General features: G+C 46.0%; 1 protein-coding gene across 10 annotated transcripts; it reads left to right on the forward strand.

The window, feature by feature from the left end:
• Window positions 1–2,222: 2,222 nt before the first annotated feature.
• Window positions 2,223–85,487, forward strand: LOC144107420 (uncharacterized). 10 transcript variants are annotated; one of them, XM_077640409.1, is made up of 6 exons: window positions 2,223–2,620; window positions 6,167–6,199; window positions 8,547–8,715; window positions 22,527–22,812; window positions 68,805–69,033; window positions 83,975–85,487. In XM_077640409.1, the coding sequence occupies exons 2-6, from the start codon at window positions 6,189–6,191 to the stop codon at window positions 84,066–84,068; spliced, it is 789 nt and encodes a 262-aa protein (XP_077496535.1). In that variant the 5' UTR covers window positions 2,223–2,620; window positions 6,167–6,188; the 3' UTR covers window positions 84,069–85,487. The 10 variants fall into 10 exon arrangements, 9 of the variants coding, with proteins under 9 accessions (XP_077496535.1, XP_077496537.1, XP_077496536.1 ...); XM_077640411.1 differs by lacking the exon at window positions 83,975–85,487 and adding an exon at window positions 76,593–76,664; XM_077640410.1 differs by lacking the exon at window positions 83,975–85,487 and adding an exon at window positions 76,598–76,664.
• Window positions 85,488–112,245: the final 26,758 nt, after the last annotated feature.

Consider the following 112,245-nt stretch of genomic DNA (forward strand, 5'->3'; position numbering starts at 1 on the left):
AAATTCTAGAGACCCGTGTGCTGTGCGATGTCAGTGCACGTTAAAGAACCCCAGGTGGCCGAAATTTCCGGAGCCCTCCACTACGGCGTCCCTCATAACCTGAGCCGCTTTGGGACTTTAAGCCCCCATAAACCAAACCCACTGGCTGACCTCAATGTTACGCCTGTTTTCACTAATATATTCGCACCAAATTGTGAGCAACCGTTTGTCGTACAGCGTGACAACGATCGGAAGGCCCCTGTCGCTAGGTCAAAAAAATAGCCTGGTCGCGTAGTTTCGGCTTCTTAGCTTCGCCTCTGCACCGTGGCAACTGCAACCGTCTTCCCGCGCATTCGCCGGTAGTCCAATCCCAGCTCCAGCTCCAGTGCCAGTCCCAGACTGGCGCGTCGCAGGTGATTTCTTTTTCCTTTTTAGAAACCGACTCGCCGTTCCGACTCCAGTGCGTGTTCCCCGACCTATTTGTGTTGTTCTTCCAGCCCACTAAAATGGGCGGCTCGTCACGGGCTTACAGGTGTTAGCGCGACGAAGCCGCCTCATAAGGCTTTATTGCCTCTTCGCATTTTCGGCAGGTTGTCTTTTTTTTTGGGGGGGGGGGGGGGGACGGTTAATTTTATAAACCGAGGCCTTCGGATGAACTGGGCATGGTGCCTTGAACTCCAAATGAATGAGGTTTTACTAGCTATGTTATTTTTTGTTGTCAGTCTTGTCATTTTATGGATTTTGTTTTGCATGACCTCATTATAGTTTGGATACTGTTATGCTGTCCAGTCAAAGAGTATACAATTCTGTGCACATCATGTTTTTTTTTACAGTACTGAGGCAGTCTAGTTTTGTTTATTTTAGTTGGAAAGACCATACACTATTTTGAAAAATATAAAGGCAACATTTGCTTGTTGTAAACTAGGAAGCGCAAAAATACCGTACGAGAAACAGAGTAAGGGACACAAAAACAGGTTCACGAGCGCTCGTGAACCTGTTTTTGTGTCCCTTACTCTGTCCCTCGTACGGTATTTTTGCGCTTCCCAGTTTATAACATGCATTACCAACTAGCCCGGCAGCTTGCTCTCCTGAACAACATTTCCTCGTTTATCATTTTCTGAATTTTTTTTTGTACTGAACAGATATTCGATATTCGAAGCCATTTTTCCTTCATATACGTATTCGATTCGTATTCGCAAGTCCCTTATATATATATATATATATATATATATATATATATATATATATATATATATATATATATATATATATATATATATATATATATATATATATATAGTCACGGACTAGAAGACGACAAAGTGGGCAGTGGCACGGCACGAAGCGCTCGCGCTAGGCCCATCGCCACTATACTATTACTACTCCTTTCCCCATCAAAACACTCTCCTGTATCCAGCAATTAACCGCCAGTGTTTTGGCCACTCCACCGTAGTGGGTATGTGCCAGCTTTATCTGAGGCCAACGAACCAATATTGTGCCACAGCCATCTGTCATATAGCCTGTCTTCTGCCGTCACGTGACATTTGGCGTGAGGTGCTGGGTAATCATCGCCTCACTGGTCCTTGAGATTCGGCGTGCTGCGTCTGCTGTGGTCGTCGGCCTTGTGTTCCTAGTCTGCACCGTCCGGCTGTGCCCCAGCCCGCCTCGCCCACCGCCCCGACCACAAGACACGACGAACTGATACTACAGACCAGACCCTAAGCCACCCGACTGACCCGAGATACGTGAGCACAGCCCCCCTGCCCATGCCGTTTGGTACGCCCATGGTCCTCGGTCGTCAGCTGAAGGTGACCCGTGTGCCGGAAGCTTTGTGGGCCAGTGCTCATCTCATAATCTCATCGCTTTCATCCTGACGGTAAGCCCCACGTCTTATCTTCAGTGTTCATCGCTTCTGTCACGCCCATCGTCTTACGTTTCATCGTCACTGCCATCCTTCTAGTTCGCGCATTCGGGACGATCGCCCTAGGTAGTGTCTGGAGACGACCAATTTGGCAGTGGCGCGGCACGGAGCGCTCGCGCTAGGCCCGCCGCCATTAAAGCGTGCCATGGCCATCTGTCATGCAGTCCTGTCTTTATCGGCTTGCCGACACGTCACAATCTTAAATGTTCCATAGGCCCTAGCGTTACAACGAGGAGTAAATGCTGGCGGCGGGCTTGGCGCCCATGCTTCACGCATCTGCCGGCACCGTTCAAATCACGCGCTTAAGTCTAGGTCACGTGGCTGGAGGAAGCTCCGTCCCATCACTTCATAGGCACCTCGCCAACCTCGCGGATTTATTGCGCGAAGGCGGCGTCGTTCTGGCTTTACCGCGAAGGTGCATGCACCTCTGTAATGCATCAGGCTGTAATGCATCAGGCCACCGTCACCTGCAGTCAGCACAGCGGGATTTCTTTTCTTTCACCGTGCATGGAATCAAGGAGGTTATGCTAACGACGCAGAAAGACGTTGTTGAGCCTGTTTTGGGAACGTTTCACTGGAAGCTACCTGAGCGCGACATAGTGCCAATGACGATATTTCGAGCAGTGAAACTAGCCGATGCAGAAACTGTGTGTAGTACGTTGGATGGATCGTGTACCGCGATTGTGTGCAAGAAGGAAGTCGTCGCTCCATCATTCCCATGTGAGTTTGAACACAGCCCTGCATGCGCGCCTAAACACTTCGTCGCGCGATTTCCCTTTCTATCCCTGTGATGCTCGTAATTTTCTAATATCCCACAGTATTGTGGGGCTGTGGAAGTTGTGTTGAGCAGTGCTTCTACGGTTGAATGCGTCCGACGCTGTGTTTGCGGTGGCTTTGTGCTTTTGGCAGAGCCGTCGCCGTAAACTCGTGCGTCGGGGTTTCGGTGATCAATTTCAATATTGCATTGCTGAATTATTGAGGACGTTCTCATTTTCAGTACGCAGTATTCCAGGAAGAAATTTTATGCTGCCGACTGAGGCAGCACGAGCGGAGCGCTGTCATGGTGAACCGGTGAATTAAAAAAAAAATCGCTTTACAAACAGCGCCGTATGCATGTCATAACTGAAATGTGTGCGCAATGCTAAATGAACCTGTTCTAGATGTCTTGTTGTGTTCTTATGCCTCTTTTGTCCTTGTTCTTTTCGCGCCGTCCTTACATCATCCAGAATCTAGATGTTACACGCTCATAACGACTAACGAATGGCATGGGTGCAGCGGAGAAACAGTCGTCTGTATTAATTTTTTGTAGGATATTGATAAGCCAGTTCATTACTTACAATTAAAATTTTAAGAGCCCATGGGCCACTGTACATCAAGGGATTCATTGCTACGGAGCAGCGTGCAACGACGACAGACAAGAAAGGATAGGACACACTTGTATTACCCAACTTGGCTAATTAGCCGTTGTACATGAAAGGAGTATTATAGTGCACCAGAATTCATGCACACTCTCAAGGCTGTGTTCCATGCTGCCATGCGTGAATTCCTAATGCTGTTTCTTATTGACAAACAACTTTATCACTGCGTTTCAAAAGTTATTTTCTTGTCCTGCTCCAGTGGTGAAGAAGAAACCAGATCATATAGTTAAAGCTGATCATCAGCATTGAAAACACTTCTAATATAGAGCACATTCATCTATAAACAGATGAAGGTTGACTTGAATAAGAGAGTAATTATCATTAACAAGCTTAATCGGAGTGTTAACAGCAATACTTGAATGACATTGCTAAAATAAATAATAAACTGTGCCCAGAAACGACCGTGCAGGTATTGCATAGCCAGGGTGAAGAGGAATATGTATTAGTGGCCACAAGAACTGCATAGCAACCATATTTCTCCACAATGAAAGGGATAAAATCCCCAATAAACTACGGTCCGAAGTTCTGCACGGAGCCCAACATGACTTCTGTCGAGCAACTGTCAGCAGTGAGAAGGATTTCCAGCAAAGCACAGGACGATGACAAGGGATGGTGCATTTCCGAAGGCCTTGATTGCCTTATGAGGCAAAAAGGAACTCAGAAAAATGTGACTGAACCCATCAAAGATGCTATTCAGTATCTAAGAACTAACAATCTGAAGCTTCTAGTAACGGATAAGGAGGGAGGATTTGTGGTCATGTCAAACAGTGTGTACAATGAAAAGGTAAAAATGGCATTAAGTAAGAACTTTGAAGCTCCGATGGTGACCAGCCAGAAAGCGAAAGAACAGGCATTAAGGTTATGTAAAGAGAAGGGACTGGATAATTTAGGCAAAAAGATAGGTGCCAGTAAGGAAGTGGGATTAAGCTATTCCTTCTCCACGAAAACTTATAAGGAGGATGTGCCACTGAGGACAATTCTAACGGAGAAAGGGTCATGGCAAGGCGTCCTTTCTAGATTCTTGCAAGAGAAATTAAGTCTCTTAAAATTGAGGACCCGTTTCTGGTTACTAATTCTAATGAAGTAGTGGACTATCTTAAGAACCACAAAGATTCTAGGCACGTTAATTTTGCCTTTTCAGTAGATGTAAAAGAGCTTTTTTACTCGATGCCGCAGGGGGAAATCTTGATTGCGTTGCGCGGCTATATTGAAAGTGGAAACCCTTTGTCATTTCAGAATTCTACTGGCATGTCAATTGAAAGGTTTTTAAACCTTGTTTCATTTTACCTGTCATCGACTGTCATAAAGCATGAAGGTGCAGAATATGTACAAAAGGATGGCATTTGCATCGGGTCCTGCATCGCCCCCGTTCTTAGTTCTGTCTTTTTAGCATACATTGACCAACGCATTGTCGCGCGGATTAACACTGACAGAGTTAAACGCATTTTTAGATATGTTGATGACTACCTTGTAGTAATGAATCTAACACAGTCTGACAAACCGAACGATGTGGTGAAAAATGTGCTTGATGTTTTTAATTCCTGTAGCCTGGGTCTAGCCTTTATAACAAAAATCCCAAATGACGAGAGGCTGCAGTTCCTTGATATATGCATTAGGTTTGAAAAGTTTGCTGGATGTATCAGCCGAGAACAAAAAAAGAAATTCTCAGTTATCAATCAGCACACTCTAAACTTGTAAAAAGGGGTATTGCCATGAATTCCTTCCGCGCTGCTCTCAATAAGTCGTGCGAGCATTGCATCACAGAAAGTGTGGGAGGCAAGAAGAACTGGGAGGCAACAAAACCGTGACGATCCCCAGCGGCGGACTCAGCTTGTGGCTATGCCTCATGTTCACAACATGTCGCACCGTCTAAAAGAGGTGGCGAAAAAGTGTGGCATCGATCTTGTTTTGACTGCCCCGAAGAAACTAGTGCGCTTGTGCCCACTCGTGAACAGCGAAGCAAGGAAGCCAATGTGCACTATGAACCACCAAAGGAAGTTTGTACCATGCAAAATCGGTGTTGTCTATAAAATCCCGCTCACTTGTGGCAAGGCTTATATTGGGCAATCAGGAAGACGCGTTAGTGAAAGGCTGAGAGAGCTCCGCTTGGCAACAGAATCCATATCGGCGGGGGGGAATCTCTCGGTGCACTGCAAACGCTGTCTCATCGAACGGTACCCTGGCGACCCTAACTCTGTACCCTGCACACCAATCTTGCATGAAACAAGTATTCTAGGAACACTAAAAACGCAATCGGAACGGGAAATTTTCGAAGCTATGTGCATTGATAAAGAAGGTTCAAAATGTGTCAGCACCTCATCTGTTTATCTATCAAAAAAAGAATTGTTGTTCTTGAAATGTGGCGTTGCTACTGCGCGTGTGTGAATATCAGCAATTGAGATGTCTTATATTGAATGTTTTTTCGAATAAACGCCAGTTGAAGACTAGCGTACGTCCTGTGTATTTGTGTTCTTGTCCCTTGTGTTCACTAAGCGCTAGAAAATATGAGTTCACCCAATCAGGAAGCGTGTCATGCAGGGAGTCACGATCTCTTCACTACTTTTAACCTCGGGCGTTATTCAGATAACTATACTGGGAAGCTTGGGGGACAAAAAGGTAATAGAGAATAACTTATGATCTCCAATCTGCTGATGACATTGCCCTGCTACGCACCTCAGGGGATGAATTGCTGAGCATGATTAGGAAATCTAGATGGGAAAAGTAGAACGATGGGACAAAAAATTAATATAAAGAACCTAAAGTAATGTGGGACAATTTGGGAAGGGAACAAGAGTTGAGTTCAGCAAGCATTCTAAATGGTAAAGGAATGCATCTCTACTTATGGCAGGTGGTGACCACAGACCTGGACCATGAGAGTGAAGTACGTAGGAAAATAAGAACGGGCTGGACTGCATTCGCAGGTGCTCTCTGGTTATGAATAGCAGCTTGCCACTATTCCTCAAAAAGGAAGTATAAGCAGTTTTTCTTTGACAGTGTTTGCTTATGGGGCAAAAACTTGGGAGTCTAACGAAAAGGCTTTAATTTGAGGGGGGACGAGGCTGCAAGCAAAAATTTTCTTATTTCTTGATGTGTTTATGTGATATTTTTTGAGCATATCAGAAATAAATTCATGACTGCTTCCACAAAATTTCACGGTTATATGTCCTGAAAATTAGTGTCTGACATCTTTTGAACCTTATGCAGAGGCTGCAGATTTAATACCCCTGTCACATGAGCACCGCAAATTTAGGACTTGTTTGTAGGCCAGTTGGTAGGACATCGTGAGGATAATAATAATAATAATAATTGGTTTTGGGGGAAAGGAAATGGCGCAGTATCTGTCTCATATATCGTTGGACACCTGAACCGCGCCATAAGGGAAGGAGCAAAACCGCAAAACAGGACGGAACTGAAGCAGGCGACAAGACAAAGCGCACAAACAACACAGGGTGCAACAAAGGCCGCCAAGGCCTTTGAGAATCAGGTCCTTATATCCAAAGGCGTAAGGAGTGCAGCTACACAGCACAAATGTTGCGCCTTTGCCGCTAGGGGCCTTGGAGGCTAAGGTGCACGTCAGAGACCTTTGGAGACCAATTGTGAGGCCGTCAAAAGGCTACGATCGCAGTGCCATCCAACGTCAAAAAGTAAAAGCAATAAAAAGATAGATATAGCCAACAGTGTTTGAAAACATCTTTTAAAGATATGAAAGGTTTGTCTGGCTTTGCTTTTTGTACGGGTGCTTATATTTTATGCCCAGATTTCAAGACTGTGAAAGTGTTGCAGCAACACCGAGTGCCCCTGGTGGCCAAGGCAATGCTCAAAACCTGCTGCTGCTGATAAGAGCAGCTCTTGCAGTTCTTTTAAGGAAGCAATCAGAATTTAAAAAATTGTCTGAGCTCAACGAATGAACAGAATTTCCCACTCACTTCAGCCGGCTCAAGCACAGCAGCGGGTGCTAAACCTTAACAACTGTTCCGCCTTTAGGCTGCACTGTGTACCAGTGTCGCTCCTCCTTTAAGCTTTCGCTCCTTCGGTGAAAAAAGGTGCCTTTGCTGAAAAGGAGTTCAAGGAATGCCATGTGACAAGGGTATAAGAAAGTGTGGCAGAAGGCTGGTTCACTGTTCATTGCATTCCTATTGGCATGCTACAGTTCAAGAAATTCTTTGAATTTTTTTTCGCAAGGCACAAATTTTGGTTTTGAATCTTAGTGATGCAGTGTTTTTTAACACCTATAGTATGAAGAAAATTTCATACAGGAAGCTCAGAACTCTGAAATTTGAAAACAAAGAATGTCTTGACATTTGCTGTTGCCCTAGGAGTGCAAGAAAACAAACTGGGTCAAAATAGGTTAAACAGTCATGAAGAAATCTGCTCGACACAGTGAGCATCTGGGCAGAAAATCATAACGGGGAAAAAGCACTAATTGTTCGAGTTTTTCCCCACAAAAACAGCCATCGTGGTTCACAAAACACTTTTTTTAGATTGCTTTCCGGTCGATTTCAGCAGTGAAACTTTGGGACCGCATAACAAACTAAGCGTACAAGCAGATACAACAATTATGAAAAAATGAAATGTTTTTGCCATTCTTTGGGATTTCAAAGCCGCGTCCCCTCTTAAAAGGCAATGCTAGGTGTTTTTCAAGGTTCACTTATTCCAACGAAACTCTCTCTGCTGGCACTCTTTTGATAATTTATGTCGCATTATTCGGCCATGTAATGTTTTGTTCTACACTATTAAGTTATAATGGTGACCCTTTCTTACACCTCACTTCTTTATTTCTTCCAGGAATGCAGTGTTTTTCACATTGCGTTTGTTTTGTTAACTGTGTTTTTATGCTGCGCGATAGTTCTCAGTGTCATCCTGTGTCCCTCAATGTGCCTGCGTCCTTCAGCTTGTTTTTTCTTTAGGTAATTCTCAGGCTTGTATTCAGTCATGTCATGAATAGAGTTACTGCTTCACGATGCAACCTTAGACATGTGGTGCATGGTTAATAGTTTTACAAGTAATGTTTTTGCCGAAGCACACGAAACACAGGTGGAAGCTCAGATTTTTATTCTGTTTTGTTGTTTTTGCACCTTTAAAATTATTTTAGACTGCGTAATAAAAGTGGTTCATGGTGCCTAGGAGAAGTCACTTTAGAAAATGTGATGCCAGTCACCTTGAATATTCATGAAAAGACTAGAGTTGCTATCTGAGGGCCACTCATGGTGTTGTGTGTTCTTTTGCAGGGCTGCACGCAAGATTGGAGCCGATCAAGGCAGCAGCGTAGTCAATGGGAAGACCGTAGGGAAGCTAACATGGCTAACGTGCACCATGGCTGCTGGCAGTCTTTGGGCAGGCGTTGATCTGGACGTACACTGGAGCAAGAGAAAGAACACCTGGAGAATCAAATTTGTGGCACGTTTTCAGACAAAATTGAGTTGTTGATTGGCTCTGAATTTTGCTCTGGTGCCAGCTATATTGCGCTGGGAACCAAGCTACTGCAGTGACGTTTTCACTTGCCTTGTGGCTTTGGTCTCACTCTGAAGGTATAGCAGCTAAGGGCAGCTGTGTTGGCACTGGCATCACTCCTAGAACTACAATCCACGGCCGGGTACAGCAGTGGGACCTGCATTCATTCCTTGGGCATCAGCTGCACTGGTTGTCATCATCAGCAGCAGCATAACTCTGGACAGAGGCTTTTCTAGTCGAGGGTTCGACGGCATACCGTCTGGTCAGGAATCATGGCTTGATGAGGTTCACTGGTCACTGACCAAGGTCAACAAAAATGACGTTTCGGGAGCGCTACGGCTCCCTTGTTCACAATGAGCAACCAGCTGGACGTCCCGGGCTTTTTGTAGCGGTTACTATCGTTTTGAGGCATTTCGCGTAGATAGGGTGCAACGTGCCGCCCAACACAATAAATAAGAATGGCGGCACGTTGCACCCTATCTACGCGAAATGCCTCAAAACGATAGTAACCGCTACAAAAAGCCCGGGACGTCCAGCTGGTTGCTCATTGTGAACAAGGGAGCCGTAGCGCTCCCGAAACGTCATTTTTTGTTGACCTTGGTCAGTGACCAGTGAACCTCATCAAAACAGAGGCTTTCCCCACGTATCTCCGATTAACCTTGTCCTTTGTTTTCTGCGGCCGCCTTATTCCCACTGCCTTTATATAATCTCATCACCACACCTGCCTCCCTCTGCTACTAGGCCTGCCTTCTCTTGGAATCCAGTTCGTTACCCTTAAGGACCAGCGGTTATCTTGCCTTCGCAGTACATGCCCTGCCAAAGCCCATTTCTTCCTCTTGATTTTGATAATGAGGTCATTAACCCACGTTTGTTCCCTGACCCACTGCCCTCTTCCTGTCTCTTTACATTGCACCTATCATTTTTCTTTTCATAGCTCACTGCGTTGTCCTTAACATAAGCTGAACCCTTTTCGTTTGCTTCCACGTTCCTGCTCCACAGGTGAGTACCAGTAAGACGCAGCTGTTATATACTTTTCTCGTGAGGGATATTAGTAAACTGCTATTTATGATCTGAGAGAATCTGCAAAATGCGCTCCACCACATTCTTATCCTAATATTTCTGCTGTCATGCTCTGTACCTGCCGTCACTACCTGCCCTAAGTAGACGTATTCCCTTGGTATTCCCTTACCACTTCCAGCACCTTGCTACCAACTATAAACTGCTGTTCCCTTCCAAGACTGCTGAGCATTACTTTTGTGCTCTGCATATTCATCTTTAGACCCACTGTTCTGCTTTGCCTGTCTAAGTCATTGGTCATACTTTGCAATTTATCGCCAGCAAATTGCAGATAACTTAAGTATCCTCCTTTAACCCTTATCCACAATTGTTGCCAACCCAGGTCTCTGTTGTCAGAAGTGCTTAATGCCATAGCAACTGGTTTGATTGTGGTGCTGAGAAATTGTATTGCAAAGGGCCAAAAAGGAATGCGGGATGACGGGACAAGCGTTGGTTGTTGGCACCCATCCCATTGTTTTTCTTTTCCTTGTGCTCTTGTCTAATATGCTGGTAAATGCAGGCCTACTTGCTTGTTCTATGGAGTGGAAAATTGCACTGGAGAGGCCTGCTGAGCAGATTAAGTATTGTGGAGCTGAGCCTGCAAAATCACCTTGAAGTTGCCTTTTACTACTTGCCATGAGTGTCACTAGGAGGCAGTGCCTGAAACGTGATGGGGTACTCCAAAGACAGTTCTGGTACCATGCGAAGCAAACTGAGTGGACGGGCATGATTGGTTGGACACTCTGATTGTTTTGGTGTGAGTCATCACCGCCAGTGCCTGGAACCATTGCGGGTGCCCGCAACAAGCAGGGCTTGTCAGTGCTACCACCAATTGCCACTGGTGACACAGTCATCATAACCAGCCTAACATTGTCTACTGCGGGACAAAGGCCACTCCAAAATAACTCCAGTTAACCCTGTCCTGTGCCAGGCATGGCCACCTTATCCCGGTTAACTTCTTAATCTCATCTGCTCTCCTAACTTTCTGCCACCCCCTGCTGCGCTTGTCCTCTCTTGGAATCCAATCCGTTACCCTTAAGGACCATTGGTTATCTTCGTTTCACATTACATGCCCTGCCCAAGCTCAATCCTTCTTGTGGATTTTGACCACGATGTCATTGACCGACGTTTGTTGCCTGACCCCTGTGCTCTGCCCCCATGTCTTAACATTACACCTTCCATTTTCGTTTTCATAGCTCACTGCGTTGCCTTCAATTTAAGTTGAATCCTTCCAGTCGGCCCCATGTTGCTGCCCATAGGTGAGTACCAGTAGCATACAGCTGTTATACTCTACTTACAGTATTGCTGTCTTGATTGAGTACTTCACGGCTGGGAAGAATTGTTCAGTGGCAGGTTTTAGTTCAGTGCACTTCATCTTTAATTTAGTGTTAACATCCACTCCAGTGCGGCTGCAGAGGAAAGCTAGCTTTTCTTTGTTTTTTTGTTCGTTGGTGGGATTGTAACTTCCCAAAGCGACTCAGGCTATGAGAGGCGCCATAGTGGAGGGCTCTGGATAATTTCGACCACATGGTGTTCTTCAACATGCACTTGCATCGTACGGCACGTGAGCCTCTAGCAATTCACCTCCATCGAAATGCAACCTTTGTAGCCAGGATCGAACCCTCGTTTCTTGTTTCAGCAGTTGAGCACCGTAACCACTGAGCCACCGTGGCAGCTAGCTTTTCTTTGTGGCCCCGTGTTTGTGCTTAGGTGCAGAAGAGTGCAGTGGTGGAGTTAGTATGACATTCTATGAACTTAAAACTGTGCAAGGGCAGGACGCAAAAAAATTACAGGATTGCACCTGTCTCTTGTTCACTGTGCACTGTGCCAGCTCCTCCTTCTCTTTTCAACAAGAACGTGCATACTCGCCAGGCAAACATTGCCTCAAACGCGCACTCACCTTGTCACAGAATCACAAGGTGATTATGCGTTTGTGGCAGTGTGTTGGATTCTTGAAAAGGGAAGGGGGCGCTGGCACAGTAAACCACCGCGATGTGCGCTTCTTTTTTTTTTCTCTGTCCTGTCCGTTGCACAGGTTTCAAGTTCATAGAATCAGTCAATCAATAAAATCAAATTTGTTTTCACCAAAAAAAAGATGCTGCTACTCACTTCACCGGTGTCACAGCATTAAAACAACGCGCCAAGTTGGAACCACTTTCATGTCGATACCATTTCACTCATCTAACCTTATTCCACGAATTGTATCATCATCATCCCACCCTCCACAATGACTTCTTTTTCCACCCCCTGCAGTCTTTCCTCGCCGTGACCACGGTAACAAAATAAAACTCATAATGTGCCGTTCATCGCTTTGCACAAAATCATTCATTCCTCACACCATAATAGACTGGAACAACCTGCCATCACACATAGCTACTGAGGTTAACTTAAAATGCTTTCAGCACTTGTTAAAGCAAACCATGGACTAATAGATTTTGTGTTTTCTTGCATTATGTGCATTATAGTATTACTGAGTATTTTATTTTGCATTGTTTGTTGTTTTATTTGTGTACAATACTAGCTTTATTTCATACTTTGTTATTACATGCATTATTTGTTTTATTTCAATTGCCTGTGCCGTATTTTTATTTATATGCTTATATTGCCCCCCTCCCTATGTAATACCCTCGCAGGAATACCTTTAGGGGTATTGTAAATAAATAAATAATGGCAAAAAAGGGGGCAGTAGAAAAAGCTGCACAGTAGCAGCTTGACAGGGCTCCAACCACCCAGACAGCAATGACAGGATTGCAATGGCTTTAATTTACACTCTAAAACTGGGCGCAATGCGGAAAACATCAGCGGAAATCAGCATGTAAAAACAACCAAAACAAAATCAGTCTCTAAATACAACTACGGTTCGTTACAGAAATAACAGGGAAAGGCAGGCTAGTTGGTGGTTCGAACTTGTATGCATATTGTAACTGTGCGAACAACAAGGGACAATGCAAGAACCAGACGACATGGAGCGTGTGAGGAACGTCAACTGAGTTTTACTTCAGAAACATCACATCGTTGCTTGTTACTTTCCAGGTGTGATTACGACGACTGTATAAATGTGGCGTGTGTCTGAAGTAGCACTCAGTGGAAGTTCCGCGCTCCATCCTGTCTGATCCTTTCTTGATCTCTTGCCGTTAGCCTAGTTATAATACGCATACAAGTTTGTTACAGAAATTACTCTTTAATATTGCTTTTTTTCAGTGCCATTACATCTATGTGTTGCTTCACAAAATCATTAAGTTTGCAGGGGAGAGAGTAATCATTGCGATGGCAGCCATAGCTTCATAGCTTGTGCGTGTGAAAGGAATCTTCCTTGGTAGTTGATAGCAATCAGGGTAGATGTACCGTATTCGCGCAAACCTAAGAGGACTTTTTTTTTTTTTCAAAAATACGGTGCACGGTTTGGGGGGGGGGGGGGGTTGTCTTAGATTCAGGGCTGTCTGAGAAACCAGGTTGAAGAGGGAAGATCAGTCCTTACATCGAAAAAAGCTTACGCGAGAAGCGCACAAGAGGCTACGATGGTAGCCTGGCGACAAAAGAGAAATGGCCTTGGTTGCCGTGGTCTCCCGAAATCCACTGAAGGTCGCCTGCATCCCCTAGGGCTTGACCGGGTAGCGGCGACTGTTCTGTCGTTCTCTTTGAACCGTGGTTGCCATGGTCTCCCGAAATCCTCTCAAGGTTGTCCGCGTCCCCTAGGACACGAATGGGTAGCGGCTGCTGTTCTGGCATTCTCAAAGACGACGTTGAGAATGACAGAACGGCGGCCGCTACCCAATCAAGCCGTAAGAGACGCGGCCGACCTCCAGTGCATTTCGGGAGACCACAGCAACCACGCCCTTTTTTGTCACCAGGCTACCACCATAGCCTCCTGTGCACTTCTCACGTAAGCTTTTTTCTTTTGTCGCACGGACTGATCTTTCCTTACTTTTCTGCTGCCCGCGTGCTCTCTCCACTCAAGGTGTGAAGAAACGAAAGAGAAGGAAGAGTCGAAGAAAGAAGCGGAGCGGCTTCAAGTGATTGATTCGAAATGATGTCACGCGCCCCGAAATCAGCGCTAGCACAGGAGTCTCCGTGCCATGTTGATTGCTTCGTTCGCGCCTCCTTTTTTTTGCGGATGTGGATGTGAGCGGCGTGATTTGTGCATGTAATTGCACTTCATTGTTTCATGAGGAGTGAAACCAGGCTCCATTATTTGGCACAGTTAAAGCGAAAAGTTATTTCAGTTGCGAACGAGACTGGGAACAACCTGGTAGCACTGAGGTGCATTGGCGTTTCAGAGGTGAATGCGTGCAGGTGGCTACGAAACGCCAGCAGTTTGGCTTCGTGTTCAAGTTCTTAAAAAGCCTTTGCGGGACCACAGCGTGGGCACTATGCAGAACTCGAGGAAGACTTGGCTTGGTATGTGAATGAGGTCAGGAGCAGATGTGTCGTCGTCACCGTCGAGATGATGCAGATGAAAGCCAGCTAGGGAATTGGCCCTTGAGCGTGGGATTATTCACACAATTTTCAAAGCAAGCAAAGGCTGGGTAAAGCATTACATAAACCGTCGGGGGTTCTCACTCCGCCGCCAGACTTCAGTGTGTCAGAGGCCTCCAGAAGACATTGAATAGAAGTTAGTTTCATTTCAGTGTTAAGTCATCAGGCTGCGACGCCAGCACGGCTACAGCTTTGAATAGATAGACAACCCTGATCAAACACCAATGCATTTTGACATGCTGGTCAACTATAGTCCAAAAAGTTGGCTCTAAGAGACAAGAGGGCAATGTCATTGGCAATATAGATAGGACAAAGTAGCCGAAGAGTTCTGCACAAATCTATACAATAGTCAATGTAATAAAGACATTAACGAGACAGGCAGTAGCACACAGAAATGGGACACCCTGACAGTAATGAAACAGGAAGTAAAGAAAGCGTTAGGGCCAATCCAATGGGAGAAAGCAGCTGGTGAGGACCAGGCAACAGCAGGTCTGTTGAAGGACGGAGGGGAGATTGTTCTAGAAAAAGTTGCCTTCTACATATGCAACACCTCAAGGTCTTGACTGCACCAGAATCTTGGAGCAATGTCATCTTTAATGTCAACAATGTCATCATCTTTATCCATCAGAAAGGAAACATCAAGGACTTGAGAAATTACAAACCAATCGGCTTACTGTCTCTTGCGTACACAATATTTGCTAAGGTTATCAATTATGGAGTGAGGACAGCCTTCGACTTCAATCAACCTAATGATCAGGCAGGCTTTCGTAAAAGTATTTGACTAAGTCGACACCTCAACAGTCGAAACCTCAACAGTCATGCAGGCATTGTGGAATCGGGGTGTACAATAAAAAGGAAAGATTATGTTCTGCAAAGAAGGCAGCGCAAACTTGACAAAACAGAAGATGACGATCTTATGAAACCACCTTAGCCATATGACTGCGCAAAAGGGCAGGAAACTTCAAGTACAGTACAAAATTTAATAACCAGCCTGCACCTCTTTGTACCCTGGCAAACATAAAAAAAATGTCTCCCACTTTTTCTTGTGCATCTCTGTCCCTGGGCTTTTCAAAATCCTTTACTTGGTGTGGCCTGAAGTTGCACTGCCCAAGAAACCATGAAAGCAGCTAACCATGGAAAGCAAATCCAGTTTTTTTTAGCACAGCATGTACCAGAGAAAAAAATCAGCACAGATTTTGGCAGACAGGTGACCGCTCTTACAATGTATAACTAGGGCTCTTCATTTTTGGGCCTTGTTTTTTCCACAATTCGAGACAAAAATCGCAATTTTTTCACTTCTAATTGAGGTACAAGTTGAGTTGAGCAAAAATTTCCATAATTCAGAGGTTTTGGCATGCTTTTTTTTTTGCAGCAAACGACAGTTTGATATAAGTGCTCGTTTTTGTACGAGGCACAAAGTGCCAAGTTTTTTTACTCAATATTTCACACAACATGGAAATGACAGTTGTACAGAAAAAAAAAGAACTTCACTAAATGAGATTGTTTTTTTCATCTATTAGAATTATTTTGTCGTGTGAACTGTCAGTCTTCTATGCACCACTTCGCATGCATGCAAGACCTGCCTCCTTTGTACACTTGAACACTGTCGTTACAAGAGCCTTGGAGCAGGACATAGTTAGCATGGGTAGTGCTTGATACATGATCTCAAATCATTGCCTGATCAGTACCTTTGTTTTGGCCTCTGGCTTCTAAAAATTGCTTTTTGGACATATCCTCAAATTAAGCCATGTCATGAATAACAAGCATTGAACAAACACTCCTCTGATAGTGCAGGCTTTTACTTTCCTAGACTGCTTCGGTCACTGGAGCAAGGCCTTTGGACACACTGACTCAATGTTCTAGGGGTACGAATATAAACAGCTTGAACAGCAAACCTTTTTGTGGTATTCTTGATGCCATAGGAAAACTAGCATGTTTAATGACAAATTTATTGTTCACTAATGCATTTCCATTTTCGCTTCTGTTCTCTTGTTTGGTTAGCGACAGTGCAGATTTGTTTATTTGCTATTCCTCTGGGGCCCCTGTGCGGGACATTACATTAGGGGTTGATGTAACAACAGCAGGAAGAAAGAATATGCATGATTTCAGGCGATGGACAATGGTTCAGACTTATAGATTTGCTTAATCTATGGCACTTTTGAAGAATCAAAGGTCGATAATTGCCGCCACTCAGGTCGGAAGGCCATTCTTGTCATGGGTGATCTGCAAGAAACATGATTGCTCCACTTTTGGGGTGCGGGCTCATTAGGGTGGCTATGGTGTGAAATGGGAGGTTTTTGTGCGATCCTTTTATTGATTGCTAGAGTGTTGCTAAAGAACTTGTAAAATAACCAGAGTTAAGATGTTCTACGATGGGACAGAAGTGTAGGTGTATGCCATTGACATTTTATCCCTGAGATGCTGGTGTGATAAGAGCAGTCATATGAGCTAAATCTGGCGGCACAATTCTGAAGTGACTCAGTAGTAGTGACCAGGTTAGTCTAGTGAGCAATTCCAAGCTGGACAGATTCGAGATTTGACCGGATTAATGTTTTGTGGATCACTGCTTTATGAAAATGGTGCCAAAGGGAGGTTGTGCCGAAGGTGATCAAGGAAACTGTTTGCGGAGTTAGTTATGTGGGTGACATGCTAAGCAGTGCAGAAAGTTGGGCAAGTTGGTGTACGTTCATGATGACATCATGATGATGTTCCTTTTGCACAATTTTTTCATTGTGTCACGGTACCGTTAATAGACCAGAAGTGGGCAGAGTGGGTGAGGGAACAAATGCGTGTTTATGACATCCTAGTCGTAATCAAGAGGAAGAAATGGGCCTGCGCAGCGCATGTAATGCAAAGAAAAGATAACTGCTGGTCCTTAAGGGTAACGGAGTGGATTCCAAGAGAAGGCAAGTGTAGCAGGGGACAGCAGAAGATTAGGTGGGTGGATGGGATTAAGAATTTTGCAGGGATGTGGTGTGCGCAGCTGGCAAAGGACAGGGTTAATTGGAGAGACATGGGAGAGGACTTTGCCCTGCAGTAGGTGTGGTCAGGCTGATGATGATGATGAATTGGAGAGACGTGGCAGAGGCCTTTGCCCTGCAGTGGGCGTCGGGCTGCTGCTGCTGATGATGGTGGTCAGTCGAAGTTAGGTAAATCCCGGGAAACATGGATGTTTAAGTACTTGTAAGAATTGGCAGAGTCACTTGCATAGTTATTAATATACTGCCTAGGCATGGCAAAGTTATGACAGTGATGAAAAAGAACGAGTTTTAGAGTTAATAAATTTAAATTTTCTGCTTGCTAATCAAAAGCAGACAATGTGAGGTATCAGCAACTTAGTTTTCACAGTGCTGAAAACTGTATTTAATAAGTCTTATGGTATGTTGTAAATAAGTAAACTGCACTTATTTAAAATAACTCTTGTAATGTGGTGACAATACAGACTGGGTAAGTTTGAAGAATAACTTTGAATTGAAGTCGTATTATTGCATAAAATCTAGCGCATGTGAACTGCGAAAGAAAAATTGACGGAAAGGATTCGTACACAAACAAATCATAGATTTTAAAGTTTAGGGTAGCAAATCTGTGAATGAATTAATCAGTACGCCATTATTATGGATCTGGCGTGTCATACTCGTCCATGTAAACCTAAAAGAAAATGAGTCTGCCTGGTGTCTGTCTTCTCAGTCCTCCTCGTGATTGATAGGAGTGGCTGCAAGGACCTTCTCTGTTACTGGCATGCCTGTAAGTCTGTTGCTTGCATACTGTGTAAGTAGTGAATTTATTTCTGGTCATGTTGTGCCTTTATTAATTAATGCATTAGGATTAGAAAAGGGGTTATTGCAGGTGGAAATGGCGACCACCATCTGTAGGTATACTACCTCAGATATGATGACGAACCTTAATATGTCACCTTGGGTGTAACAAACTTTATTGTGTTAACCTGCGATGTAACATACTTTCGTGTTTCACCTCGGATGTAAGGAACCTAAGTATGTCATTTCAGATATAACGAACTTTAGTGTGTCAACCTCGGCTGTCCTAATTCAAACTGTAGTGTCACATGATCGACATGGGACTGACTGGCGTGGGATGATGCAATGCTGAGGGGGTGCTGTTGTCTGGTTGAAAAGGTGTGCGAGCAGATCATTCATGGTTAGTCCCTTCTGTACGGCCCAGCATGCAGAATAAACATGCTTAGTTGCTCTGCCTCTGCTTCGCCCATCGCAGCTACAACACTGAGGATCGCCTAAGAGTTTTGTGCTTTGTGCAGTATTGATAGCATTCTAACATGCTTATTGCTGCTTGCTTTGTGGGTGGTGTAGCCATGTTATGCGCAGTGCATGCTTTCTGTTGTGCAACCTTAGACAGTATTCATGTAAACTTGGGAAGGCATGAACAAGTTAAAATTCCTGTCTTGTGTTAGTGAATTCGAGCAGTGACCTACACAGTGGCATAGGTATTGTGGTTAGGGGTAAGGATTTGTTGCATGACACCATGCTGCAATGTGTTTTCATTTTCACTGAAGTTGCTCTGTACATTTGACTGGGAAGCAGTGCTCTTGGCTAAAGTGCTGTTGGGGTGTCTTTTGCAGCAAGTGCTTGATTGGTTTTATGGGTTTAACGTCTCAAAACGACTCGGGCTATGAGGGACACCACAGTAGAGGGCTCCGGATAATTTCAACCACCGGGGGTTCTTCAACGCGTGCACTGACATTGCACAGTATATCGGCCTCTAAAATTTTGCCTCCATCGAAATTCGACCGCCGCAGCTATGATAAAACCCGCATCTTTCAGGACTGCAGTCAAGCACCATACTACTTAGCCACCACAGTGGCTCAGCAAGTGCTTGAGCTCTGTCAGCATGTGTTTCATCTTTTGCACACTGGTCTTCACTGCTGATGGAAATGCTTGCAAGCGCCTCACTTCCACTAACTGACACATTGATGTTGGCTCTCTTCCAGCGAGGACCTGTGTGCTTAGTGGAAAGCTTGGACCAGGCATCTGCCGTGCAGCCATCGTCTGGAGCAACTTTGCTGCTCTGTGCCATTGTTTTTGTTGTGTCATATGTTGCTCGCATGTGTGTGTGCTGTGAATGGCTGGCCCGCATTGTAGTCTTTTCTGCAGTAACCCATTTTAACGTTGCCGCCTTGTGCAACGACTGTAGCCAGCAATTTTAGTATGCCTTAGTCTGATTGGCAGTGTCAGCAGAGTGGTTAGTCTTTTCCAAATTTATCACTTCGAAAGGTGTATCATCACACAGCCTGCTAAAAGTTAGTATCTCCTGGGTACTTATATACTAGGTTTGTCTCAAGTTGAAATGGTTGTTCTTGCCCTAGCCTGACTGCACAGTGGTTGAAATGTGATAGGTTAAAATGAAATTAAATGAACGGCTGCGTAAATCAGGACACAGACAAGAAAGAGACACCACATGCGCACACTACCAACAGGTTCTCTGTGGCCATAACTGGGCTGCAAGTGTCTTGCATCCAGTGCTGCAGCATTGGGCCGCCCATGCAATTGTGACTCATGTTAATGTCTTGCAGGTGTTCTTGTTATTGCAGTGCACTGTGAAACAGCTTCTTAGTTCATGTTGGAGTAATTTGTGTTGCTGCAGTTACTGTTCGCTCTAGAGCCTTTGACCTTGCCGTTCTCTCGACACACCAGACCTAGCTTATCAGGATTGGAAAAAAGTTCTCACATCAAGGGAGTGTTTGCTCACTTTGCAGACTCGACTGGTTTTACTTTTCTGTGCAGCCTGATTCCAGGCAATCCTGAGTTATAAATTTGCTTTTTTCCTTTCGTAATTTTGAGGAACACGGATGTGCATATGTTACATTGTATATGCCATTGTAGAGAAATTGTGTGAGGTGAAAAAAAAATCCCATATTTACACAAGTATAACGCGAGTTTTTTTTTCTCCAATTCGTTGGTTTCAGTATGCATCCTCTATTGTATTCGAAACCAGTGTACAAATATAACGCAATTTTTTATTTATCGCCACTGAGGATAGCTGCAGCGACTTTCACCACAAGACTCGTGAATTGCTACGAGAAACAAACTGTTCAACAACCTTAAGGTCTAAAGAAGCCTGCACAGACCGTTGAGAAAGAGGAGGCACTGAAAGAATCCACTGGAGTGGAAAAAAGAAAGGAGGGTGAAGAGGCACAGGACCAGGCAGCACCAAACATGATGCAGAGGTGGCATGGTGGCATTGACGGCTGCCGCTAGCTGGGAGACTGCATCTCTTAACGTGTCAGAGCCTTTGCTATGCTCGATGGCTTTGTGCACATGTCTGAAGGGTTGCCTTCAAATAATAGATACCGCTAACACAGCGGGTGCCGCTACTCTTATTGCTTACCGTGCCCCACCACTGTGCAGCGCTGATTGGCCCCTAGCGTAGCAGGCATGTGTGCTGTTGATGGCCTCAGGGCAATCTGCACATGTGCAGTGGTGGCTCAGGGTATGCAGGCAGTGGTTGCAGTACATGCTACGCTAAGAGTATCTAATGCCGACGTATCCGTTGCTTCTGTAGTCTTGAATGCCATCTGCATTTTTTCCATGTCTTCGACTGTAGTTGGCTCGAACAGGCTGAGGTCGCATTATAGTTTCAATTTCTTTTCCTTCTGTGTGACGTCTCAAACTTCCCCCTTGCGTTATATTTGTGGTCACATTATGTATGTGTAAATATGGTAAAATTTAATTTTCATCTTGGCATCACTAGTTTTGTTGGCATCACTCTAAAACTTCACATGTTTGATAAGCTGTGGGACATTAATATATCTTGAAGTTCTCATTGTTTTGAATGGTACAGACATGAGATTTATTGCACTGGGAAAGCGATACTTGAGTTCGCATAGTGAAGCTGCAGTTTCGCTTCAGCGTGTAGCCTGTACTTTTGGAAAGCGTTAAATATTACGGCCTTTCAAATGTAGAGAATCTTGTATGCTAACTATGGCTGCCAGTAACCTGTGCTGCTGCAAACGTCTCCCCTACTTAAGCAGGTGGTTGAGATGCAGTTATGAACCACCTAGTATTGGCTCATATATGCCTAGTGTCCTACAGGTAGGACACCTCCTTTTGGGCAGTAATTTTAAAAGTTCATTCTGCAAAAGCTTGCGCCCCCTAGCGTAGGCTCAAAAGGTTTAAACTTTTCCTGTGCAAGGGTTGTGTTATGTACGTTCAGTTTTGTGCAGTGCATTCAGAAAGATGAGCCGGCCTTATCTGGTTGCCATTGTTTAGATTCGACCCCATCAACTACATCGTGAATATTCAAGAAAAACAAATAATTTTCCACATTGCCGTAATAGAACCAGCGTTCGTGATGAAAAATGTGATTTTAAAGTTGATATGAAATGTTTGAAGTTTTACCACATGTAACAGGTAGCGAATTTGCCTAGTGTCATGAAGAGTTGATATTGAGGAAAATGTTTCCTTCAATGAAAGGATGATTCTTAATTCTGAAGTGAAATAAACAATTCCTATAAATTTATTTTTTTTATTTTTAAAGTTCTGGCATATATGGGTTAATCAGTCTCCTTGTCAGTCTCGAATGCTCGTGCTGCTTTTGATTATTGTCATGATTTTGTAGCTACAGGGGTCCACGCTTGTTGCAAACACAGCACAAGCTGAATGCAGGCACCCAGTCACACTTCTCTGGTGTGCCCGAGCAATGCTGTACAGAGGCTATAAAGCAAAATCCTGAAGCAGGTATTTTTTACTCATAACACTTGTGCGAGAGTCCATGATTTGGGCCAGCATGAACATTGGGACACAAACGAAGAGAGACACGTGGAACACGGAACACACTGCTGATTAACAACTTTAATGAAAAGGCGCGTCCCAAAGTTCATGCTGGCCCAAATCATGGATTCATACCAACTGGTCCAGAAAAATGCCATTTTGTGCCAGAGCACAGCCGGATAGATATGAGAACCACCCGGGCAGAAGCACCTTACCCCCCGCAAACCAGTGTTGACAAGATTAGACTTCATTTGCTTTGCAGCACCCTGCTTCAGACAGGTGTTTTTGGGTCTTGGAACTTACCTCTGCATGAGAGGGAATACGTATTGTGGAGACACGCATATGCCTGCAAGAAGACAGGCTTGCGAAAGTCCCAGTTAGCGTAAGAGAGACGTGTGTGTTGGAGAGGGCAGCAGAGTGCTGTGGGTCAAACAGTTGGGCAGTGCGGCTGTGCAGTGATGATGGGAGGGGGGATTCTTGCAGGAACTGGAGGACGCCGTCGGATGTTCCCGTGCGACCAGTGCCCATTTGTGGCGGGTGACCGGGTGGGGTTTGAGCGCCACCAGCGCACGCACACGGGCGAGCGTCCATTCCCATGTCTGCTGTGCGGCCGCCGCTTCAACCACAAGTCAAACCTGGCGACACACATGCGCCGCCACACAGGCGAGAAGCCCTTTCCGTGTGACGTGTGCGGCCGCCAGTTTGGCTTCAAGGTGGCCCTCGTCAAGCACATGCAGGAGGAACATACGGCTGGTGCTGAACCACTCAGGTGGGCCTCACTTCCAGTGCCAAGCCAATTAGATGCAGAGGTCATCCAGAAAAACTTGCAGACTAGAAGTATGCATTATCCAGACAAACTTGCAGACTATAGTTGAATACATCTTAAGTCCGCAGTGAAGCTCCACCCACCTCCAGGACCGCCACACAGAATTTCTCCACAAGAAAAAAGTAGTCCATTGTCAGAGCATTTCTTGGCACCTTAACAAAAAACTAATCGTGAGAAAAAAATTATGAGCTGTAAAATTTTGATGCTGCTTCGCTGTTCGATACAGTCAAGCATTAAAAATGATGATTTCGTTTACTACTCTTAGCTGCCGCTGTGGCTCTGGTTATGGCACTCGGCTGCTGACCCGAAAGACGTGGGGTCGATCCCGGCTGTGGTGGTTGAATTTTGATGGAGGCAAAATTCTAGAGTTCTGTGTACTATGTGATGTCGGTGCACGTTAAAGAACTCCAAGTGGTTGAAATTTCAGGAGCCCTTCACTACAGCGTCCCTCATAACCTTAGTCGCTTTGGGACGTAACGGCCCCATAAACCATAAGCCAATCGTTTACTGCTGTTATTGGAGAGTGGAGTAATACAGGACACCGTGCACCTTGGCCTATTGCTACCAGCTGTTTTTTTTTTATTAAGTTGCACCCGGCTACAGTTGAACCTCGATATAACGAAGTTCATGATGCAACAAACCTTTTTCATTTCATTTCTTGGTTCTATTGAAATGCATGTATTTTTTCCTCTATTTAACGAAGTAGTATCTGCTTGGGATGCCAAGACGTTGACACCATGACTGATATGCAAAGAACCACCTCTGCTGCGTTGCACTTCCTTTTACACCCCGTGGGTCTGGCCAGTGTGGCCAGATGGCCACTGTGTAACATGTTACATATCGATACATCTTCCTTTCCAGAAGTAAAATAGTGTACAGAGAGTATAGTATAGTAGAAAAGAGCTGAGCAGCAACAAATACACATACCGTAAAGGTGTTTATTCGAATCGCAGTTTGGTGGGCATTGGTCGAAGAGCGGCACGACGGACACACGGGCATCACTTAAAATCCTTGCTGCACTTCGTCTGCCTCTTCGCTGAACTGCTTGAACTGCTGCCGGTCGGTCCCATTACAGTTACGTCCCCGCCGGAAAAGGAGCCATCTTGGTGACTTACGGGGAGGAAAGCATGGGCAGATCATAATAAGGCTTGAGGTGCTGGACATGCACAGTTTCGCGCCCCCAGTGACGATGGCCCTAGGAGGGGGCGAGTGGCTCAACGAGGTAATTCACGGGAGAAGTTTGTTGCACGACACAGTAAGGCCCGTGATAGCGAAAAAGCAGATTCATGGCGAGGCCTGGAGTGGAGGAAGGCACCCAGAGCCAAACGAGAGCTCCAGATGGGTATGACGCGGGAGTGTCCGAGGAATCCCGACGGTGCTTCTGATGCCGTTGGAGCTGTGTAGTGAAAGAGCGGGCAAGTTGCCGGCATTCTTCGGCATACAGGTGAGCGTCGGAGAGTGATGTGGTCTCGGAAGGCTCAGGGCGATGGGGAAGGATGGTGTCCATGGTGGATGTAGGCTCTCCCGGCCATATAAGGGAAAGGAGAAAACCCCATTGTTGTCTGCGTGGCTGTAGTGTACGTGGCAAAAGGGAGTACTTGGTTCCTGTCAGAGTGGGCGATGTAACATACATGGCGAGCATGTCACTGAGTGTGTGTTTGAACCGCTCAGTCATGCCGTTGGTTTGGGGGTGATAGGCACTGGTGGAGCGATGAACAATTTATCATTGCTTTAGGAGGGCCTCGACGGCGTCCAAGAGAAAAACACGGCCGCGGTCACTTAGCAGTTCTTTCGGAGCGCCGTGACGGAGAACAAAACTGTGTAGGATGAAGGAAGTGGCATCGTTTGCACTGGCAGATTGTAGAGCCGACGTTTCGGCGTAACGTGTGAGATGGTCAGTGGCCACGATGACCGAGTGGTTAGCCGAGGTGCTTGGAAGTGGGCCATAAAGATAATGCCGAGCATCCCTTGGCAAAATCATTAGTGCTCACTCAGGCTCATTCACATAAGTTTGGTCAACCTACGAGCTCACTCAGACTCACGACCCATCTAGGCTCACTCAGTCATTTCAACTCACGACTCATTTGGACTCACTCATTTCGACTCACGACTTACCTGGGCTTATTCATTTCAACTCACGACTCATCTGGGCTCACTCATGCGGACTCACTCATCTTGTCTCACGATTCATCTGCACTCATTCATTCAGGCTCACTCGCCCATTTCAACTCAGTACTCAGCCAGTGTCTCCTTGACTCACAACTTCTACAAGCTCACTCATCGGACAGCTGAATCGGCTTTACGCCCAACAACCTATGTTGCTCGTCTGAAAGAACATTTACATGTGGTAACTATGGCACCTGTACTATACTTTTTTTTATGGTTTCGTGCTCTAGAATTCATTGATGATTTTGGGCAACTTTTAGAACATAGATAAATGCGGCTTTTGGTGTTTCAATATTTTTGCCTTTTTTGTTTCTATGTTGTGCTACCCTCTCTCCAGAATTAATTCTACTATCAAGCCTTTCAATTGGGCTGTTTCTATGCTTGAACCATATATTACGCCGCTCTCAAGAGCAGCGAGAGCCTTCCGTGGGGACTTTTGAACTGCTACGCTACTGTTAGTTACATTACTGCTATATACAGTTGTTGTTATAAACTAATTTTTCTATTACACAGCTTTTCTCCTCTGCGATCCTTCTCCCTTATTATCTATTAATGGATCCCATCTGGAGGATATAGTTTAGCCTCATTGTCAGGGTTGTATCCTCTGCCGTTTTCTTTCTTATCCGCACTTCATGGACGTGAGCAAAAATTGTGCCTTCTAGGGTGTGATCAGCCCACCAAACACGTTGGGTCCAAGCTTCACCGAGCGGTGCAGTTCGCACAGTTCTGCAGGTCAGAGAGAGGCGAGGCTCACCTCCGAAAACAGGCCTCCTAGTTAAAATTATGTGGGCACCTCAGCAATTCTTGTTGTGATGCGTAAATGCGAGAGCACTGCTTGTCTCTCAGTTTTTGTCAGGGACTTGGGAGGTGGACGTTGTTTCGCTGCATTGGTCGCATACTTAATCGGCAATGAACTGCTGCTTCCGGCCACACCTTGCTGTCCCACCTGATTGTGTAGACGCGAGCGATTCAACTGAAGGCAAAATCACAGCGGCGGTGAGTACTTTCCCTTTTGTGTAATCCCTAGCCATGTTTACATGAATAAATGAATATGACAGGGGTGCATCGTATTTCCTAGTGTATCTCACGGAGGAGACACGCCACTGTTTACATGTACATCAAGTCATGTGAAAACACCCTCTGGAGAACTTTGCTTGAGCTTGGTCTGCTTTGCTATCTCAGTGAGGGGGTTTTCTACCTCAGGGAGGAGGAGGGATTCCTTCAGACTTGTTTCCATTCATTGCGGAGATGGTCTTGCCCTCCTGTGAACATTTCGTCTGTGAACGAGGGTTTTCATTTGGAGCGCGCTCAATATTCTGCAACTTGTCCATATGGCAACACAAAAAAGTCGTTGGCGACTTCGCAAGTGAGCACAATCGGATAGCCGAACATTCCGAGGACTCGGACCATAGAATCGACTTTGAATAATAAAGCACCATCCTCGGGACCGTAGCAAATTACCAAAAAAGCCTCTTACTAGAATCTTGGCACATTCAAACGATCCCTAACCAGAAGAAAAAAAACCAGCCATCTACCGTCCTGCACCTTCACATCATCGCTTTCCTTCTTTCGGTCACTTTGGGCCCTACAATGGAAACTTAAAGATATGCCAGTCACTGAGGAACAGGAGAAGCGAGCGAATAAATGGTTTGCAAGAAATATTTGCCCGTGCTTGTCTTCATATCGATTTGGTTCAGGGTTTGGTCGATTTTGTGCTGCACTGTAAATGTAAGACTAATTTTTGCCTTTCCATTACTATGGTATGGCCAGTAATAATCAAAGAAAAAAGAAATCCGCATTTAGTTTCGACATTCACATGTATAATTTCTTTTCTGCCAGATAAGGTCTAGCCTTCTCATCGTGTGTCCAGATGGAGTATGTCTTGGGACATTGCATGCATAAAAAAGAAAGAATTAAAGGTCTGAAATATGGCGCTATGGGTAACAAAAATGGGTAAAGTTCAGACCTAATGACTTGCTTAAAGTTAAAATGCAAAAAATGTTAACACTGCGATACGATGAGCTCTTAACTGCAGCTAGCCTAGAGGCCTGTAGCTGCCCTTCATGGGACGCGAAGATGTGAGGCCGCTGCATGCGTTTTGCAACGAATTAAGAAACAGCAAAAGAACTACAGCCAGACACAGATAATATCAACCGAGACCAAGCGCATCGGCCAATAAACTTTTCCCGTGTTTTAATAATCTAGAGTGCAACAGCCACATAAATTGCATATCAGGAAACAATGAAATTGCTTTTCATCATCATCTCGATTAGACTCGACTGGACTGACCACGACTGATTGTGATCTGAATGTGAGCTCGGACTCACCAAGACTCAGATCATGATCTGAATGTGAGCCCGGACTCGCAATGACTCAGATCACGATCTGAATGTGAGTTCGGACTCACTCATGACTCAGATCACGATCTGAATGTGAGTTCGGACTCACTCATGACTCAGATCATCATGTGAATGTGAGGCCGGGCTCAATCACAGCTCAGATCATGATCTGAACGTGAGTCCGGGCTCACTCACAACTGAGATCATGATCTAAATGTGAGTCTGGACTCACTCACGACTCAGATCATGATCTGAACGTGAGTGAGCCCAGGTGACTCCACTCATGAATGAGTTCGCCTACCTATGGTGCCGACGCAGTCACAGGGTCGGCCAGGGCAGGGTAACGGCTGCAAAGGAGCAGCGGTGGGGTGGGGAGGGTTCTTGCACGATGTTTGCAGCCATTTTCTGGTGTATGAAGTGGAGCATACCTCGCCAGTAATATCGCAGGCGAAGGCGAGCATACATTTTCAGTACACCGGCGTGGGCGCATTGTGCATCTGCATGGAAAGAGGCGCAGATGGCAGCACGGAGGTGTCGAGGTATCACCAACAGCCACTTCCACCCGTTGGAGAGGTAGTTACGGCAGTATAAGAGGCCATCACGAACTGCAAAATGGTGGGCTTGGCGGCGAAGGGTCTGGGACGAAGAATGCGGCGAGGAATTGTTCAGGAAGGTGAGCAGCGAGGTGATCCAAGGATCCTTCAGTTGTTCAGAGAGCATATCATGGATGTCGAACGGCGAGAAATCGTAGGCACAGACAAGGCCAGAGGTGGAATCGCATGGGTGCGTTGAACGAAAAGGGCGTCGGCGTCAGAGTGCTCCGGCCAGAGCGACAAATGATCTGAATATCAAACTCCTGGAGACGTAAAGCCCAGCAGGCAAGTCGGCCAGAGGGATCCTTGAGGGAGGACAGCCAGCAGAGGGCATGATGGTCAGTGACGACATAGAAGGGCCGTCCGTAGATGTAAGGGCGGAGCTTGGCAGTCGCCCAAATGATGGCGAGACATTCTTTTTCATTGACAGAATAGTTCAATTCCGCCTCGGTGAGAGCATGGCTAACATAAACGACAGCATATTCCAGATACCCAGGCTTTTGCTGGGCAAGAACTGCGGCCAAGCCCACATCACTTGCATCAGTGTGAATTTCTGTCGAACAGGTGGGATCAAGCTGGTGAAGGATTGGGGGGGAGACCAGCAGGCGACGCAAAGTGTTGAACATGATATCGTAGGTTGGTGACCAAGACGAGAAGTTCGAACTCCTGGCAAGAAGCTGCGTTGAAGGGGCGATGATACAGGTGAAATTGTAGATAAAGCAGTGAAAATATGAGCATAAGCCTATAAAATTGTGAAGTTCTTTTAAGGTGGTCGGTTTTGGGAAGTCGGTGACGGCGCGAAGTTTGGCAGGGTCGTGAAGAACGCCGTCCGAGATGACATGGCCTAATGTTGTCAGCTTCGTAGCACCGAAGTAACATTTTTTCAAGTTGAGTCGTAACCTGGCGTCAGTAAGGCACGTGAGTACGCACTGAAGACGCTGCAGATGGGAAGGGAAATCTTTTGAAGAAACAGCAATGTCATCCAGGTAACATAGACAAGTTTCTCATTTGAGCCCGCTGAGAATATCATCCATCATTCTCTCAAATGTGGCTAAAGCCTTCCGTAGGCCAAATGGCGTCACATTGAATTCATGCAAGCCTTCTGGGGTGACGAAATCCGTTTTCAGCTGGTCAGTGGCAGCCATCAGGACTTGCCAGTAGCCGGAGCGTAAGTCTAAGGATGAAAAATACAGTTAAAACTCGATTTAATGAAGTTCAGGGGAGCCGCAAATTATTTCGTTAAATTGGGAACTTTGTTAAATTGAGTGATGCATTTCTCGGTCACTTAATTCGATACAATCGATTATGTGGTGCAGTAGCATCGAGAAAGCTAGCGCGGCATCATATTTGCAAAGCGTAAATATGCCGAAAATAAAACTGCGGCCCGTGGAGACAACCGCCACTGCTAGCATGTATGAAAAGAAACAAAAATTATTGCCACAACAAGAAGGGTCCCAGGGGACTTCAAATTTATTTACCAACAAAAATTTCGGTAATCTTTGCTTGCGTGCGCTTCGTAAGCAATGGTCGCATGGATTTCTCATAAGTCTGAAGTGCATCCTGCGCTTCTTCGGTCCCCTCGTGTGTTCCGGCTAACTGCTGCAGCAGGTCAAGGGCATCCATCACTTGACCCAGTGTCGGCACAGGAGCTTCGTGATCACCGCGTTCGTGATCGTCGTCGTCAGCATCTTCGGCCGCCTCTCCCTCCACACTTCCTACAAGCCGCAAGATATCGGCGTCATCTAAAACTTCCGTCGTGACTGCGTTTGCATCGGCACTCACGTAGTCGTTGAAACTTAATTCTATGAGCACTTACTTCATCCACTCAGCGTAGATACTCTCAGGCATCTTCGGGCTGGTGCACGGCGCTCGTGCAGTCCGATGCAGCTTCGGCAGTTTCATAGCCTAGCATATCGAAGCCAGCAGCCCTGGAGCAGTTGACAATTACCAATTGCCGCGTTGCTCTCGAAGACCCCACCATCCCAACTGTCATGAAAACGTCGATCTTCGTCTCGCGCTTCAGCCTGGCTAGACTGACTGTAGGTGCTGTAGGCCTAACAAGCTGAGCTTGGCAAACACGACACAACCAACACAACATTCGCAAAGAAAAATGGAAAGAGAAAGAAGGGCGAAAGCACGGCGTAATATTCGCATAATAGATGGATGGAAGGATGGAAGGTAGGAGCGTCCCCTTTGAAACGGGATGATGGCAGTTGCCACTTAAAAGATCGTCTTCTTGGGCGAGTTGGTTGCCACCATGATCAACTTTTTTTCCTTTATTTTTTTAACTTTGTTGTAAGTTATTAAAATTCTCCATTTTCTTTAAATAGTTTTCCTACACTTTTAACCTTATGTCACCTCTCTGCTTTTGGGCCACTAATCTCCCAATCGCTTTTTGCCAATTTCCACCGCAGATTTATTTACATGACTATTGTTATCTCTAAACACTAAGGCCTCAGGAAGAGTGACTGTGCCTGCATCAACATCGGGATGGATACCATCACATTTTAGTATGAGGTGTTCTATTGTTTCTACAGATTTATCACACACAGCACATGTGTCATCTTCTTCGTTAAATTTCTTTTTATGGCTGCGCGTTCTAAGACATCCTGACCTAGCTTCAAAGAGTTGGGCACTGCCTCTTGAGTTATCATAAAAGGCTTCCTTTCTAATCTGCCTTTTCCAGTATCGATATAGTTCTACACTATGCTTCTTTTCCATCGAATTTATTCAATTTTTACCTTCCGCGTTTTTAGCCTGTCGTTTAATGCTCCGTCTTTCTCCGTCCTCGTGTCTGGCATACTTACTTGTTAGCTTCCTAGTTCTTTTCCGCCATTGTGAGTCAACACTCTTTCTGTGTAGGTATTTAAATACCGTAAAAACCGGACTATAGGTCGGACCGCAATATAGGTTGACCCCTCCCAACTAACCGATTCTAAAAAATGAAAAAAGTACCGAAAGACACCCTTACCTTGCAACAACTGCGACTTGACAGGTTGCACGATGGTGACAGTATTTATTTTCATTTAAATGCCGCTCGTATGTACACCCGGCCAATTTTTTAACAGTATCGCGCGCCCATCGACCCGTGTGTTTTTTTCTGGCACACAGAAGTACGGCGCTGTAGGGCAAAGCCCTTCCTCTTCATGAATCCCCGCAGCCAGGATGGTGAGCCCTTGAATTGCGCCCTCGTAAGTCTAGAGGCACGTGCGATCTCTACCGCTTTCATGCGGATGCATTCGGCAGTCACAGGCAGCGATCTTCACGCTGCTGTCCGCCCACGAAATGATGTTTTCTTGTGGCTGCTGCAAGCTGTAATACACAGCTTCTACCTCCGCCAGTACTGAATGCTCTTTTCGGATACTCCAAATTCGCGCTGTGCCGCCAGGTTGCCGTGAGCTTGCAATCGCGTTTTTCTTGAAGGTGACTGTGAATTGATGCCGGCTTCTGCTCATTTTGAAACAAAATGTGAAAAAGCAGCCTTTAACCAAACAACGGAAAGGCAAAATGGTGGTGCACGCCGCACTGCTGCTGATGGCGATGGTGATGGAGGCTGTTGACTTCAGCCAGCCATTGTAGCAAGACTTCCGTAGTTTTTCCACCAATGACCAGTATATAAGACGGGGTCGACTTCTTGCCATGGTTTTTTGAAAAAAAGTTTGACCTATATTCTGGTTTTACGGTAGCTTAGCTGCCCACCTGTTATCGTCCAATTTTCTCAGACGTTCTTCGTATAGTTTTTTACTCTGAGCTTCCCGTGATTCAAATGATGCCCAGCCCATATTCCCCTGTACTGCCTCGTTCGTAGTTTTTCCGTGGGCACCTAGTGCTAATCCTCCAACAGCTCTCAGATTTACTTCTAATCACGACTGAACTTCTGCCCTTAAGCACAGAACCGCATTCCCGAAAGTAAGCCCCGGCATCATTATTCCTTTCCAGATACCTCTGAGGACTTCATACCTGTTGTACCCCCACAATGCCCTATGTTTCATTATCCCGGCATCTCTTCGCCCTTTTGCTATGAGAGACTGCTCGTGCTCTTTTGTGTACATCTGCCCTTCGTTTACCCATACCCCGGGATATTTGTATATGGCCACTCGGGGTATTTCATGGCCTTGCATTGTAAGTCAGCTGTATCATTGAAAATCAACACACCTGTCTTAGCTATGCTAAAACTGAAACATAGACTGTCTCCTTCATTTCCACAGCAATTAACCAGAGTCTACAAATCTTCCTGGCTATCTGCTAACACTACAATAGCCTTCTTTCCGTACTTATCATATAAAGCATGAACAGCAGCGGTGATAGAGGGCAACCTTGCCTTAATCCTTTGTGTACCTGTACAGTTGTCGTACTCTTAATTCCTTCCCATGATATTTCAACTTTATTTTCACGACATATTTTCTGTAGAAAATCAATTACCTCATGACCGATACCTTCATCTTTTAATATGTTCCACAGGAGTTCCCTGTTCACGTTGTCGTATGCACCGCTTATGTCCAGGAAGGCTAAATACAGAGGTCTGTTTTCCGCCTTAGCTATTTCTATGCACTGGGTAAGCATGAACAGGCTATCATAAAAGCGCCTACCACTTCTGAACCTGTTCTGAAGTTCTGCTAGTGTTCTATAACTTTCTACCCATGACTACATCTTTAATTTCATTGCCTGCATCGCCAGCCTGTATATAACTGATGTTATCGTAATCGGTCTGAAGGATTTTATGTTCGTGTTATCGACTTGCCCTTTATAAATAAAATTCATTTTACTCTGTTTTTAGCTGTGCGGAATTTGCTTATTTGTTATGACTGTCTCCAATGCTTTTATCAACGTTTCTTTGCCTCTTGGGCCAAGTTCATTAACTTGATTGGAATTTTCGTCTATTGCTGCAGACGTGCCTTCTGGAATATTTGCTTCCGCCTTTTTCCAGTTAAGATTAGTCAGTTCTAAGCTGTTTTCTATTTTGCTGTCCTGTGTTGCTCCCACATTTGGGGCGATGCCCTATCCTGTTTTCTAAATGATGCAGCTATAACTGGCGCAATGTAGTTCACAGCGTCATCTCCCTCTAAACATTTTCCCTCGGCATCGTGAATCTGTTCCTGCTTTCTGTGCTTCACTTTACCCAGCCACTTATATGGTACCAAAATTTTCTTGACCCCCTTTTAATTGCATTGTGAACTTCAGCCAGCCAGCGATCAGAGGACTGCGTTATTTTAGCCTGGACAAGGACCTGGACTTTTTGTTTTTTTTTGTCGATAAGATTCCCATTTTTGGTCTATTTCCTCTTCAGATAACTGCGCCCTCTTTGCTTCTCTGTGTTCCCGTGATGCCAACTGTCGTTCAATGGCCTCCTTAATTTCCTTATTCCACCAACTTCGTGGCTTCCTCTTTCCTCTCCAGCGGTTTTTTTTTGTACTAATGAATAGTTCTAACTGATTATAATCCCACTTTTCCATGGGATGTTTCTGTATTGCTTTCTCTATACCGGTTGCTCTTAGTGCTATTTGCTCATCATGTAATTTTGCATTTTCTTTTTGACTTTTCTGCGTTTTTCTTGTGATTCTGTACTTCCCCCTCTTCATCTGTTTCGATTATTGCGAGCTTGATATACATCCCCTGCGACATTAAGCAGTAGTCAATGGTCGTTTGCCTGTTACGGGGTTCCCACATGATTTGTCCCTCACACTTAGTTTACCTCTTTACAATAACTAGGTTGTGTCGCTCACAGAAGTCTAGCATCAACTTCTCGTTGCAACCTGTGTATCCATCCAGATCCTCGATGTGGCCATTCATGTCACCCAGTAGAATAATATCGGCGCCTTCTCCAAACTGCTTTATATCCTCATTGAGACACTCAACTAGATCCTTGTTCTCTTGCCTGCATTTGTCCCCTGTCCCTAAATAAACTACTCTTAGCCATGTCCTTTTACCGGCAATTGTAGCTGATACCCAGACAAGTTCTTTGCAAGTTGGCTTTATTCTTTGCGAAATTGTTCCTTGATGTACTGCATACCTACTCCTCCTCCCTTCCTCTCCGTTGTTCTGTTGCTCCCTTCCTAGACGTAGCCATCTATAAACGGTATGTTTAGACGTGTCTCGCATCGTGCGTATACACCTACTTCTTCGTCCTTTAACTGCTGTGCTATTTCTAACCATTTAACTCTCTTTCTACTCCCTTGCATGTTTATGTACCTCATCCTGGTGTTAAATTTCTTGTTTGTAGTTTTCTTCCTGGACCTCCTAGTGGCAGTTTTATTGGCGTCAGCCTCCATTGTTGAACTTTCTACTTTGCTTCTACGCACCCCTGTGCCCTGAGCTGCAGTGGACACCATAAAAAAGCTACTGCCCGGCCTACCAGGTGCCAGCCGATCTCGGCTCCTAGGGTTCCATTAAAATGGATGGCATCTCGTGTAAAGCCTCCGCCAAAGCCTCCTCTATGCACTTCTTTGTTTATGTCTGCCACTTCAAAGCCTTTCGCCTGGCTTAACTTTCTTATCTCTCGATTAACAGCCACAAAGTCCTTGGCAATTTCTCCATTCCGTCCTTGCACCTCCGGCACTGTGCACACTATGATCTGCACTTGCTGTGCTATCGCCCTTAAATCGTCAACTCCCTCTGCTAATCTTTCCACTACTTGTGCGGCTTCACCATTCAGGACATCATTTAGCCCTGCCGTTATCACTACCAAATTGTGCTCTGCAACATTCTCAGAAAGTTTGCTTTTTGTCTCTCTCAGTACTGCGTCCATTGTCCTGCCTGGGAATGCCCCAACTGCGACCCGCTTATCACCCTTTACACGCTCCATTATAGTTATTTTGCACCTACTCATATTTGAGTCACCACTGATAAGTGCTTGGGTATTCCCTTCCTCCCTCCTAACTTCCTGATTATGCTTCCTCTTATCATTGACTGTGACCTCATTCCTTGGGGTTATCAGCACTAGGGTATTCCCTTCCTCTTTCCTAACTTCTGGAATATGCTGCCTCTTATCATTGACTGAGACCTCATTCCTTGGGGTTATAAGCGCTAGGGTATTCCCTTCCTCCTTCCTAGCTTCCGGATTATGCTACCTTTTATCATTGACTGTGACCTCATTCCTTGGGGTTATAAGCACTAGGGTATTCCATTCCTCCCTCCTAACTTCAGGTTATGCTGCCTTTTATCATTGAATGTGACCTCATTCCTTCGGGTTATAAATAAGCACTAGGGTATTCCCTTCCTCCCTCCTAACTTCCTGATTATGCTTCCTCTTATCGCTGAGTGCGACCTCATTCCTTGGGGTTATAAGCACTAGGGTATTCCATTCCTCCCTCCTAACTTCAGGTTATGCTGCCTTTTATCATTGAATGTGACCTCATACCTTGGGGTTATAAGCACTAGGGTTTTCCCTTCCTCCCTTCTTACTTCCACATTATGCTCCCTCTTATCATTCACTGTGACCTCATTCCTTGGGGTTATAAGCACTAGGGTATTCCCTTCCTCCCTCCTAACTTCTGGTTTATGCTGCCTCTTATCATTGACTGTGACCTGATTCCTTGGGGTTAGCTTGTTCCCCTCCTCTCCATTGCCTCCAGACTTCCTAGCTGTCACGTGTACGTAGCTATTACTGTCTGAACCTCCCTGACCTATTTTCTTATTGCTGTCCATGCCAGTTCAGGCGCCATCCACGTGGCTGGTGTTGGAGTGTCCGCCAATGTGACTTCGCCTTGCAGTGTCGGCTATTTTTGTGTCCAACAATTCACTAAGCTGCTCTTGGAGTTTGCGCTTCTCTGCCCTCTCTACCTGTAGCTCTTTTTCTAGATCATCCATTCGTAACGCTATGCTGGTGTTTGCTTCGTCAGTCCTGTGCAGGCATGCACTTAATACGCAGAATTTGCACATGAAGTCCGCACCTTTGGCCTCCTCTACATATTCGAACCGCGTTTCCTTCAATATCACTGACGCCTCACACTCCTTGCATTTAACCTTCAGTTGCTTGACCATCTTAGCAGCACTCTATTATTACTACCACGAAATGCTAGAAAAGAAGAAAAAACCACTTGCAACCATGTGCTCAAATAAATTTCTGCCTCCCACAAAAGCCGATCACCTAGAAAAGAAATAACTACCTGTCTAAGCTTGTTAACTCACAAATGAGCCCTGCAAATCTATAGCTGCTGGCCGGAAAAGACCCGGCCGTTAGGTCACTGACCCGCTCTTTCGCAAGCACTTCACCTACCTAGCCTAGATCTAAAACTAGCCTAAATCTAAACTCTCAAAATATTAAAGGAAAGAACTCATCTATTTGTCGTAGTCATGGTGCTCTTGCAGTCGTCCGTCCGTCCGGTCCCGGTCACCGCGCGTAATGCGAAGAGCACCCAAACAAGCGTCCATATTGCAAGGCTGTCAACTTCGCATGAGAAACCGCAACAGCACCATCTATGGCATGCGACACAAAACTTTTTCACCTCTAGCGCCATCTGGTGAACTGAACTCAAAATTATCTCGTTCTCACGGCTGACCCAAGGAGCGCGGCCCAAGGAGGGCTGGGAAAAGTTGAAGGATTTGTGGGAGCATTCGAGAAATTCCAAGATATGGTCACGGTAAGTGGCCAGCAGGTCGGTAGCGATGATACTGTCATGAAGTCATGAAAGACATCAAAAGGAAGTGGATTGGGTGCAGTCTGCACAATAGGCCAGTGTAGTAACTGGGGGACAGGCACTGTGATCAGAGAACTCAGAAGCAAGAGCAAGATCCAGTTTTTCAATAGAGCCGAGGCATTTGCCACAAAGAACAGATGACTGGCAAGAAAATGGGTTGGTGACATAGATGGCACAGTGACCGTCGGAAATCTTGAGAATGGCAAAAGGAAGCAGAAGGTGGTGATGGCGAGTGGTGGCTGCCATGGGTGTGAAGAGAACAGGGCTGCTGAGGGAAGAGTCGGGTCTGAGTGGAACGAGCGCAGAAGCAAAGGGAGGCATGTCGGTGTCAGCAGCTACAATAAGCTTAGCGGAGCACACGGGCAGGTCACACAATGAAACATTACACACGGGAGAAAGCTCAAGTTCAGCATGGGCACAATCAATCACTGCACGGTGGGTCGAGAGGAAGTCGCAGCCGAGGATGACATCATGAGATCAGGCGCTCAGCACAACAAATTTGATGCTATAGGCGACATCTTTGATAGAAATGCGGAACGTGCAGGCTGCGATGGAGTCAATGCGCTGAGAGGTGGCCGTACGGAGTGAAAATTAGACAGCGGCATCTTCACCTTGTTACTGCGAGAACTCTGTCTATACGTTCCGGGCACTCTTAGAAATTTCGAATTTTTGTCCTGTGCGGCTGATAGCCCTGATTAAATCGGATTAAACGTCCTGGCTCCCGCCTTTTTTTGAACTCGACGCGATAGGTAGGAGAAGTCAACCAACGCGGCAGCCAATCCTGTGACGGCTTGCCGCTCTGCCATCGGCGGAGTGATAAGTAAATCAAAGAGTCCACGCGTATATTTATTTCCGTGGGCCTAATTTGTGACTATATTGTCTGTGACTGAAACTGATTATTCACAGAAACCTAAAAACAACATAAAAGGGAAAGTGAAGCCATCACTGGACTGACTCCGGCTGACTCCGCCTGCCTACCACATTGAGTTCAAAAAAAGGATGGAGTCTGGACGTTTAATCTGATTTAATTAGGGCAATGGCCGCACAGGATAATAATTCAATGTTTCTAAGAATGCCCGTAACGTGTAGACAAAGTTCGCGTGGTAAAAAAAAGGAGTTCAGATTCCTCTTTAGTGCACTTAAAGGTGCACTAAAGAGGAACCTGAACTCCTCCTTTAAAGAGGAGGACCAGGTGGGAAGTCGGCTTCATGGTTGCGAAACCATAGGTTGGCAAAGTCCGTGAGGCAGAAAAGACGTTGCTTAGTTTAATGCAATCATCCCATCGATTGTAACTGCTGACGGGCTCATAGGAGACCAGCTAATCGTTGATGTACTGGTCGTCGGTGCCACTAAAGAGTGAAGGGTCACGCGGGCTCTGCTCCCCGGAACAGAGGACAGTGGTAGGGATGGGCTGCGATAGTTCTCTCGTACCTTCTGGCGTTGTGGCTGGAGCGAGTAACGTTCCGCTTCGAAGTTCCAGGATGAGGACCGGGACGGGAACCGAGACGTCTCCACCAAGTGTAAAGGTGCTTATTCGAAGCGCAGGTCAGTGGGTGCTGGTCGAAGAGTGACACGATGGACACACAGGCGTCACTCAAAATCCCGGCTGCACTTCGTCTACCTGTTCGCTGCACTGCCTGTACTGCTGCCGGTCAGTCCCATTACAACATAAATGAAAGTCTAGGGCAGCTATTGCAGTGCTGCGAGTACATAAGCCTGGATGGCGTGCACTTGATGCGGGAAGACCTACACAGGTTTCCCAAATCATCAGCTATACCGGGTGCATGTTGGCTTCAATGGCTTTCTCCCCGCATGGGGGCGCCTGCAGCTTGCAGGCATTGGTGAGTGGTGACACCACGGGTTCCCGAGCATCCGCAGGGACATCCCCGCAGGGGGATGATGGTGAACAGTGCATCACCATGGACCCGAGCACCTGCACTTCGCTGTGCGTGGCATTGCCGTGTCCGGGAAAAAGGGGGTCCTGGTGGTTGAGCCGAGGCCGAGCGTTTGGACCTTTAAGGCCCCTCGGCAGAAGCAACACACCACTTTGGCCCCAGCTTCCTGTAGACGGCACCTCCGTCCTGACCCGACCGGGGGAAATCGGCAGTCACCTTTTCCTACCCTCTCTTCTATCTTTCGCTTTCCTACCCCTTTCTCACAACTATCCTGTCTCCTACTCGCTTCCTGGTTTTGCTTTTTTTCCTGGCGGCAAGGGTTAACCTTGTGCGGACAACCACCTTAAGTTGCCTCATATTGGGTTGTAGTTGAGGTGTACAGCTGGCGTGAGCAGGACTTGCTTTCAAGTTCCTGTCCCGTCCCCTCGTGGGGCTCTATGGTGGGTGGCTGGCACCACAGCCGAACAACACATACATTTTATGGCTCCCCAACTCCCAGAAAACGATCGCCATCACAAACGAGGGCGGACCGATAGAACAGCGAAGTTTTTTGAAAAAACAAAAAACTTTACAAAATACAGTGGAACCCCGTTGATACGTTTTTCACCGGACCGGGGAAAAAAAACGTAATAGCCGGGAAAACGCAACAGTGAGGAAAGCTCCGAAAATGAATGAAAAAGTGCAGTTTCAACTATAGACAATTTATTTCCACAGAGTGCGCTTAGGACTTTAAAAATCCAGAATGGTGGCTTGCCGTTTTTGCCACTAGCCTGTTTTGCTTTCGGGCCGAAGAGCGCGGCATTCCCCTCTATCTCGGCACGCTTCGAGACGATGCTCTTAAGCGTCGAGGGTGGTAGACCAAGGTCCTTGGCAATGTCGACTCTTCCGCGCTGGCTGCCTGTCGACTATGTTTAATGCGTCCAGCTTTTCCTCAAGGGAAAGCGCCTTCCGCTTGCGCGACGCCATCTAAGCACAAGTTCGATGTTCACGAGGCTTAATGCACAATGACGATAGCATGATAGAAGAGGAGTCAACCCGTTCAACAACCATGCGGCGACCGCAAAAGTGAGAGCATTTTTCACGAACGGCCACCTAGTGGCAGCCTCTCAAACTGGCGTGCAGCTTCTTGCAGCCAGTTCCATAGCTAAGCCCGGCCATGCCCCGCCAAAACTCGCCAAAAGTCAAAATGGCGGTTACAGCGCGTTGCCTACTTCAGCCGAGGCGTGTTCGGGATGCTAAGTTGTGACGTATCATGCGGGAACGTTTTCACAGCTACTACGTAACAACGGGGTTCCTTATACATTGGATCCTATGGAAGCTATGCCGGGACTGGATGAAAATGACGTAGCAGCCGGGAAAACGCAGCAGTGAGGAATGTAACAGCAGGGTTCTACCGTACCTTGTTCTTCGTAGCAAAGAAACAAAAAAAAAAAACCTCGAGAACCATGTCCCCATTCCTAGTGTCAAAATGCCTAACCGAAGCCTTGGGTCCACGCTACAAACTGTCGAAAATGCCTAGTGGTGACCTGCTGCTTGAACTCAGAGACATAGCCCAATACACGAAACTTTCCGGCCTAGTGTCCGTCGAGGAAATCCTTGTGTCAATTACAGCACACCGGTCTCTAAACACCGTCTGTGGTGTGATTTCTGAATCGGGTTTCATTAACCTCACTGAGGAAGAGATGCTTAAAGGTCTAAAAGATCAAAATGTCATAAATGTACATCGTATTAAAATAAGGAAAGAAGACAAAGAGGTACCCACAAAACATCTGGTCCTGACGTTCAACTCCAGCAACTCCCCGAGTCCATAGAAGCAGGCTATTTCAAAATAAACATGAGACATTACGTACCGAATCCGCGAAGATGCTTCAAATTCCTACGGTACGGTCATGGGTTGCAAAGCTGCCTTGGTCACGTAACTTGTGCTAAATGTGCCTCACAAGAACATGCTTCCGAAAACTATGAAGGAACAGCACTTCGCTGCGCAAACTGCGAAGGTAATCATCCCGCCTATTCAAGGTCATGTCCATCTTGGAAGAATGAAGAAGAAATCATCACAATGAAGACAAAACAAAATATAACATTTAAGGAAACGCGACGACTCTTCCACGCAAAGAACAGTTTCAAATTTTCTACGAAAACAAGCTTTGCTGATGTTGTGCGCAGGGGCGGTGCACCAAATGACACCCCGGCATCTGCCCAGGCCACTCCCACCGAGCCTAGGGCAGGGCCATCCACGCCCCAGGCAGAGACAGCGAACGCTGCTCTGCCATCTCCAAAGCAGGGAGCACCGGCCCATGGGTCGGCACCCTGCAGGACTTCCCCTCGCCAGGGAAGGCCTGAAACTAAGACATCCGCGGCTTCGCGGTCCTCCAGCACTTCTGGTTAGGTGATGGATACAGCTCCCACTCCGCCTGCTTTACAGCGGCGGAACAGCTCTCTCGAGCGAAAAAAAGACAGAGCCGTCATAACGGGTCCAGAGCACAAGTAAACCCCATAACGTTTCCACCCCAAAACACAAACATGGCTTTTTTAGTTGAGTGGAACTGTAGATTCCTGTTGAGAAATTACAGTGACATAACAGATATTTTAAGGTCAATGTTGCCCGTAGCCTTATGCCTTCAGGAAACCAATCTAGGTCCACAACATATGAATATCCTATTATAAAACTTTTAGACACGATCGCGAGCAGGCAAATAGACTCTCGGGAGGCGTCACGATTGTCGTTCAAGGAGGCGTCCCTGCTCGAAAAATCAAAACAAAACTTGAAGCCGTTGCTGTCAGCATCGTCAGCTATAAAACAATTACTATGTGTTCTGTATATATTCCTCCACATTTTACATTAACAGCTCATGATCTACAAGAACCCATCGATGAACTTCCAGAACCATATCTAGTAGTAGTTGGGGATTTTAACGCTCCCTCTCCTTTTTTGGGGAAGCGAGTGCTGTGACTCTAGGGGCCAAATAATCGAAGATTTCATCCTCACAATTAATGTATGTCTCTTAAATACGGATAAGGCCACATACTGCTCCCCTACCTCGGAGAAAATGACCTGTTTAGATCTGTTTAGTTCACCTTCTGTTTTTAACGATTTTAAATGGGATATCCTTGACAACCCATATGGTAGCGATCACCTCCCTACACTGATCAGTTCAACATCTCCACCAGAAATAATTTCAACTAAACCGTGACGCTGGAAGCTACATCTAGCAGACTGGCAACTTTTTAGAGCAAAAGCCACTTTAGAAAATACAGATTTAGAAAATTTGAGCATCAATGAGATAAACGAAAAGTTCACCAATTGTATCGTAACTGCTGCAGAGTTAACTTTTCCGCAGTCTTCTGCAGTGGTGCGACAAAACCACAAAGTGTGGTGGACAAATGGCTGCAAGGCAGCAAAAAGAGAACAAAATAGAGCTTGGGGTAAATTTCGCAGGTATCCGACACATGAGAATCTCGTAGATTTTAAAAAGGCAAGAGCTAAAGCTCGGTACATCTGTCACAGTGCCGAGAAAGCCTCATGGCAGAGTTATGTATCATCTATAAACAGTCAGATCAAATGTGGGAGACGGTTCGATAATTAAACGGCAACTTCTTGCCGTTCACAATTCCTCTTCTAACAACACCTGGCGCAGAAACGAGCATAAGAGAACAGGCAGACATCTTGGGTGAACACTTCACTGCAGTTTCCAGTTCATCGCAATATACACAGTCATTTATAAAACACAAAAATATAACCGAAAAACAAAGGCTTCCACAAAGTGAAGGTGCAACAGAACAGTACAATAATTTAAATACTCTAACAAATAAACAGAGTATTGTCTGCCTTAAAAACAAAAAACTGCTCCAGGAGCCGACTAAATACGCTATAAAATGCTTGCCCATCTTTCAGAGCCTGCCATAGAAGCACCTTTAAGATTCTTTAAGACAGTTTTGATATCAGGGAAAATACCTGAATAACTGAAGCCTGGAAAAAAGCTCATATTGTATCGTTTCTTAAATCCGGAAAAGAACCAACCTCCCCCAGCGGTTACAGGCCCATAGCTCTTGCCAGTTGTCTCGCCAAATCTTTTGAAAGTGTCCTCAATATAACATTAGCTTTTGTCCTTCAGTTTTGTGAACTTCTTGATATTAACCAGTGTGGTTTTAAAAGGAGGTTCTCTACTACAGATCACTTAGTTCGTCTAGAAAATACTGTTAGAGAAGCTTTTATACACAAACAACACTGTCTTTCAGTCTTTTTCGATTTAGAAACGCTTATGACACAACACGAGGTTCGGGATTCTTCAAGACGTTGCCAAGCTTCGCATCTGTGGCAGGATGTTGAACTGCATAAAAGACTTCTTGTCTAACCGCTCGTTTCAGGTACGCCTGGGCTCAGCTGCTTCAAAAAATTTTATTCAGGAGAATGGAGTATGGCAAGGATGTATTTTAAGTACAACACTGTTCGTTGCAAAAATGAATTCTATAAGGAAAGTAAATTCAAAGTCCATTGTGTATTCTGTCAATGTTGACGGTCTTCAGATAGCATGCTCATCCTCCAATATATTTACATGCGAAAGACAAATACAGTCAACAATAAATAAACTGGCATTATGGCCAGACCGAAACGGCTTCCGTTTTTCTCCACAGAAATCAGTGGCCATACTTTTCTCCCTAAAACGGGGCCTACAAACAAATCCCGCATTAAACCTAAACAATGCTGAACTACCTGTAAAAAATTAACACAAATTCCTAGGAGTAAGCTTCGACAAAAAAATTACTTTCCTGCCTCACATAAACGCACTGAAAAAGAAAGCCTCACAGCCTTTGAACATACTGAAAGTCCTTTCACGCAAACACTGGGGTTCCGATCAGGTATGCCTTCTACAAATTTATCACTCTGTCGTATGATCCTGGTTAGACTATGGTTGCATGGTGTATGGTTCAACAAGGCCGTCCTACTTGCAACGACTAGATCCAGTGCATAATTTGGGTTTGCATCTTTCCACTGGCGCATACAGTACGTCACCCATAAACAGTCTTTATGTTGAAACAAATGAACCATCAGCTACAAACAGAAGAAGCATGCTTACATTCTCAAAATCCGTTCCCTACCAAAACATATCTGTTACGAAATAGTTACAAAGTGCCCATCGAGAACACAACAAACCACAAGCTACCAGGGCACTACTCTTGTGTTTTGAAGAGATGTGCCCCAATCTCAGCGTACTAGATACACTACCTAGCATTAAACACATATGAGATCCACTGCCACCATGGTACAATTTTCCTGTGATATGCGATTTCACCCTTACTCAGTTTCACAAAAGGCATACTCCACAACAACATATACTGCAAGAATTTCTACACTCGAGGAAAAATACAATGGTTTCACGGACTTTTATGCAGATTGTTCAAAAACGAATGCCTACGTAGGAAGCGCAGTAGTACGAGGACAGGAAACGGAAATATTTAGACTTCCACAGTGTGCGTCTATTTTCACAGCTGAGTGTTATGCTGTATGCGTAGCCGTAAAAAAAATATTAAATACGATTTTTTAACAGAGTATACTGAGGGGCCAGTTGGTCAGACATATTATAAACAAAAACGTAGCATATGGACGGGACGAAGAAGGGCGAACACAGGACGGTTGCTACTAGGACGGTTGCTACTACAGGACTGTTGCTAGTAGCAACCGTCCTGTCTTTGCCCTTCTTCGTCCTGTCCATATGCTACGTTTTTGTTCATATTAAATACGAACCTCAGAAAGAGTATTATTTACACAGATTCCCTCAGTTTACTTAGAGCTCTACACTCTGGAAATGCAATCGCTCCGATGCTCGGTGACATCATACACAACATAACAGAAGTCATGGCTCAAGGAAAAAATAAAAAACTTTGCTGGGTGCCGAGTCATGTCGGAATTAGGGGCAACGAGAGAGCAGACCTCTGTGCTGCAAAGGCTCATGGCAAGCAAATTAAAAAAGTAAATATTCCATTTTAAGATTGCATCAAATTGGTACATTTTGAAATAAGGAAAAAATGGCAGTCCACATGGGACAATAAAACAGACAACAAACTACACTTTGTAAAACCAGTTTTCGGAGAATGGAAGTCCTGCACCCACCAAGACCATTTCAAGGAAGTGATTATTTGCCGTCTTCGTATAGGACGTACACACCTCACACATAACTTCCTATTGACAAAACAAGAGAAGCCCCAATGCGAACTATGCGAAGATGAGCTTACAATAAACCACGTTTTATTTTCATGCAGGAAACTTTAAACACTGAGGAAAAAGCATTTTGCAGTTTTTTACAGTGAACACATACCATTCCACCCAACATTAGTCTTAGGTGAAGATGGACTTGTAGACATTTCACAGGTTTTTAAGTTTTTAAAGAGAGCAGGTGTTTTAAACAAATTGTAGATTGTCGAGACTTTTCAACCACACCTCAGCCAATTTGTTATTCCTGAGAAGATGGCTGAGGTCTTTATTCGATTGGTCGGGAGCCTCGACATCCTTGCGCAGGCAAGGATCGCTGCAGAAGTTACCCGACTTTCTGTACAGCTTTCACTAATGTCCATTTTTAAAATGTCTTGTGTTTGGCATCACTATGTAGTAATACCCACATTTTAGGCCATCTACACCACTGATCACTTTTCACACTTTTTATACGAATTCTGTAGAAAACTTTTATATACCTTGGGTTTGGCGCATCATGGCCTTAGCTGCCTATGTGCCATTAAGCCCAACACAACAAACAATCAATGGCTTTCATTATCATATGACTCGTTTGATTTGGCCTAAGTCATTGGCTCACATAAAATGCTGCGATCTGGTGAGCTGTGTGCTGAAGCTGGCCACCATGCTGTAGCAGTTTTCCTGTCTTCACCACTACATCCGTGCCCTGTCGAACTTACTTGGCTCCAGTTTTTATACTCCACGCTTGCATCTCTGGGCAGAAATTCTTCTCTTGTTTTTCTGATGTGCTGCCAGTTACGTCATAGGGTGTTGCCATCATCTGTCCTGAGCGGATAGGATCGCTGAGGTACTTGACCCTGAACTGTTGCCTTCATTATCCATCTGGAGCCGTCCTGAATGCATACCACGTCTCCATTTGAGAGTACTGGAAGTGAAGTGGCTGGCCTAGGTCTTTGTACGTGCTTCTTGACCTCCACTGCAGGCTGAACCCCAAAATCAGGGAGGCATCCCCACAGTTGTCACATTAGTGGTTCAGATGGGCTTCGACCATCTTCCAAAGGTGCGTTAACACGTTTTGGCGGGCTAGTTGGTTAAGCATCTTGAATAAACAGCGCGAACAAAGACGAGCACAAAAGACAAGAACGACACAGCGCCGTGTCGTTCGCTTTCTTGTCTTTTGTGCTCGTCTTTGTTCGCAGCTGTTTATTCAAGATTCCAAAGGTGATAAAGGATAGTTCAGAAGGCCGTCCCAGAAAGGTTCTTATGCATATCTGGTCTTCTTCAGGGGACGCTTGATGATCTGAACTCCTTTTTTGGCAAGGCCATTGGCTCGGGGAACTCTCGGGCTGGAGACATGCTTGAAATCACATAATCGGGCAAAGTCGCGAAAAGCACTCGAGCTGAACTGCGGACCCCCATCACTATACAATTCTTGCGGAATGCCATGCCGAGCCAAAATTATTTCCAGTTTCTTGATTACACTTTCACTTCAAGTCTGTGCCTCTCAGGGGGGCCGTCTGCAGCGTGCAGACGTTGGTGAGTGGCGACACCACGGGTTCCTGAGCATCCGCAGGGACATCCCCGCAGGGGGATAATGGTGAGCGGTTGTGTCACCACGGGCCCGAGCACCTGCACTTAGCCGTATCCTGGTGGTTGAGCCTGTAGCGACCCGCGCGGCTGGCAGTGCACGTGGTGCCGAAAAGGACGAAGTGTCCCCAGCACGCGCTGGGGAGAACGCTCGGGACCTTGGCCAGGGCCGGACGCTGCCACCGCCGCTCTGCTGCTGTCTCTTCTCCGGCAGCCCTCATTAAATGTGGCCGCAGTCGCCTTCCTGGGCGACCTCCACATTGTGGTGACCTAGGACAAAAGTTATTGTGGGACGCTAAAAAGAACGAAAAAGAAAGTGTCCCTGTGGTGACCTAGGACAGGCCCGAACGCCCCTACAACCGCAGCTGTACCTTCGAGTTCCTGCCTCGCCATGGATGTACCGCAAGATGAATGGCACCTGATCGCGCCCCAGGACCCGTCCCGAGTCCAGCTGTGGCCATTCCGCCCGCACAGCCCCATTATTTGGTTCGCGCAAGTGGAGGCCTAGCTATACGTCAACGGCGTGTCGTCCCAGATTTGGCGATTCCTCCTCAAGTGGAAATTGCCCACCAACATCATTGACCAGGTTGACCTTCCACCGCCGGATGACCACCTGTTTGATGAACTGAAAGAAGCTTTTTTTCGTTTTTACGGCGCTCCACACCGTCACCCCGCTGCCAGCACTCCGCCCCATAGTGGGGCAACGGAAGCCAGTCCAGCCGAAAGCACCCGTCCAACAGCGGCTCCAGCTCAACCTTGCTCGCAAACTCCAGTGAGTACTCTCGCGCTATTACCGATGAGGTGCCGCTCGCCGAGCGCCCATCTCTTTGACTGGTTCTTCGACCTGTGGATCCCCATCGCATTCCACGCACACGTAGTCGGCACCTCCGTTCCTGCCTCCGGCGCGGCCTACTCTGCCTCCTGCCGCCAGCCACACGCACTCTCAGCACTGCTCAGTTGCACCGGACATTCGGCTTGAATCGCGCCACACCACTGGCTGTACATCTTGCGCCGTAAGCCATACCTGTCCCACTGTTACAGCTGAGATGACCTCTGCAGCCCCTGTTTTTCGCGAGGCATCTAGACACCACCGTGCGTCTCATTCACTGCAGCCGGTGGTGTCCGCACCGTCCCTCACCCTGAACCCCTGCCCTGAACCAATGCCAGTGCCTGTCCTCAAGCCAACCCAGGCCATGGAGGTGGGTTCTTGTTCCCCAGTGGTGTTAAAATCTTCAAAGACACCTGACACCACTGGATCGGCCGCCGCCAAACGCAAATTCGACGGGAGCCCTCTGCGCACCACCTCTCATTTTCTACAGATTCCGGTTATACACACACTGCAGCTTCATCAGCCGCTGTCTAGCTAGTTGTCTTGGCTGACCAGGCCCGCGGACGTGCAGCTCCCATGCGGGCAGCTCCAACCGACAACAGTTACGCGAATCTCACAACCCGCGGCACGCCTAGCTCCCTCTGCTGCGCCATCCATCGTGCGTCAGCCGTTTATTGATGCACCAGAACCGCTGGCATTTGGTCCACATAGCAGGCCTACCCACTTCCCTGCACTGCCGCTGCGTGTCCCTCGACGCCCTACAACAGCTCGGCCTCAATACCACAGCCAGAGTCGCCCGCCTGAACCTCGCCTTCGGAATCCGGACGGCCTGCACGACTCTTGGTACATACCGACTGATCGTCTAGGAGGGGAGCCCTGTAGCGACCCACGTGGCTGGCGGTGCGCGTGATGCCGGAAAGGGCGAAGTGTCCCCAGCACGCGCTGGGGAGAAGGCTTGGGACCTTGGCCAGGGCCGGACGCTGCTGCCGCTGCTCCGCTGCTGTCTCTTCTCCGGCAGCCCTTATTAAATGTGGCTGCGGTCACCTTCCTGGGCAACCTCCACAAGCCGATGCTGAGTATTTGGACTTTTAAGGCCCCTCAGTGGCGGCAAACCACCACTTTGGCCTTAGCTTCCTGTAGACGGCATTTTCCGGCCTGGCCCGACCGCGGGAAATCAGCAGTCGCCATTTCCTATCCTCCCTTCCATCTTTCACTTTCCTATCTTTCTCACAACTCTCCTGTCTCCTATTCACTTCTTAGATTTCCCTTTTTTCCTGGCGGCGAGGGTTAACCTTGTGTGACCAACTACCCTGGTTGCGTCATATTTGGTTATAGTTGAGGTGTACAGCTGAAGTGGACAGCACTTGCTTACAAATTCCTGTGCCGTCCTCATGTTGGTCTCCGTGGTGGGCGGCTGGCATCGTGACCGAACATGTAACACAGTTTATGGCTGCACCTCCCTCACAAAATGATTGTGCTCTAAACAGAGTGAGGTCTGAAGATACCGTATTTACAAGATTTTAAGTCGACCCCCCAAATCACATTTCCGAAAAAAAACAACTTCGAGGTTAAGCAAAACGTTCAGTTGGGCGAGTTGGTATATATACATCTTTTGTAAAACAGCGCGAGCAATGTCGGACAAGAACAAGAAGGACACGGGGCGAGCGCTACCCATGTCCTTCTTGTTCTTGTCCGACGTTGTTCGCGCTTTTTTACAGTAACTTCGAGGTTGTTTAAGCTTGGCATTGAATAGGTGAACGCGATAGCATTATCCAGCGGCTGCCATTTATTGCCAGCTGCTATCGGCTGCTGCGTGGCTGTGCCCGTGGGCACATTCCAAAATGAAAATGTGTTAGTCACTGGATTACTCGTCCACACTTGCGCCATCGTCCTTACGAGTGCTGCCGTCGTGATTGCTGCTGCAGTCCCACATCACGTCATTCTAACGTTGTCGCGCAGCGAAATCCCGCACTTCGCAAACAGCCACATCATGACATTGCGTGGAACAGCTGAAAATTTTCATTGCTGCAGCTGCCACAACTGTATTACTCATTTTGAACGTCGAACTTATGGCCCGGCGTGCAGTTGTTCGTTTCTTTGGCGTAAAGAATGACAGCCATCTCGAATGTAGCCGTGAACGTGCACCGGTTGCTTACCAGACACGGAGCACTACATTAAAACTTGCGAAACGCGGCTGGCAGTAGTCAAATGCGTCAGAGCCAGAGAGAAACTACGCGTGGGCGGCATTGGCTCTTCTGTCGGCTACCGACACTCCCTGGCTCCCCTGCGGTTCCGAACGGCTGCCCTTCCATCAACTATCGAAGCTCCCTTGAGCGCCGAGTGCATGGTTGAAAGTAAACCAAAAAAAAGTTGGCCAACGCCTACTAAATGTAGAACACGGATGCGTTATCGGCTGCCACTGCTTATCAGCAGGCGCAATCTGCGGCCACGGGTGGAGAATGGGCTGGTGCATGTTTGCTCCTTATCGAAAGCCACCATCAGCCACCTCGCACGGGGTGGAGATGCCGGTTCCGCACGTTGACATAGCAGCTGCTCAAGGCCAGCACCAAGAGCGATGTGACAGAGCCGAGCAGCAAAAATGCAACCATGCTGTAGCATGCCCGATATTTCGTTTGTCTTGCCTTTACATAGAGTGCCATGTTTTCGTTTCGATTGTAAGTTGACCCCCCACTTTGGATTTTCAAATTTTGAAAAAAAAAATAGGACGACTTACAATCATGTAAATACGGTATAACTGCCTAATGCTTCCAAAAAACAAGAACATTTCCCTAGGTGTTATGTCATACATAGTGAAGATGCAAGCTACCAGCTAGAAAAATGTCTCCGTTCATTGTTTCTAAATCTCTTACTGATGCCCCTGGACCTTGGCTACAAGGTGACGAAGTTAGCCAGTGGTGACCTCCGCCTCCAAATCCGAGACAAAGCACAATACTCAAAACTCTCAATCAGTGTACTTTGGAGACATCCCTGCATCTGTAACTACTCACCGTTCACTAAACACAGCCAAAGACGTAATATCCGAACACGATTTTCTCAACCTCTCAGCAGAAGAAATGCTCGAGGGTCTGAAAGACCAGAACATTACCTATGTTTACCGCATCAAAATACGAAAAGACGACAAGGAGCTACCCACAAAACACATGGTCCTGACCTTTGCCTCCACCAAACTTCCCGAATCCATATAAGTAGGGTATCTTAGAATAACTATAACACCATACATTCCAAATTCCAGACGATGCTTCAAATGTAAAGAATTCGGCCATAGCTCACTGAGCTGCCGCGGCCGCCAAACGTGCCAAATGTTCGTGGACTGCAACGCTGCACCACTGTGCGTGAACTGCGAAGGGGATCACCCCGTGCACTTGAGTTCAAGCTTGACCTGGAAGAGAGAGACGGAAATAATAACTATAAAGACAAAGGAAAACATAAAATATCAGGAAGCACGAAAAGGACTCCCCTCAGCTTTGCAGTTCACAGCAAAAACAAACTTCACTGATGTGGTGCGCAGGTGTGCCACACCGCACTGGGCTTTGGTTACTGCCCAGGCAAAGCCTGAGGCAGGGCCACTCGCACCCCCGGCAGACGCAGTGGAGGCTGCCCTGCCACCTCTGAAAAAGGGTCTGCCGGCCCCTCAGTCGGCCGCCCGTAAGACTTGCCGCCAGTCGGGAGAGGCCCACAAACCGCACACCCGCAGGCTCGCCGCGGACGTCCAGAGCCTCTAGTGAGGCAATGCATACAACACAGAACTCGCCTCCGCTGCAGCGGTGGCACAGCCTTGAGCAAAAAAGAAAAGAGAAGACTCTAATATTGGCACCCCCAAAACCGGTATCTTAAGTTTTTAACTACCCTCCCTGAAGTCATCCAACATGGTGTTCCTTATACAGTAGAACTGCCGAGGGCTATTAAATAACTACAGTGACATAAAAGAGCTTTTAACACTGTACCCGGTTGGTTTACGTTTACAGGAGACCCTAGGTCCTAAACAAAAAAATATTTTAAACAAGTATAATGTCTTTCAGTGTTATTGAGAGCAAGCGAGTAAGCTGTTTGGAGGTGTTACTATTGTCATCCAGACTGGTGTTGCAACCTGTGAAATCAAACTTAAAACCAAATACGAAGCCGTCGCAGTTACCATCCTTCATTTTAAAACTATCACAATATGTAGCATATATCTTGGGCCACACCTAACAGTAATACTTCATGATTTAGAAACTTTTTAGAACAGCTACCAGAGGCATATCCGCTAGTTGGTGATTTTAATGCCCACTCCAGTTTTGCGGGAACTGCACACACGGATGCAAGAGGTCGTATTTTAGAAGATTTTATTCTAATTAATAATGTTTGCTCCTAAACGCCGGCAAAAAAACATACTGCTCTCCGAGCACGGGAAAAATGAGTTCCATAGATTTGTTCTTTAGTTCACCCTCTGTTTTTAAGGGTTTTAAATGGGACGTCATTGACAACCCATCCGGCAGCGATCACCTCCTTGCACTAATCAGCTTAACATTTGCGCAAGTCATTCCGACAAAGCCACAATGTTGGAAGTTACATTTAGCTGACTGGGCACTGTTTAGAGAAAAGGCCAGCCTAGATAAAATAGTTTCAGGTAATGTCAGCATAGACAAAGTAAAATGAATTTATCATAAACTGTATTTTAACTGCTAGACACCTAGCAATTCCTCGTTCGTCTGAAGTAGAACAGAATCACAAAATTTGGTATGCAACAGAGTGCCGAAATGCAAAAAAGGAAAAACTTCCCGGGAATTTTCCATAGGTACCCAACGCAGGAGAATTTCATAAACTCCAAAAATTCCAGAGCGAAAGCCCGATATATTCGCTGTAATGCTGAAAAAACTTCATGCAAGGTTTCTTGTCCTCTATACACAGCTCAACCACGTCAAAAAAAAATGTGGGAGATAACCCAGATACAGACAAATATAGAAGAACAGGCAGATATTTTGGGTGAATATTTTTCTGCAGTCTCCAGTTCATCTCACTACACAGAATTATTCCTCAAATACAAAAACACAGCTGAAAAACAAATACTGCCGACAAGTGGTGGTACAAATGAATCCTATAATAATGTACTTCCGCCGGTAAGCAGACTGCACCCGGCCCTGACGAAATACATTATCAAATGTTAGCTCATCTCTCTGAACCGGCTGTAGAGACAATTTTAAGATTTTTTAACCAAGTTTGGATATCGGGGAAAATTCCCGAAGCCTGGAAGAAGGCCATTATTGTTTCATTTTTACAACCCGGAAAACTTCCTACCCTTCCTAGCAGTTATAAACTCATAGCCCTCACCAGCTGTCTAGCGAAATCCTTTCAAAGTGTATTGAATATCAGACTAACGTTTGTGTTAGAAGACCGGGAGCTTCTGGTTGTCCACTTAGTGTGGTTTTAAAAAGGCGCGCTCCGCCACCGACCACCTGGTTTGTCTTGAAAATACTGTTCGTGAAGCTTTTATACACAGACAACACTGTCTAGCTGACTTCTTCGATTTAGAGAAGGCATATGACACAATGTGGAGGTTTGGGAATATTCAGGACATGGCTGAACTGGGCATCCGCGGCAAGACGTTGAACTGCCTTAAACAATTTTTGTTTAACCGTTCATTTCATGTCCGCCTAGGCTCAACCCTTTCGAAGAATTTTATTTTTAAAAATGGAGTACCTCAAGGACGTATTTTGACCACAACACTCTTTATTTTAAAAATGAATTCTATCAGGAGAATAGTTGCAAGGTCCGTTATGTATTCTGTCTATGTAGACTATCTCCAGATAGTTTGCAAATCCTCCAACACATCAACATGAGAAAGACAAATACAGTTAACAATAAATAAACTGGCAAAATGGCCAGACAGAAATTTTGGCTTCCGCTTTTCTCCGCAGAAATCAGTGGCCATTCTTTTCTCACTCAGACGAGGCATACAGATAGATCCCACCCTACACCTGAACGAATTAGAGTTGCCCATGAAAAATGAACATAAATTTCTAGGTATGATATTTGACTTTCCTGCCTCACATAAACACATTGAAAAAGAAAGCTTCTCTATCCCTGAACATGCTGAAAGTGTTGTCGAGAAAACACTGGGGAGCCGATAGGACATGTCTCTTACAAATTTATCGCTCTGTAGTACGCTCTACCCTTGATTGTAGATGTATAGTGTATGGGTCAGCGAGACCATCGTACCTTAAACGACTAGATCCAGTACACAATTTTGGTTTACGTCTCTCCACTGGTGCATACAGTACATCACCCATAAACAGTCCCCATGTAGAAACCAACGAACCATCACTTACAGGCAGAAAAGCCGTGCTCACATGCTCGTACATTCTAGAAATTTGTTCACTGCACAAGGACCTATGTTACCCTATCGCTACAAAGTGCCTTTCTAGAACACTCTAACAACAAGCCGCAAGCTACTTGGCCACTCCTCTCGCGATTTGAAGAGGTGCCAGAACCTCGACGTACTAGACATATTGCCAAGCATTGCTGGAAGGTGAGGTCCACTGCCGCCATGGTTCAATTTCCCTGAAATCTGTGATTTCACTCTTACACAGATCCATGAAAAAGAAATTCCGCAACAACATATAAGACAAGTGAAGAGCGGCTTACTGCAGAGCCCAAAGGGCTGGCGGCATAACCGTTGCACAAACTGACCCAGCAGAAGCGGCACCAGAACAGACTTCCAGAGCAAGCTTGAGCTCTCCAACGCGCGCGGCAGCCGGTCGCCGAGGCCGGCCGAACCTCTTCGTCGTCGATGGTGGCGCACTGTCGTCTTCTTCATTGCAACTGCCCCGACGACAAGAAGGAGCCTTCCTGGTGACTCAGGGCGAAGGGGTGACAAGGGGGTCATAGTATGGCTTTAGCCGGCTGACATGAACAATTTCGCGGCCCCGACAGCGATGACCCGAAGAGGGGGTCATTGGCTCGATGGTATAGTTCATAGGTGACGTGCGCTCCAAAACACGGTATGGGCTGAAATACTTAACTGCAAACTTGGAGGCAGCCGGCACAGACAACCAGACGAGCGAGTCAGTAGAAAAGTCATGGGCGGACTGGCCGCGGTCACTCGCATACGTGTGGAGGCCTTGAGTGGTACTCGTCAACGAGCGAGCCAGCTGGCGGCACTGTTCGGTATGACGGGGAACGTCAGAGAGAAAAGTGTATTCCGAGCTGTCGGGGTGGTACGGAAGGATGGTATCCAGGAGACAAGAAGGTTCACGGCCATATGAAAGAAAGAACGGAGAAATACCGGTTGTGGCTTGAGAGGCAGTATTGTAAGCATAAGTGACGAATGGAAGCACTTGATTCCAATTGGAGGCGTCAGAGGAAATGTACATGGCAAGCATGTCTCCTAAAGTGCGGTTGAAGCGTTCAGTGAGGCCGTTCGTTTGGGGATGGTAGGCAGTGGTCTTGCGATGAACGGTGTGGCACACATCCAGTAGCTCGTGAACGACGTCAGATAAGAAAACACGGCTGCGGTCGCTGAGAAGTTCCCGAGGGGCGCCGTGACACAAGATGAAATGATGGAGGAGGAAGGATGTGACGTCGCGAGCACTAGCAGAGGGCAGGGCTGCCGTCTCCGCATACCTAGTGAGGTGGTCCACGGCAACTATAATCCACCGATTCCCAGCAGGCGTGGATGGCAGGGGACCATACAGATCGAGGCCCATGCGATCGAAGGGTCGAGCTGGGCAAGGCAATGGCTGTAACGGGCCGGGGGAGGGGCGAGGAGCGGACTTGTGCTGCTGACAGGCAATGCAGGAGCCTATATAACGGCGAACAAAACTGTACATTCCACGCCAGTAGTATTGCTGCCGCAGACGTTCGTAGGTTTTCAGCAATCCTGCATGAGCGCTTTGTGGGTCGGAATGGTGATGCGCACAAACTTCAGAGCGAAGCTGGCGAGGAATGGCCAAGAGCCATTTGTGGCGATATAGTAGAGAGTCGCGAATCGTGAAATGAGAAGCTTGACGACGAAGGGCCCGAGGTAACGAAGCTATAGTCGGCGCATTGAGGGCATCTAGGAGCGAAGAAATCCATGGATCTCGACGCTGTTCCATGGGGAGGTCCGTGGCAGTGAGCGCGGCCAGTGCCAAGACGGACAAGGACAAAGAAGGAGTAGGAGATGGTAGGGGTGAGCGTGACAAGGCGCCAGCGTCGGAATGTTTGCGGCCCGACCGATATACGACGTTAATGTCGTATTCCTGAAAACGAAGGGCCCAGCGGCCGAGGCGTCCAGAAGGGTCTTTGAGTGTAGGCAACCAGCAGAGGGCATGGTGGTCAGTAACAACGTCGATGGGGCAACCATAAAGGTAGGGACGAAATTTTGTGAGTGCCCAGTCTATGGCGAGGCACTCCTTTTCCGTAACGGGGAAATCAGATTCGGCTTTCGTGAGCGTACGACTGGCGTAAGCAACAACGTATTCGGAAAAGCCGGCCTTACGTTGTGCAAGGACGGCTCTGAGGCCTACGCCGCTGGCGTCGGTGTGCAACTGGGTTGGCGCACTGGGGTCGTAATGGCGCAGGATCGGTGGTGAAGTCGGAAGACGACGGAGGGTAGCGAAAGCAGCGTCGCAGGGTGAGTTCCAAGCAGACAGACCGGCGGGCCCATTCAGGAGCTTCGTAAGCGGGGCGATGATAGAGGCGAAGTTGCGCACAAAGCGGCGAAAACATGAGCATAGGCCACGAAGCTTCGGAGCTCCTTAGCAGAAATCGGTTTGGGGAAGTTTGTGACAGCACTAAGCTTCTCTGGATTGGGCAGGATGCCATCTTTGGAGACGACATGGCCGAGTATGGTCAGTTGGCGGGCCCCAAATCGACATTTCTTGAGGTTGAGTTGGAGACCAGCGTCGGTGAGACAGCGCAGTATCTTGTGCAAGCGCTCGAGATGTGTCGGAAAATCAGGAGAAAAAACGACAACGTCGTCTAAATTACATAGGCAAATGTGCCATTTGGGGCCACGCAAGATGTTGTCCATCATGCGCTCAAACGTTGCGGGAGCGTTACAGAGGCCGAATGGCATCACGTTGAATTTGTTACACTTGAGGAAAAGTACAGTACTTTCACAGCTTTTTATACAGATGGCCCAAAACCGATCCTTACGTTAGAAGTGCAGTGGTACACGGGAATTGGAATATTGGAATAAAATAGTATGACTTTCACTTCGTGCTTCCATCTTCACTGCAGAATGTTACACCATCTGTGTAGCCATAGAAAAAATAGTAAATGAGAACCTCGCCAACAACATTATTTACACAGGCTCACTAAGTGTGCTTACAGTCCTTCATTCTAGAAATGCAATAACTCCACTGCTTGGCGACCTCAGACGCAACATTACAACAGCCAAGGACAAAACGTAAGACTCTGCTGGGTACCAAGTTATGTCAGCGTAAAAGCCAATGAAAGAGCAGATTTGTGCACTTCTTAAGCTTGTGGCAAGCAGATTAAAAATGTAAATATGCCCTGTAAAGATTGCATGAAATTGCTGCATAGTAATGCAAGGAAAAAATGGCAGTCCGCTTGGAACAGCGAAGTAAATAACAAACTTCACTTAATAAAACCACTTCTAGGTGAATGGAAGTCATGTGTGCACCAGAAGCTTTTCATGGAAGTCATTATCTTCCATCTCCGCATAGGCCAGACGCACATTACACACAACTTTCTGCTAGCAAAACAAGACAATCCAGTTTGTACATGGGGAGATGAACTTACAGTCAGTCACATTTTTATTTCAAAAACGCAGTGGTGGCCGAGTGGTTCAGCGTCCGCCTCGCATGTGGGATGTGCGGGGTCCGATCCCCAGTGCCGTCAAGTACCCATTGCTGGTACAATGGGTACAAGCTTTCCCCTGGTCTGGTGCTTGGCTTATTTAGGGTGAAATGCTTGGGAAATGGGTGTTTGACCCCACCTTGAGAAGTCGAAAATACCTTGTGTCATGGCGCTTTTGGCCACAGATGCCTTTGCGCCATAGAAATCCATCATCACATTTCTATTGTTCGCAACTGGAAAGCTAAGGAAAAAGTGCTTCCCTCTGTTTTATAACCAATGCATCCTTTTTCACCCACTCTGGGTGCTCTTGGGTGATAATGCAATTGTGTGCATGTCTTGAGTTTTTAGATTTTAAGAGCGTTAGCCCTTACTCATCACGTTTGGGGATTTTCGCGGCATCTGTTACCACCCTGAGATCACAGCGCCATCTGTGGCAGCAACTGCACATCACGTTTTGAGAATTTGTGGTGTCTGCTTCCACCCTGAGATCACAGCGCGATCTGTGGCAGCAACTAGAAAACAGCACATCTCGCATTGAGACTTGTAGCGCCATCTAAAATATCGTTGTAGAAACAGCCACCTGCCACATGCCAATGATGACATCACGGTCCACTATGGTGGATAGAGGTGGAACTATGTGAGCATGACATCAGGGGACGAAATGGCGACATAGTTTCGGTTTCTCGAACCCAAGATGGTGGCCATTAAATTGGATGTGCCCTCCCATCCCTTTCCCCTCTCCCCCCCCCAAAAATGACCTATAAAGTGTAGGAAAGCAGTCCCATTACGGGACCGCTATATGTGTACACATTCCTTCCGCTCTATATACACTCCGACAACAAGGGGCACCCATCCGAGGACAGCTGTGTACCGAATTTGGTAGGCAAATAAACCCTCTGGGTTGTGCTGTAGAAATAAAACCACAAATAATAGGTAAACATTGTATACATGCAATTACTAATTGAAGCGTTACCACATTGCATCGCAAGCCGAATTCTAGGCCTACCGTGACCCCCCCCAAACGAATCTTGAGGGGGTGTAACTCGACAACTGGTAGAGGTGCATCGTAATTTCTTTGATAGGTGGCACTAGGCATCGATCACTCCGCTAGGTGGAAAAGTTGTTGTTTTTCCGAACCGCTCGGGGTTTTCTTCACTGCACCCGCTGGATGCAGAAAGACTCGTTTTATGCATTGCCAATAAAGCTAACGCTTGTTACTTCGTCTTCCAGATGGTGGCGGCCTTTTTTTGAACAGAAGCTGGCTTTCTTTAAAAAAATGTAAATCATGACCCAGTGCCTCGCCTGATGCACCTCAGCCACTTTCTCATTCCTGAGAAAAAGGTTAAGTTTTTTATTTGATCGGTTGGGGGCCTCTAGATCCTTGCCCAGCCAAGGACGGCTTCTGAGGTTACTCGACTTCCTTTAAAGCTTTTAATGTTGGCCATATATAAATCCTCTTTTTGCACTCAATACTAGGTATAAAGAAATAACTTTATAAGCTTTCTGCACCTCCATATTTTCGCATATTTGTTAAAATCTGCAGAAATCGATTTTCTTATACCCTGAGCTTGGCGCATGATAGCCTTAGCTGCTTAGATGCCATTAAATCCAACACAGCAAAAACAACAAGTATTGTAGATGACCAGGTAGCAAGCTCCTGAATGGTCACAGAGATCAGTCCCAGCACTTTACCATTGGCCCTGATATGCGTTTCCATGATAAGCAAGGCCACTCCAGCTCATGAAACAGTGTTTTTTAGACTTCCCATGGAATTTTAACAATGTAACTTCGAGAAAGCATAGAAAACGAGGCATACGAGTGAATAAAATAAAGCCCCTGAATTGCTAACTATTTTTCAAAATAATGACGCAAACAGCTATGGAACAGTAAAAACGACAGAACTGAGCTGATAAAACAAAACGAGGAGCTGTGGTATTTGGTCTTTGTGGAACTGGGTAATATAAGTGTAGTTGTTACTAGTAAATACTCTATATTTTGTACCCTATGCAGTTTTCTTCTTTTTGCCCTTGAGTATTTTTTTCACTGAATGTGCTTGATGCGCCCACACTGTGCTCAGCTGTCATCTTTGTAACAAAGCTGATCTGATGGTCGCATGTGACATTTGGAACACCACACACTTTCTGTTGTACAAACACTGTTGCGATAAGCTCAGTGCAAGGACGGAGGATAGTGTCTTCTTGTTTTGTTTCCACTATGATTGCGAGTGCAGCTATGTAATTCTGTGTATATTCACTGTGTAGGGCGGTTTATTGGCAAGTTGAACGTGCTGGCCACGAAGACCCTAGCACAAGTAATCTAAGAACCAGTGAGGCAAGAGACCGGGACACATGTGGCAGCTGTCCAGCACGAGCATCCGACGAGCAGCGCAAGCGCTTCGTCGTCATTGGCATCAGTGCTGGATCATCATCTTCATTCCAAATGCCCCGTGAGAAAGAGGGAGCCATCTTAGTGACTCAAGGCGAGGAGACCACGAGCAGGCTGTAATAGGGTTTCAAGCAGCTGACGTGAACGACGTCGCGGCCACGGCTGCAATGGTCCAAAGAAGGTGTCATCGCTTCGATGATGTAGTTCACAGTTAACGTAAGCTCAAAGATGCAACAAGGGCTAATGTGCTTGGCCGAAAATTTGGACACAGATTGAACAGAGAGCCACACCAGTAAGCCAGTGGAGAAGGGAACAGCGGGCGTGTCCTGATCAGACTCATGTTTGTGGAGGCGTTGCCGCTCTGCAGTGAAGGAGCCATACAACTGGTGGCACTGTTCAGCATGGCGGGCGATGTCAGAAAGGGAAGTGTATTCCGAGCTGTCGGGGCTGTAGGGAAGGATTGTATCCAGCAGACAGGAAGGCTCGCGTCCGAATAAAAGAAAGAACGAGGAAAAGCTGGTGGTTGCTTGAGATGCGGTGTTATATGCATAGGTTATGAACGGAAGAACCAGATCCCAATTAGAGCTGTCGGAGCAAATGTACATGCCGATCATGTATTAAAGGAGTGTCGTGTTGTCAATAAAGTTAGTCGCGAGTCTGCGCCTGTTGTGTTATCTTCTTGTCCTTGTCTTTTTGTGTGCAGTACCCCCCCCCCCCCCCTTGTATTTACCATGATTGACCGACTAGCCCAACAACGTACGCTCTTAAACTATGTTTCTTCTACCGTGGGCCCTTTCTTTTGTGTAGCTCCTTCAAACTGTCATGTTTCAACTGTGATTAGTGCCATTGTAGCTGCGACCTGCCGCACAAGGTTTTTGGGTTTCTGTCTGAAGGGAGGCCTGGTGCCTTCGGAATTCATCGCTCTGTCCGGGTACATGGTGCCCTCTGCGGGACATGTTAGACGCGTGTGCAAAATTCTAAGATCTGAACTTTGGCGTCAGATCAGGCTCCTATACGACTGGTTACGTCTGCTCGCATTCCGGACAAACCCCGAATGGGTAGGAGAAGTAAGGCTACGGGCCTTACGACGTCAGACAGCCCAGGCAGTGGATTTCTGGTGGAAATGTCTCCTACTACGACTTCCCAAAGATAGGCCAAGATCCAAGGATAACGGTGGTTCCGTGTTAGTACTGGCTGATGCCGAGTTACCCGAGTGGAATTGTTGAGGTGCTGAAGAAAGGACCGAAGTTCAGCATTGAACCTAGTGTGCCTGCGCACGAGCTGCTTTCTTTGAACCGGCAGCTGGCGCGGAAGGCATCTGATGAGGACCAGGAGCGGTGCCTACTAGATGGTGTTGACAGCCTTCTACGGACCGCTGCTAGGCCACGGAGGTCTGCGAGTGGGAGCACTTCAAGCCTCAAGACATCAGTAAAAGAAGTTGTCTATTTCTTCAAAGACAACGGCTTGGCCCTTCTGCAAGCTGATAAAGAGGGAGGCTTCGTCGTCCTGCCTTCGGGGATATTTGGTGAAAAAGCTGCTCAAGCAGTCGAGAAGAACTTTGTTCGGAAGAAGGTGAAACCGTCAAAAGTAAAGACCCAAGCTTCTGTGCTGTGCAAGGACCTTGCTTTAGATAAACTGTCTAGAGCAGTTATTACCGCCAAGCGCGATAGCTTAGAACTGTTTTTCACTGTTAAAACACAAGGTTGACAAGCCCTTTAGGTGCATAGTAAGTGAAGAAGGTACTTGGCAGCGTGAAGTAAGTGTGTTTATTCAAAAGTGTTTGAAATTGGTGGTAGTGGAAGACCCATTCTTGACTAGGAACTCGGATGATATAGTCGCCTACCTACAGGATGCTCCACCTGTAGGCTACGCCTTTTCAATTGACGTTGAAAATCTGTTCTTTTCAATACCCCACGATGCCCTGTTTTGCTCCGTCAGGTCTTGTATTGAAGATAGGGGTGTAATAGCTTTTCAGAATGCCTGCGGTATAACGCTGAACAATTTTATGTCTTTACTTGAGTTTTATCTTGGTTCTACCTTTGTATCTTTTAACGATCAGGTCCTCGTTCAGCGCAAAGGAATTTGCATTGGTTCCTGTGTGGCACCTGTACTGGCTGACATCTTCTTGTCCAGCATTGACTGTGATCTGGTGCGCTATTCTGATGATGAGACAACTCTGAAAATATTTAGGTACGTTGATGACTATTTAGTGTTTCTTAAAGATCGACCTGGCGCGACGCACACTGTGATTGTGGAAGAATTTTTGTCAATTTTCAGACGACATGGGAAGGGTCTGACCTTTACTCAGGAGTTACCGGAACATGACAAGCTACAGTTTTTAGATATGAACCTGACTTTAACACCAGATCACGTTTGCTGGATGTACTTACCACGTGCATGGAAAGACCTGTTGCCTTTCAGGTCAGCACATTCCAAGACTGTTAAACGGGCTATCGGAACGTATTGCTTGCAGGGCGCCTTGTCTAAGTCTTGCGCTCACCTGGTGCACGAGAGCCTCAATAATCAGGTAATTAGGATGACGAAGGCTGGTTTTTCTGCTTCAATCATTGTTGCAGTGGCAGAGAAGCTTCTGCGCAAACTGAAAGATAGGACGTGCCGGGATAGTGGCCGTTCTAAGGAAATGAGGCCAGTGGTTCTACCGTATATTCACAGAATTTCCCACAACTTGAAGAACGTGGCGAAACGCTACGGCGTGCCGGTAGTTTTTACCACCCCATGCAAGTTGGCCTCATTTTGCCCTCAGGTCATGCCCGGAGGGAAGAGGAAAGCGGACTGCGAGAAGAGTCATGCCACTCGTTTTGTCAGGTGTCAGACGGGTGTCGTATACCAGATTCCCCTCACCTGTGGCAGGGTATACATCGGTCAGACAGGCCGATGTCTGAATGAGCGCTTAAAGGAACACCAGCGTTTCATGAAATCAGGGACAGGGTCGAATTTACCCCTGCATTGTGGCACATGCCCGGATGCTACGCGCAATAACCCTTGCCTGCCTTTGCTGACAGATACAAAAGTTTTGAGGAGGAGCCGTGACCAGGTGGCGCGTGAGTTGGCGAAGGCGTTTTGTATCAAACAGAAGGATAAAGATTGCGTAAGGGACCCTTCTATCAAACTGTATCAGAATGAAGACAAGTTTTTGGTTTCCACATGTGTGTGATGTGACAGTTTGAAACTATTAAAGGAGTGTCGTGTTGTCAATAAAGTTAGTCGCGAGTCTGCGCCTGTTGTGTTATCTTCTTGTCCTTGTCTTTTTGTGCGCAGTACCTCCCCCCTTGTATTTACCATGTTCCCAAGAGTCTGGTTGAGTCGTTCGGTGAGGCTGTTGGATTGGGGGTGGTAAGCAGCAGTGGCGTGGTGGACTGTGTGGCATGCATTGAGAAGCTTGTGAACAACTTCAGACAAGAAAGTACGGCCGTGGTCACTGAGAAGTTCTCAAGGAGTGCCGTGATGCAGGACGAAGTGATGAAGAAGGAAGAAGGCGACGTCGCGAGGAGTAGCCGCAGGTAGGGCAGCGGTTTCAGCATACCGAATGAGGTGGTCCACAGCGACTATGATCCATCGATTCCCGGCAGTCATGAAGGGAAGTGGCCCATTATATAGGTCGATGCCCACACGGTCAAAAGTGCGAGCCAGCACGGTAATGGCTGCAATGGGGCAATCGAGGGGCGAGGTGTCTGTCGACTTCCGCTGCTGATAGGCAATGCAGGAGAAAACATAGCGGCAAATGAAGTCGTACATGCCCCACCAATAGTACGTCTGGCATAGTCACTCATAGGTTTTCAGCGAGCCAGCGTGAGCGCTCTGAGGGTCGGCATGGTGGTGGGCACAAATCTCAGACCGGAGATGTCAGGGAATCACTAGAGACCACTTCCGACCGTCCGGATGATAGTTGCGGTGGTACAGAAAATCTTCGCGGAGGGCAAAATGAGAAGCTTGGCAACTAAGGGCCCAAGGGAAGGAGGCCGTAGAGTGTGCACAAAGGACGTCTAGCAAGGATGAAATCCATGGATCCTGGCGTTGTTGAAGGGGCATGTCCATGGTAGTGAGTGTAGTAAGCACCTGTTTTGTAGAAGTCTGTTTAGGGAAGTCAGCCGCAGCACGGAGTTTGTCAGGATCTGGCAGGACGCCGTCTTTGAAGACGAGGTGGCCGAGTATTGTCAACTGCCAGCTGCCAAAGTGACATTTCTTGAGATTAAGTTCTAGGCCAGCACTGGTGAGCCAGCTCAATATCTGGCGCAAGCACTTTGGATGCGTCGGAAAATTGGGTGAAAACACGACATCATCATCTAAATAGCAGAGAGAAGCGTTCCGCTTGAGACCGCGCAAGATGTTTTCCATCATTCGTTCAAACGTGGCGGGAGCATTATAGGGGCCGAATGGCATCACGGTGAATTAATTCATAGAGGTCGTTAGGGGTGATGAACGCCGTTTTAGGACGGTCGAACTCAGCCATCGGACTTCTCAATAGCCGAAACAGGGATCCAGGGAGGAGAAGAAGGGCATCTTCAGTACGGGGTAGCGGGTAGATGTCTTTGCGCTTAATTTTGTTAAGCCGGCGATAGTTCATACAAAATCATATCGAGCCATCCTTCTTTTTCACCAGGATCACTCGGGATGACCAAGAACTGGCGGATGGTTGAATAATGCCACGTTGTAGCATGTCGTCTAATTCCTTAGTGATGATGCGACGCTCAAGAGGCGACACACAGCAGGGGCGCTGGCGGAGATGAGCATGAGTACCGGTGTCGGTGTGGTGCTCGACAGTGGTTGTAGAGCCCCAAGAAGTGGACTGGTGGTCAAACAATGAGCGAAACTGGTTGAGCAGGGCAAGGAGCTGCACGCAGTGACCTGTGCCGGAGGCACGGTCAATGGAGCGGTCAAAAATGTCCAAAGGCAGCGTGTGACCTGGAGTAGCACCACTTGAGATGACGGCAGCAACGTCTGTGCTGGAGGAGGTCACATCAGTGTCCAAGGAAGAGATCAAGTCAGCGGTTTCAAAATGGCCGAGGCACTCGCCAGGGAGCAGGGAGAACACAGGGAATGAGACTAGGATTGCGGCAGCACTGTAGTGAATATCTGACAGCAAAAGGAAGAGAGAGGTGTTGGCGAGAGTCAAGGACGGGGGAAGGCGTGAAGAGAATGGCGGCGCAAACAGGGACGGACGAGCATGGCATTGTCAGGGAGAATATCAGTGTGTCACGGTGAATCGGAGGCTCGTTGAAGTGCACATCGCAGAGCGGAGAGAAGATGACGTGTGCTGCTCGGGCGCAGTCAATTCAATGACGACACTGTGGTGGGACAGAAAATGCCAGCCAAGGATGACGTCATGGGAGCTTGCATGAAGGACTAAAAATTCTACAATATATAAAACATCGGCAATGACAACGCATGCTGTGCAAGCAGCAGAAGGATGAACGGGCTTGGCACTAGCAGTAAAGAGGTAGAGTCCAGAAGATGGGGTAGTAACTTTTCGAAGCGAACGGCAGAAGTTTTCGTAAATTGTAGAAAAGGTGGCCCCAGTGTCCACAAGCGCAAGTGTTTTGACGCCGTCTACAAACACGTCAAGAAGATTCGGCGCAGTAAGGCAAAAACTTAAGCAAGGCAATGAGTGCGCAGTTCGTGCCCCAGGAACTGCGGCTGCTAGTTTTCCGCATCGGTGGGGACGTTGCAACGCCTCATGGGCGACCAGGAGTGGCGGCAAGGGGAAGGCGAGCGGTGGGAAACGATGGATTGGCGACCAAGCGCGCAGTCAGGAGAGATCCCTTGAGGTAGTGGTGCGGAAGGCGGGTGGAAGGTGCGGTCCGTATAGGGGTAGTCCAGCAGAAGGTGCACAGGCGCATGCAGAGTACGCAGGCGCAGGCGTAGCAAATCAGTCTGTTGGCAGCTGTGCGCCAAGGGTCTTAGGTAGCGGGCGTGAAGCAGCTTTGGAAGCAACAGGCTGCAGTGGTCGTGTGACAGCTTCGGCATATGTGAGAGGCACGGGTGTGGGGGGCATGCGGCACGGTAACTGGAGGACCGTAGCTCAATGAGGTGGCAACAGGGGTGGGCTGGATCGGGAGAAGACCGACCTGGGGAGCCAAGGGAGCTAGTTGCCGAAGTCTAGGAAGTGCATCGACGACCTCCTGCGTGATGGCTTGCCGGATCTCGGGACTGAAGACGGGCAGTGACGGGTGTTTGCGAGATAGGAGCGAGAGCTGTCGGGCAACCTCGTCCCGCATGAAGTCTTTGGTGGTAGCGAGTAAGTTTTGATTGATTGCCAGGCCGGAGATGGAGTCGGCAGGCAGGGGATGTCGACGAGCGCAAAAACGTTGCTTGTGCAACTCGTCCAAACTTTAGCACAGGTTATACACTGAGGCAACGGGTGCCAACAACATTTGAAAAGCGTTGTCGTGATACGTTTCATGATGTGTTTGATCTTGTCAGCCTCAGACATAGCCAGATCAACACACTTGCAGAGGTCAACTACATCTTCAGTGTAGCTAGTGAAGCTTTCGTCCGTGTGCTGAGCTCGGATACGCAGGCTTTTCTCAGCGCGCAGTTTCCGCACGGCGGGATGGCCGAATACTTCCGCGAGTGTGTTCTTTAGAACGGCCCAGGTGGGAATGTCAGCCTTGTGGTTTCGGAACTACAGGTTCGCAACATTGCTCAGGTAGAATATAGCATTTGTGAGCTTGACACGGTCGTCCCGGTTGTTATGGCGGCTCACCCATTCATATGACTCCAGCCATTTTTCTACATCCTGGTCACTGAAAACAGCGGGGTCCTGCTGCCGGACGGCACCAGAGCAGGTGACTGGCTGCGACGGGGCGGTGGGCTGTTGACTGGTCTTGGTTGTTGACATCGGGGTGGTGCAGCTGCGAACGTCCATGGTGATGGTGGAAAGGTGGTCGCAGCAACCTCCACCAAATGTAGGGCGGTTTATTGGTATGTGGAAAACGCCGGCAACGAAGACCCTAGCGCAAGTAATCCAAGAACCAGCGAGGCAAGAGACTGGGACACAAGCAACAGATCTCCATAACGAGAATCCGGCGGGCGACGCAAGCGCTTCGTCATTGACGTCGGTGCTGGTCGTCTTCTTCATTCGAACTGCATATTTATTCTTTATTTAATTATTTATTGAGGATACCCTCCAGAACCCTCAGTTTGAGGGTATTCATCATCAGCCTATCTACGCCCACTGCAGAGCAAAGGCCTCTCCTGTGTCTCTCCAGTTAACCCTGTCCTTTGCCAGCTGCAGCCACCATATCCCTGCAAACTTCTTAATCGTTTCGCAAAAGGCGCCCGTGTGCTGTGCAATGTCAGTGCACGTTAAAGAGCCCCAGGTGGTCGAAATTATTCCTCCGGAGTCCTCCACTATGTCACCTCTTCCTTCATTCACTTCCTCCTTTATCCTTTCCCTTGCAGCGCGGTCCTTTATCCCTTCCCTTGCAGCGTGGTTCGGGGGTCCACCAAGATATGTCAGACAGTTACTGCTTCAGAGTCGTAGCCACAGCAGCTTTGGTCGAAACAAGCAATGGCAGAACATGTTACGAAGGTGGTCATTACCTAACGCTACCTAAAGCACTCCGCGAAAATTCTGAATCTAGTGGGTGGCTGAGAGGTGTAGGGCCCAACAGGCAGAACAGGTTCATGGGTCGCCTCATTTTATTCCCTCAGCCATTGCAGAGCGATGGGCAATCGGTGGCAGCCAGCGAGCGAGGAGGGGTAGAGGCAGAGGTGCGACGGGTCTTCCCCTTTTGCTCCCGACTGACGAGTGCGCGTTGTCTCGTGACACCATTCCCGGCACCTGACACCATTCCTTATTGCAATTTTATTACTGACTATTGTAGCTGTACAGCCGTTACAGATATCTTCCAGTATTTTCACACAGGACTCTTCTACACCCTGATTCCACAATGCCTGCATGACTGCTAAGGATTCTGCAGAGTCAGATGATTTCTCGTAATCAATGAACGCTATATATAGGGGTTCGCTATATTCTGCACATTTTTCTATCACCTGATTGATACTGTGAATATGGCCTATTGTTGAGTATCCTTTACGAAAACCTGCCTGATTATTTGGTTGATTGAAGTCTAGGGTTGTCCTAATCCTACTTGTGATTACCTTAGTAAATACCCTGTAGACAACAAACAGTATGCTGATCGGTCTTTAATTTTTCAAGTCCTTGACATCTCCTTTCTTAAGAAGTAATGAGGGGTAAAACGCAAACTCATAATAGGAGTATGCATAGGCAAAAAGAATCAGTACTAACATCCATGGAACAAGTTAAACTATTAGCATATTTGTAAAAATAAACAATAGAAATTTTCAAAATAAAACTTTGTTGAGCAGAACAATTAGAAAAGGCATTATGTTCAGTTTAGCTCTTTAGACACTGCTTCGTGTCTGGAAGCTAGGTTTCTTGGCTTATTTTTGAATGGAATTAGTCTCACTTCATCTGCCGTGTCAGCACTGACATTGCAATTTCTTTTTCCTAAATCAATCAATCAATCAATCAATCAATCAAAGGAAGCTTTATTTCATAATTCAAAAAAAAATTGTACAAAATATTTGGACCGATAGCCTACATGGCTAGTGTCCGGTCCAATACAAATCAAGTCATTTAGGCATTTAGGCAACCACATAAATATGTAAAGTGAGAAAAAAATGAAAACAGCGAATTAACACAGCAAAAGCATCCAGTGTCCGATCGCATGCCAAAACAAGGCATTTTGGCAAACGTACAAGGAAGGTATACACCACCGGCATTTTAAGAAACACAGAAACACAAAAAAGGAAATCACATGATTGCTTGATTATGCAAGAAATATAATTTAGAGGATAGTTTAAAATTTCTGGCAAGCTTTATTTCCAATGGCAATGTATTCCAGACTTTCGTCTGGAATACAACAAGCGGGGGCCTAGCTTGTTGTGCAACCTGTTAGGCCTATTTGCTAGAGCTCGGTGCTTTGAGGGAGTCGGCAGGAGTTTGTGCTGCATCCTGACTGGCCGCCTTTTTTGTTTGGGTTCTCGAGACTTCTTTGTGCCTTCCTCCGTGGGTTGTCAAAGGCCAGGCACAAATTTGAGCACTGTGTTGGCTTGTTAGTTGTTAGTTTGGATGGTACGCACTCGAGATGATATGAATATTTTTGTAATCCCGTGCAATTCGTACCATCGAGAATCTACTGTAACTGCATATATGCCATAAAACCCAACGCAAAACAGACAATTTTAGTGATCTGCATTGTACTCACAATCTGTTTGCTTTCGAGCAAATCTCTCAGGTGGGAAACATGGCAGGATTTTATATTCCTCTTTGTGGATTCCACAAAAAACGTTTGAGTAGCCTAATAGCCTTGTTTGTTGAAGCACTATGTACATTTGTATCCTCTTTATCTCTAAGTGCTTGTCAGGTTATGATGCTTACAATTCAGGTGTAACTACATTTCAAGTCTCTGGATGTGTGTTTTGGCTGGTGGTCCATCGGTGGCTCCTTCCTCTCTCCTGTGGCTAGGTGTGCCATCTGCTCAGCAGTGTTTGCGGCCCCAGCGGGCCTGGAGTCCCACATGCGGGGCCATGCGGAGGAGCCCCTCTTCACCTGCATCGTGTGCGCACGGCCTTTCAAGCACCGCCGCAACCTGGCACGCCACATGGAGTCGCACTCCTGGCAGCAGCCACCCTTCCATCACGAGTAGAGGACTCGACTGCATAGCTGCACTGCCATGGATTCTATTCGCTCAATGGTACGGTGGTCCCACATGCAGCTTCAGGTAGAAGAACAGTGCCACCTAACATAAATAGCAGGACTTATATGGTAACGCATAAAAGCCCCAATTTCCATTGCTTCTGTACCGTAGCAGATTAGTGAATTTGCACTGGCAAAGCAGGAGTTCAAAACCCCTCACAAGAAATGAACTTTTTTCAACACGATAGCAAGATGGGCGAGTTGGTGACACATATTTCCGGGAAAATAGTGCAAAAGACGAGGACAGCAAAGAAAGGAAACAACAAGACCAGTGCTAACTCACAACCAAAGGTTTATTCACAGGAAGCAAGGAATATAAAGAGGGCAAACAATCAAGAAAGCAAAGCAAACACACACGTAGCTGCGTGGAACCGAGGAAACGAACCTCACTGTCATGCATGCATACAGACGGGCTGCTAATGCACAATCTAGTTTTTTTCTTCATGTAAAAAGCCTCCATAATCTCTGGTTAAGGGGGAAGCGGGTCTTCGAACAAAAATTTTTATGAATGAAGTCACATTTAGGAGATCTTCAGGGAACATGTATCTTTGTGCGTTGATTCCAAATATGACATTCCAAAGCCTTTGATCGCGTGCCTCATAACTGCCTAATGATAAAGATACGCAACCTACAGCTCGATCAACGTACTACGCAGTGGATCTATGCATTTCTAACAAACCGCTTTCAGTCAGTTAAATTAGGGAGCTTCTTATCAAGACGGACAGGTGTTGCTTCAGGAGTACCCCAAGGTTCGGTGCTGGGTCCACTGCTTTTCTTAATACATATTAATGACATCACGTCAAACATAACATCAACAATACGATTATTTGCAGACACCTGTGTAATTTACCGAGTAATATCGAGCCCTTGCGACATCATTGCTGTCCAGATTGATCTTGATGAGCTAACTCATTGGTGCGGCAGGTGGCAAATGGTAATTAACGCAGATAAAACTAAACATCTCAAGTTTACTTCCGCTGCTAACACGAGTCCTAATGCCTACACAGTTAATAATACTATCATTGAAACTGCAGCGTCGGTAAAATACCTCTGTGTTAGTTTTAGCTGTAATTTATCCTGGAGCTCTCATATTGAACTGATCACTATCAGAGCCTTAAAGAAACTTGGTCTTCTTAAACGCCGACTTCACCAAGCCAACCAGGACGCAAAACTACACGCATTCAACATGCTAATCAGGCCTGTAATAGAATATGCGTCAGGTATCTGGAACCCTCATTATAGCTATCTTATTACCATGTTTGAATCTGTGCAAAACAAGGCTGCTCAATTCATCGTTTCCCATTACTCTCGGTATCAAAGTGTAACAGCACTGAAAATATTGCTCCATCTCCCACCTCTGGTCATGCGCAGAATATTCAGCCGTTTATCTTTTTTCCATACTCTCTACCACAGCAACACACCATGTGCAAGGTCACATCTTCTCCCGGCACCGCACATATCGGCTCGCGTAGACCATGCAAAGAAGACTAAACCCATTTTCGCTCGGACAGAGCGACGCAAATACTCACCTTTGGTACTAGCTATTGAAGAATGGAATTCGCTTCCTTCTAGCATTGCGGCTATCATTGAAACATCGTCATTTCAAACAGCTCTTTGGTCATACTTAGAAAATTTCAATGTAGAATTATGTGCGTTTTTTTTTTCCGTTTGCTTCAGTGTGTGCGTGTCGGCCGTAACGTTCCATGAAGTGTTAGATGCCATGTTTTGTAACTTCTGAAGGTGCGATTTTTTTGTTTTCTGGGATTTGCTACATGTGCATTTTTTCAGTGCCTATTCCTAGCCATTCCCCCCCCCCTCCTATTAATTTGTACCTGGCTTCTTGACTTGTTTATTTCTATCTTCAGCCGTTTATATGCTGTGTTGTATATTTGTCAAGTTTTCTTTGATGAATCCCCCCCTATGTAATGCCCGCATTGAGCCTTTAGGGTATTGAAATAAATAAATAAATAAAATTTAATGTACAAGTCCTTGTGCACTTATACAATATGTTATGTATCTTTTTGTGGAGAGCGTTAATGGAATTCTGCTGCAGGTAACTTGCTAGAATGCATGCCATCGGCTTGTCTTGACATCAAGCTATGCAGTAAGGGTAAAATTATTATCCTACCTATCATAGAAGCCGAGTTACAGGGGTTTTGAACTTGCTACTTCACAAACGCGAAAAAAAATTTGTGTTCCTGTTTTTAAAGTGACAACTTCAAAATCCTATAACTCAACTTCTATAATCGGTAGGATGATAATTTTACCTTTATTGCCTAGCTTAATGTCAAGAGAAACCAATAGCATGCTTTCTAGCAAGTTCTTTGCAGCAGAATTCCTTGAAAGCTCTCCACAAAAAGTTACATAACATATTTAATAAGTGCACAACCATTTGTTGTAGATAAAATTAAATAACATATTTGGAATCGGCACGTAAAAGTACATGTTCTCTGAAGATTTCATTATTGTGACTTCATTAACAAAATTTTTTTTCTAATACCCTCTTTCCCCCTTAACTGTGTTGGGTGACCGTACAATGCATCACTGTGATGCAAAGTAGAGAAGCAAGATTTGCAGCCTCTAACATGTTCGACTAGGTTAGTAGATTTATTAGCCTCCAAGGCATTAGCATGCTCAGTTAGGCACGTGCTAATACGACCCGTCTGACCAATGTAGACTTGTCCACATGAGAAAGGAATTTTATAAACAACTCCTGCAGAGCATGGAACATAGGTAGTTAGTTTTATGTTTATTCCAGCAGGTACTTTGGGATTCAATTTGTTTTTCAGCCTTTCTTTCCACCATAGCACACATCCTTTTAAGGCTTTTAGGAGCTGAAAAGACAACCCCTATTTTATACCTGTGCACCACCTTTTTCAGGTTATACGAAAGGCGGTGTACGTACGGGAGAACAGCAACCTTTTTCCTTTCTTTCACTCTGTCAGACCCAGGCACAGCAGCCAAAGTCCTCCGTTTTTTGGCTACCTTATTGCAGCCCAACAAGATGGCATCATCCGGGTAACCTGCTTCTCTTAATCTTTTAGTCTGTTCGTTGAAGCTCTTACTAATCAAATGGTCACAAGATTTCGACAAAGCAGAAAACAACGTTGAAACAGCAATTCCGGTTTTTACTGTTTTAGAATGATGCAACTTGTAGCTCAACAATGGCTTGCCAGCCCTTGGCAGGCATTCCCAACAATTATGTCCCATCTGAACTTGCAAGCTCAAATCCAAAAACTGCAGCTTGTTATCGGCCATGACCTCAGTGGGGAATTGCAGACCTTGAGCATTGTCTTTAAATGCTTTCAGAACATCACTCATATGTCTAGGAAAGTTAGTTTTATCGACAAAGATTAAGAAGTCGTCAACGTAACGGAAAATCTGTGACGCTATCCCAGACAAGTTTGCTTGAATACTCCGATCTACGAAGGATAAACAGATGTCACTTAACACCGGTGCCACCATAGAACCAATGCAAACACCCGCTTTTTGCGTGAAAAGTTTACCTTCCCATTCAATGAATGTAGCCTTTACATAAAATGACAGTAATTCAAGGAAGCTAGCTACTCATACGCCACAAACCCTTATAAATTCTTCTTCATCGTTGTCTGCTGTGCTACATTTTTCCACCGCACTCATCATTTCATTGGGAGGGAGAGAGTAAAACAAATCAACCACGTCGACACTAAATACATTACAGGACCCTGGATTATCATGCTGAAGAAATTTTACGATGCTCTCAGAGTTGCGAAGCCTAAAAGGGTCATTAATAGCCAGGGAAGCCAAATGCATCTGTAGGCGCCCAGAAACCTTATGTTGCCAAGTACGCTTCTCCGTCACAATCGCACGAAATGGCAAGCCTTCTTTATGTGTCTTGAGAGAGAAAAAAACCTTTAAACAAGGGACTTTCGCTTTTTTCACTCCTGCTCTGAGTCTGTCAAGGTTCAGTTCTTCAATAAAGCTTAAAGGGGAAAAGGTGGCACTCGCCCGGTCAATTTTGCGTCTTGTGCACGATGACTACCGACCAAAGTGTGTTGATGATTATACTGGCATTTTGGCCAGGACAACAAGTGATTACAAATATAGGCAGGGGTATGGGTCATTGGTTAAGCTTCTAGTATCGAACTAGTTGAGACTACTGACAGCAGATAAGGAGGGCTGGTTTGTGGGCCTCCCTGAAACAATGTTCTCGTCTAAGGCGATGCTAGCTCTCCAGAAGACATGATTTGGGCCAGCATGAACTTTGGGACACAAACGAATAGAGACACGTGGAACACGGAACAGCAGTGTGTTCCGTGTTCCACGTGTCTCTCTTCGTTTGTGTCCCAAAGTTCATGCTGGCCCAAATCATGGATTCATACCAACTGGCCCAGAAAAATGCCATTTTGCAGTATCTCCAGAAGACCTTTGTTCCGATCCGGGATAAATCGGACCAAGCAAAAACTGCGGCCCTGCGCTTAATTGAAAAACTGAACCTCGACCGACTCAGAGCAAGAGTGAAAAATGGCAAAGGCCCTTGTTTAAAGGTTTTTTTCTCTCTCAAGACACATAAAGAAGGCTTGCCATTTCGTGCGATTGTGACGGAGAAGCGTACTTGGCAACATAAGGTTTCTGGGCACCTACAGATGCATTTGGCTTCCCTGGCTATTAATGACCCTTTTAGGCTTCGCAACTCTGAGAGCATCGTAGAATTTCTTCAGCATGATAAACCAGGGTCCTGTAATGTATTTAGTGTCGACGTAATTGATTTGTTTTACTCTCTCCCTCCCAATGAAATGATGAGTGCGGTGGAAAAATGTAGCACAGCAGACAACGATGAAGAAGAATTTATAAGGGTTTGTGGCGTATGAGTAGCTAGCTTCCTTGAATTACTGTCATTTTATGTAAAGGCTACATTCATTGAATGGGAAGGTAAACTTTTCACGCAAAAAGCGGGTGTTTGCATTGGTTCTATGGTGGCACCGGTGTTAAGTGACATCTGTTTATCCTTCGTAGATTGGAGTATTCAAGCAAACTTGTCTGGGATAGCGTCACAGATTTTCCGTTACGTTGACGACTTCTTAATCTTTGTCGATAAAGCTAACTTTCCTAGACATATGAGTGATGTTCTGAAAGCATTTAAAGAGAATGCTCAAGGTCTGCAATTCCCCACTGAGGTCATGGCCGATAACAAGCTGAAGTGTTTGGATTTGAGCTTGCAAGTTCAGATGGGACATAATTGTTGGGAATGCCTGCCAAGGGCTGGCAAGCCATTGTTGAGCTACAAGTTGCATCATTCCAAAACAGTAAAAACTGGAATTGCTGTTTCAACGTTGTTTTCTGCTTTGTCGAAATCTTGTGACCATTTGATTAGTAAGAGCTTCAACGAACAGACTAAAAGATTAAGAGAAGCAGGTTACCCGGATGATGCCATCTTGTTGGGCTGCAATAAGGTAGCCAAAAAACTGAGGACTTTGGCTGCTGTGCCTGGGTCTGACAGAGTGAAAGAAAGGAAAAAGGTTGCAGTTCTCCCGTACGTACACCGCCTTTCGTATAACCTGAAAAAGGTGGTGCACAGGTATAAAATAGGGGTTGTCTTTTCAGCTCCTAAAAGCCTTAAAAGGATGTGTGCTATGGTGGAAAGAAAGGCTGAAAAACAAATTGAATCCCAAAGTACCTGCTGGAATAAACATAAAACTAATTATGTTCCATGCTGTGAAGGAGTTGTTTATAAACTTCCTTTTTCCTGCGGACAAGTCTACATTGGTCAGACGGGTCGTTGTATTAACACGCGCCCGCCTAACTCAGCATGCTAATGCCTTGGAGGCTAATAAATCTACTAACCTAGCCGAACATGTTAGAGACTGCAAATCTTGCTTCTCTACTTTGCATCACAGTGATGCATTATACAGTCACCAAACACAGTTCACCAGAGAGATTATGGAGGCTTCTTACATGAAGAAAAAAACTAGATTGTGCGTTAGCAGCCTGTCTGTATGCATGCATGACAGTGATGTTCGTTCCTCGGTTCTACGTAGATACACGTGTGTTTGCTTTGCTTTCTTGATTGTTTGCCCTCTTTATATTCCTTCCTTCCTGTGAATAAACCTTTAGTTGTGAGTTAGCGCTGGTCTTGTTGTTTCCTTTCTTTGCTGTCCCCATATTTTGCGCTATTTTCCCAGAACTTTTTTTCTTATATTTAGGGCATTAGCTGTGTGCCTAGCAAGCAGTGCGCTGGCAGCGCTGCTTGCTAGGCGTAACCTGCTTTGCAACCAAGCTGCAGTAGACACTGCTTGGGAACTAGCTACTGCTTTTCACAAGATGTCTAATGCTGTCACTAGCATATTATACCGTATAAACGCATGTAGGGGCCGCACCTTCTTTTGCCAGATGTGAGGGCCAATTTTCGGCATGTGGCCCGTATGTGTGATGTACAAAGAAGGATTTTGTTTTGTAGCGAGAGCTACACTATGGCAGCTTTTCGAGCCTTCATCGCGGCACCCCTTGAGCTCCGTGGCGGCGCCGTGGCCTTGTCACGTGGCTGGTTGGTCACGTGGTGCAGAGCAGCTGCTGCTGCCAGCGTCGGCGAAACCGAGCTGCAACAGCTGTGCACATGAGCCGTGTCGAGTTGGGAGGGGGGGGGGGATTGAATCCATGTCCAGGGATGAAGATGAAGGAATACCCAGCGAAACAGAGCGGCGAAAAACTGGCTTTGCAATTCGACTGAGTGCATTCCACTCAACCTGATGTAGCTCTCGCGTCACTCCAGGTGTAACCAGAGCTAAACCACAGCCAATTTTTTTTTCATACCAGTCAAAGAATGAATGACCAGCATTTATTTTACGCTCTGTTGTTGTGACTCGCCGAGTCTTACGAGTTCAAGCTGGTGTTGCTCTTCGGAGCACGCTCATCCCACAAGAAGTCATCTTCAGTGCCGTCTGAACTGTTTGAGATCCCGGTCACCTTGATATTGCGGGATGCAATGTCCGCAGACATGGAGTTCCATACGGACGAGATCCACTCAAGCATAGAGCCGCCCTATCACCATTTGCTCGTGATTGCCAGCCGTGAAAAGCCACCCGTGTCGCTATTAGGGTGCTTGCCCATCGCGCAAAAATTTCAACACTCGACGGCAGTTCATGAAATACAAAAAAGCAGACAGCCTAGGAAAACTACGCTTGTTTCACGGAGGAGGAAAAATTCTGGCAGTGATGATGGTGATGATAGCCTGTAGTTTCACATGCCATGCGTGGGTGCCGCCTAAAAGCATCTGTGTGTGCATGTATTTCAAAACCTTTTTCCGACGTGGGTTGTGGGAAGGTTGGGTACGGCACTTCCTTCGGGAAAACAGGGTGCGGCTCTTACATGCATTTATGTAGTAAAACTAATGAGCTCATTCTTGAAATTAAGGTACAGTTGATTTCTGGAGTGCCTTTGGCAGCAAAGTCGCCAAAACACGCCAGATGAAGGCTGCCAATGGTTAAGTTAGGCTGCCTTCACTGTATGATAGCGATGTGGCGTGGAAATTGTGCCACCCTCAAGCATGCCCCATGTTCACCTCGTTATGCGCTTCCACAGCACAGGTCCTGCAAACAGATGCCCAAGGCTGTGCAGCTGACTCATCTCCGCACATGAAAAGCGATCCAAGGACGTACCAGTTGCAGGGGCGTGGCGCATCATTCGATATACTTTCATGACTGACGAAAGTGGAGTTTGATATACAGAGCAACTTTTCTGTGCTTTTACTTAAGATTTTCAAGGGGATGATCGAGGTGTTCGATAAAGCCAATAAATTGAAACATCCACATTAGATATATCCTGGCTTGGCTGTGTAATGATATATGGTGTGGTTGTACAGATTAGAAGAGTGGATAAGAATAGACCAAGTAATTGCGTCACTGTAAGCTTGGGGCTTATGTACCTGTGTTTTTTAAGGAAGATGGGAAGGTTATGCTCTAATGATTGGAATTCATGGTTAGTGCTTAAACAGGGTTTCAACCCAGTGTTACTTGCGCAAATGTTATTATTGCATCCTAAAGAGGCCAACATCACAAGGAGTTCTCTGAAAGAATCCATTGCAAAGTAAAATTTTCGCAAGGCATGGAAGTCCTAAGCAAGCTTTATTGCTAGTTGTACTGCAGTACTGCAGGAGTGAAAACTGGGTTACTGTACCCTTCAGACAATGGAACTGCACCCTCTGGAGTGGCATGCTGGGCTTGCCTTTTGGAAAGTTTGTTTGGCATGCTGAGTGGCATCCCCAGGAACTGAGCGAAGAAGCCCTCTCCCCACCCGCATTACATTGCACCATGCAGCTGCCACCACTGCTACTCTCCATTTGGACCAGTTATCCTCTCATGTGCGCAGCAGGCTTTCCAAGGCATATTACATTTAAAAACAGCTGCGTAAGTTCCCTGCCCCCGATGCCGTTTGCTTAGAAGGATGTGGCTGTCATTGATGATTTGTGTGTTTTGTCATGCCACGAGTTATGCAGTTGACTATCCCAGTGCGTGTTTTAAAGGGGCATGCGGCTTTCAAATCGCAATAAACAGCCAAACAGCAATCTTTTCGAAACTCATTATAGTCTCATTTTCTGTACTGCCCTGAAGTTTCATACCTGAAAGTCATCAGGAAGGGCTCTAAAAAAAATTAAAGGTGCACTTAAGGCTCCTGACGTGCAGAAATGTGAAAGCATCTCGAGTTCTGTTGCCCTGTCTTACTTAGTAGTGTAATTAATCTTTAATGGGTATTAGTTATCCATTCTTTGTATAATTTTAATTGGCATAATTATTTTTCTTATTGATAATTTTTGCAAAAATTGGTTGAAAATTAGTTTTTTTAGGGAGATGAAATAGCGCATTATCTGTCTTATATATCGTTGGACACCTGAAGGGATGAAGGGATATAAGGGAAGGGATAAAGGAGGCAGTGAAAGAAGAAAGGAAGAGAGAGGTGCCGTAGTGGAGGGCTCCGGAATAATTTCGACCACCTGGGGATCTTTCGCCTTCATCGAAACTGAACCCCAGAACTCCTGATCAGTAGCCGAGTGCAATAACCGCTCATCATTATTTTAAATTGTTCAGTTCTGAAGGAGTTACTAGCAGTTCACCAGTTTTGTTAATTACTCAGAGTAATTAGCATACCAAAATTGTCTTATTATTTAATTATTTATTTTATTTAGTAATTCTGTCATTGAAACTTTCCATTCAATCATTATTAATCTTTAGAAATCATAAGTACACTCTTACTGGAGGATCGCCAGTGCATGAGGACACGCTGTTCCCACAGCCCGTGGGGACACCTGTCCATGCCACTTATGAGGCAAGAAATGCTTTCGCATTAAAAAATTGTTCTGTGCACCACTTTGGCAATGCATATCAGAAAACCAAATCAGTGCAAACAAAACGACGACCACAGAAAAGGAAAGACAACAAAGCGCATGTCTTTGTCTGTCTTTTACACGCTTGTGTAAAGTCGAGGCGTGTTTTTTGTCTTTCCTTCTCTGTTGTCATCCTTTTGTTTGCACTGCTTTGGTTTTCCTCCTTTCCAGTTCTCTCACAAGATGCTGACGTTGTGTGGCAGATTTTTTTCATGGTTATTTTGATCCCATTTCTTTTGTCGCGCCCAGAGAAATGTTCTCTATGCAATGACATCTCTGCTTTTCCATTTTGATGAATTGTCGATTTTTGGTTTGACATCATGCTTACGCTTTAGACACTTCTAAGTTTATAGACTACTCTACTCAAACTGTATGGCCATGAATCTATATATTGTTGAATATTCTTATATATGTGTACTGAAAAGAAGATGAAAGGAAGAACTTGTCCCATGGAAAAAAAAACTAAAAAAAATGTCATCACGCTTAGCATGCAGTCGGAAATGCAACGAATGCTGAACCAGTCTTCTACCACACTTAGTCTAGTCTGCAGGTGTTTTGCAAGATGTTTGAGAAAAAAATTGTATAAAAACAGTTATCCAGATATAACACTGAAAATTTCGTGCATTTAAAGGGGCCATGACAACCTATTTTCACGCATACCCTGCTTATCGCATTTAATTCTCAACTTGTTAAATTAAAATTCCCCCAAGTTTCAATTGATTCTGTGCGGTAAATGTTTTTAAAACAAATTTTCTCAGTTTCTTTTTCGAACTGCTTGCTGGTCTGGCAACCTCTGATCACTGACGTCAGAGGGGCATACCCGCCCCGCGTCGTCTGCTGCGCTTTGTTGAGGTGCTTGCATGCACACCGTAGACAGCGGTCGCTCGAAAAGTTTTTTTCTTTTAGCCTAGTGAAATAAAATGCATTCTCCGTGTTCTCTTTTGGGAAGCCTTCAACTTACTACGCGAGCCGAGTGATCCTTGGGAAAGCGGACTTGCTCGTGGTGCCGACTGTCCAATTGTTGAGGAAACAGAAATTGATGGACCCCTGCTTTATTATTTACGCTTAGAAGCATGCTGTTCGTTTGTTATGAGTGTTGTCTCTTTTGAGCAGTCAAGTGCTCCCATATGTGAAAAGCAGCAGGTGCCGTCCATGCCTTCGCCGATGTGCGCCGTGAAAGCCGCGGCGTTTTGTGGCTAGCTACCAAGTTCTTGTCCGTTATTCGTCGGCTCGATAATTAAACTCAAATTATCAAAAGGTGGCACTAGAGTAACCTTGAGGCACGAAAGGAGCAGAGGAAAGTGCCGATTGCGACGACTTCCTTGCTGCATGTGTGCATTTGTAAGTCGAACATACATTCCCTTTGGCTCGTAGAACCCTTTTGCAGGAACCAAGCCGCTTGCAAAACCCTATGCGGCTGGAACACTTTCACTGCCCGCACCGATGAATAGTTGCCGCCGCCTAAATGAGTGCCTGAAAATAATAGTACATCATTTAGCGTTTACCGTGCATGCGTATTGTGGCCTAGGAATGCGATGATCTCGACAACTGCAGCCTCGTGCTGGGGTTGTTTATATAGCTGTGCGCAAACAGTACTGCTCGTTTGCTTGGCATAAAACTCAAGGTGGGCCCTCCTTATCTTAAATATTACATAGTATTTCTCACAAATTGTAGTTTTATTGGTTTACACACTGTGATAACACTGCAATAAGCGCCGCTGATGCTATATCGCCTGCTTGGGAAACACTTCGCATAGCACCGGCGCTTCCCGCTAATTGTATCTGCTTCCTCTTAGTCTCCAGTATTTGATTTTAAAGCGCTTTAGCTAAAGATACGTTCGGACATTACTTGAATTAATGAAAACAACCAGATTTGTTGTCCACAGTGGACGCCGACGGCTGCTGCCGGCTGCCTTCAGTACATGCTGTGCAGACCGGATCACATATAGGCACTTCCCCCTTGCTGTACTCGCGCCCTGTGATGTAGGCAGTCGTTGCTTTGAGGGCACTATGGCCAAAACTAGGCTCGACAGCTATTTGCAGGCGCTAAAACTTGCGAATTTGCTCTCCGCAATCGCCGAAATCGCACACACAAATCCTGCGTACTCGCTAGGCCTCGTCACGAAAGGGGCCGGCGGTCCACCGTCGGCCGAAATTCAAGCATCTGGCAGGAGTTCCCCGCTGCTTAGTAAGAAAGTGTGAAGATATGAAACGCAGTGGCTCGTTTCGCTTTTTTCGATAAGGATAAGGTACACAAGCGCAGTTTTTCGAGCCGTCGCCTCACCGGGCGTGAAGCTTTCGCTCGGCCGCACAAGCCCAGGCGACGAGCAACGAGCGGCACCGTCGTGCGGCGTTTTCTGCCCGTGTCGCTTAATTGCCTAGCCGATCGGTTCTGTGCGCAGGCACCAAATGAAAGCACATCTTCGCTGGTGCACGGACATCGCATATGTCGCCGTGGCTAGCATCAGGTTCAATAAGTGTTAAAATTCTTAAGTTTATATAGAATAGAATATCATACCAACTAGTCCCCCACCATACTCTGCCAGTTCCCACTAAGTTCACTCCTTACACTACTGCAATACGGGGTCGTTGGTCGTACTGGCATCGTCGTCGGTCTAACTTGACAGACCAGTGCGTCAGCGATGGCATTTACATACCGACCAGCCAACCGACCGCCGATCACCGTCCCATCGGCCTAGTGTAACCGGCCCCTATACCTATACCGAAGAATAACTGCGTTACTATTATTAACGCTTTTGCGGCACCAGTCACTCATACATGGGGGACGACTGTTACTTCGATCGCTCACGGAAGTACAGGGGACAAGTGACCTCGCTGCACATATTGCAGCAACGAGAGCAGATGACACTGCTCCGTGTATGCCCTGGGGACGTCATAACGGCATTCAATATGGCGGTCGCTGCCTGTGGGAGGAGATTCCCGTTCTCAATTTCAATCGCATTTTTTTAAACATACAGCGCGTCCAGGGCAGCGAAATTTTTTAAACTGAATCATAAGCTCTTGTATTAGTTACTGAAGCACTAAACTGCAATATGAAGAACGACCATGTCATGGCCCTTTTAAGTTTGAAAGCACTGCTAACATGCAGAAAATGTTTTTTCGAAGTTCATCAAAAAATAGTTGGAGTTCAAAGCCACATGCCCCCTTAAGACCCATTGAATGGTAAAACGCGTTCCAGGCAAGCTTTTTGTCTCATCTGTTTTCTTGTTGCCCCGTTTCCTCGCATGCTTCCCACAATGCATTCATAGCATGCAGCCATCAGGTTTAACTAAGATCAGTTGCGTCCGCTGCAAACAAATGGCAGTCTTTAGCAGAGTTTCTCGCTCACATTCTTGTTTTCACATGCTGTAGGAAGAATAAAATGTGTGTGCAGCTAGCCCACACTTAAAAATATGACTGGAATGTGTCAATGGAGGTCTCAGTAATAAAATTGCTTCATCGCGCTCTTCACAGCTGTTATGTGGCCAAAATTTCTGTGTTTTGTGTACCACATTCTTGTGCTCAAACTCCTCACACACGCTAGAATTCTGTTGCATGTTGCTTTGCATGTTATCGACTTCTATAAATTGATGGTACCTAGTGCTTATGCACTGTGCTTTTGTAAATTCATCTCAGAGCTTAGCCTCTGAATATTGTAGTGAAGAAGAGGTGCTTACACCAGCAACCACACTTATGCTTTCAACCCCACAGGCAAGGAAGATAGCACACATTTCTAAACCATGTTCTGATAACCTTCAGTTTTCTTTTTACTGTTCTTGACCTTACTTTGTCAAGTGGTCCTAGTCAGTTCTGATGCATATGTATGTTTCTGAAGACCTGCTTTGCGTTTATGGAATTTCGTCAGATCCACACTCCAACGTCAACTGCGCTGTTTCTCATGTCAGTGCAGTGCAGCACTGTTGTGTATTTGCTGTCCCTCTCTGTTTTGTTGTACATAAGCGGATGAACAGGTGTTGCAGCTTGTAGAAGGTCACCTTTAACCCATATATGTATGCTTAGCGTACTACATGTAGCACACCACTTTTTTGCACAGTAACTCATAAGTTCAACAGGGTCTTAACTTGTTTTTGTGCTAGGGTAGTGGTAGTTGCATTCAGAGATCCCTTAGTCTTCTCTAGATGCCAGTTTTGAAACTCAACCCCATTGACTACATTGTGATTCTGCAAGAAAAATTATTTTTTCACATTGTCTTAAGAAAATCATCGCATGGGGGAGGAATGTGATTTAAACGTCGATGTCAGATGTTTGAAGCTTCACCACACATAACATGTAACGAATTTGCCTAGTATCCTAGATTATAGGGTGGGTCAGGAGTTGGTGTTGAGGAAAATATTTTTACCAATTAAAATATGATTCTGAATTGTGAAATCAACATTTTATATGGAGAATATTTTAATTTTTTTCAAATTTCTGAAGTTTCGGCATATGTGGGTTTTAGGAGCAGAGACACCAAATTTTTGGATGCATGTTTTTTGCGTTGGAATGGTGCACAACACAATAATATAGATCAGTCACAAAATGGCATTCACCTGTGCCAGATAAATAATTTGCAATGGAACTTTTTTGGGGGTTGTTTTGCTCTCGGTTTCAACAGCCCAACCCAAGAGTTCATGTCATTTGAGTCATGCAGAAGCTATGGTTTAATTGCTGCTTGTTCAATTTTTGTGATTCTAACCGTTGGACAGGCTTGCGTGAGAATTGGTGCAAATAATATGAACAAAGCAGTGACATACTGCAGTTTTTATATGTTTCACATAACTCAAATTTTTTTGTGATGCCACTGTCATCTATCAACTATTGAAAGAGAAACCGAATCAGCATGAGAAAAAAAATTCCGTTATTAGTTATCTACTAGCTATTTGCACACTCCATGTGACTTTCCATGTTTTCTAATGTGCTGCGAATCATTTCAAAGGCAGAACAAGCGACTAAAATTTGGTGTCTACTCCTTTGAAGCAGAGTGGGGCTAGGGTTTAGTCTGCTGCACCACACCATGCACATGCTTCTCTGCCTCAGAGCAAAAGGGGCCGTCTCATTGTGAGGAATATTTTCAGTCCTCGTTTGCACTTGACACTACATTTTAACGGGTTTTGAATTCATGGATCCTGAGGATCTTTATGGGCCCAAGGGAAAAAGCTTGCTCGGTCCATGTGAAAAATACTTGTAATGCCTAATTGACATTTTCTGCAATTTCGCCTTGAAAAAAGAAATGACTACCGCCGAATACAATGGTGTAGTTGCTTGGCCTAGTGCTGACATTTTTACGTGTAAAATCTGCATAGCATCACACGCTCTCTTGGTGAACATGTCTATATAGGCATACCGTATTTACACGATTGTAAGTCGACTCGAATGTAAGTCGACCCTCCACATCACATATCTAAACAAAAAAAAAACTTGGAAGTCGTTTACACTTGGCCTTTAATAATAGAGCGCGATAGCACTATCCTGCAGCCTCCACTTATCACCAGCCGCAATCGGCTGAGGCGCGCAGGAGCGCCCGTGGGCACATTCCAAGATGAAAAGGTATTAGGACTACTCGTCCTGCTTTGTTCTGTTTCCAGGTATAGGAAGACGTCAAGCGCGGTTGAAGATAGACCTCGGTCACTCATGCATCCGTCAATTCAACCACACGCGTTTCTTGGGCGTCATTATTGACTCCCGTCTACAGTGGCGAAAAGCTGTCGACGCGATTGTCTCACTCTGTTAATTTATTCGCAGATGACTGTGTTATGTTTAAAAAAATTTCATCCGAACATGACCACAGCTCTGTAAAAAAAGCAGTTTTTGCCATTAAAGAATGGTGTCTGAAATGGGCTATGGAACTTAGGTAATAGTGAAAAAACTGTTTTCTTACGTATAACTAGAAAAAAGTCTCACAGTTTGCTTTTTTACCTTCTTCGCGGCAATATGATTTTGGAAGTTGAGAAATATAAATATTTAGGCGTAACACTTGACAATAAAATGGTCGGCACACATTACTAATATTTCTACAGCTGCATTACGAAAGCTTTGGGTTTTATGACTAAAGCTAAAAATTGCCCCAGAACACATAAAAAAACTGGCTTACGAAACTTGCGTGCGGTCTTTACTTGAATATGCTTCAGTAGTGTAGGACCCATGCACGAAAAAAGACATAATGATCTTTGAAAAAGTCAATAGCAAAGCGGTTGGATTTATATATGGAAAATACAAAAAGGAAGACTCTCCCTCACAGTTAATGATCTCAAATAACATTTATGCACTAGAAACCCGCAGAAATATTGATATTCTTGTTTAATAGTTTAAAAGGAAAAAATAAACTCAAGCTTCCAGAGTGCATTAAGCGTCCTCTAGTAAGAAGGACTCGGGGCATTCATGAGCATTCACTTGCTCCCCTTTTCACCAAAACTGACAGTTTCAAACACAGTTTTTTGCCTAGAACAGTGCAAGATTGGAGTTTGCTACCGGCATCTGTTTTTTCCTCACAAAATTTTTCTGATGCGTTACATCGTCTACTTACCTGCTAATATTGTTTATATGTATGTTTTGTATTCGTGTGCTGCTGATATTGTATAATTTTATTTGTTTGATTTATTCTTTTGGTAGCCGTGTGCTGCTAATACTGTATAACTTTATTCTTTTGGTTATGTAACAATGTAAATTCATTCCTGCTTGGGCCAAGCAGTGGCCGGCAGTATTCTGAAATAAAATAAAATAAATAAATAAATAAAGGCCTCGCTGTTCTGTGCGCAAACAATGCCGAGCAGCGTAAAATATGAAAGCAGGCGATACCCCAGCAGGGAAGCGGTGGATTTAGCTTCGACTCCAAGCATCTCCGTGCCTGCGAGAGGTACTTGGCCCCACTGATTTAATTCGGCCTGACGAGTTTGTGGTCAGCGGAGAAGCAGTGTCACATCAACGCGAGCAGCTGAAACTCAGGCCCGGCGCCGTCCCCTGGATACTCGAAGACCTACCAGTGTACTTGAGCAAGAATCTGTAACGGTGTTTCATTTTAGACGGCTGTACTCTTCAGTGTGCTCATGGCTTGTAGTGCGAAAGCCCTACTTCACGGGGTCAAACCGAGCCAAGAATCTTGTGGCGTCCCTGATTTTGAGGGTGCAGAAATGAAATAAATATTGCCGCAGTGGCACGATCAGATCAGCTTCACTGGCCACTGCACGAGATGAGAGCACTATGGTATCCCTGCAGCCGATCATGCCTCGTGTGAACTACAACACACTCTCACGCTGCGCATTTCACGTCATCGGCTTCATCAACTTCCACACATGGAGCGAGCAGATCAGATCAGCTTAATCTCGATCAGAGCTTAACCTGAGTCTAATATCCTCTCTTGACGTGCCAACAGCCCAGCAAAGGAAAACCATGAGCCAACCAGGCTAAACACATGCGTTCGCAAGTCTACTTTGCTTAACTGCGTGTAACCCCTGCCGTTTTTCATTTTGCTCCATGCTTCCTATCATTGCTCATTTTTTATTTATTGCGCGGCTGCTCACACCTTTTATCTCATTTTGGTAACGTAAAGCTAGCACATGAGCAATGAACAAGAAATTCAAAATTTCTTTGCACTTGCCAGTGCCTACGTCGTCGCAGCTTGACAAAGTAAATAAATGGCTTATGTAGCAAGTCTTCAGCAGCTGGCCTTGCCACCTCCGAAAGTGTCTGCAAAAAAAATTGAAATAGCATCATTAAACTGCCGGTGCATTCGTTATGTGATCGCTTTTCTTCTTAAAATACCACCTTGACATCTTGTTTTCAGCATTTGTGAGATTGCAGTATTTCTTACAAGGTAAGTGCCAGCCATTAGCAGTCTAATGCACTTCGATGAAAGCAAGGACTCGGCCGAGACAGCCGCAATCCAGGCACACATAGATATGTTACTGACAGCTATGCTAGATCTTCCAGAGTGACACTGCAGGCAAGTTGCAGTGAAAGTGAATGCGCAGGCTGGACACATGTACAAAAGTCACTTATTTATAAAAGCAACGAGAGGAACTTCACGCATTAATTGTTGGTCAGGTAACAGCTGCTAGCAATGTTTACTAGCAGCCGCCGCCGATCTCTACTTTACTGACCAGTAAAGTAGCATCCATGGTAAGCACAAATACCAAGTGAATGTGAGCCCATGGGCCGGAAAACGGCCGCTGCGAACAGAATGTGCGCAGCTATTCGTGCCCCCTCTCCTACAGCTGTGCCACTAGCAGCGCACACTGTCCCTATATGAAACTTTGGCCAGAGTTTCGTGACCAGAGAAAAACATTGACGGACTACGATTTTACTAACAAAAATATGTGATAGCGTTGTCGTCAGCAGCCCTTTAAAGCACAGGTGGAATAGTTGCTGTAGGAAGCAAGAGGGAGTGTCTATTGCACGTCACTTGTGATCACAGTGCACTGCGTGGGACTTTGTAACTCGTCTGGGATCTGTGCAGAAGCATCTCCTGTTCAATGCAGATTGCTTTTTACTTGGCACCTGCTGCGAGAACTAAATGAGTACAACAACTACCGTCTTCAAGAACTCACTTTTCTGCTCCTTTGAAGCAGGGGGTGCATTTTGTGTTTTGTCCACGATGCACTGCGTATGTGTTACATTACTCAATTCCTGTTTGTGGAATCTTTGATGCTCTGCTGGGTTTGTATCGTGACCATGTGTGCTATTCTATTTGCTTCAATTTTTATGTTGCCACTATTTGCAACTCTCTTTGTGCCAGACTGAATTGCTTGAGATCTGCGGACAGCAGGAATGATAGTTCCATTATGGACATTCCGTGGATACAGTCTCCACAGCTGCGACAAAATTGGAGCACATGAGGTTCCTAGAGCATAGCTTCTTGATCTCCCACCCATTTTAAGGAAAGTGAAGATTATCTCTTTTCCCAAATTTTGTCGTTGTGTAACAGGGATGCTATAAAGTGTCTGTGTTGGTATTACCAACTTTGTATCTTGGAGTTCTGCCATTGCTTATGCAGCTAGGTCCTCTGTAATAACCGCTGAGCTCAGGGGTAGAAAAGAACAAATGTATTACCATGTGAAGTTTTAATATATTATGTGTAATAGAAATATCCTGAATCGCAGTTTCCAAGCCAGGAAAACTTCCTCTTGAATGACCCTTGCTGGCTCTCCATGGGAGTAATATGTGGCTACAAAACAGTCTGTATTGCCATGTTGCTGCTATTTCTAAAACAAGGACCAAGTACGACTTGTCTTTGTTACACTGCCAAACAACATTCTGTGGCTCTGCAGCCAAGGCTAGGCTGGAAAGTTAAGGAGACGAGCCTTTGTCCCCGAGCAGTAGGCACTGGCTTGTTTGTTGTTCAGGCTAGGGGTGCACAGCGTAGAAGTTGAAGAGATAGTGCGAGGTCGTTAGGGCTGAGGTAGACCACTTGCCCGGCATAGGTACAGAAACCCATCCCCTTCCCTTTCCTGCCCAGACTTGGCTGTGCAGCCGTTGTCCGAGAGTATAGCAGTGGCGCTGCTTTGTGCTGGGCAAAAGCTCGGGAATTCGGACTTAAGTGGACCGGAAAAGGAAACTGTTTCTATTATCCGAAAGTTGGAATTTTTGAATTCCTCCTTCTCCTACTCCCAAGAAAGAACAAAAAACTGCCAAAAAACGTTCACATTATAGCAAACATGGGATGTCTGGGCCTCAATTGTATGAGAGGAAAGCTGCGCAGCTTCGACTATTGTTTTGCTATTCTGTGAGAAGCACTGTGTGCATACTGTCGGGTAAGAACATCGAACCGGAATGGCACCTCAGCAACGCGATTCTGTAGCAGAAAAGCCACTCCACAGAAAAGCGGCATCATTGCATACGAGAGCCACCAACTGTGAACAGTGCAAGCCAACCCCGCAGTTTTGATGCAGCAAAAGGGAAAAACCATACGTACGGATGCGAGGAAAATGCGTGGCCATGGCACGTTGAGGCCCAGAATAGGTGGCGTGCTAATCGCTATCCAAAACGTTGTTCGTGCAGTGCTACCAAAACTATGATGCTGGTCAGTTTTTGGAGGAGAGTGGAACCTCCAGCTATCATAAACTGTGCGCACGTCTGATGCAGAACTGCACGACATAATTCGTGTTCTGGCCACCACTTCCTGTACCGGTCATACCTCGTGGTCCTCTGTGAGGAGTTCGTCCGAATTAATGAGCCTCCAACGCCTTCTACGTTTCAAATGCTGTCAAACCCAGTGCCATTCAGCTCAACTGCCTGTCTTTGTCTGCTACAGTTTTTCAATGGCATTCAATTCAGATGTCATTCCAGCCTACGGAGCACCACGAAGGCATTCGAGAGTTTCAAATGCTCTCTAAAAGCGAACACTTCTACCCTCGTGCTCAGCGTCATCCTGCCATGTTAAATCTGATGGCCCTCTGAAGCCCAGGTCTCTAGAATTTTGCCTCCATTGATTGAAATGCGACCGCTGTGGCTGGGATTGAATCCATGTCTTTGTAGTCAGCAGCCGAGCTCATAACTGAACTTAGACATAACTGCAGCTCGAAAAAAACAACCACACAGGGAATAAAACGTCCTGCAGTTATGTCGAAGCTAAGCTAGCAACTTGCCCAAAAGCTCATTTTCTTAAAGCATAAGTGAGCCACTGTGGCAGTTCCATTTGAAGAAAATTACGTTCCCCAGGATCTGGCAGTAGATCCCACAGTCTTATAACGCATTCCGCCGAAGTCAAACATGTCGCTATACCCGGATAAGTCGAGCCCACTTATAACGAACCTGACGTCCACACAGAGTGCGTTCATTGCATCCAAGGTTCGTAGTAAGTGGACATCCCATATTACTGCGAAAATACAAAGTCAGACGCAACTGCCTTTTATTTTTTAAAGCTCCTTATGCGCATCTGCTTTTTAAAGGTAGACCTTATCGTGGCACTTTCCAAGCTTGCCAGAGACGTCATGTGTTCCTCGCCGACGCACTTGATGCTAACAAGTTGCTTTGGGGATGCGATATAATTTATCACGGTTGAAGCGTTCACGGCAGCTGGTGCTAGGTCGGCCTCCTTGGCATCATCTTCATAATATTCTTTTTCTTGGTAGTTTGGGACTGCTTATGCTCGCTTCCTTTAGCCGCATCAGTGTATAGCTTTTCTATGTAAGCGTCAATTCCCGTGTAAACCAAGTCGTTCTAAAGAAATTCATATCCAGCCAACTTTGAATGACACATTGCCAATGTCCAAGTACATCTGAACTCGTGGGTTATCGAATGCGTCCTCCGTCGTTTCTGGGTGCGTATATCTTGCCCCATTGAAGCAATTCGTAATGCACTCCAATGCAGTCATTTTCGTCTACGCGGTTTGAATCATTTTAGCGGTTGTGAACAAAGAGATCCTAACCTTGACATCGGCAGCTGATCTCTTAAGTTACTACTGGCATACGCTGTGGCGCGCTGCCAATAAGGCACCTAGAGCTTGTGAATGATACTATGTTGAGTGGCTGGTCTTTCATGTTGCATTCGGTGGCAGACGCAATTGGTCACCTCACACACGGGCTCCCCACAGTTTTCCGCCATGTAGTGCTCGAAATCAATGAGCAACTCTGCGTACAGTCATGCATCATTCCTATAACCCACCCCCTTCTAAGCTAATGCCTAGTGGCATACTCGTTTAAAAAACAAAAGTCGTTTGTGATCCACATCTTTGTGTTGGGCCTGTAGTGTATGCGTACATAGCTCACAAACCACCTTGGCCTGATAGACTTGCTGGTGACAAACGGCAACCGTCGGCCGCTGCTGTCTGTAATTAAACGCTGCTGTCGCACCTTGTGCCAGTCTATAGAAAGATGGTAACGCGAAGCATTGCCTTCTCAGCTCTGCATTATGGCCGCATCTGGTAAGAAGTTTCGTTTGCATTGTAGACATCATGCCAGATTTAATACTACTTTCTTGAGCAACCACATTCTTTTCCAAAGAAGAGGGGAGATTTCGCCACGGGGACCGGGAGGTGCACTTCAGTCACTGGCACTACAGGAAGTATGAGGTTTTCGACGGTGGGGCCGATTTTGTGGCGCCTCCCCGTTCGTTGCAACCGATTTGTGTTGCCGCACTTGTTCATTGTATCCGAGATGCAATGCAATAGCCCTAATAGATATTTATTGACGGTTGCATCGCCCTCATTCATAATACGCATGTGTTCGTTATATCTGCAGCCATTGTAAATGGGCTGGACTCTTATTTTTGAAGAGGTCAAACGGGTCTTGCACAGTATTAAGAGGGGCACAGCCCCGTGAAAGGATGGACCAACCTACAAGATATTATGCAATATGGATGACAGCTCGCTGTTGTGTCGGCATCTAGTAGCACCGCCAGTGCAGACCGGCAGGTTGGATGCAGCTCCACGGAGAAAAAAAAAAAATTCGGAGTGCACTTGAGTCATTTCACGTAGAGGAATGTGAAAGCATGGAAGAACTTCCTAGAACGGGAGTTTTTTCCACGACCCCGGTAGGCAATCTGGTGATTTTTATTCTATTTTTAGTTTTTCATCAATTTTTACTTTTATTTATTTTTATTTTTTATGTTTATTTTTAATTTATTTCCGTTTTGAAGTCCAGGTGATATCCGTGGCTGTTTTGACATCCAGGTGTTATGTTGGCGTTCGTGACTATTGTGTCGCCGAAGTGTAATTAATTCACTAATTGCAGTTCATCAACCAAATTTCCCCACAGCGAGATCTCATCACACCCTAACACAACCAAACTTTTGCACATATATCTTTATAGAACGACACAATCGTGCGGAGAAGCTTTTGCTGACGCGACATAGCCATCTAATGCTTTCGCATTAACAAATAAAAAAAGCCGAGCAAGGCGGCAGCTGCCACCACACCATTTTAAAGTGGACGATCCCATTTTCTGTCCATTCATCCAACCGGCATGTTGTTATGGCGACAGACAGGAAGACGCAATTTGGTAGTGGTAGCGCTGGACCTAATTGATGTCCTGAATGGTGACGCCGCACAAGTAGTGGAAAGATTAGGGGAGGGAGTTGACGATATAAGGATGATATAGCACAGCAAGTGCAGATCAGGGTGTGCATAGTGCTGGAAGTGTAAGGACGGAACGGAGAGGTTGCCAAGGACGTTGTGGCTGTTAATCTGGAGATAAGGAAGTTAGGCCTGGAGAAAGGCTTTGAAATGGCAGACATAAACAGGGAAGTGCATAGAGCAGGCTTTGGCAGAGGCTTTACACAAGATTTTAGTTAAAGACAGAGTAGAGATTGGCTGGCGCCTGGCAGGCTGAGCACAACCTTTTTAGGGGTCCACGGCGGCTCAGGGCATAGGGGTAGGTGGAAGTAAAGAAGAAAGTGTAATAATGGAGGATCATCATCATCAGCTTGACTACAGCCACTGCAAGGCAAAGGCCTCTCCAATGTCTCTCCAATTAACCCCGCCCTTTGCCAGCTGCGGCCATCATATCCCCACAAACCTCTTAATCTTATCCTCCCACCTAACTTTCTTGTGCCCCCTCCTATGCTTGCTTTCTCTTGGTTTCCATTCCGTTAACCTTAATGTCTGGCGGTTATCCTGCCTTTGCATTACATGCACCTGCCCAAGCCAATTTCTTCCTCTTGGTTTTGACTAGGATGTTATTAACCCGCGTTTGTTCCCTCACCCACTCTGCCCGCTTCCGGTCTCTTAATGTTACACACACCTATCATTTTTCTCTCCACAGCTCGCTGTGTTGTCTTTAGCTTAAGCTGAACCCTTTTAGTTAGTCTCCACATTTCTGCCCCATAGGCGAGTGCCAATAAGATACAGCTGTTATATATTTTTCTCTTGTTAGATGCTGGTAACCTGCCATTCATGATCTGAGCGAACCTGCTGTATGCGCTTCACCTCATTCTTATTCTAGTTATTTCCCTCTCATGATCCCGATCAGCGGTCACTGCCTGCCATAAGTAGACGTACTCCCTTAACACTTCCATCACCTTGCTACCAATTGTGAACTGCTGTTTCCTTGAGAGACTGTTGAAAGTTACTTTGGTTTTCTGCATGTTAACTTTTAGACCCACCATTGTGCTCTTCCTGTCGAACTCATGGATCATGCTTTTCAGTTCATCTCATGAGTGGCTTGGCGAGTGACCCAACTGTTGCGAATCCAGGCCTCGGAATGCCTCCTGAAAAGAGGCTGCGAATTGCATTGGCGAGATTGTGTCTTCCTGCCTGACGCCATTCCTTATTGCAATTTCATTGTTGATTTTACAGAGGACTATGATAGCTGTGCAGCCGTTACAGATATCTTCCAGTATTTCCGCACAAAACTATAATACACCCTGATTCCGCAGTGCCTGCGTGACTTGCCAGCTGCGCAGCCATTACAGCTATCTGCCTGTATTTCCGCATAATACTCTAATAGACCCTGATTCTGCAGTGCCTGCATGATTACTGCGGTTTCCACCAAGTCAAATACTTCTTGTAATCAATTAAGGCTATATATAGGGGTTGGTTATATTCTGTGCATTTCTTTATCACCTAATTAATGTGAATATGCTCTATTCTCGAGTATACTTTACGGAAGCCTGTGTGATCATTTGCTTGATTGAACTCTAAGGTTACCCTGACTCTATTCGCGATTGCCTTAGTTAATACTTTGTAGGCAGCGGCCACTAAGCTGATTGGTCTATAACTTTTTTACGTCCTTAATGTCTCCTTTCTTGTGAATTAAGATAACGTTAGCATTCTTCCAAGATTCAGGTATGGTCGAGGTCTTAAAGCATTGTGTATACACAGTGGCTAGTTTTTCTAGCACAATCTCCACTCCGTGCTTCAAGAGATCTGCTGTTACCTGATCCTCACCAGCTGCATTCCTCTTTTTGCATTGCCTTTCTTTACTTCCCGTTTCGTTACTGGTGGGATGTCCTATTGCTGTGCACTTCTCTCTCTCTCATTAACATTCTGATGGCATTGAATACTGTATAGATTTGTGTAGAGCTCTTCGGCTACTTTAACTACGTTATCCATATTGCTAATGACATTGCCCTCCTTGTCTCTTAATACATATATCTCGTATTTACCTATGCCTTGTTTTCTCTTCACCGCTTTCAGGCTACCTCCGTTCTTTAGACCATGCTCGATTCTCTCCATATTGAACTTCCTTATGTCAGCTACCTTCCACTTGTTTATTAGTAGATAGATTTAGCATACTAGAAATGTAGTAGTGGATACGTTTAATGGTTTTACGTACACCTGTTCCACACGCGCAGTGACCTTACCCTGCTGTGCTATCCCAAATGCACATGTGCAGCTTCTTTACGCAAAACTGGTATATGTCTCCGTTAGTACGTCACCAATATGCTAAATCTCTCTAATTTTTATAGCTCTGCAAGTTCTATTCTGTATGCAAGGTTAGATGCCTTCATGCTTTGGCGTTTTTTTATCAGATCTTTCATCTCTTGAGATGGCTTGTTGGTATCATGTTGAACCATCATTCTACTGCCCACTCCTATGGCGCACTCCGAAATGACTGGTGTAAGATCAGTTAAAGCCGAATATCTGTTCTGCAGAGATATCCTCAATTCCTCTCCTTTCTCACTGCCCAATAGCTCATTGATGGGCCTCCGCTTCACTAGTTTCTTCACTTCCCTCTTCAAGTCTAAGCTAATTCGAGGCCCTACAATTCTGTGGTCGCTACAACGCACCTTTCCGAGGAATGCCACATCTTGCAGGATGCCAGGGTGGGCGCATAGTATGAAGTCTATTTCATTTTTAGTCCCGCCATTGGGGCTTTCCTATGTGCATTTCCTGTTCTCTCATTTGCAGAAGAAGGCATTCATTATTTGTAACTTATTTCTATCTGTGTGCTCCACCAAAAACTTCCCCCAGCTATTCCTAGAGCCTTTTTCATCGTTGTCTACGTTTGCTTAATAATAATAATAATTGGTTTTGGGGGGAAAAGAAATGGCACAGTATCTGTCTCATATATCGTTGGACACCTGAACCGCGCCGTAAGGGAAGGGATAAAGGAGGGAGTGAAAGAAGAAAGGAAGAAGAGGTGCCGTAGTGGAGGACTCCGGAATAATTTTCGACCACCTGGGGATCTTTAACGGGCACTGACATCGCACAGCACACGGGCGCCTTAGCGTTTTTCCTCCATAAAAACGCAGCCGCCGCGGACGGGTTCGAGCCCGGGAACTCCGGATCAGTAGTCGAGCGCCCTAACCACTGAGCCACTGCGGCGGGGCACCGCCTGCTTGCCTACCTTCGTATTAAAGTCACTCATCAGTACAGTGTACTATGATTTTATTTTGTTCATTGCTGATTCCACTTCTTTATAGAAGGTTTGAACGATCTGGTTATCATGGCTTGATGTAGACGCCTTGACCTGCACCCCCTTCAGCTTGTACTTCCTATTGAGCTTAATTACGATAGCTGCCACCCTTTCGTTAATACTATGGAACTCTTCTATGTTGTCAGCTATATCCTAATTGACGAGGGATCCCACACCTAGTTCTCGTTTATCCGCTAATTCGCGATAGCACAGTATGTGCGCGTACTGTATACACCTCACCAGTCCTCCTGACTAAGCCCTGTGATATATCCCATTTAATGCCCGCTAGTTATTTGAGCAGCACTGCTAGGCTAGCCTCACTAAATAATGTTCTAGCGTTAAACATTGCCAGGTTCACATTCCAATGGCGGCCTGTCGGGAGCCAGTGATTTTTAGCACCCTCCGCTGCATCACAGGTCTGACCATCGCCTTGGTCACGTATTCCGCAGCAGCTGGGGACTTAGGGCCGAGGGTTAATTGGTTGATAAAAGGCTGTGGGCAAGTACTACACCAGGGTGGCCAAATCTTGTTCTGGTGAGGGAGTGCATTGTCGGTTATCGTCAACCGAGATCAGGGCGCACCCCAGGCCAGGATATGCAGTTCCATCGACACGTGGAGTTCTTTCTATTTTGTTCAAATTTGGTGTAGAATTGCGCGGCACGGGAATTCGAACCTGGGTCCTCTTGCACGCGAGGCGGATGCTCTACCTCTACCAGGAAGTAGACCGTGAAGAGCCCAATGTTGAAACTAAAAATGAAATGGATGGTTGTAAGTCGCCCCCCAAAGCGTATTTCCGAAAAATAAAGAAAAAAAAAACTTCCGGGGTTGCTTAAGCTTGGCTTTGAAAAGTTGAACGCGATAGCATTATCCAGCGGTCGCCGTTTATCGCCAGCCGCTATCTGCTGCCGCGCGCGGGCGTGCCCGTGGGCACATTCCAAAACGTAACGAAAATGTATTAGCCACTGGACTACTCGTCCACACTTGCGCCATCGTCCCCAGTAGCTGCTGCGGTTCCACAGCACGTCGTTCTCCATCGAAATCCCATACTTCGCAAACAGCCACATCGCGTGGAACAGCTGAAAATGTTCCTTGCTGCAGCTGCCACGCCTCTATCACCCGTTGCTAACGTCGAACTTGCGGCCCGGTGCGCGGCTGTTCGTTTTTTCGGCGTAAAAATGGCAGCCATATTGAACGTAGCCTTGAACGAGCGTCGGTCGCTTACCGGACCTGGGGCACAAATCATGACTGACGAAGCACTACATTAAAAACTTGTGAAACGCGGCTAGCGGTAAAATGCGTCAGAGCCAAAGAGAAAATTCGCGTGAATGGCGTCGGCTATCGACACTCCCCGGCACCGCTGCCGTTCCGAGGGGGGTGCCGTCTCGATTGGAACAGCGGCCCTTCCATCAACTATCAACGCTCCCTTGAGCGCCGAGCGCGCATTTGAAAGTAGAAAGAAAACTTGGACGATTGACCTTCCCTTAGAACGCGATAGCGTTATCGAGCCGCCGCCGCTCATCAGCAACCGCTTTCTGCAGTCACGTGTGTGGAGTGCCAGTTTGCTGCTTATCGATAGCCGCCGCCTCTCGCGGGGTGGGAATGCCAGTTCTGCGCGTTGACATAGCAGCTGCTCAAGGCCAGCACAAAGAGCGATGCGACGGAGCTGCGCAGTAAAAATGCAACCACGCTGTTGCATGCCCGATATCTCGTTTGTCTCGCCTTTACTTATAGTGCGATGTTTTCGTTTCGATTGTAAATCGACTCCCACCCCCACTTCGGATTTTGAAATTTAAAAATATAGGTCGACTTACAATCGTGCAGATACTATGCGCCCATCCTAGCATTGTGGAGGTCGTCGGAAAAGTGCGGTCTGGTGACCACAGAATTCTAGGGTCTTGAATTAGCCTAGATTTGAAGAGGGAACTGAAGAAACTAGGGAAGCAGATGGCCATTAACGAGTTAGCACTAAGAGGGGAAGTAGAGTAATTCAGGATTTCGCTGCAGAACACATATTCGGTTTTAACTGAGGATGATGACCCTAATGTTCAAATATTGAATTATAATATATCAATGCTATTTTTTATGGAGGGTGCAGTAGAAGTAGGTGTAGGATAGTTCGACAGGATACCGGCAGGCTATTTGAGATGAAAGATCTGATTAAGAAATGCCAAAGCATGAGGGCGTCTAGCCCTAGAGACAAAATAGAACTATCAGAGCTGTCGAGGTTGATAAATAAACGCAAGTCAGCCGCCATAAGGAAGTTTAATATAGAGGGAATCTAGTGGGCTCTAAAGAACCGAGGTAGCCTAGGCGATGAAGAGGAAACTAGGCATAGGTTAAAACGAGATGTATGCATTAAGAAACCAGGAGGGCATTGTCATTAGCAATACGGATAAGATAGTGAAAGCAGCCGAAAAGTCCTACACAAATATATACAGTAGCCAGTGTACTCAGAATGTTAATGAGAGAGACAGTAGTGAACAGCAATGTGCCATCGTGTTAGTTGAAGAAGAAAGCCTTAGTAGCAATGGAAAGGGCAAAAACAGCTGGGGGGATCAGGTAACATCTGTGGAAGGACGTAGGGGAGATTGTGCTCGAAAAACTAGCTGCCCTGTATACGCAATGCCTTAATTATGACGTCGACCATACCAGAAGCTTGTAAAAACGCGTTTACCTTAATTCATAAGAAAGGAGATGCCGAGGAATTGAATAGTTACAGACCGATCAGCTAATTACTGTTTAGTGCATATAATATCCCAGAAGCATTGATAAATAAAACCGAGTAGGAACTTCGTCGAGGTGGGGAATCGAACCAAAGCCTGCGAAGTAGGAGACGAGCACGCTAACCACTACGCCACGCCAGGTCTTTTTTTTTGTCTTTATTGCCTGTTTGCACAGTTTACAAGAGATGACAAACACATGTTCTGCGCTGCACTCTCAAACATCAAGAGCGGACGTGTGTTTCACTCACGTGAGAAAATCAAAACTGTTTCAAAGAACACAACTTTCCCATGAACTTCATCTCCAAAGCATCTAAAATCTATTTTCTTTCAAGTAACCTCGGACAGACCACGCATCTTCGTCGCAGTGTCGTACAGCCATCCTGCTTCGCCAAATACTCCAAGAAGGAAAATAGGTGGTGCCCAATCTGAACGGGCCGCAAGGCATGATGGGTACTCCGACTTCCTGTTCGTTCGGCGAGATGGGTGTGCACAGTGCTGTGCCTGAAGTGCAGAACTGACAAGCTTTAATTCGGCTCTTCATGCCTTAATACGCGCGAATGATGCCGTACAAAACGTCAGGATGCTGTACGTGCATTATTATATCTGCGCTGGACGTTCCGTATTTGAAATAATGGCGACAAAGCGTTGCAAGTGCAAACGTTTCGGCGTGCGTCGTCTGTTCGCGCAGAAGTTTAAGTCGCTTCATTCACTCGTTAAAAAAGTTATCCTGTTGTTACTATTATCATGCGGCTGCGACATTGATCTCTAGTATATGTTAGGGTACATATTTCTGAGAGGTTTCTCGCTACCAGACGCTGAATATATGGACTACAAGCAACCGCAGCCTAGCATTACGTACGAGCGCACTGCTGCGCACATAGTATAGCATAGTGGCTACGACGGCGAAGAGCTTGCATCATGCAAATCCTCGGAGTACTTGTGGTGCTTTTTCTACATCAGACGCGGTAGGTTAGTGGTTAGGGCAGTCGGCTACTGAATTGCAGGACCCGTGTTAAATCCGGGACGCAGCGGCCGCGTTTCGAAGGAGGCGAAGTGCGAAAGGCGCCCGTGTGCTGTGCGATAGAACCTGTCTAAACTAATCCGGAGCCCTTCACTACGGCGTCCCTCATTGCCCATGCACCGCTTCTAGACGTAACACCATGCAATTTACAATATTTTCTGATTTTGTAGCCTTTACACAGCTTTCACATGAAGTGCATCGGAGGGTTTCTTGCCACGCGGTAGCACCGGAGCTGTCGTTGCCTGCAAGCAAGGTAGACCGCATTTTATTTGCTGCTCTAAAATTGGCACATGCGGCGCGTTGAGATCCTCCCAAAAGTCAGTACATAAGAATGCTTCACAACCTTACCAAAGGTGGACAGTCTGTTTTGGCGTCGATTAATGTTTTTTCAGCTCTTTTTTTTTGTTACAGGCCTGAAAACAGACACAACACAAGGTAGAACACCAATGTAGGTTTTCGCGCCTGTAACCAAAAAGATGTACAGTTACCAACTTGCCCAGCAAGACGTTCTCTTTTTTCAGCTCAACTGCTTTTGTCGAATATTTGCTATGCCTTATCGAATAATCACTGCACAAGCTCGCATGCATAACAACTATCTCAAGCAACTGAAGTTCAGTTCGTCTGTAATGCAAAAATGCGACTGAATGACAAACGTGTTGCATTTTCAGCACTATTGTATTCTTTCTGCCAGTACCAATTGCACCGAGCATGCGCGAAGACTTTGTGGTTGCGAAGCTCTACTAATTAATGTGCGTCAAAGGCATGGATAGGCAAGTGACATGACAGCTATTCCAGCACTGAGAGAGGTGCAACCATTTACTGAGGCTTTGGTATGTGCACAAGAACCTCACTCACACACAAAATTAACCACGCATAGTTATGCACTGCAATGCATTTCACGGCCTGCACGGTGGTGTGGGACATTACATGCCATTTACATACAGCTTGCAGCTCTGAATGTTAAGAATTCCTGTGCTTGATTTCCCATTGCTGAATAGCTGCATTATGTGGATAAAAAATAAGTACGAAAATAAATGCTTCGTTTCATGGCATCTCTTGAATGCTCACTAGCTTCAGAAAGTAAATCAATGTGGCTTCCCATCAAGGCAGAGGAGAGCCTGTAGTCATTTTGCTGTCGTGAACTTAGTGCTCGGAGCCTAGTCAAAGAAGAACCACCAGCCAATGTACGGACAAATGTCCCCAATTGCGGGTACCTAAGCTTTGATGCGTATGTACAGAAATGTGGAAATATAAAACTTATGCATTGTATGCAAAGTGTTGAAGGTAAGGTAGGCAAGGAATAACACAAACAGCTAGGCAGAAAGTTAGGTTGCCTTGTGTTTTTTTAATGAAAACCTCAAAGCAAAGCATCAAAGCCTGCTCCACAGCTTCGCTACAGGCACCGCGACATGATCGAATTGAGGCACAATGACAAAACAGAAAGCAGACCGCAGCCAAAAGCAGTACTAACTCTTCACATAGGCAGCTTTACTGTTGAACTGCAAAATGAGAAAGTTATCGGCTGTTAATTGGAAACTCTTCTTGTCATGTGGTAATGACATCTGATATAACCTTTGTCTTGAAAAAACTTTTGCAGGCACATTTTATACAGCACAGCATGTAATAAATGATGTCAGTAGTATACGTTGTGGGGCTAGTTGGTTCATACTCAGACTTCTTTTATGCGCACAGAAAGACGACACAAAAAGACAAGGTAGACAGGACGGAGCGCAACTTTCAACTGTTTTGCTCGAGGGGATGCTTGTAGCGCGACAAAAAACACAAGGGACAGAGACGAACGGGACAAGCGCCACACTCAACTGGTTTTATTCAGAAAAACGATCGCAAAATTTATACATTTCCCCTTCTTCTTCAAGAACATAACATTGCCACGAAACGTAAGCCTGCTAAGGTAAAGACCGCAGCTGTTTCCCTGTGCACCAAATTTGAGCTGAATAAGCTTGCAAAAAGCATAGCAGATTGCAATGAGAATAGCCTAAAAATTTTTTTCACTGCTAACACTCATAAACCGGGAATACCTTTCAGGAGTATCGTGAGTGAACGACACACTTGGCAGCAAATGCTGAGCCAGTACCTCCTCAGAAACTTGAACCCTCTCTGTGTCAAAGATCCTTTTGAGACCAGGAATTCGCATGTCATAGCTAGTTTTCTACAAGACAACCGTTCAATTGGCAGCATGTTCTCCATAGACGTTGAAGACCTTTATTATTCTGTTCCCCACGAAGAATTGTTTACCTCCGTTCAGAACTGCATTGAAGAGAATGGTGTGATAGCATTTCAAAATTCAGCTGGCATAAATGTTGGAAACTTTATGTCACTTCTTGAATTTTATCTGGGTGCAACGGTGGTTAATTTCGAAGGCAGAGCGTATGTGCAAAAGAGTGGCATATGTATTTGTTCATGTGTGGCGCCTGTGTTGTGCAAGATTTTTCTCTCTTCCATTGACCGCGATTTAGACCAAGTTTTAGACAAGAAAAAAGTAATTAAAGTTTTTAGGTACGTTGACGATTTTTTAGTGTTTTTAGAAAAACTAGAAACTGTGACCTACCACGAGACTGTGGTGGAAATTTTATCTGCTTTTAGAAAGTTTGGAAGGGGGCTTAACTTCACTCATGAGGTTGCCATAGACAACAAGTTGCAGTTTTTAGATCTACAGATTTCAGTGAATGATGTGCATGCTTGCTGGGGCTATAAGCCTCGTGCCCTCAAGCAAATAATGCCGTTTGACTCAGCCCAGTCCAAGACAGTAAAAAGAGCCGTTGCAACCATGTGCATTCAAGAAGCCACCAACAAGTCTTGTATTCATGCTGTCCAGGAAAGTTTTGATGACCAAGTTTCTAAGCTGCTTTCGGCAGGCTTTCCTTTGTCCCTTTTGGTTATGGTCGCAGAAACATTGTTGCAAAAGAACAAGAAAGTTAGAAGAGAAAAGGTGAATAACGTAAGGCCACAGGTGGTTCCGTATTTGCATCGCGTGGCCCACAACATGAAAAAAGTGGCGAATAAATACAAAATTCCTGTGGTTTTTTCAGCGCCCCGCAAGCTCAAAAGCCTTTGTCCTAAAGTGAATGAGGAAAAAGCGAAAAAAGGATTGCGAAACGAGGCATAAACACCGATATGTTGATTTCAAGGTGGGAATTGTCTGTCAGATTCCACTTTCATGTGGCAAAGTGTATATTGGCCAGTCCGGACGATGCCTGAACAAGCGCCTGCGCGAGCATGAAAAATGCCTCGAAAATGGGAGCGGAACAAATATGGTAGTTCACTGCAAGTCATGCAAATGCTCACCATTTTTAAACAGAACAGAGGCCATTGGCAGAAGCAAAGATGCGCCTACGCGTGAACTAATTGAGGCGTTCCATATCAAAAAGAAAGGGTCGGAATGCGTCAGCAGCCCTTCTGTGACGATGTTTTCTAACGAGTACAGGTTTTTAGATAAACTGATTTGATTCAAGCGTGACATTTGCGTGTCATTCGCATGTGGGATCGGGTGATTATGTTCTTGAAGAAGAAGGGGAAATGTATAAATGTTGCGATCATTTTTTTGAATAAAACCAGTTGAGAGTGGCGCTTGTCCCGTTCGTCTCGGTCCCTTGTGTTTTTTGTCGCGCTACAAGCATCCCCTCGAGCAAAATGAACCAACTCGCCCAGCAAAATGTTTTATTGTTCAACTGTTTTATTCCAGAAAAAGTACATGACATTTATACCAAAAAGAATGGATCAGAGCCACGTGTCAGTACTCCTGCACAAGATGCTGGTGCATTGGAGCGTTGCATCGCACAGTTTTTTTGCTTTCTGTTTCATGTCGTTATCTTTTCCACACTCACTGATGTGCGCCGGCAGGTGCGAACCGGTACCGTTCTTCAAAGACAAACTGTGTTCCCTTAGCCGCTCATTAACACATCGGCCCGACTGCCCAATGTACACCTTCCTACACTTCAGTGGAATTCTGTACACTACCCCTTTTTCACACTTCACAAACTTATCAACATGTTTGATTTTGCAATCTGAGTTGCGGCTACCATCTTGCGAAACTAGACGACACAGTGAAGAAAGTTTCCTTGGGGCCGAGAAAACCACGGGTACCTTAAACTTCTTAGCCACGCGCTTGAGGTTATGAGCTACTTTATGCTGATATGGGATGACCACAGGTTTCACTTTCTTTTTTTGCAACTGCAACCAATGTCTGGTTCCTACCCCTTTCTTGTTTAATCTTCTCGAGAAGAGCTTCAGCAACTGAACTCACTACTCTCTGGGGAAAGCCTGCCTGTTTTAGCTTCGCGACCTGATCGTGAAAGCTTTCCTGCGCCATGTGACAACAGGACTTTCTTAGAGATGACTCGAGGCACATCAAAGCGATAGCACGTTTAACAGTTTTCGATTGCTTGGAATCAAAAGGCAACAATTTCTTCTGTGCACGCGGTTGGTACTTCCAGCAAAAGCCTGCGTCTTTAAGGGTTATTTTCAAGTCTAAAAATTGCAAACAGCTGTCATTGGCGAGTTCACAAGTAAAATTCAATCATTTGGATAGTCGTCTAAAATTAGTAAGAATGTCCTCCACGACTTGTGGATAGGTCAAAAGTGATTGTTTCGAAGAAACAATCACTTTTGACCTATCCACAAGTCGTGGAGGACATTCTTACTAATTTTAGACGACTATCCAAATGATTGAATTTTACTTGTGAACTCGCCAATGACAGCTGTTTGCAATTTTTAGACTTGAAAATAACCCTTAAAGACGCAGGCTTTTGCTGGAAGTACCAACCGCGTGCACAGAAGAAATTGTTGCCTTTTGATTCCAAGCAATCGAAAACTGTTAAACGTGCTATCGCTTTGATGTGCCTCGAGTCATCTCTAAGAAAGTCCTGTTGTCACATGGCGCAGGAAAGCTTTCACGATCAGGTCGCGAAGCTAAAACAGGCAGGCTTTCCCCAGAGAGTAGTGAGTTCAGTTGCTGAAGCTCTTCTCGAGAAGATTAAACAAGAAAGGGGTAGGAACCAGACATTGGTTGCAGTTGCAAAAAAAGAAAGTGAAACCTGTGGTCATCCCATATCAGCATAATGTAGCTCATAACCTCAAGCGCGTGGCTAACAAGTTTAAGGTACCCGTGGTTTTCTCGGCCCCAAGGAAACTTTCTTCACTGTGTCGTCTAGTTTCGCAAGATGGTAGCCGCAACTCAGATTGCAAAATCAAACATGTTGATAAGTTTGTGAAGTGTGAAAAAGGGGTAGTGTACAGAATTCCACTGAAGTGTAGGAAGGTGTACATTGGGCAGTCGGGCCGATGTGTTAATGAGCGGCTAAGGGAACACAGTTTGTCTTTGAAGAACGGTACCGGTTCGCACCTGCCGGCGCACATCAGTGAGTGTGGAAAAGATAACGACATGAAACAGAAAGCAAAAAAACTGTGCGATGCAACGCTCCAATGCACCAGCATCTCGTGCAGGAGTACTGACACGCTTGCGCGAGAATTGGCTGAAGCCTACCATATAAGAAAAAGCGGTAGTTCATGTGTCAGTGCACCATCTGTGACAATATATGATAAAGATTTTGCTTTTTTAGATAAATTACATATGAGGTGAGTCACCGGTGCCTTCTGTGTGCTTTTCCCGGGTTCTGGCCGGCACGTAGCTCTGATAACTATCCATTCTTTTTGGTATAAATGTCATGTACTTTTTGTGGAATAAAACAGTTGAAAGTTGCGCTCCGTCCTGTCTACCTTGTCTTTTTGTGTCGTCTTTCTGTGCGCATAAAAGAAGTCTGAATAAATGAGATTAATGCATATCTGAGCGACAAATAGTAAATTATAATAAATAGGATGGTAGAGCGTAAAAAAATCATGTTTCGGCTTTCCAGCACGCACAGAACCTTGATCCGTCCCTAGGACACTGGTGATACCAAAAAATCTGGAATGTCTGTGAACACAATGTGTTCCTTGGACATTTATAACTAGCAATTTTATATCATCTTTTAATAATTTTGCATTGAGCTTCAACAAGTCCCAGCTGAATTTCGCTTGAGATGTCACGTTCTTTTCCATGGTTAATATGACACAACAGTGGTCGCTAAATGTAACCGGTTCGACGATGTAGTTATCGCAGATCGCCGCTAGATCAAGGGAAATGTAATATCTAGGCTAACATGACTACGCCCTTGGAAATATGCATAATGATGTCTCATTCCTCCCTTTGCAAACTGGGCTACGTCTTGAAGATTATTATATTATGTTTTCTTTCAAGAAAACAGCACTTTCGCTTTCGGTAACCGCTGAGCCTGATCGGTCATCTGCTCTGAGAACACAATTGAAATTCCCCCCCAAAAATGACAAGTCTATTGCATTTGGTGTACACACACACTTCCTGGAGGAACAAAACACGTTCACGCGGCTTTGTAGAAGCATACACACAGACAACTCTGAAATTTTCCTGCCTGTACAACATATCAGAGAGCACAAACCTTCACCTCGTGCGACAAACCACTGCTTTTTCCTCAATACCAAGACATTTATTAACAGAACACAGCCCGCTGATGTCCCCACTGCATGACTAGCACGCACGTTATAACGCGGCTTGAACTGCGCAACCATAGCGTCTGTCACGCTATCGCTCTCTTCCTTTGTTTCTTGCCCTGCAAGAATGTCAAGGTCTTTCTCATTCAACAGACGCCTTAACTGACATTGCTTACGCCTAGCTTCTAGTCCACGCACGTTTAACACGGCGCGACAAAGGAGCTACCGCATCTTTTCAATTTCTACGGGGGCTCCGTCCTTGTGGTTGTGCCCCGGTAGGGCACCTGTTTGTCTCCGGGGTCGCACACGCGGTCATATCCGCCGCGACTGCCAAGCGCCTCGCTGTACTAAGTGCCGCGCCTTTGGTCATGCATGTCCGTGAGACCTGCATACGTACGTACGCCAATGCGGTAGGGGCGGCCTCAGAGGACTGTGAAGATAAAGAGGACATCATGGACACCGAGAAAGCTGAAACGACGGCCCCTGGTGACCGTCGGAAGAAGAGTGTGCCTGGTGAACAAGGAAGCGTCTGCGACGGAAACATGAAAACATCATCGAGTGAGACGTCGAACAAGCAAGGTGCTGTAAGCAACTCGACTGGAACGCTGCCGATGAGTGATCCGGCGTCTGCAATGAACGCCGGAGCGGAGCCAGTCCAGGATGACAGGGCATCACAAGATGACACCTTCGGCCGGCTAAGCGTGCCAAGGCGGTGTAGCCATCCCCTTCACAACTATCCACCGACGTCAGGTTGCAACGCATCGAGCGCCAGTGGCTCAGAGCCACCGGGGCCAAGAGGAAGTATGTGCCTGAGTCTCGGTCGTCGACTGTGTCTCCCGTACGCAGCGCAAGGCGCGCTGATTAATCGCCCCTTCTCAAGGCGTAAGACACACGCCATGGTAAGGCACCTGTATCTTGTTCGTGCTCAGAATTCTCAGCATGGCTGGTCTTCCAGCAAATCCGCCACGACAGCTCGATGGTTTGGAATGAACAAAGGCGCGCCTAGGGAATACGGTGTTGTCTTAGAAGGGTGTTTTAGAGACATGTACTGTAGAGTATTTTAGTAATTATGAGCATGGAAATTACAGAAGTCGCAGTTAAGCGAATAGCAAAGTACGCTTCCGCTACTTTTCCTTGGCGCACACGTAGCGCCATCAGGCGGCGCCCACTAAAACCACTCCCTGCTCCTCCTCCCACAGCCCGTCTCGAGGGGAGCGCGCGCTTTTCTTCTTACTACAGTGTTCTAGAAGGCTTTGTAGTTGCAAGAGCGAAGCGGGTTTCGATGGGAGGCGTTGAAGCAAAAAAAGCGGTCGGCCGTGCGCGGCGCTGCCGTCGAGAGAGACTGGGCGCTGGGAGCAACGTGGCTGGGAGCTGCAGCGACTACGTCCGAAGCTAAGTGTTTTTGGTATTTACACTTTATACATGCTGTCGGGCGGTAGTTTTAAACCGAGTTAAGGGTAGGGAGGCCAGCGGAGGTGTGTGAGAATAATTTTTAGCGGGTTTTTACGTTGCGCAGGGTCGAGGGCTATCGGCATAGGAATTTTGGCGGGCTTTCACAAGGCGTAGCCGGCCGGACGATGGGTCGGCAAGCTAGGAAAGTTAAGGAGGACGAGGACGGGGAGTTAGTACAGTGCCAGGAGTGCGACCGTTGGTGTTACTTAGATGAGACTGGGTTCGGGAGCTTAGCCGAGGCGGATGAGGCTAGCTTCGTGTGTAAGATGTGCAAGCGGTTTGGGGACGCCGTTCATGCGTTAAAAGGGGAATGGGAAGCTGGGTTTAATGCACTTAATGCGGACTGGCAGGTCGAACGAGAGGCACGGATTAAGCTGGAAGCTCAGGTCGCCGATTTGATTAAAAAGGAGGAGAATAATGCCGCCCTGTTGAAGCGAATGGTGGGCGAGATTAAAGAAGAGCGGGAAAAGCGGATCCAACTAGAAAAACAGGTTGAAGCGCTCAGGTCGCGGCCGGCTGGGCACCCCAGTTCGGAGAAGTGTCAGGCGGGGGACGAGGCTCGTCAATCGTACAGTGCTGTAGTGCAGCGAGCATCGAGTGAGAAAAATGAGAACGCAATGAAAAAGGTTAAAGCGGGCATGGAAACTCGCGACAATAGCGTACAGCGGCAGGAGAGGCAGCTAGAGCGATCCGGAGGCCAACAGATGGAATTAGGAAGCGAACGTTTGGGGCGCAGGAGAGTTCTTGTGGTCGGGGACTCGAATGTAGCGAGGGTTGAAGGAGGCGTTCTGACGGCAGTGAAGGCAGACAGGCGGGTGCAGGTGGAGGCTCAGTCGGGAAAGTGCATGGTGGATGCAATGGCCAGAGCCCGGGAGGTGGTGGTGGGCAGCATGGATGGCGAACACCTTGTGGTCATCCATGCTGGTCTCAATGATGTACTGCAGGGGAGGAGCCAGAATCTTGAGACGCAGTTGGAGGTGGGGATGCGTAGGCTTAGAGAGGCCTCTGGGAGTGTGCATGTGACCATATGCACAATCCCAGAGGTCCAGAGACAGGCTCGCGAAACGGAAAGGAGGGTCGTGGAGACTAATCGGGTAATTAGGCTATTGAGTCGACGACTAAGATACGAGGTGATGGAGGTGAACAGGGAAGTGTATGAGGTTAGGCCCCACCCTTTTGCACAGGATGGCATCCACTACGGGGGTGCCACTGGCAAGAAGGTGGGTAGTAGGATAGGTCGCCAGGCAACAGCTTTTTTGGGGGGACCCAGAGCTCTGATGGAACCAGTGTAGAGAAGGAAGAATTAAGATCAAACGGACAATGGAACCATAGGGGAAGAAAGAGACGCAAGCGCCAGGGCCAAGTTAATTCAGATATAGGTTTCATTAACATGCAAGGTGGCAGGAATAGACTGAAATGGGAGGAAATAGAAGAACAGTTAAGACAGGAGGAATTAATGGTATATGGTTTAGCGGAAACACATCTTAGAGACATGGAGCAACCACCCTGTAACCCAGACTACGCATGGGAATATTGCAATAGAACAGAGGGCAGCAGAAAGGGAGGTGGAATTGGGGCATTCATTCATAAAAGTATGAATTTTCAAAGGGTTAGACTGGGATGCAGGGAACATTTATGGCTAAAAGGAACAGTGGCAGGCAAGCTAACACTCCTTGGCTTTGTATACCTGTGGACAGGGGTCAATGCCAGAGAGGAAAACAGGAAAATGTTAGAATGTATTGCAAGCGACATTGATGAGCTAGGAGGACAGGGCGAGATAATTATATTAGGTGACATGAATGCACACATAGAAGACCTGGATGGGTACACGGTTTCGGCAGGAAGCATGCTCCAGGACATGTGTGACAGGCATGATTTAGTTGTATGCAACAGCACCGAGAAGTGTGAAGGGCTCATAACATGGGAGGCGGGGAGTCTGCACTCGACGATAGATTATGCACTAATGTCACAGAGGATGTATAACAGATTAGGGGTAATGAGCATAGATGAAGATGGTTCCAGAAGTCTAGGTAGTGACCACAAGCGTATCAAGTTGAGCTTCAGAGGAAAAAGCAATATAGGACTGAAGCAAGATGAACAATCAGGGGGAAATTTTTACTCAGAAATGCAATTGGAAGTAGCAGCCAAAAGAATCGAGAAAGTAATTTTTGAGGATAGTGAAACAGAATGGACTTATACCAAATTAACTCGATTACTGGAGCTAGAGCTAGCTAAGGTGCGAGTAAAGTTAAAAGGGAAAAGACGCAAACCCAAGAGTTGGTGGGATGAGGAGGTCAAGAGGGCAATAGAAAAGCGCAAGGAAGCATCCAGAGAACACAGATATTCCAAGAAGAGGGGGGAACCAAAACCCGAAGTAGACAGAAAATGGGATACCTTCATAAAGTGTAGAAGGGACGCATCCTATTTGATTAATGAGAAAACTAGAAGAAAGGGTGCCCAATGGATGTCAAAAGTAAATAAAAAGGATAGAAAAGCAGCCCAAAAATTCTGGAAACATCTAAATGCAATGAGTAATAAAACTAGGCTAGAACAAAGGTTTATTGTTACAGATGAGGGTATTCGACTAGAAGGGGATGAAGCAATAAAACACATAGGAACAAGGATGACGGAAAAATTTTCAGCAAAGCACGTGGTACATAGTTTATCGAAGGAGGATAGACCGGTTACAGCAATAGCTTCACTTGAGCAAGGAGAGTGGGAAAGGGCAGAGAAGAAGGTTCCTAGTGGCACATCAACAGGACCAGATGGGATCCCGATCATGTTGATAAAGAAGTTAGGACCAAAATCCAAGCAAACATTAATACAGGTAGTGAACAAAATGATAGTGGATGAGAAAGTCCCCGATGAATGGCGATTAAGTAGAATGAACATGATATATAAGGGAAAGGGGGACAAAGCAGACGTAAGTAACTATCGCCCCATAACAGTGACATCTGTGGTTTACAGGGTGGTGATGCAAATTATAAAGGATAGACTGCAGGCTTGGGTGGAGAACGAGGGGGTGTTAGGGGAACTACAGAATGGGTTCCGGAAACAAAGGAGGTTGGAGGACAATCTATTTTCATTGACACAGTGTATAGAAATTGCGGAAAAGGAACATAGGCCCTTATTGCTAGCATTTCTGGATATTAGGGGAGCCTATGACAGCGTTACTCAGGAGCATTTGTGGGACATATTGGGCACATTGGATGTGGAAAATGGAGTAATTAATCTTTTAAAAGATATATATAGAGTGCTCATAAAATGGGAAAAAAATGTATCAGGGACTGTAGAGATACAGCGGGGGCTTAGACAAGGATGTCCTCTGTCCCCTTTGTTGTTCATGTTGTACCTGCAAGGTTTGGAAGCCAAGCTAGAGGGGAGTGGACTAGGCTTCAACCTATCTTTTTTCAAGCAAGGGGAATTGATTAAACAGACATTACCGGGACTAATATGCGCGGACGATATAGTGATAATGGCTGACAACAAGGAAGACCTGCAGAAGTTGTTAGACATATGCAGTACAGAGGGAGATAGATTAGGCTTCAAGTATAGTAAGGAAAAATCTGCAGTCATGATATTTAATGAAGAGGGCGGTGAGCATAGAATACAGGAGTTCGTGCTAAAAGTAGTGAATGAGTACAAGTATCTTGGGGTGTGGATAAATAACAGTGCTGAGTATCTGACAGAGCATGAAAAATATGTAATGAATAAAGCTAGTAGGAATGCAGCTGTCATGAAAAATAGGGCACTGTGGAATTACAATAGGTATGAGGTGGTAAGAGGGATCTGGAAAGGGGTGATGGTCCCTAGCCTGACCTTCGGGAATGCGGTCCTGTGTATGAGGCCAGATGTTCAAGCAAGGCTGGAAATTAGGCAACGGGGAGTAGGGAGGTTAGCTTTGGGAGCACATGGCAATACACCAAATCAGGGGGTACAGGGGGATATGGGATGGGCGTCTTTCGAGAGCAAAGAGGCTAGCAGTAAGATAGCATTTGAGGAACGATTGAGAAGGATGGAGGAAAAGCGGTGGGCTAGGAAAGTTTTCAGATACCTGTATATAAAGAATTTTGACACGAAATGGAGAAAGCGAACTAGAAAATTGACAAGCAAATATCTGGACAGCAGTAAGGGGGCAAATCAGCAATTATCGGTTAAGAAAAAGGTTAAAGGAACAGAGAGAGCGTTGTGGAAAACAGGGATGCTGACGAAATCGGCACTGGAAACATACCGGACCTTTAAACAGGAAATTGTCAAAGAAAATATCTATGATAATTGTAGGGGAAGTTCTTTGCTGTTTGAGGCCAGGACTGGAGTTTTGCGGACTAAGACGTATAGAGTCAGGTACCAGGAGATAGACACTTTGTGCATTGCGTGCGGAGAGGAGGAGGAAACGGCAGAACACTTGATACTTTTCTGTAAAGGGCTTCACCCTACAGTGGAAGGCAGCGGGGCTGACTTACCCAAGGCATTGGGGTTTAGGGATAGTGAGGGGAAAGTGGATTTTAAGAGGTTAGAAGTAACCAAGCGAAGGTTATCTGATTGGTGGCTAAAAGCAAGACAGGAGTAAAATTTCACAAGACATGGCTAGGTGGCTTGAGCCACCGCCCGATGTAAAGGGTTCAGCCGTATCCATCCATCCATCCATCCAGCCGTCGAATTCCAATCAAGTTACTTAACGAACTTGGCCGAAGAGGCAAGGAAACGCTGATAAAAGCATTGGAGGCAGTTATAACAAATAAGCAAATTCCGCACATCTGGAAACAGAGTAAAATGAATTTTATTTATAAAGGGAAAGGCGACAAGACGAACATAAAATCCTTCCAACCGATTACGATAACATCAGTTGTATACAGGCTGGCGAGGCAGGCGGTGAAAGTAAAAATGTAGTCATGGGTGGAAAGTAAAACATTACTCGGAAAACTTCTGAACGGGCTCAGGAGGGGTAGGCCCTTAGATGATAGCCTGTCCGTGCTTACCCAGTGCATATGAATAGCTAAGGCGGTAAACAGACCTCTATATTTAGCCTTCCTGGACATAAGCGGTGCATACGACAACGTGAACAGGGAACTACTGTCGAATGTATTAAAAGATGAAGCATTATCCAAGGAAGAAGCCACAGGATGGCGAAGACTGCAAACAGGCTCCTTCCCAAACTTATACATATTAAACAAGATGTTCCCCACACAGTTTAGCGACAACTGTCCGTGGTGCGGAGCAAAACCAACACTATATCATGTCACATGGGAGTGCGGAAGAAATCAAGCATTCCACAAACACAAAACACCAAGTGCGGAGCAATGGGAGAGCCGGCTCACCAGCTGCGAGCTATGGGTCCAAAGGGCCCTCATAGCACACGCAAGCGAGGTGGCCCGACTCAGTGGAGCCCTGGACTAGGGGCCCACCCACGGCCAAGGAGGACCCAAGCTTCAAGGCGGAGACTTCGTCCTCTACCGCTACTACTTCCTAAAGGAACCAATAAAGTTATTCACTCATTCATTCATGCTTTATATGATAATTATGGAAAGTATGCTACAAGGAGCAATCTCGGCTATAATCTGTCGTACAGATTAGGCGGAAACGTTGTTGAGCAACGACTACCGGGTTTAATGTATGCGGACGATATTGTACTGTCAGTAGATAGCCAGAACTACCTGCAAACTTTCGTTAATTGCGGCGGTGGAGGCGAAGTAAACAGTCTGGGTTTCCGTTTTAGCGCAACTAAGTCCGGTGTGATGATTTTCAACGATACAACTGATCAGAAACTTACAATACACGGTCATGAAATACCCCGAGCGGCCGAATACAAATATGTCTGGGTATGGGTAAACGAAGAGCAGATGTAC

The sequence above is a fragment of the Amblyomma americanum genome, chromosome 10 (assembly GCF_052857255.1).
Source record: "Amblyomma americanum isolate KBUSLIRL-KWMA chromosome 10, ASM5285725v1, whole genome shotgun sequence".
Classification (NCBI taxonomy): domain Eukaryota; kingdom Metazoa; phylum Arthropoda; class Arachnida; order Ixodida; family Ixodidae; genus Amblyomma; species Amblyomma americanum.

Bases quoted from the DNA above. Each gene is read 5' to 3' on its own strand.
- LOC144107420 (XM_077640409.1), top strand. The intron at 22,813-68,804 runs GTGGGCCTCACT...TCCTGTGGCTAG, and splicing joins GCTGGTGCTGAACCACTCAG to GTGTGCCATCTGCTCAGCAG. The intron at 69,034-83,974 runs GTACGGTGGTCC...TTCTGTTTCCAG, and splicing joins TGGATTCTATTCGCTCAATG to GTATAGGAAGACGTCAAGCG.